At 44.1% G+C, this 144,179-nt stretch overlaps 2 protein-coding genes across 2 annotated transcripts; both read right to left on the bottom strand.

Annotated features, from left to right (window-relative positions):
- Positions 1-30,389: 30,389 nt before the first annotated feature.
- On the bottom strand, positions 30,390-38,409 carry LOC141464894 (5-hydroxytryptamine receptor 7-like). The gene is made up of 2 exons (XM_074148050.1): positions 37,901-38,409; positions 30,390-31,161 (listed from the first exon to the last, which is right to left on the bottom strand). The coding sequence occupies exons 1-2, from the start codon at positions 38,407-38,409 to the stop codon at positions 30,390-30,392; spliced, it is 1,281 nt and encodes a 426-aa protein (XP_074004151.1).
- A 16,283-nt stretch (positions 38,410-54,692) lies between these two features.
- On the bottom strand, positions 54,693-130,512 carry SLC4A11 (solute carrier family 4 member 11). The gene is made up of 19 exons (XM_074147453.1): positions 130,468-130,512; positions 118,719-118,871; positions 108,326-108,372; positions 103,488-103,719; positions 102,158-102,239; positions 93,512-93,635; positions 90,106-90,312; positions 85,036-85,120; positions 77,353-77,478; positions 76,421-76,534; positions 75,389-75,521; positions 75,005-75,078; positions 70,150-70,399; positions 69,282-69,388; positions 67,940-68,108; positions 64,966-65,139; positions 60,184-60,379; positions 57,885-58,054; positions 54,693-54,756 (listed from the first exon to the last, which is right to left on the bottom strand). The coding sequence occupies exons 1-19, from the start codon at positions 130,499-130,501 to the stop codon at positions 54,693-54,695; spliced, it is 2,541 nt and encodes an 846-aa protein (XP_074003554.1). The 5' UTR covers positions 130,502-130,512.
- Positions 130,513-144,179: the final 13,667 nt, after the last annotated feature.

Genomic DNA, 144,179 nt, shown 5'->3' with positions numbered 1-144,179 from the left:
GTTCTCACAGAAACCACCCCTGTAGCCCTCCTGCTATCAAAACTTTGCCACGCAAGCCCAAATCAATTTAGTTCAGTAGTTAGGAAGCAGAAAAGGTTGGGAAATTGCCTGGAACTTGTTGTGAATATTTAAGGCCCTCTCTGGGAGCAGGGATCAGAACTAGGTTTGAAAAAGCCTACAAAGGAGGGTTTAAGAATTGGTCCTACTTCTGAGCAGAAATTACAGACCTATCTTGCAGCTATACACATCTCTCATGGTGAACACTACTATCTTACAAGCTTCTCTTATGGTCACCTGTCTTCACTAAAGCAGACGCCTCTCCTCCCTCTGCCTTGTTTCAATCCTAGCCACATTCAGTTCACATAAGACTGTGGGGTCATCTTCTTGGGACATCCTTCAGACAAGTGACAGCGGTTCTGCTCTCAGGATGGTGTTGCTCTCCCCAGTCCTTCTCCACTTGCTGGCAAAACATTTACTGATATGTCTGCCCCTGCCCATGCTTTTAACTTCGGGAGGAGGCTTCAAAGTTTTCTGGGGCACTTTCAACATATGCATCCTGTTAGTGACCAAACCTTTCACATGATGCTAGTTTTGAGTGATCATGCTGTGGAGTCAAAATTACAGGACAAACTCCACTGGCTCTCAGCTCACAGAGGAGCATCTCCATCCCAGCTAGAAACCAGAGTGAACAGATGCATCTTTTGGGCTGTCCGTATGGCTGAGTAGCTGCAAAAGGCATAAGAAGGATCATAGCCTACAGTGGCTTTCAAGTGGCCAAACTGATCTGGAGTGAGCAATGACCTTCATAAAACCACTTAATGAAAAATATATCCTTGCAGCCAGGTGAAGAAGAGGAGGAATCTCTTTCTCTGAATCTCTTCTGCCACAGATATTTCAGCCGTGCACACATTTTAAAATGAGACCAGCATGCAGTTAGCTCTCACCACTGGAAAATCCACTTTTCCACCCCAATTTTTTGCTTTCTAGGCAGCTTGCCAATGGGTACCTGGCAGCCAGCTTGCTGGGTGCTGCTCCTAATCACATTAGAGGAAAAGCATTTCCTTGGGACGGAGGCAGACATTGCAAATAAAGGAGAACGTGGGCTGATCTCACTAAGGGAGGTGAGCAAAAATCCCACCCAAAGTTAAATGTGTGAAACTTGTCACTGCAGGAATGGCATCTTTGATGTCCTAATGCTTATTAGATTGAGTAAAAAGTGGGTCTGGAGGCATTAAAGAAGGCAATGGATGAATAGGACCCCTGGAAGACTTGAATCCAACCTGCTCAAAGCAGGTCTATCCCTAATGTTAGATCAGCTTGATAAGGGCTTAGTCTGTCCCAGTCTTAAAAACCTCCAAGAACGGAGATTTGACCAGCTTTCTTTTCAAAGTTCTCTCCACATCCATAGCTCTATCTTGCTGTTTCTCCCATTAGGTGAGCAGTTCTTTGAGCCTGGAGTTTTTCTGCCTTTGCAACATTTCTGCAGAGGAGCTCTGGTTTCAGCTGGCTTGTTTGGGGTCCGGTCCTACCACACAGCATATCACGGTGTTGACATTATCAGTGCATTTGGAGGTTTTGAGTCAGTGGCATGTTGTGTCAGGTATTTAAAAAATACATATAAACAGAGTTTTGGGATCTCCTAAGTTGTATGTTTAAATGTCTTCCACATAGAATATTCCTCATTAAAAAATAGTTTCAAATTGTTTTCTCTGGAGGCTTTTGAATGTAAGCTATCTTTGATTTAAACCAGCATTTTCCATGGGAAAAATCCAAGCATTTCAGTGAAAGATGTCCAGCCATCTCCTTTGTCGAATCTCATCTGAATGGTTCATGTGCAATAAAGTGCACGCTCATCTGCAGTGAAATGCATGTAACTGAATTAGCTTTTGCAGAAGAGAAAGGACTGGTTACCTACACTGAAATTAAGTTTGCTTCTGTGTCTATCACTTGTCTATCAGAGTCAAGGTGCAGAATAAAGTTGCTCCCTGAGAAACCAAATACTTTTTTTGCCAGGCTCCTAACCCAAACAAGGACAGGGCTCCTGATGGTGTGTTAGGATTCTTACTACTTAAAGGAATGAAGAGGGAAATGAAATGGAAAAGAGAAGATTGTCCTTTTTCAGAGAGGAGGGAAGAATCTCTGAAGGTCTGGGCTTGCACAGCTTGCTGGTCAGAAGCAAAGCTCCTGGATGAGTCTTATTTGATGTGAGCAGATTCATCCTACTGCTGCACTTGAAAGGCAGATGGAAAAACCTTAGTCTGGTCACTCCTATTATAAATTATGCATCCTCCATCTGCTGACTTGAGCACAGACGTGCTTACAGTAACTGCCGTGCTTCTTAAAATAACTGTCCTGCTGCAATGGTTACTTATGGAGCGGTTTTACACATCCCTGGCTTGCTGAGTCCAAGATCTCTGAGCTTCTGTCTCTTGCTGACAACCTGCAGGTGAAGGTTTGCTGTCATCTGGTTGTTTTGAGGAAAGTGAGTGGTACAGGTTTGGCCAGCTCTGCACACAGGCCAAGCAGGCCAGGATGCCATCATGCCAATGAAAACTGCTCCCTCTTTCAACCCATTGTTAGGAATTTTACATCCTTTGCTTTGACTGGTTCAAGAGACCTCACCTGCATGGACCATGTCAGGACACGACAACTGAAAACCTCTCTGAGTGACCCGAACCCAAGCTTGAGCCCTGCATTGACCTTAATTTTGGAAAGCTCTAACCCCTGAACCACAGCACTCCTTACAATGGATCTTGGCACCCTCAGGAGATCACTGCAACCAAACCTAGTTTTCCACCAGTTCAGTGCAGGTACAAGTGTGTTGGCCCATCATCTCTTTGGAGCAGAGCCAGGGGTTGGTTAGATGGGGGCTCTCACTCCCAAGCTCGGGTCAGTTCCAGACAGCGCTCACATCCTTGCCAGACATGCTCCACCACACTGAACATATTGAATTCTTTGCCTCTTTCCTTGGACTCTAAATCAATTCTGTCAGCTCCTTAATTATTTTAATTTTTCTTCTTTCTCCAAATCCCTCAAATATATTTTATATATGTATAGGCTTAAAAAAGAAAGCTACCGCTGTGCCCTTGCCTCTGAAATATTACCAGAAAAATGTATGTATTTCATCTCTGCCTTTCGTTTTTCCAGGCTTTTTTCACTTTGAAGAAGCTTGAAACAGTTATAGGCTGATGGCTACACTCCAACTCTATTGATTAACAGTGAGTGGTCGAGCTCTTCAATGCCTGAGAATATATCCAGAAATGAGGGCAGGTGAATGATTGCATTTTCCTGCAGAGAGGAGGAGGAGGGGAGGATAAGACCTACAATAGGGAGTTCAAAAGACCAGCCTACCCCATGTCCAAATCCCCACTGGCATGACGTCCTAATCTAGGGGAGAACCAATGATTATTTTAGTGGCTCAGCACAGCACAGGGCTAAATCATTTGCAAATATTGCAACTTTAAATTTTCTCTGCTTTAACAGGAGGAGAACAGAGAAGGAGAGCAAATGGGAACACTTTTCTGCAGTTTTATGGAAGAGTTTTATGCTGAGAGTAGAAATCTCTTCCCAGCCTTTACGCTCCTCACCAATGGTCTCATTACCAGTGCATTTTAGGAGAAAAGGCAGAGTCCTCAAGACAAAGGAATTATTGCAGGCTGCAAGATGTGAAGAAGCCCAAGGGATAAAAAGAAGTTGTCCTGGTGGACGATGGGACAGAGACCCTGTGTCTGTACCTTCAACTGCCTTGCAGGAAGATTCCTCTTTACAAACTTGGAAGCTCCTGGAACTGCTGGGCTACTTCCTAACAGGACCATAGGGTCATAGTATCATAAGATCGTAGCATAATTCAGATTGGAAGGGACCTCAGGAGGTCTCTAGTCCAACTTCCTGCTCAACACAGGGTCAGCTGTGTGGCTGGAACAGATTGCTCAGGGGTTTATCTAGTTTGGTCTTGAAAACGTCCAAGTTTGGAGATGGCACAAGTTCTCTGGGTAACACATTCCACTTCTTGACTGTCCTCATGTGGGAAATGTTTCTCGTCCAATAGCTAGTCTTAATTTTTCTTTTTTTTGACTGAAAGGGATTGCTAATTGTTACAAACGAGAAGAGGACACCATCAAAGCTGGACTTTTTGAGTAGGACAAACTTGGTAATGTTGTACTCTTTCCAAAAAAGACACAGTTCCAAAACTGTGGGATCACAGTCTATGGATTCCTCCAAACTTGAGGCAAGGAAAAGGAGCAAAGCTTGAATGCAAACAGAAAGGAGGCCTCACTCTCAGATTCCACCATGTCCCCCTGCATCCCTCCATCCCATTCATTGCCTGGAAGAGGTACAAGTTTACACCAGACATCAGAGAATCCATTTTGCCTTCAAAAAGATGGGGAGGATTTTTGAAATCATGGCTTTTCTCTTTTTCCCTTGAGTTCAAGACCTGTTCTCCCTGAAGAACAGGTGAAGGCAGATGCCATGGGTAGTGATGAGCTATAGATCACTGCAGCTTGGAAGATGAGTCAGCAAGAAGGCAGAAGAATTTGAAGCTTCTCTGCTGTACCTGATGCAGCGGTTGGTGCCAGGGTGCATATCTGAACTACCTTTCAACTGGACATCCAAGTGAAGTTTTGATTTGTACGTTAGGTGCTGCAACACCATCCTAGAAGCCATCCAGAGCCTTACAAAACTGCCATTTCCAATTCTTATGCAGTTAACACTGAGTGATGCTTGCTTTTCTGATATATATAATGAAACTCAGATTCTGACAGGATTAATGCACTGTAAAAAGCCTCAAGACCTTCAGTGAAGCAAGGGGCTCTTTTAACATATCAACTTTATGAGACCATGTGTGGCCAGTTTTGGAAGAATCAGAAATCCTTCAATGAGAAGATGTTTACTGAAGAAAAATGGTAACAACAACAAAATGAATAAGCAACTGTAGAAAGTAAGCTATGAAGAAAAGTTTTCCATCTGCAAATATGCTTAAGTCAATAGCTGGATGAGAGGTACTAATATTAACATACATTTGAAAACCATGAAGTCAAAAGGAAAACAAAACTTTGGGTACAATAAACTAAAAGAGGTTACTAATATATAAATATATATATATGTATGTCCAGGCAACTAAAACAATACAAGAAAACATAGAAGAAAAGGCATGTTCTTCTTCTTTCTACTTATCTTTTTATAGAATGAGATTTAACTTCTATTATACCCATTAAATTCAAGAGAATTTGCCGAGGGGGGTTCATCTGTTCTGCAGAGATTTAAACAACTGTTTCAAGGAATGACATTTCCCAAAGCCTTTTTGCAGTAGGAAAAATGCACCTTCTTGGAGAGTGGGGATCTGACCTTCATTGTGACAGAGAGTGATTCAGTCTTGCAAACTGTTGTGACCCCTGTCTCACCTTCTTCTGCCTCAACACCGTATTTGCACATCTTTTTTTTTTTTTCTGCACGTTTGAATTTAATAGCTATTATTTTAAGAATTGTGATAGGTCTATCTATTGAATAGCAGTAGTTTAAGTAGCTTTCCTAGTAGAAAAACAGTTTAATTTTGTTAATATTGACGGATATAGAAATCAATATCTGCCATGTCTCTACACCATCTGTTTTGACTCCGCACCCCTCAGGAGTGTAGTTTCCCACATTTACTGATGTCACAGTGAGATCAGGAACTTACATATTCACCTGGGCGTGGGGTAACTCTCTCTTCACTTCTGTCCATTGATTTCAACATGAGTTGCTCAAACCCCCATGAAGCCCTTTGGAATTCCTCATGGTAGACTTAGGACTCAGATCATATTAAAGCAGATTAAGGGTAAGCAATAAATAACAATAAACTGTAGCTATATAGCTTTAACATCAGCAGTCGAGAAGCATCTCAGAGTACAATTTCATTGATTTTAGTGGAATTATGTCATGCATTAATTTGAGCCAAAACCACGATATATATTTCAGTGCTCCTGAAAACCTACTTGGAATTTATTCTCCGGTGGAAGTAAAAAGATGCCAATTTTAACCATTGATCAGAATATATTGTAACACATCTGAGTGGAGAGATTACAGAAGACCTCATAGAAGATTGACCTTTTGATATGTGGCAGAAAGATTGCTGGAAACAAGGGAACAATTCAAGAGTTATTTGCTGAGAGCACCCAGGGGCATTAAAATCCCTGCATTATGGCAGGCTTGGACTGTTGCTGTGCCCTTTTATATACAGCTGAGAGAGACTTGCAAAAGAAGCTCCTCTCAAGAAATAGATACAATATTTTTGCAGCTGGTGACAAGAGAGCTTTGACAAATTTTAGATCAGCTCACTTGGAGGGAACAAAGGCTGCTGAAGTGAGTCAAGTTCACTCCTCAGTAGTCATGACAACACTTTCAAGAACTCACAGTTTAGGGAAGAAGTAAGGGAAATAAATACTGATTGGTGACACAAAGTGATCCATTATTGCTCATACATTATCTCTAACCATCTGGACAGCTCTGAAATTAAGAAACCAATGCTTGGTGGCATCCTGGACGCCAGGTAGGATGCAGTATATCACAACTGATGTCAAAGCTCAGGCAAAGGTAGCATCGCTGTGCCACAGGCAGTGCAGAGGGTCCTGTGGTCAGACCCTAGGATGCTACAGTCTCATCATGCATGTCCTTGGAAAGCAGTGGAAGAAATTAGGACCAGCTTCCTCCAGCTCTTCACTTGGGTCTTTCTGGGAGACATTGTGGCTCCCAGGACTGTATCAGAGGAACAAAATGGCCATCCTGAGATGCCCCAGGGCAAAGTCCGGGGGTAGGTTTGAGCTGCTGCAGGAGGCAGCATAAGCAGAACAGTCAGACTTCATAATGAAGAGGATGATGGGATGTCCAGCCTTCTCCCTCCTGCTGGCCCTTGTCCAGCCTTGGCATGGTTACAAACAGCCATAGGACAGGAATATCATAAATGGCTGCAACTACTTGCTAAATAGAACTGTCTCTTTGCAAGTGCTTGCCTTGCAAGTCACATCTGCTCTTTGAAAGTCTATTTCCCTTCTTTCCATTCCCCCAGGAAGTTTGCTAGTGCTTTATTAGGTTTTTTCTTTTTCTTTTTTTCTTCTTCATCTTTTTGAATGTAATAGCTGCCTTCCAGCTATATCTCTTCTTTCTCTTCTTTGCTTCTCATCCAGATAGTTTCTGCCACTGCTAATACCCACCTGGACCATGGGAACCCAGGGTCCTCACTGGACAGTAATGAGTCAGTGGAAGCTTCAGAATCTCCATGGCAGGGGAAAAAGGGATTAGGATCAATAGTTGCTGTGCCCAGGCTCCCTTTGTAACCTCCAAAATGGGCTCAACAGGGCAGGAGACAGGCTGATGTCCCCCGTGCTCTCCTGGAAATGTGTCTTGTCCCAGCCAGACGGGCAGGTGCATTAAAGCCATTATTGTCTTCTGGGCAGTTTAATTAAAGAAACAAAAAGAGTGACAACTGCGGGGTTTCTGGGGACCACAGTGCAGTGATGACCTGCTCCTTCAGAGTGGAGTTGAAGGCATCTCTATCTGTCCCCAGAGTCTTCTGAGAGCCTCCTCAGATGACAAGGTTCAAAGAGACATGAAGGCTGAGCCCTGTTCCACAGAGGTAAGAGATTTCATCCCTCATGAACAAGATGCATCTGGTAGATGAAAATACAGACATGCAGTATGTGATTGAGCACATTCCACGAGAGCTTGAGTTATTTGCCCACAAAGGTGTGTGGGGTACATCACATCTGCAATGGGCTTACAGATGTGACACCACCTCTGGGAGGGTAACAAAGGGAAAGCAGAAAAGTTACCCTAGAGCATCTCGAATGCTTCTTCCTGCACATTTGCACAGCCCCTCAATCGGCTTTCCAGCCCACAAGCATGGGTTCCCCCATCTTCTGTCCCTGGTCTCCTGCTAGACCAGCACTGCACATCTGTGCATGCCAATCCACTGTCATATGCCTTTACATTTACTCCAAAAAGCCATACTGGGGTCCTGGGTTTTGAGAGTAGAGTGGACTGCCAATCCATACAGGTAAATGTCTCTTTTACCTACATTCCAGCCTCCCTCTTATGTTGGCAGCTCACAGATTCAAAGCTGGCCCAGACCCCCAAACTCTGGAACAGGTCACAAGCACAACATTAGTTTCCACAGAAATTTCTCATCTCCTCTGCCCTGCCTCATCCTGCCTGCCCTGCCACTGAAATCTCCTTTCCTTGCACTGGATACTCTCCAGATGTAACTGCAATTTCTGTAGACATAAATTTTATTTACTATTATATTGGTGTAGAACATGAATTTTTCACTAATTCTAAAACATTTACTAGCACTGACAAGCAAAAAAACCACCCCACCTCTTCTGAGGAGCCAACATAGTTGCCTGTGCATGGAGGTAACTCTCATCACCATGTCAAGAACTAAGGGAAGATTATTGCCTTCGGTCATGTAGGAATCTATAATTTCAACAAGGATTTTTGTTCCAGATAGGATCAAATTTCCAAACTTACCCATTATCAAAAAAGCAAGTTTTCCCTCAGACTAATGAAAAATTCTTTCACTTCACTCAAATGAAAGGTTTCATTTCATTTTTATTCTTTTTATAATTTACTCTTTATTACATAGAAAGAAAACACGGTAAGAGAGCTGGTTTGCAGTTCTGTAGGGTTTAACATAATAATATGCAGCAATAAGAAAATAGACTATTAAAGCCTATTAAAGGTATCCTGTTTAAGGAAAGGCATAGTTATAGGCATTATAATGTCTCTATCGACACCATAAAGGTCAAACACCTTCAGAACCACATTGTTTTCCAAGAAGTGATGATTAATAGCTATTACCACCAGAAAGGATGACCATATCACGGAAGGAGAGAAGGAGGGGGAGAGTGTATAAGTTTTAGGTCTGGTGGAGTCGCAAGCACTCTCTGGGTAGCCTTCAAGTTCATTATCCCATCCACCAGCATTTGGAAGGTCTCCTAATGAGTCAAGCTCTCAGCAGATCATCCTGGGGTATTGGAGCTGCAAATGCTTAAAGTTGAATCACTCTGTCATCATGAAAAGCTTTTATATGTGCCCTTGGAGTGCCAAGAGGCTGGTGGGATGGCCTGACCCACTCTCACTGAGAGTCTCACAGCTGACCCACTGATGGTGGTATAGCTATAACCTCCAGGGAACATCAGAGGCACCTCAGCTGCGAGCTCACAAGTAGGCGTCAACATGTAGAGCCCCCTAAACGGAGTATTTTTCAGTTTGAAGAATCTCCCTCTCATTCACATCTTAGCAAGCTGGAGAATGAGATGGGCTTAAGTCTTGTGGAGCAATTACCCAAAGGCCAGCTTCACCAGGCTGTGCTTCAGGACCTCAGGCACTGGGGCTACAGGAGAGATTTTGCACCCAGAGAACCCTGAGGTTGTTTTACCTGGAAAGCAGCATAACTGGCACTAGCTCAGGGCTGCCTGAGGTAACACGGCTGTGCTCTTACTCAACTCCATTGTCCCTGGGAGCAATGTTAGTCTTGTATGTTAAACAACAGGGGGAAAAATGTGCATTATGTTTTCCTGCTAGTACCATTGCCATTTGGCTGTTTGCTTGGAGCAACACAGCACATGGAGATAGAGATGGACTGGGTGAGCTTCATGGGACTGCTCATTTATGAAACACCACCTAATGAAGAAAAGCCTTGATTTCTTTGAAACCAGCTTTTTAAGGGTGATGAACCATTTCCCACATTAGACCTTTTCACGCCTCTCCTTGACTTCCCACATGCTTAGACCACTGACAAAACTTTTGGAGGTAAGCATTCACCCATATGGTGGGTTGGAAGAGGAGGCATTTCTGGAGCCTTTACCTTTCTGATGCTTTTATTTAGGGAAATAGGCAAAACATTTAGAAGTGGAGCTAAAAGCCTCAAAACTGACTAACTTGTCTGAAAATCTAAATAAAATAAGGAAAGAACTGCATTTCTCTAGCTTGGAGGCACTGCAATAATAAAGACTAGACCAAAGCAGGCGTTAGCTCTGGTTATACCTTTGCTGCAGGAGGACAAGGTGGTGGGTCCACAGGTTTGATTTGCACCATGTCAAAACCCTGCAGAATGGAGCTGCACAGTGAAACCCCACATACGTAGCTTCCACACAGGGGTCTCACTCGGCATGTTTAACAGCACATAAAACATTTCCACCTAGAGCAAGTGGTGGACAAGAAGATTTGATCCTTTTAACCACAACTGCTCATTATTTTGTCTGCTTTCATCAAATCCTCTTGCCCAGCAGTTGTGGCTTCCAGCCACAGATTTCCCTAATGCTTTTGTGTAGGTTTTTTTTTTTTTTTCCTAGAAAAATAACATAACAACAAGGCTCTGGGAACTCATTTGGGGCACCTCCCCTGTTTCAGAAATTGTGACCCATCCACAGACTGCAGACTGGAAACCAGCTCTTTAAAGAAAATACTCCCAGTCCTTGAAATCCCTCCCCACACTCAGGGCTTTGCAAACCTGCACTTACTTTTGGCATCCGTCTCCAGATTGTGTCACTCGCCAGCTTAGTTAAGAAGCTGATTTGAATATTGTTTTATCACACTGTGCTTCACAGACAGCATTGAGTCAGCTTAAAACCAGCGCAGTGTGTACTGGCTCCCAGTTAATTATAGTCATAAAACATAATTTACTCCAGTGAAAGGAAATACTTTGAATCCGGAGGGCTCTTTGCTGCAGACGCCAGTTTCTGTGAAGAGTTTTGTTTTCCCTTGTTATCACATGGGGCACGATGCTAGAGTGAGTTTTCTGACTGTGGGATTACAAATCACTGAAGACTCTGTCCAGACCAGCCTCGGTGCATGGGCAATCACAGCAAGGATATTTTGCAGACATTTTTTTCCAAAGAGCATTAATACAGCCCTCGGGAAAGAAAGAAAGAAACTGCACCCATAGTAAATAACAGCCTGTCTCTTGCTTGGGATTTCTTTGGGGAGTACCAAGCTCATCCTCCTTCCAGCAGGGTCTGGTTTGGTCCCTAGAGGATGTAATTTGCTGGGCTGGTGTTTCCTCCCATTTCAGCTCTCCAGGGAGCATACTAGATACAGTGCTAATGCCCTAATTGAGAAATTTTTTTTCCCAAAGGCCACATGCTTGCCATATGATCCCCTCTTAAACAGGAGAGCTGAATCTTGGTCATTGTCCCTGCCTTAGTGTCGCAGGGAAAGTTATCTCCATCATAGGAACTGGATCACCTCATTAAACCCATCTACTAAATCTATCTCATTAAATAGATCCACCTCATTAAAACACCTGATGGAATGAGAGGTGAAGGCAGGAACAGGAGGAGGTTAGGGCACTCCTCAATGTAGATGTAGCTCTTGGACACATCCCAAGTAACTCAGAGTTATTTTGGGAGCATTTGCATGTGTAAGAGTCTCTCTCCCGTTGTCCAGAAGGGGATTTCTGGCCAGAAACCAGGTCTGAGGTTTACACAAGAGGTTCAGGGTTGCACGGCTCAGCATTTTCTTACCAAGAGGTTGCCTTGGATCAGTGCCTAGATACGGAGAAACAGCCAGGGAAGGAGCATGGCTGAGGACATACGGTGGAGCTGCAGCAATAGCAACCCACCCTCTTCTTCAAGCTGTCATGAGTGTTTAAAATAGGTGGGAGAAGAGCAGGCACAAGCTGGAATATTTAGGGAGGATCTGATGGGAACGTTATTGCTGCAGAACACTGGTAGGGTTAACCCTGGAGGGGGCAATTTGTTCCCAGCAGTGTTTGAGACATGGGAAGGGCAAGAGCAAGGTGGACAGAATAGCACATAACCAAACGCCCTGCACTCACCTCTTTTCTTGCTCCTCACTACTGAATGAAAAACCATCTCGTCCACCTGTTTTTTAGCATATCTGGCATGAAATTTAGGTGCTCTCAGGTCTCCTCCCAATAGAGAACCCCCAAAGCATTGGGGAGGGAAACAAGTGGAGGATATGCTTTAATTCATCTGGCCAGATGCTCTCCTGGACATTGCAATGATGAACTTGATCTTGTCTAAACGTTTCTTTGGGTTCCCTCCCTAGTTTTGCTCCAGTGCTGATACAGGGGCAGCAAGAGGGAAAGCAGTTCTCCTGGATCTATCTGACAGATGGACACTGGGTAGAAATGAAAAGCTGGTCTGAACTCCCACCCTCCTGGTTGCTTCCCTTCAAGGCACTGTCTGTGCTGAAGAATGGAGGTGACATGTCTTGGCCAGACCCAAAGGAAGGTATGGAGGGTGCTTGGTGGGTCTGTGGTGTCCTGATACAGCTGTGCATGCCTTGGTCCTGCCTCCAGATCCCCTCCTCCCCTCCATTCCTCATGATTAGATTATTAATGAGATGAAAAGGAAATACTTGGGTACATATATGGTCAGATGGTGTGCAATGTAAGTGTCCCAATCTGGCATTTCTCAAGAGTCGGACTCCCTGGGGAAACTGAGGCACTGGGTGCACAAGGGACATGACCCCAAATCTCAGCAAACCCTTAAGAGGTCCCAAAGAGAAAACAATATTTGTGGCCCCAGCAAGCACTGCCAGCCAACCTTTAGGTTTTAGTTAAGTGCTAACCAACCAGACGTATGGTCATTTTCTTCCTTTCTGACACATGCATGAGCCCCACAACATCTTTCAGAGGAGACATCCTGTATCAGCACTGCTGGCATGTCCCCTGGGTGTCTCTGGTCAGCCTCACTGGGGACCTGAGCAGTAGGACCAGCAGGCAAATAAAAGCCCTTAGAAGAGCAATGGTCATCACATTTAGTATTTTATCAGTTTTCTACTTCTCTTTTTTAATGTACTGTTAGGAGATGGGAAGCATTGATCCAGGTTTGGGCAGAAAGAACCCAAAAGGGAAAGAAAGTCACCCACAAGCCTTGGAGGCGCAGGCAGATACATGAAGAAACAAATCAGGAAAAAAACAAAAATGCCTGTAAAATGTTTTGTTTCTCTTGCAGTTGCTTATTGTACTGCAGAGGAGTTTGAAGCTCTCCATTTCCTGGGTGTGTTACAGGAGTAGCAGAGTTGAGACACAAGCTTTTAATGAAGTTTATGTAAATTTGGGTATGTTTATATTTAGCAAAACAGATTTAGGAGTACTAATAAAGCAGCAGATGAGGCGTAGAAAAGAGCTGGTGCAGTTTTTCACCACTGTTATTTTTCAGCTTCCTCCCACCATTCCCAATGAAAGTCTGTTTCTGTTGCCAGTTTCCTTTCAAAACAAGTGCTTTTGGAAACCTGTTTATCCCTAAGTGCTGCTGAAGCATCTAACCGAGGTGCGGTTCAGTTGCACCACATCGCCTTTCTTCTGCGAGCAATTGGGGGCAATTCAGCCCATATTTGCTTTCCTTTAAAGCAAATTAAATTTTCTCAACTCCACTGACTGATCTTTGTTCACTAACATGGGAACATTGTGACAGACCGAAACAAGGCCAGGCTTTTCATTATTTATAGTCAGACTGAAGCTGAAGCAGCCTTTTCCTTTGGAAGCAAGGTGAGGGTTGGTGCAGACACCCAGATGTGCCAGGTTTTGAAGCAGAGGTCTGCACTGTGGATGCTGACGATGCAAGATGAGCCTCAACCCTGGGGATATGGGTGGAGGAGGAGGCAGAGCTGTCACCAATCCTGTGCTTGTGGCTAGGAGGAGAAGAGCAGAGGCCAACAGAAACCTGTGACCATTATCCTTTCTGATGCACCACCTGACCCCTGAGAAAGTGGCAGATCCACCTTTGAAGACCATGGTGGAAGGATACCTAGAGAAGCAGGAAAATTTGTGGGTGCCAAATGAGGACAAAGAGATGGTGGGTGTCCAACTCCTCATCTGTTGCATGGGAAGGGTGGCTAATTTACCATGACTATTAACCTAAGAGCAGACATGTGGTGCATTGCCCTCTGTCCATCCGCATACAGCTGTGAGCTGACTTTACGGTGCAGACAAGTGCTTTGATTTTGCAAAGTGAGTGTGCTTGGAAAGAAAGGGATGAAGGAGGAATGAAGCAAAACCCCATGACCTGTAATGACTTGAGGGATGATCCAGGGCTGTCTATCTCCACCCCGGAAACATCCCTGAAGGGGTCAAAGGGGTATCACAGGGATAATGGGTTTCATTCTGCCTCGTATTTCAGCCAGTCAAGGCCTCCACAGACACACTTGGGTCTACCTGGACATCCCCTTATACATAGCGAAAGCCAAGGAGCAGAGACAAATGACTCAGCAAGTCCTCAGAAGATGGTTCTGACCCCCAACTCTCCTGACACCCTGCCACAACCTCTTTAAAATATTTTCTGCTTGTCCCAGGAATGCTTGTATTAAGAAACGAGCCAGCTTTGGGGCTTGTCAACATTATGCTTTGCTATGACAGCAACCTCCAATGCAACCCAGCAGTGTCTGCTCAGGATATTCCCTACTGGATCCAAGTCACAGAGCCACCGAGTCCCCCCTCGGCAGACCCCACCTGGGATGAGGTTTCCAAGTAGGGGAGGGGGGTCCCAGGCCCAATTTTTAGCAAATCTGTCCTTATCAGAAAGGAGCAGAAGCCCTTTGCACACACAGGGGAGTTCGCACTGAGCATAGCTGCCAATCGCACAGGAGAACCCAGTGAGATCTACAGGTTTATGCCTGTATCGGCTGGATGACTGATGCTCTCTGGGCTGCATCCAGCCTATCTGAACCACTTATCCAGTCCTGTTGGTTCCCTCCCTGTCCCTGGGGTACCTCACTGTGACCACAAAATTGCTCAATTTGGTGAATAAGAGCAGTCTTTGGTAGCAGAGACTTCTCTATTCATCAGAGGTCAACATGAAAAGGAAGGTAATGCAAATTATTACAAGCTACTAGGCAGAAGGTGCTACAGAATTACCAAGAAATTTTCTTATTTATGCCACCTTCATGCTTCACATTTCATTAACAAAAGGGATAGGGTCTAAATTTAGGACTGGCACGGTCAAAGCTTAGGTTTGAGGCAGGGCTTCCCCGCAACCCTACAGCCCCCTCAAATGAAACAAATCAACATGATTCAGGTGGCGATAATAAATCAACAAAACCCCACACTGTTCTCTGTCCACCTCTTGCATCATGGCAAGGCCAGACTCCTGCCAGATGGATAGATAGATAGCCAACAGATGGGGGTCTCACTTCTTGTCTGCAGGATTTAATGGGCAGCAGACACACTGCATGAAATAGCCACAGCCACTTTCCTTCAACTCAGCCTGGGTCTCAAGTTTTCCTCAGGGAGCCTATTCTTACAACACAAAGAGAGTCATGAAGAACATGAAACCCCCCTATCTTGGCAAGCACTCATGATATTTATTTTTTTTCACAGGAACCAACCATCTGTTTTACCAACATCCACCAATGCTTTAATGCACACCGGGGAGAAAGCTTGCAGAAGCTGTACGTTAGTAAATCAACACCACTGAGCTAAGCATTGTATCCAGATTTTGGCTGCAAGGCTCTGACATGAGGAGAAAGGAAATGGGATCCACTGAGATCCATTAATTAGGCAGGCATGCTGGTTGGGGAGTTTTGCTTCTGGCAGGGCTTTGGGTCATGCTGTAGCTTTAGGGGGTATCTGAGACCATCTCCTCCCAGGAAGGACTTCATAGACCAAGCTCAGTGCTGCAGAAGTGACACATTAGTGTTTCTTACCTGGTCACCTCCTCTTTGCCTCTGTTTTCCTCCAGTTTATCTGGGATGATCAGCTGGATCAGTCACTCTGATGGGGCTGTCAGACATTCAGAATCCATCATGAGCATCTTTAGGGCATCTTCCTTGCTATGGACATGGTCTCATGGTATTTGCAGGCATCCCAGTTTCTGACCAGTGTTTCCCTAGGGAGGAAAGGACAGCCCAAAGGAGTCAGGTGGAGCTGAGTGAACATTTGGATGGGAAATGTCGGAAATGGGGAAGTTTCTCACTTAATCAAAGATATATTTGGAGGAAATGGGCTTTGACCAAATGCTGAACGTCACTTGAATTTTCAACTGCAGCTTCTTTTCAACCTGAAATGAATCTAAATATCCCTAACTTAAGGTGCTGGAGGAGGAGGACATTTCTGGAAAAAAAGTGTTCAGTCCAGGAACCAGCTGTGATTGCTAAATTAGGAGATTTAGACACATGGGGGAAAAAAAGCAAAAGGACTGAAAAGCTAAAAATACAGCCTGAAGTCTGCCTAGGATCTGCTTCTCACCCTTCTTCACTACGGGCTCCTCTAAAGCAAGGAAGAAGGGCACTGCAACAAAGACCAGACTCACAATGTTAATACATAAAAGATGTAAGACAGCAGGAGATAAGCCAGCCCAAAGCTCTTCCCTTAGGTATCACACCTGAGCTTTTACAAAATTACAAGCCTGAGAAGGCTGTATCTGGGACAACGTGTGATTAGAAAGTGCAAGAGGGGCTGAGAACACGCTCTCAAGGCTGCCCAGGCCTAGCCCTTGCACCTGTCAAATTAAAAAGGGCTGCTTGAGGCACCCCAAGAAAATAGTATCCTTGCCTTAGGGCAAGTACCAGAGGTATAGAAGATGCTCTCAGAAAGGAGGTGTTTTGCTGCCCTGCTGTTGGTTGTCAGCCTCAGCACAGGTTGATTATCCCACTAGTTGTTGAGCAGATATCAGTGTGATGCTGACCTACTAAGATGCATGAGGGCTTCTTCACCTGAGGGTTAGAGACATCTCAGCTGGTGCCCTTTGCCAGCTAGTTGTGGCAGCCCAGAAGGGAAGGAGCTGGGGAAACTGGTGAGTGTATTGACCAGGGAATGCTGCCGATTGCTACATTCAGCTCCTGATGTGTCGATGAGTCTTGTTAATCCAAGTTTACATTTTAAAAAGAGAATAGGAACTTCCAGGCAAGAGGATTTATATGCAAGGACTTAACAGTTAAATTTATTCATGGCTAAACTGAGGAGCCCAGAGTTATTAAAGCATGAAATTGTGCCAGTCAATTAAAGCGTCAATCATAGCCAGCCTCATTTAGGAGAGTTGCTTTAATCCCAAGAAAGGAACATTTTTTTTGGCCTAGTGAGAGAGCACATTAACTTGAAGTTGGTTTTAGTGAAATGGCTGTTCCTCAGTTGTTGTTCAAAGATTTGGCAATGGTTTTTTTTGTTTATTATTTTCTGCTGTGCTTTTTCCAAGGTGACTTGTGTTATGCTCAAGTAGAGAAACAGACGCAATTTGAGCTGGATTTGGAGTAACTCTAGTAGGCTACACAGCAAACAAACAAACAAAAAAACCAACAAGAAAACTGATCAAAGAGACATTTAAACTGGCAATATCAGGGTTCTGAGACATCTTTTGCTTTTAAGCATATAACGGACTCTTCTTTTGTTTTTAAAACTCAGCAATTAGATTATTCTGCTTGTCACTTTATGCAACATGTGTTTGTTTTATTTGCTTTTAAAGCCTTTTTTTCCCTCTGGGCTGAAATTCCAGAATGTTTACTGCATTAGTGTATATTTTTAACAGATGATGACTGTCCTTTGGCCCTAGGTATAGCACAGCTATATAGAGAAAGTCATATACCTGTTCGCAATGAATGTATAGTCAGGAGAAACATCTCCACAGGTGGTTTACCTGGAGATGAATGTATGCCTAGGTGCTGAATATGATCTTTTATTCCTTCTCTACCAAAGCTAATGAAACAGAAACAAAACAGTCTCAGGGGTGAAGGGGAAGCAGGAGCTCAGGGAGTCCAAAGGCTTGGCTAAGCTTGCACTGTAAGTCATAGGAGGAGTTTGGTAGAGAGCCCAGCTGTCCTGCCAACTCATTTGTACACTTCATTCCCATTGATGACTAGCAGCAGGTATTTCTCTTCAGCTAGAGGTATTTTGGAGGCGAGGTCAGCTTTGGGTATGCTTTCCAGCAGCAAAGTAATGGTGGGAGAGCTGGCAAGGTTGGTGGGAGGAGGAAGTGGTGGCTGATCTGGCTTTGCACCGTTCCCCCTCCTGTAGAAGGGCCCTTCCAGTGCCAATTCTGGCTGTGACATGAGCCAAGGGAAAGCTTTGGGTGATTTAAGAATGAAACTCCGGCTGCAAGGCAGCTCCAGACCCCTCTCTGACTGCAGTGGATCACACAAGCTTCCAGTCCTACCTGCACTGCTGGGTGCAGAGGCAGATAACCTCTCTTTCCAGTTTGTACCAGAGCCTACACTGATACATGCATTTCTTCCCTTCTCCTTCTTTGGGAAGTGGATCATTCCCTTTGAGAAACAGATCAGGCATGGATCTGGGGATGGTCCGCCCCAGGGACCAGGCTTTTTAGGCACAATGGGTGAGGTTACATCAGGTTGGGCTCTCATTGCTGCCCCTTGCTGCAAGCCTTGCAACTCAGGCACTACTGCATGGCCCGATACCACACTGCAAGACACACAACATACACGTATACGCAAGGAGACTCTTACGGTTGTGCTATTAGAACATCACTCTGTCTGTGGGACAGTCCTCGTGTTGTTCTGGATACTGATCATTGCAAAAAAATATGTGTGTGCATTTAAGAATCTGTAAGTATAAATATATACCCATATGTATTTGTTTATATGTTTGTTACAGCCACAACATTGTTATGTGAGGCTCAAAGAAGAGAGAGGCCAACAGTTGTGTAGGGTGGATGCAGCCACCCTGACCCAGAAGAGATAAGCCTTGAGCCCTATGGACAAGAGCCCCTCTGTGCTGCTTAGCAGGGTGGCTTGAGAAGCCTTCCAGGAGCAGGCTTTAACAGTATAGCCATAGCCAGAATTTTTCTACCTGGGCAGTCCCATTGCCTTGGCCAGCCTCAGTGGGCCATCAGGGACAACCCAAACAATCAGGCTTTGTGTGTGAGTTGGCTGGAAGCTCACATGAAAACATAGATGCAATTCCACACCTCTCTTTTTTTCCTCCTGATGCCTTGCTCGAGATCTTGGGAAGGGCACATATATTAGTGTCTGTGCTCTTCTGGTCACCTTTGTCTAGCAAATAAGTACAAACTGGAATAAGCGAAGGGGAGAGGAACAAAGGGTTTGTCTTATAAGAGAAGACAGAAAGACTTTTGACTCATCCCCCCTAGACAGTGGAAGCTAAGATATTGTATGATTGCGCTCTATAAATATCCTTAGCAGGGAGTGTAAAAGGTAAGCACTAGAAACAAAGAGCCATTTCATGGAAAGGTCTTGCTGCCAAACTGGAAACTGCCCAGACCTTGCAGTGAAGTGATCCAGGCTGGGATGGGGAGGGGAGATCTTGGTAATCACAGTTGTGAGGCACTGAACAGCTCTTGAAAGGGCAAAAAAAGGGGGAAAGCTTGGGGGAGCTTACTCTGCAGCTTGGCCTCAATATGCCCGAGAAAGGGGTTTTATAACAAAGTGTCTGTGACGATCCAGGAGGTCCCTCTAGTCCTCCACCCGTTCCTCTGTAACGAAGATAATAGCACTTCATGCCTTGCAGGGGGATGAGAGACTAAGTACGTCGCAGAGGGAAGAGCACTGAGGTGTGACAGTGATTGGAGCATTATATATACCTGAGACAGTTGCATCTAGCTGTAATTTGCAGTATTAAAAACAAGCCTATTTAATTACTAGGCTGCAGACTATTTTTTCCTGTTCCCACCTGCCGTGGGAGATATTGTGAGGAAAAAATAGTACATGTGCAAGGAGAGCCTTAATAGAAACTGTGGAGAAACATAAGTGGGTCTCATCTCCATAGGTATCAAGGTAACTTTTCTTGGTACTAAGAAGAAATTTTCCAAGGCTGCCTGTTTGATTTATTGTCCAGATCCTAAACTGGAACATCTCTGTCTTAGTTTTGGCAGTAAGAACAAAAGTACTAAGTGTAAGATGTCCACATTGTTTTTCATTTTGCTGATGGATGTTTTGACAGCCAAGAGACTTGTCACTATGATCTTTTTTTTTTTTTCCCTTCCCCCTGCCTAACACTTATTTTTATAGGACACTGTGGGGGGAGAACTGAACTTCCCATCAGCTGGTGGCATTGTGTCAGCCAGAGATTTTTTTTTTGTTAAATTCCAAATAATGTTTTCTCAGCTTTCTAAAAGCTGTGATATTTTTGAAGGGTCACCAACTTAGTCCTTGTGGCATGAAAAATGTTGTGTGCGTGTATTTTTAATCACTGACTTAAAATAAAGTTCATTGGTGATTTAGGATGACCTCATCTGAATCTGATCAGACCCTCCCAGGTCAGCTTTGAGTAAGCTAAATTTGCCAGCAATGAGACTTAAAAACCAAGGAGCCCTGTCTTTTGGGTCAGTGCATTGTCTATGGGAAAGATGACGTCCCATAGTCCCTCTGGGTCCTTTTACATGGCGAGCTAAGCATTTGTGCATCCGTCACGTTAAAATTAAACCACGAGTCTGCTCTAAATGGCCACTTCAGCCCAAGATCTTGAGCTGGGCAGAGAGGAGGGGAAAGCCCATGTGCTGGGACAAAACTCTACCTGTGTATCTCCCAATACAAGTAGGAGATGCACCCATAGGAGCCCTAGCTCTATAGCTATATAGTCTAGTGCACGACAATCTATAATAATTATTTATTATTATTATATTATACACACTATAATCTAGTGCATCAACTTCATCCCAGGTCTGACCCTTCAAGAGTTCCCAGCCCACACTGAAGCAGTCACAATTTTCCCATAGAGTTAAGGACCCATCCTACTTGTCTCTATTTTTCTGTGCTAGCAATTGCAAGATTTTTAACCCATTTAGATGGGTGGTCTGATTTTAATGGCATCATTGACACAGACCATGGCATCCTCTCTGTATGTGGGATTTCTGAGTCATCACTGGCCAATTATGCCAAGTGTTTGACCCAGCTTTCCAAGACATAGCTGTAGCTCTATCTGTGGCAGAATTATACACAGGCATGATCATATTCAGCCATTCAAATAGGCATCTGCTCTAAGCAAGCTCCTGTGGGCTCTCTTTATAGTGCCTAGAAAGAAACAGTCACTTTAGGGTGGAATTCATCTCATTCACAGCAGACATCTGCATATGGTCAGGAAAATAACTTCCTAACAGTGTTTGTTTCTCCCTGGCAATGGGAGCGCTGTGTGACTACCTCAAACATAAGGAGGGATCCGAAAACTAGGTGACATGAGACCACCTGTTTCTGCAGTCCATGGAGAATTTAAAATGGAAGCTCATTGAAGAGAAGCGTTTTGGTGACTCTGGGTACCAGGGAAGCTAGTGGAGATAAGCTGTGTGTCTTCATACTGCAAGGCTTCGGGAATCCTTCATTGGAAGGGCCTATGAAAAGTAAAAGAAACTAGTTTTCTAGCCAGTCAGGTTTGTATTCTTTTGAAGTATTTCCTGAAAGAAATTCAAGGAAACATCCAGCCTTTTATGTCTAGACACCATCCCTTATAAAGTTTAGATCCCAAAATGCTCTCCTGGGAACAGGCTGTAGAAAGAGATGGCTCTGTCATGCTGTGCTGTGACCCAGAAGAAAGAAAGTGCTTCTTCAAAGAACTGCAGCTTGTGCCCTTTAGCTCCTTTTTATTCTGCTGAATTATTACTGCTATGCTAACAAATCCCATTTTGATTGCTTTAATCGAGTACCTAAATTCTGCAACATGAGAGTGAACTCAGCCACGAGAGCTGTGAGTTGAAGAGCAGCAGTTGATATCTGGGCAAGTCATGGTACAAGAGGAGCTAACTCAGATGCACAACATGTGTGTGCCAATTCTTGCGTGGGGAGGTTGCCAGAAGAATATCTCCCCAGGCTTGACATGCTCTAAATATTGTCTTGCAAAATTATCCATCAGAGCACGGGCTGTTACGGGTAGCAACCCCCGTATGGCAGCAGCCATGCCGAAGATGCTAGCCTTTAGATTTGAGCACAACCTTTTTTTTTTGCTTATTGCAAAGTATGATTGGAGTAGGGGAAGGCACAGTTCCCCTCCTCTTGCCTCCTTTTGCAGCTCTGTTCAGTGATTTAGGAGACTGAGTGCTAGAATTCAAAGCTAATAATGGGATTGTGTTGATGTATTGATTTACTCCACATCTGATGGTTGTACTGTTTTATTCTTCTCTGGGCTCAGTAGTATTACTAGCAGTTCATCTTTGTTGACACATCTTTCCTTGAAGCTTTTTAAAAAAAAAATATTAGTGAGTTTCATAAAATATGTGTGTTATAAAAAAAAAAAAAAAGAGGTGGAAAGGTGTTATATCACACTGATTTAAAAAAAACCCACACATCCTGAATTGTTATTTGCTTGATTTTCTTTCCCTTTTCTTGTTTCTTACAGCATTTTCTCACAGTAATATTCTTCCTTTCTCTGTTACATCTCTCTTATTCCTGCTAACATTTTTCCACCTACAGATGCAACCCTAGATTCATTCTGAATGTTGCTTATTAGAAAACAACCTTACATTGTAAGTGGGGCAGGAAAAGTTTGAATTATTTTTTGGAGGGTGTTTGGGCTAAAATCTGATCATGCCATGGATTTTCCAGTTAGGACCAGTTTTAAGAATTATATTAGGTGCCCAAGAGAGAAAAGGTTTTTCTTTCCAGCACTCTTTAATGTGTTTTAGTGTTCCTATTGTTAAACTAAGGACTCATCATCATTAGACACTTCCAGTCAGTTTTCATTTAATCACCGACGGAAAAACATAAAGAAGAAAGTGAGGAAGAACAGCCAGACAAACTTTAGGAAATCGGTCTCCCAATGGGATTTGTAAGTAACCTGTTATTTTTGACATCCAGACATATATATGGGTGGTGGGCAACACAGTCTGTAGCTACTGGGGACAGATGCCTCTTTGGTGACTGTAACAAAAGCATTTTTTTTTCCTCCCAGAGCAGCTCCTAACAGAGACAGGCATTGCCTGTAACGATCTACTTCTCAGCTACTTTGAAGGCAATGTCATCCTTTGGTTTGATTCTGCAATCCCAACCCTCGTGTTAATTGCTCTTAATTTAAATGACATATTTATTTATATTGGCACTGTGCAGATGCTACAGCCCTGGGTTTATGATGCCAAGGTTTGGCAGCCTTGAAGACTCAGAGGGTGTACACACCCATCTTCTCCCAACAGTCTTCCACCATACCGGGAGGACATTATCCTGTAGTGACAGGACAAAGGGTAATGGTTTTAAATTGGAAGAGGGGAGATTTAGATTAGATATTAGGAGCAAATTCTTTACTGTGAGGGTGGTGAGACACTGGAACGGGTTGCCCAGGGAAGTTGTGGATGCCCCATCCCTGGAAGTGTTTAAGGCCAGGCTGGATGGGGCTTTGAGCAACCTGCTCTAGTGGAGGTGTCCCTGCCCATGGCAGGGGGGTTGGAACTCGATGATCTTTAAGGTTCCTTCCAACTCTAACCATTCTATGATTCTATGGTTATGTCCTGGCCTGGCTCTGAGAGCTGACAGAGCCCCAAATCTGATCCAAAGTGCTGTTTGAGTTGTTTCCCCATGGGTTGTTGTGCTGGAAGGGTGACGGAGACCATGCACAGTTAGGGCAGGAGGGGTGGGTGAGATGTCAGTAGTCCCCAGGGTGCTGAGTATTTGGGCTGCACCCGCGGAACAACATGTCTACAGGCACCGTTGAACACATCAGTCTGTTCGCATGCTGGATTTATTCTTGCTAAAGGCTGTTGGCATTCTGATGTCTTTTGAAGATATAACAGAGAAGTGAGTCCTGAGAAGTGACAGCACTAAACTCTGATTAATGTCTCCAAGGAGCTAGATAGTCAACCAGAACCATTTTCTTTAAGCTGCATCAATTTCCATATGTAGCTCAGATATTTTTTTTGACAATGCAGTAGAAATGTGGTGCTTGGGAAGAGCGTGGTTTGTTATGAAGAATGTTTCTCTTTCAGCTTTTAAGGAGAGATGAAAAGGCCCCGCAAATCTCTGTTTAAAGATCCCAGAATATTAATTTCCATACCATTTAGATGTGACTGTCCCACACACTCCCATGCAACCCATACCTGAGGGCTCAGGTCCTCAGCTAGGGTGTCTGCACACAGTCTTGAGATAGAAAGAAGCATGGCAATGTGAAGTTAGACTGGTGGAAACCATAGGTAACCTTCATGTAGCCATGCCAGGACATTGCAGAACCATACTTAAAATCTGTTATTGCTTCTCATTTAGAAAGATCATCTTCTAGACATGCAGCTGCACTTCATCTGGGTATGTTCACATCAGGAACATGACATAAGATGCCCAGAAGCTTTAGTTTCTGAGTTAAATGACCAAGGCATTTCACAATCTAAAAACATACCTTTGGTGTTTGGATTGACTGCATTCAAACAGAAAACTCACAGACTTTGATCAGAGTCCTTGTGAGCTGTGCTACTGATTTACAAGCACAGGACTGTGTTGTCAGGTACACCAAGTGTCTGGCATTCGGCCACCCTCTTCCTCCTGCTTTTCCTAATTGCTGTGTTAAGAGACTGTTGACCATGTTTGAAAGGTCGGAGATGTGAAGCTAAGGGTGGCAGAGAGGCTGAAAAAGTGGATCCAAATAACAGTTTTTATACAGCCTTTCTCATCACCCAGAAAGAGCTAATTTTCATCATGCATGGGCTAGAGCAAGTATTGCAAGTTTCCAGCTATCTATACACATCACACACACACACATTGCAGCCTATGAAGATTTTGCTTTTTTAGATTGCTAGAGCAGCTATTTGGCAAGCCATGCAGTGGCAGACGAGTCCTGCTGCTGCTATCCATGGTCCATGTGCTTGGCGGGAGGAGCAGGAAAATGTACAGTGTGTGTAGGCTGCCCAGATCTGAGCCTGAGCGTATCTGAAATAGCCTGGCATGTGACTGCTTCAGAGGAGGGCAGGTTCAGGGCTTAGACTCTGCGCTTTGATGTTGAAATGCAGCAGGGTTAGCATGTAAATTCTGGGAGGCTGAGCTAGGTGCGATGGTATGAATATATCCTGACTCTGTCAGTGACTATGCCTTCAGGATGGTTGTTCTTGCTATCTGCCCACCCAAGTGATGTTTTGCTCCAGCAGTCAAAGGGTGTGGGACCCAACCAACTTTATGAATGATGTTACATGGGGCTATCTGGTCCCAGATATGAGATTTAGCATTTGTCTGTGGAAAAGCAGAAGGTTACACTGAGGCTTGCACAGAAACCATGTCTAAACAGGAAATTTCTGAACTAAAAGTTTTTGGATGCTTTGAAAGCAGTGGAGGATGGGAAGGCATATGACTCAGGCTGTCCTTTTTCTAATATTCTTCCCAAGGCATCTCCTTATGTCTACTGTTGGAGGAGGACTCATGGGATGGATAGAGTTTTTATTTCAAAGAGAAGACTATAGGAGAGAGGTCTACAAACCATAACTGGCCCAGAGAGTATGAATAGGGATGGTCACTCATTCTCCTTCCTAATGCAAAGATTACCAATGCCTAATGAGCTCAGCAGATGGCAGGTTCAAAATGAGTGAAAGGAGATAGTTCTTTACCTGAAAGGTAATTAAATTGTGGAACTCATTGCCTCAGGATGGCAGAGTGGGAAAAACATAAATATGTTAGAAGAAAAGCACCCATTGGAGGTTATTAAACACTACAAGCACTCTCCTGGCTCAGCAAGCTCCTGAAACTTTAATTGCTGGGACAAGGAAGACTGGACTAGAGACAGATACTACAACAGTATCTCTAGCTGGTCTATCTCTGTAAGAATCCACCACTGGTCCCTGCTTGTGGTAGGATCCTGGGCTAGATCAGCTTCCAGTCTGACGTGGTGCAGCTGTCTTAATATTACATTATCATCGGGAGATGGTAGGGATGGCAGGACCTGAGTGGAGATGAAGAACACCCGCCTGGGTGCAATCCTGAGTAACATGCTCTAACATGCTCTGGGCAATCCTGATTCAGCAGGGGAGTTGGACTAGATGATCTTTATGGTCCCCTCCAACTCTAAACATTCAGTGAAATTCAGTGAAACACGGTGGGTTTGCTGACCTGTCTGTGCAAATCTCCAGCACTCGTCTCCCTCAGTCAAACCCATCCACACAGTGCTGACTTCAGAAAGCAGAGATGTTTCATGCTCTTTGGGAAGAGACATAGAGGCATTTACTGCCTTGGGCTTTTCATTACATCTCTAGCTGATCTCGCCTGGCTTTGTTCAACATTGTTATCAAAAACTTCCAAACCCCAGCTGGGGCAGCCTTAGGGGTTTGTCAAAAGTGGTCTTTTCTCCCCAGATTGCTTCTGCCTGTGTTTCTGTATGTACTTCCCTTGCACGCGGAGTGGAATAAAAAGCTGACTTGAGACCTACTCATTTTATGCCTGAATTACTTCAATTTTTTCTGCCCGAGGCTCCTCATTCTTTTACACTGCGTTGCTGCTAGTCTGCTGGGACTCTCTCATTGCCCATTAAAGTTCCTCTTGTCTTCCTAAACTGATACCTTTCTCCGTGAGCTCAGATTTTTGCCTAAATATGGACCTTTATGGAGCTAATGGCTCTTAAATCTTACATAGTTTAGTTAGGCAAACGCTTGAGCACTAAATCAGTTTCAAAATGGCTCAGATTTATTTTAAACTTTTTTTTTTTCTTTTTCCCAGATGCCAAATGCATTGATTCCTGTCTGATTAAAAAAACCCCACAGAGTATTTTCAGCATGATTTAGCGACTCATCTCCAAGGATCTCGACTGGCTTAACTAAATGGCTGGTGCTCACTCGTGTGTGGAAAAGGCCTTGGTGTCCTTGGATGCACATTATTTAGGTTAAATAACCTAAACACAATTTAATCTTGGAGAGTTAAAAAGCAAAAGTTTATGCTGATGTCTCACAGCTTGAGACAATAACTACTGGAAAAATCATGCAAGCTATCTTACTATTGTTTGAGCAAAACGTTTTGATTCAGAGAAGCTACCATGTTTAAATATTTTTGGATGCAAACTTTTGGAATTGTTTCTGGGAACAAAGCTCTTCTTCGAAACACAACTACATCTTAAAATGAAAATATAAGGGGAAAAATATTATCAGATAAGCTTTGAGTGAAACAAAACATTCAATTCTAAGTCAAAGAAAACATTGATTTGTGAGACAAATGAACCATTTTGCTTGAATCTTTGCTTAAAAGAAGTTTGGGGGTTGGATCATCCAGAATCTTATTCTTTCCCCTACTCTTTTTCTTCTGGAAGAAGTATCAAGCCAGAAAAAACAGTATTCATCTGACTTCATTTAGGAGGCTTAAACACTCTTTCATAGCTCTTCTGCAGGATACTTTTCAGAAGTGCTAGAAATATCACCAGAATAGGGATGTTAAGTGGAATTAAACAAGATTATGAATTTTGAAATCAGTTTCAGAACCCATAATAGAGAAAATAAGTAAAATCATACCACTATGACTGTAGGCATATAAATATACTGCAGCAGAACAAACCAGACTCTTTTGTTATATGCTAAATATGAAACTGGCTGTCTTGGGGCATTCACATCCTGACGAGGCAGTCTGAATTAGCAGCTGGTTAGTTTTAATCCAGACAGCTCTGTCAAAAGGGCACCGTTAGCTCTATGGCAGGGAAGGAGCTGAGGGAGCCTGGGGAGGAAATTGGACTCTGCCGTAAATTCATGTCCCTGTGACAGGCCAGAGCCAGCGACCAGCTGCTGCTAAAATGTTGTGACAGAGGAGACAATGGCTTAAAGTGTTTTCTGGGAGGAAAGGAGTTGTTTTTGATAAGCAGGTCCTTAGATGGGCAGTCAGACTGTGCCCTAGAGATGTGGTGCATGGGGACTTATTGTACAGGCTTAGAAGGAGAAGCATGACGAGAAGTTGCAACCAAGCTGGGGAACAGAGATGAGCACCAAGTGAAAACAGAATCATTAAAGATCATCTAGTTTCACTAGACACCTCCCACTAGACCAGGTTGCTCAAGGCCATCCAGCCTGGTCTTGAACACTTCCAGGGATTGGGCATCCACAACTTCTCTGGGCAATGTGTTCCAGTGTCTCGCCACTCTCAGAGTAAAGAATTTCTTCCTAAAATCTAGTCCAAATCTCCCCTCTTTCAGTTTAAAACTATTGTCCCTTGTCCTATCACTACAGTCCCTGATGTCCTGTCTCCATCTTTCCTATAGGCCCCTTCAGGTACTGGAAGGCTGCTATAAGGTCTTCCTGAAGCCGCCTCTGTCAAGGGAAAGTAGAGGAGTTGTGGCAAGGTTTAGTACCAGTTCATGTGGCAGCAGTGGGAAAACAAGAGAGTGAGGGTATACTCATGCCTTCTCCTGCCTCATTGCATTGGTGAGGTCTCTGGTTTTCAGGATTCAAGACCACAGGGCATCTCAGAGACACCACTCAAGTTTCCCTGGGAAACAGCATCCATCTTTGGTAGGACAGTGGAAGTGAGGTTACTGTTGGTGTGCACTCTAGGCAGTTCAGTGAGTCTGGATTTTGTGTTCATCCTGGGCAAGAATATATGACTTTAGAGATGCACAGCAGCCTCTGAGCAGTGGGTGCTAGGGACTGAATGTGGCTGCAAAGCATGCAACACTCTGCCTTTAGCAGACAGCAGTCCTGTCACGGAGTGTGTGTGTACAGCCACAGGTAGCAAACTGTGGGAGACAGATAGAAAGCTGTTAACCATCTTAACAGAATGACTCACTACTCTCCAAAGAGTTCCTGGGTGGGATATCAGGTGAAGGATGGCTCCAGCTAAACCTTTAGGATCTCTCCTGACTAGGTCCTCCTTCAAATCTCTTTACTGTCTGATCTTTAAGCATTTCCATTGGAGATCCATACAACAGCTACAACAACCTCCCCTGCTCCTATGTGCAATTCTGGCTCCAGCTGTGAGGACATGAGGTTGGAGAACATCTAGACACATTGCTGTTCCTGTGCTCAGACTCTCAGCCCTTTGGGACATTGCCAGTGGGCTTGAACCAGTTTTCCCACTGTCAATCACCAGTCTCTCTTGGGCATCTGTAGAAAAAGCAGGTATAAAAAAACATAGGAGAGAAATATCTATTAAAAAGAGCGGAAGTGAGATCACAAAAGCTTTCGCAGGAGAAATCTTGATTACTAAGCCAAACCATGCCAGCAGTCAGCCAAGACATCCAACAGCCAAATCATGGAGTCATCATACTTCATAACATTGCAAGAGATGGGACTACCACCACTCAGACACTCTTGCTTGATGAAGAAGAATCTGTAGTGGCAGGTGGGTGGAAACTCCTTTCCTGAGCCTCTGAACAATCTGTCTTTGACAAGAGAACCCAGATAGGAGACACTCAAACAACTGATCCCATGGAGTCAACAAATGGGGTCAACAACATGGAGTCTACAAATGGGTAAGGGTTTGTGGGGCTGCAAAGAAAGGTTGATGCAACAAGGTTGGTCAAGAGTAAAGAGGACTTCAGAAAGACAAGTCCCACCACCACATAAAAGTAAAGAGGCATTTTCAAGTCAAGGTGACCAAGGAATCTACATTGAAATAAGAAAACAAGGCTTTTTTTTTTTTTTTTTTTTAAAAAAAAAAGGATATGTCATCTAGTATATTTTTTCAAGCTTGCTGGACATCATACTGAAGCACTGTAAAGCTGTCAGAGAAATTAAATACTTTTTTCTGTTATCAACCAAAGCGTGCTTTTATGGAGTCAGTTAGCCACAAATTATGAACACACATCACTTGTCTGAGAATGAATTACAGTACAACCCAATAAACATAACTGTCTTTGCTCACTGGTCATTGCCCTGATGAGGAGGCCGTTGGACTTTCCTATCCAACCATAAAGGAAACTTCATGTTCATTTGTGTTTCATTCTGTGAGTGTGCCTCTTTCAAGTGCTGCAGTGCTACAGTGTGAGGGGAAATGGGGTCATTGGTATTACTGCTCTGACGTGCAAACCTGGACATGAGCTCAGTGTGTAAAATGCAATTACATCGGTGGAAAGAGTTCATATAAGCTCGGATGGCATGAGTGCTTGGTTCTATAATGGAGCCTATAGCTGCTGTCATATTTGATAGAGAAGTGCAGCCATCATCATCTTTACATGGTATATTGTGTGCCCTCCATAGACCTTAGAGCCCTTTTGGAAGGTGGAGAGCCACAGCCTTATCAAGTTTTTAGGGATTTTTTGTTGTTGTTTGGTTGGAAAAGTTGCTTTTTCTTTTTTTTTTTTTTAAACAAAGGAGGAATCTGAGGCACAGAAAGGTGGCTTGACTTGCCCACAGTCGGTGGTAGACCTGGAACCCCACAGTCTTGCTCATGACTTCTCAGCTCCCACCTAAGACGTGGTGAGAAGTAAGGTCTGCCCACTTGTTCCCAAGGCGAGGAGAACTGCAGCTCCTCCTGGGGCGAGGGAAAGGGGTGTCACTCTCAGTGGTGATGTCTGGCAGGGGGACAATGGCACACATGGTTTCTGCCAGCCCTGAGAGGCAAGAGAAGCAAGGAACCTGAAATGGAGAGGCAGGAGTTAGTTGGTCAGGCACTGAGCGGCTCTACAGGATGCATTCGTGCCTCTCTGTGGCTTTCAGAGCCTCATGCATGCTGGCGGCAGAGAGCCTCCTGTTGATGTTCCTGTACTTGCACCTCAGGAGGTTCCAGAAAGTAGTCCTCAGGTCTCGGTTAAAGAAAGCATAAATCAAGGGGTTGATGAGGGAGTTGGTGTATCCCAGCCAGAGCAGAGTCCTCTCCAGTCGCAGGGGCATGCAGCTGCAGCGGATGCCGCAGATGAAAGGCCGAGCCGTTGACATCAGGAAGAACGGAAGCCAGCAAAATGTGAATGCCCCCACGATAATGCCAAGGGTCCTGGCTGCTTTCTGCTCCCGTTTGAAGATGGAAATATTCTTTCGGTCTTGCCGGAGCAGTTTGGAGAGCGTAGCACATTCCTCCACCGCTTTAGTACGCTTGGAGCTGTGGTGGCTCCGGCTGGAGGCCTCCAGGCAGTAGACGCCCTCCTCTTCGTAGTGCTTGGGTAAGTTCATGAAGCGGTGCTTCTCGGCGCTGACCTTGGCAGCTTTGTAGATCCGGATGTACATGACGAGCATGACTGCCATGGGGATGTAGAAGGCAACCCCTGTGGAGTAGACTGTGTACCCAAAGTCCTGGCTGATAAGACAAACTCTTTCCACGGTGACATTCTTGGCCCAGCCAAAAAGAGGAGGAAGGGTGATGGAGGCAGACAGAAGCCAAACAATGAAGACCATTTTGGCCATCAGCTTCCCATTTTGTCTCACGGGGTACGTCAGTGGCCGAGTAATCCCCAGATACCTGGAAAAAAGGAGAGTTGCAAAGGGTTAGGAGGGTGGCAAGGTATGAACGTTGTTGGGTGACGTTGATTCCTAAACAGTTGTTAATCCTCCATCTCTGGAGAGTTTCAGCCCTGGAAGGGGGACACAAGAAATGAAATCTCCAAATGAAAATGTTCCCAGGGACATGCAGCTGCGCTGTCTTCTGTGAAATGCATTCCACAGCCCTTTAGCTCTCTTGCCTAAACACCCTGTTTCCACTATTCCCCGCTGCTTTCTTGCAACCACCCCATTCATCATGTCATTTAACAGCCGAGTGCAGTCTGAGCTCCACATGGTTTCCTTGGGAATGAAAATGATTTAAAAAGCTTAGTTTTACACCACAACTAATTTGTACAGAGAACAGGCAACAACTTCCAGCCATGGCATGTAACTCACTCCAGACTGTCACCCTCCCAGGGAAACATCCAGGAGCAGGATGAGTGGTCCACAGAGTAATACTTGTGACAGGATACATCAGGACTGACTCCAGATGAAATGAATAGACTCATATCAGTGTCTAATGGGAAATGGGAAGGACAACACCCTTCTTTTATTGGTCCAGGCAACTTGGGAACTTGGGTAAGAATACAACCTGCAGCAGAAATGTTCCTGAGGCAGTGTGCAAGCAAGGAGCAATCTTGTATTTGGGACGACTTAAGGGTGTGTCTGGATGGGCACAGAAAGCAAAGCTAGTGATCAGTGATGGACTGTGGTGCAAGACTGATAGCTGTTGACTCACACCTTCTTTCAGCCGATAGACTGTGTGTTTGTGTCTTGTGGCACTAGCACCCATGGGAGACACCACCATCAGCAGCACACCCTATCACTCCCCTCTCCATCCAGACTGAAATAACAGGACAAACCTACAGGTTCCTGCAACATCTACAGGAGATGGCCTCTGGAAACCAAGACAGGAGTGAGTGCCAGTTGCAAACATCTGTAGCAGTCTGCTCCCTTTCATGGCCCATATGTCCTGGAGTGATGGTGTCCAGCCCTCCCTGAAGAGTAAAATGAGAGGAGCTCTGAGTAGGAGATCCCAAAAGCATGTGGTGCCCAAAGATTCACAAGTCCTGATGCCTGGAGTTGGGGGTTACCTTGTTAACTTGACTGAAAGGAGCTGGAGACTGCATCACGCATCGTCTCCTGGTTAGACTACAGGGTGTGATTTTGAACGATCCGCAGCCTTGCTTGAGAGTTTTCATGCGATTAACAAATTTTGTCAAGTGTTAGCTGGCAATTGCAAAGATGCCAATCCATAAGGAGTTGGCCACTGTCAGCCAGTGTTCCCACTGAAAAACATCTGCCTGCTATCCAGTCCCAATCAGTTCAGCAAAAACCTCTAGCTGTTGTATAGATTTTGATTCAAACCTGTCTGTCCTCAGGATCTTGTAGGGAATTTTAGGCAGGAACACATCACCTCTTAGTTGTCTTGGATAAACAGTGTCCAGTCCAAAGGGGCAGTGAGAACAGCAGCTGTATCGATACTTTTTGCTGAGAGCTGTTCAAGAGAAGAGCGGGCTTTTCTGCCAAAAGGAAAAATTCTGCAGAGAATTTTACCTCTATTGTATCATTATTTTTTCTCAACAATCAGTCTCATTGTAAGTGTTTGGAGATTTTTCTTCCCTTTTCCAGATCCTCCCCCAAGATTGAAAGAAGATGGAAATAAAAAAAAAATAATCCAATTCCTCCTCCCTTCCTCACTGCTAAATAAATTCAAAGCCCAAAGAAATCTCCCTTGAGTCCCCGATAAAATGAATTTGAATTCATTCACTGAGTTATTCTTTTCCTGTTTTCCTCTTTATTTTCTTCAACTGGCCTTAGTCACAAAAAAACCGAGCAAAACTCTCCACGACCACCTATGCTGCTTGAATGCCCAGCAACAGCACAGGCTGGAGGACAACATTCACGGATGCAAAGGCAACGCAACCTCTTGGGATTGGGCTTTTAACCCCATCACCCCATGGGGCCCTGTCCTATGAAGGAGGAGGCTGGGTGAGATGGAGACGGACAACAGGGTTGGTTTTGGAGCTGTGCTTCCAAGACATAGCGTTGACTATTTCCTACCTGGGCTGAGCACAGCAGGAAGTGATGAGCCTGGCTGGAAGATCAGGACTCAGAGAGATGGGTGGGAGCAGGTTGGAGGGATGCTGCCATATGTCCTTCCTGCTGTAGCAAGGGGCTATGGAGGGAGAGCGGACTTGGTGTCCCCTGGGCTGGGAGAAAACCATGCCCTGCTGCTGCATCTCCAAAGTCAGCACCCAAAAATCACTCCTCTGTATATCCAAGCCAAGAACTTTGCAAACTAATATATGCTGTGTTGTGTGATATCCTTTATTATGCTATTACTGGGTTTTCTTTAGAAGCCGATGCACTCGGGATTTGCTGAAACTTCAAGGAATTTACACGCTAGCCAAGCAAAATGCTCAGTGACAAGATTTAAAAAGCAGGCAAAGCCGACACATTTCATCTGCGGGTGCCTTGTGCAGTCACTGCTGGAGGAAATGGGGCCGTTTTTAGGTCTTTGCTTATAATTTTGATGAGAATGAGAAGACCTCAAAATAGGCCAGCGTTTACAGCACTGCAGGAGGTGAGATTGCACAGCCATGCAATGAAATTCAAATCAAATTCTCTTGCTTTGAGTCTTTTTTTTTTTGTGTGTGTGTCTTGTTGTTAATCAAGTTTAGTGGTAATCAGGTAACAAAAGCCAGTTCCCAAAGGCAGGGATTTTTGTGAGGTTTGTGCGGCTTTGCAGGACCCCCACGCAGAGCTGACTGTGTAGCCACTTGTTCCTTGTGCAATAAACTCCTTCCACATCCTCGCTCCCGCAGACGCCTGGGCAGCCTGAGCCCTGGCTGCAGGGTAGGAGACCTGCCCCAGGCTGGGCTCCACCATCAGCCCCATGTATGGGCCAATTTAGCGCATTTATTCTACACTCAATGGTAATAATTGAATCTTTATGCCAGGGATTAAATAATAAAGAAAAGCAAAACCTCTCCAGGGTGCTCCTATCTCCATTTGGCAGCTGGCAAACTGGGAAAGGACAAATCTCCACTCACACAGGTTGGTTGAGCCCAAATGAGCCCAGAATTGGGGTTTCCCAGACCCCACTGTTTTACCACAATCCTATTCCTCCTCTGGGCCAAATTTAAGCTCCGTGCATTGCTTCCAGGCGGACACCATGCCTGTACCACCCTGCTGAAGGAGAGGAACCCTCCAGGTGGAGGATGCAAAGGGCAGCTGGAGGCTGCAGCTACCTGTGGCTTCATCTGCCCATGCCCTAAGCCAGGGCTGGTGGGAGCATCCCAGGGATGCGTTCCAGCTTGCTGGAGATACAATGCAGGGATCTACCTGGCCTGGGACATGTTCGAATGAAGGACACAGGAAAGGCAATCCAGCAAAATGCTGTGCGGGTTTTATCCTACTGACTCTTTTGGGAGGCATCCTTTTTACTGAGGACCATGCCAATTTGGAGCATACAATCTGATTTTGGGTAGAAAATACTTGCCAGGGAGATGGGAGAGCCCCGGCAGGGCTGCCTGGGAAATGGATGGAGAATTTTTACCTCCACTAGGAAAACCTGAAGTGATATGTGGGGTTTGGGAAGCTTCTTTTGTCAGCTGCTTGGCGTTTTTATGGAGAGCTTAATCAAAAGCTGAACAGCCAAAAGGGATTTTTTTATTGTTGTTTTGTTTTTGGTTTGTGGCAATGAAGAATCTATAACATTGGCAGGCTTTTATACAAGAAAAATGTAAGAGAAAGATGAATGTTTCCAGTATTTTTCTTTTTTGATTTAAAAGAAAATTAATCAAACACAGACCCCCCTGCCCCCCTCCCCGACAAGATTAGTTCTACCAGCTTCGATCAAGAGGCTTTTAGAAAGCGCTCTGCATTAATAATCAATAATAGCAGCCTACATTTTAATAGTACCTGTCATCTTGGACAAACCAAGCATCTTTTATATCTAAGCTAACCAAAATATGGTTCTTAGCCATCAATAAAAATGCAGCCTCCTCTTTGGCAGAAACCGGCAGCTACCTAACTGCATTGACCAAGGTGGCATTCAGGACAGGACTAGAGGAAGTATCTGTATTTCCAAGAAGCACTAGTGCTGTTTCTCTTCTTTCTTGCAGGGCTTGCCATTGTCACTGGGGGAAATTTCAGTTAGTCCCTCACTGACATGGCCAACTATTTAATCTCTTTTGAAGCAGATGTTTCAGGCTCTCTCCAAACAAGGCTATCCTTTTGCTTTAGCTTTGCAGTTGGCTTTGTTTTGTATCAGCACAGAAGCTGAAAAGCGTGCTTTTGGAGATATTTCCATCAGGAGCTAAACCAAAAATCCTTCCCATCCGAAGGTGATCCAGGTGGGGTCCTGGATCAGTGCTCTCCCTCAGTCCACCTCCATCAACTACCTTATGGGAGCAGTGAGGATGATGGCTTGATGTGGAGCAAGGATGACTTACAGGATGCTCAAGATACTGCCCCAGAATAATCCACACAACTCATGGCACATTCCTGGGGATGCTCGGGGCAGAAAGCAGTGGGATGGTGCTCCAGTCACCTACTCCTCCTTCATGCATCAGAGGACATCCTGATTATTCCCTTTTTCCTCCTCTAGCTCTGGTATGGACTGAGCCCACCAGCCCCCCTGCAATCACAGCATGCCTGCCCTTCCACCCAGGGCTGAGGTGGTCACAGCTGGGAGGACAGTCCACCTCCTTCCCTCTGCCCTGCCAGTCCTCCTTCTGCTCAAATTACAACCTTTGCTCTTTTTCTCTTTTCCTGGCTAGAAGTGCATCTTGAGCAAATTTCCCTCTCACTGTTCAACTTCCCCATCAGACATTTGGGGAGTGGGGGGCAGAATGAAACGATTGGAGCAAAAGATGATGCTGCAGCTCAGACGGGCTCCCAGCACAGTGTGGTCCCCATGCAAACGCACCCGAAGAACAAGCCTGTGCCAGAACACTCAGTCTCTATGGGCTCTCGTATCACAGGTTTTTCCTCCATCACCCTGCAGAGACGTCTGACACACAGAAAGGTCAAGCCGTTGCATAAAAGCACCCAGCAACCTGCACCCTCTGTCATTTATTTTGCTGCAGCTCCCCTTTCCTCTCCAACATCCAAAAAGGATGGTGGGGTCTGCTCAGCTGGCACCTGGAGATGTTGCAGCAGAGCTGAGCAGGTGCTTGAGAGCTGCATGAGGTGAGGCATGGGACCCCGTGCCTATGGGGTGGGGCGGTTTTCCCTCTGTACAGCTCAGCGCCGGCAGCATGAGTTTTGTAGAAAGGGCCTGAAGTTGCCTTGCCTGGAGCCCCACCAAGACTGTCTGGGAGAGCTAGGCAGAGATGCTCCCTCAGAGAAGTGGAATTTTTAAAGCAAAGCCAATGCGATCAGCATGTAGCTGCTTCCCTGCTCCTCACTCATCGAGAGGAAGCATTGACATATTTCATTACTGCATTTGATTTCTTCCCTCTAACAGAGACAGACTACTGTCAGCTCTGAATACACCTCCTTTTTATGAACAGGCTATTTATTAAAATAAATGAATAAATAAAAAGCAAGTTCAGAGCAGAGCTGGACCTTGCCGTGTGGCCTGGGAGTGATTTTGCTCTCTAACCAGCAGTGCTGAGCTGATGGGGGCTGTGGAGCAAAGGGAAGCTCGTAGGGGAGCAGTGGCTGGTGAAGAGCGAGGGCTTCAGAGCAGGACTTGCTGTTTACTTGCTGAGGGATAACATCAATCATCATCAGCAGGTTTTTCTATGTCTTTTCTGCTTTGTCACCAGCTTCATACCTGGGGAGGGTGACCAGGGTGGCTGTAAAGCAGAGATGGCCGGGACATTGGCACAGCACCTCTTGGGTAGCTGCCAGCACCCAACGTAGGCGCTGCCGATGCTGCGCTGTGCTCAGCTGAAGGCAAGAACCTTGTCAATTCTCTCCTCTGAGCTGCTTATCACAAACCAGCCAGGATCAGCGGAGCCGGTGTAAACCCAAACCAGCCCCCTGAGAAAGCCAGCACACGCGTCAGATCTGGATCTGGCCCACTGGCTTGTCAGCGCAATGTCCCTAATGACGCAGGCTGCTATAATTAGACCCATGGGGGTGCTGACTTGCCCGAGTCCTGCCAATTTGTCAGGCGGGCTTAGCCTTTCCCTCCCGACCCCGGGTGTGGGAGTTAAAGCCAGTGAATCCTCCCAAATGTATGTGCTGGACTAAAGCAGGGGTTTTGGGGGACTTGGGATGGGGTGAGGGGAGTTGCTGACATCCTTAGCCAAGGCACAAGTCCACGGAGCAGTAGAGCATCCCATAGGACTGGGCTCCAGAAGTCCCTGGATTTTCAAAGTGCATGTGCTTTTTTCTTTTTATTTTTGTTTTCTTGACTAGTGTTATGGTCAAGCCATAGAGAGGAGAAGGTCAGGTCATGAGTCTATCCTCTAGGCTCTGTTCCTCAAGCCAAGGAAGAAAAATGTGGAGCAGCTGCCTAGAGGGGGAGGACTAAATAAGTAACTTAGAGAAGTTACTTGAGAAAGCACCTTAACCCCAGCTCCTCCAAAGGGACAGAGGCACTGAGGGAGAAAGCCCTCAGCCAACCCACGCATCCGGAAAACGCATGCAAAAGCATTTATCCAATGAGGAACATGATTCTGGCGGCCCTCAACATCCAGAAAAATACCCCTATATTCAAGCCCACCTGAATACATGGCAGGTGCCTTGCCCTCCCTTACCTGTCCACGCTGATGATACACAAGGTCATGATGGAGGCGGTGCAACACATAACGTCCATGGCGATAAACACGTTGCAAAAAACCTTCCCAAAGAGCCACTCTCCCCCCACCAGGTCTGTGATGGTCACAAAGGGCATAACAGCGAAGGCCACTGACAGGTCAGCGGCTGCAAGGGACACCACCAGGTAGTTGGAGGGCTGCCGGAGCTTCTTGACGATGCACACAGAGATGATGACCAGACCGTTGCCGGCAATGGTCATGAGGATGATGATGGAGAGCACCGCTCCAATGACAATCTTCTCAGTGTCCCCATAGAGCAAGATCTCCTCGCCACAGTCCGTTGTGTTGGTGAGGTTGGAGGATGGCAGGTCTGGCTCAGCTGGGATGGAGGGTTCCTCAGTCATGAATGGATTCGGGAGCGATTTCTGAGCCGGGTGCTGCTGCTCTGCGTTCTCCACAAAGAGAAGATGGTGCTCCAGAAACCGCCAGGGGCTGGCCCTTAGCAACATGCTCTGAGCTCACCACAGCGGGCAACAGCACGAGTTTTCTCCCAGCAATGACACCTCCAGTGACAAACCAGAATATTTTATCACAAACAGGACAAGAAGATAAAATAACCCTCCCCCCCCAGCTCATGCCTCCCAAAGCTGCGGCTGGATCTCACGTGCTCAGCGAGAAGCTGCTTCCCAAGTCTGCTTGAAGACACACAGGTTGCTGGAGGATGCTTGGAGAAAGCTTGTCTCCGCTTTTAAAGAAGCACAAGCTGCCCAGTCCGCCCGTGACAGCTGCCTGGTCATCTGTGTGCTTTTCAGAAGGACACATAAAGGCAGCTGATTGTAACTGCCCATGTTATTATGCGTTACTGCTGAGCTGTGCTGCTGGTCTTGCACTTCTGTGCACCCATGCATTTAAATCCCATGAAATTACATGCATATTCTTGTATGTGTATATCAAAGAGTTTGTGACAACGTAAGTCACAGTCACAAATGTGTGCACAAACATCACCAGTTGTATCTCCTGCATGCATTAACACACAAACTTCAAAGCTGTGACTGTAAATCCATGCACATGGCATGTAACGGCAACATGCAACCGTGGATACCCACAGGAGCACAGCGCAGAAGTGCAGCAGGCAGTGGGAGCGTACCCATCACATGCAGCATCCCCGGGATACCATGCACAGGCAGGTGAGGGTCAGGACATCACAGCCCGTGCCCAGAGCCGTGAGCATCACCACCACACACAGAGCAGAGATACAAGGAGAACAGCTAGCGCGCTTCCATCCCTGGGTATTCAACCCTGGAGGTACTTCCCAGCCACCGGCAGGAAAACTTTAGGGCATGGCTCACCCTATGCAGGACTCCAAGCATCGTGCACAACCTGCAGCCTCCTCTTTTTGTTTCAAAGCCCCCTTTCCCCTTGAAGGGAGTTCTGTTTAAATCAAAGCAGGATTGCAACCCCCATCCTCCCCTTTGCAGCACCCCCCCTCCCGCCCAGGCTGGGGTGATGGGGGTCCCGGAGTTACCTGTGCCGAGGGGGTGAGACATCCTCCAGGCGAGCTCCTGCGAGCTCCGGGCAGGCGAGAAAGCAAAGAGCCACCCCCGGAGCATCCTTCTCCCCTCCCCGCCTCGCCGGTCCCTCCTACCGCCCTCCCCTCGCTTCTCCCCGGGCAGGGACCCAGATGGTCCCTGGCTCCCTCTGAGCCCCAGGGAGGAGCAAAGACCGGGGCTAGGAGGGGTCCAAGCCGGGTCCTGCAGCCACCCCAGCCCTGCAGCGATGGGTGGTGATGGGGGGACCTGCGAGGACCTCGAGGGAAAGGCTGGAAGTTGCGAAGATGCCTTTGAACACGGTCCTGCAGCACAGCGAGGCAGGCGCAGGAGGAGCAGCTTGAAACCCAGCAAAGCAGGATACAGAACAGGGGTACAGAGAGAGGCTCTCTCCAAAAGCCTTCCCCATTTTTTTTTATTTTTTTTTTTAAATTTATTTTACAGGAGAGGGTTTCTCTTCCTGCTCCATGCATTTTTCCACCCCTCTCCTTTTAGGAGGTCCCGTATTCATTCAGCTCCATGCTAAAGAGCAGCAAACAGCCAGGGAGAGGCAGACCCCTAAAGATGAGCCTTTCCCTTATCCTAGTAAAATCGAAACAGAGAATAAACAAACCAGGCAAGAGCATGCAGAGATCCACATCCATTTCCCTCTCTGCCGAATATTTCACTGGTGCTTTGGTGCTGGGATCGCTCTGATGCTTCAATCCAGGGATTCAGACATCTGCTGTTCATTCCTCCCTAGGTGAAAGAAGTGGAGCAGAGTCGTTTCCTGCATTGGTTGCTCCTAAAAGCAGTTCCCCTGGGAGCTCAGCCTGTCTGCTGCCTCCCCGGATGGGGGACAGCATGGGGCTTCTCCCCTTACACAGGCTTCATCCAGTACCCCTTGGGGTGATGGGTGTCCAGCTAGGAGAGGTGCAGGCAGGTGTTTTCAGGCTCAGGAAGTGTTTCTTGCTGCTCTGCCCTATGCTAAGCACTTCAGGAGTGAGATGGGCACCTCCATCCCTGGTGCCACCAGCTCCCCTGCCCATGCCGGGGCCGTGCAAACACCCTGGCACCCTCCAGCCCTCCCAGGGACAGCACGAAGGGCTGATTAAGGAAAAACTACCTTTAAATCTCTGAGATGCAGAGCACTGCATTACCTTGGGTCCATCAGCACCAACGCCAAGAGATTTTTGGGGCAGATGTTCCCTGCAAAAGTACGTCTGTAAGGAAAGTGCCAGTGAGCTAGAACAGGGCTGGTAAGGCTGTACTTAACACTAGGGTTTCTCCCTTGCTGCTCAAGCATCACAGTGCATGTGGGAGGCTGGCTAAAATAGCTTCCTTGCCAGGGCAGGGTGTGCTGAAGCTCTGGCTTTCCTGCTCTTTGCAATACGTGTGTTTTTTTTTTTTTTCTGGCCCCTTGAGAGGGATGACATGCCAAGTTGGAATGAGGCTGATACACAAAGACAACCTACAAAGCCCAGTCCCTGCCTGACCAGAAGAGCAAGGGCTCCTTTGGTGGCCAGTCTGAACTCATCAATACTTAGTGGAAAAACATACCCTCTATTTCCAAAGAGAAAGAGGGATCTGCAGAACTCTCTGCTGCAGGACCAAAAGGATCTGTAGTCTCAAACCCCAGACAAATTCACTCAAGAATAAAACCATTCTCTAGGGATCAGCCGTTACATGTCAAGGTAGTCTGTCACCAGATGCCTGGAGAGTTTCAGGAAAACCATCTGCACATGAGCTGCAAAATCCTGCCCTGCTTTCAGCCTCGGGGATTGGGGTTTGGCAGGAAGAATACAGGGTGAGGGACTGGCAGGAGGGTTTTTTCCAGCTTCCCTGGAGGTTACCTTTGGGACACCAGCACAGCGAATGGCTCCTTTGCATTAGCGAGAAGAAACAGGGAGGGATTTTTTTCCTCTCGATGCACCGCTGAGAAGCAACTGGCTTATGCACAGCAGTCAAGTTCACATCCTGGCAGAGGAAGGAAGGAGAGAAGGTGCTTATAAAGGTGATGAACTTCACGGTCCCTTTGGTCTGGCTGACCCATTACCTATGGCAGAACCCTAAAATCCTGCAATAGCTTCAGGGAGCAGAATTAACTTCCCCCTCTCCTGTCCCAGCCCCATTGCTTTAGGATATGACATATATCTTCTACCTTCTCAAACCCCTGCAGGTGCAGGGACTCCAGAGGAGATTTTCTTCCCCCTTTCCAGGGGTAATGAGCTGCTTTGATAATCTGGGTCACAGCAAAATTCCTGGAAAACCAAGGGCAGTGGGCCACTGGCCAGCTCATGGGACATGCACTGAGTGGCTGGAGGGCATGTTTTCTGCATGGGCTGATTTTTTGGAGAGCAGAAGGGAAAATACCACTTTTTGTGTGAAGGGAGAATTAAAAATAATAATAACTCTTCTCCCTAAAACTCTTAGTGCTTCCGGGGCACGCTGGGAAGCGCTAATTGCATTTAACGGCAGTTAGTGGAGGAAACGGCCAGTATGCCTTAGTTTAGCCACCAATGGTAGCTTTGTCTCTTCGGAGAAGAAAGCACAGATTTGGAGGAGCAGGGCTGTTGCTGGAGAGAGATGGATGAACCCCAAAGAAAATTCTCCTTGCAAAATAAAGCTGAAAAGTTGAAGACCCAAAATAACCAAAGTTTTTCCCCTCCGTCTTCAGGCAGACAAGAGATGAACAAAATCCTCCCACTGTGTCAGGAAGGCAGTGCCCAGGTACATTCTTCCATCTTCATGGGCAAACGACCATTAAAGTGGCTATTTTATTAACTATTAATTGTTAATATTACACCCTATTAACTCTAATGGCAAGGTAATTGACACAGTTATTAATATGCAAATTCTGAGAAATCTTATTAACTCCAAGGTCCTCAACCTCTCAATGTTTTCAGGACTAGCAGTCTTCCCTGCATCGCAGGTGTTGACATTTCTCCCTTCCAGCAGGCCGAGCCTGCCCAGATGGATAAAATTAATCATTCGAGGCTATCAGCTTTCAAGAGGCATCCTTAAGGACTGTTCTTGCCTCCAGAGAAGTTCTTGATGAACTGGTCTGGGATATCTAAACCCTCTCTGATTTGGAAACAGAAGGCCTTCGCCTACTTTCACAGCAGAGTGGCCAATAACCTGACCAAGTGCAGATACTGTGGTGCTTCTCCAGTGCTTGTGGTCAGGAATGATGATGCCTGAGTTCTTTGAAGGACCAAAAAAGCTGAGGGCATCACCGCCTCTCTGTGGACACGTGTCCTGCTTTCCCTTCAAGGCTTCCCACTCCCAAAGACAGCCCGATGTCCTCCTAATGAGCACTGAAGCCCAGTTTCCCAGAGGTGTTCACCCAGCAAACACCATCTTGGTGTAGTGGGAACATGGTACCCAAGAGATGGTTGGGTCTCCCAGACAATGGAGCTTCAGGGTCCAGGCCAGTCTCGCTGCCTCGGTGCCTGCTGAAATAGGGCTGACAGAGGTCTGTAGCAAATGAACCAGAGCTTGGGGGGAAACTGAGGCACTTGAAAGGCCCAAGAAGGCAGTGAAACTCTGCATTTAAACTTTCAAACCACACATGTCCTTTAAAAACCCACTATTTTAAAAAAGAACAAAAGGTGTTTGAAGAAGAGTTCCTAAATAAGACCTGATAGCATTGAAGTGGAACTGTTTCGGACAGACCAGGATAAGATCTCCTCCCTGTCCCTCTTACAAGGCATGAAGCCCTCAGCTATCCAAGCATTCCTGCATCCTCGCATCGCTTTAGTTTCCCTCTGCGCCACGGCAGCAGTATAGGGAATTTCCTCCTTGCAGAAATCCATCCTCTGGGAAGGAGGCAAATAGCAGGGGCAGAGTGAGGGGACACGGCTCAGGACACCCCATGGGACCAGTCTCACAGCGGTGACATCAGTAGCCAAAGAATTTCAGCATGGGGATCCAATCAGCAAAGGGCTTTCTATCTAAAATCTTTTTCCATGAAGGGAAAAGCCAATGCGGTACCGGTAAGTTAACGATCTACCTCTGATTTAAAACTCTCAGTCAGGTCTTTGTTTTGTTTTTTTTTTTTCTTACTGGATATCCCCAGAATAGAAAAAAAAATAATAAACTTTCATCTATTTATAAAGACACTCCATACCTTTTCCTATTTGACCAGATGAGGAGCAATTGGGAACCTTGTGGGAAAACACCATCCATAGGAGACATCCAAATAGCTCACCTCAAAAAGGTGCATTTGCGGAAGAGAAGCGGGTATTAACACTCTCAGAAACAGCCACACTCCCTCTGCTGGAGCCTGCACAGAGAGCAAGCAGCTTTTAGTGTTTAAATCTTCCATGATTTGCAAATTTTGGTTATCTCTGTGCCCCATCACAATTAAAGCCAGGACAAGCCATGTGCTGGCAGCAACAATGCCTCATCCTGACATCCCGCAAAGGTGGGATTGCTCCAGGGGAGGATGTGGACAAACTGGAGGGACATTTGCCGCAGGATGGGGATGAGGTGGAGGGACAGGAGCCGCTGACAGCAAACTTTTGGCCTGCAGATCCTCCTGCCCACCCTGAAGCTGTCCACACTGAGTGCTAAAAGGAAGGCTCGATGAAGCTAGCAGAAAAAAAAAAAAAAAAAAAACAAAAAGCTTGAAATAGGAGAGGAAAGGGTGAAGAACAAGAGATTTAGCTGAAGTTTCCAACACAAACCCTTTAGCCCTGCAGCTCCGGCTCACAGTTGTAGCCACCCATTTGCCAGACTTTATTATTAGTGAGTTGGTATCATTTATTTATTTATTCCCATTGTTTATTCAAAGTGATGGACGTGCAGCATTCCCACCTACTGCTCTCCCATCCACCATCTCCAATTTTTAATATGCAGTGACGTACACGCTGATGTAGTTTTGTGGACTCAGAGAGTCGTGCGGTGCTGAACCAGCCCCACCTTAGTGCATGGTCCTGGTGTTAAACCTCAGGATCATCCAAACTGGAGAGGGAAAGAAGTGGGTGATGCAGAGCAAGCATTCCTGGCCAAACCTTTTCTAAAAGCCAGGCAGATGTGGCCCTCTGGAGAGCAGCAGGGAGAGGGAAGGTTGCTTTGGGACATCAGGGCAAACCTAGAGCTGGACACGTGGACTGTGCTTACAGAGACGCGAGCTCGCAGTGTTCTATCTCACTTGCTGTTCTTCCACATGCTTAGAGTGAACCACCAAAGAAAAACCTCAGTGCAGGCTTCTCTGGTGCATGGCTTTGGGCACAAGCGCTGCATAAAGGCAGAAGCTTTCATCTCGGGATTAGGGGCTGGCCATCAGTTCCCTATTTTGAGCCTGAGGTTCTCCATGCTTGATGCCGAAGGGACTGGAAGCAGAGGTGTGCTGAGACTCTTTGGAGGTTGCAGGTGGGTTGGTTGGGGTGGTGGAGCAAGTATTGCCAAGTTTGGAAATGAAACCCTTCCTTGTCTTCTTTTGTCTGTCCCCTAGATGGCACCTGCTCTCAACAGATTAAATCCCTGGTGAAAAACAGCAGGTTTGGGTGCCCGGGAAGGCTCAGGGCTGCAAGCTGCTTGCCAGGAAACAAACAAACAGACAAAAAACCCCACCCCAAACATCAAAAAAACTGCAATTAACGGCTTTTTTAGCTCTTACACCAAGAACTTGAGATACCTGACCCCTTGCTGGCTGCAACGTTTCTGCTGCTTTCTCTTCTGGACCATCTCTCAGTCCTCAATCCCCCCAAGATAGTGGACAGGGGCTAACAGGTCCTTTCTCACCAGCTTTCCTTCAGTGGTAAGTGCGCATCTGGGGACAGCGACAGATCCCATCAGACTGGGATCACATTGGGAAGATATTTCAGTCCTTCATAGGGTTGGGAAGGGCAGGGAGGAATATGCCAACTTCCTTTTCAGTTTAAATCAAAGCAGGACATTGAGAAGGGAAATGTACTGACAAGCTCTTGTCAGTTTGAGGAAAGCCCAGATGCAGCCACCCTAAACAACCCCTTTTTCCATGCCCTCCATACCAAGACATGGTACAGGGCAAACCCAGAGATTACATCCCTGGGGCCTCGCTCCTCTTTGAACAGTTTATCCATATAATTTTTGGTCAATAGATATTTAAACCCCTCCTGCAAAGCTCCTGGCAGCGCATCGCATTGCATGTGTGTCCTGGTGGGAAAGGAAGGACATGGTGGGGGAGAAAAATGTCCCCATCTGACCCCTTCCTTTCCCAGCTCAGATCTGCACCAAATGCCACTGATGTTTAAACCACTGTTATTAGACACCTGCTTTGAATGGGGATACTTCACACCTCGCAGTGTTATGGCCTTGCCAGGCTGCCCGCAGCTGTGAGCAGACGCCCATCTGCTAGAACTCCATACTGTGACATCCAGGTGGCAACAAATATGTCCTGCCCACCTCCTCCCTAGCACCCATCCTGAGGGGCTTGCTGCATTCCAGTATGTTTATGGTCCTGATGTAGCACTGAGCCCTTCGCTACACCTCACCCCAGCCCAAAGGTGCTGTACAGCCTTCCCAAGCTACTACCAGGCACCAAGCAGGGACCTGGGGGATGTCCTGTGAAGAGACCCTCATGGACTGGAGAAAGACAGCTGCTACAGAGACACCATGGTCTCAGGTGACCCCGTGACTCCCAGGAGGTTCTACGTGATGGGTGCACAACCACTTCTTAGGTCTCATGCTCGAGGCCTCCAGCCTGTCCAGGAGGGAGCAGTCTTGGGTAGGAATACACTCTTGCTGTCCACTCATCTTGCAAGGGGTTCCCCAGGCGTTCAGGACAATTCCCCCACCTATGCAATCCCTCCTCACAGCCTGACATCTCAGAAGGGAGAGATATTTGCCACATGCCCCACTCTGAGTGGCTTCTTGCTGCCAAGACCGAAGTCCTCACACCAATTTGAGGATCTCTGTGCTTGGCTTCTTTTGGAGGTCCCTTTTAGGACCTTGCTGTGAAGGAGGATGCAATCTACTTGCCTGAAAGCAACACAGAGCTGCAAAAAGAGCTCCTGACCCCCACTCCCCAGACCCTGCAACCACTCCAGCCTTCTGCAGAAGAGGTTGGTACGAGACTGGTGCAGCAAACAGTCCGAGCACTCCTTCCCTGCCCCAGGGACTGGCACAGCCCAAAGGTCCCCATCCCAGAGCATGGAGCAGCTCAGGCCCCAAAAATTTGAGGCTGCCCACATGCTCAACAGCCCTCTGAAGTTAACACTGCAAGGACTGTTTTCCTAGCCTGTCCTGTATTTTTTTTAATATATATATTTAAAAATTTATATATATAAGAGGATCACCAACATCACCTCTAGGGCAACCCACGCTGCCAGAAGCCAGAACTGGCCCTCTGTGTGGAGGGTGAATCCCACAGGACGTGAAGAGATGCAGTCATTCAAAGCAACGAGCAAGTTTGCAGACTCCAGCTCCTCTCAGATAACGCTCCCAGACCCACAGGGCCATTCCCTGTCTCACACTTAACATCAACCTCAGCTTGCATTCACAGGCAAAAAGCCCCTTTCTGCACAGTGAGCTCCTCAAGGATCTTGACTGGCTAGAGATTGAGCTGGAGAGCAACTATCCAAGCTTTGATCTAGTGGTGGGTAACTAGTGAATTTACTCCATGGAAAAGTGGATCATTCCCAGGCTACCATACAAAAAATTCACTAGGTCTTGGGCTCATCTCTGGTTTGGATTATGCCAAGGAAGTCAGAGCCACAAGGGCAACGCTAGCCCAGGTCCAGATGTTCTCAGTGCACCATATCAGGTAAAAGGTGCAGTTATTTCTTAGGTTTCCCCATTAAAGGATGAAGCAATCCCATTTTTGGCTCCCCAGACTCTCATGGGTAAGACAACGTGTGCCCTTACCGTCAAGGTTGAGATGCTCAAATGCTACAAGTGTTGGGGGCTACAGAAGTGTCTCAACTACAGGGACGCCCATCAGAGAAATACGTACATCAGTACTAGGAGAGAAGTCCAAGCCATGCTGGGAGCTTAAGGTTAAATAAAGGACACTGATTAGGCACAAAGTAGAAATATATAAACAGTATATTTCTTTTTATTTTTGTTTTTAAATACAGAGTTTCCTTATACAATAAAGGAATTCCCTTCTTCCTCCCCCCCGCCCCAAGCAACTCTTATCAAAAGAAATCATTCACTGTAAAATCAACACTAGATAGAGGCATGCGCTTTAAGAGCATATTTAGCAAGTGCAATATCTATGGGCCATATCTCCCTAAATAGGAACATGTGCTTCCCCTCACTTAAAATAGTTTCCCAGCAATCTGTGACGGAAGCCTCCTGGTCACCAAATACAGAAATATTTAACTGGTTACATGCCATGTGACATAATGGAAACTAAACCCACCGCTGGTCTTCTCCTGGTATGCTGCAGACCGCCCCAGCCAAGCGGCTCCACTAGCACTCTCCTGTATGGAAAGGGGATGCAGGATTTGAGATGAGGTGGCCCTGCCTCAGGAACATTTCTCCTCTTAAATCACTTCCTCGGAGCTTATCCTGCATTTACACTCCCTCCGAGGAAAGCAAGAGGGGAAAGTGAGGGAGTACTTAAGATACAGCCCCTTTCTCAGGTCAGACCAAGGGGAAGGGGGTTTAGTTCGCACTAACATTCAAGAGCACATACTTTGGAGAAGGTAGTTTTTTTAGCAGGTGAACTGCTGTGGTCTAGTAAGAGAATTCTTTTTTGGGGTAACAACATCTGTGTGGGAACAAGGTACAACTTCACATCAATAGAGAGGACAGGGAGAATGGAAGGGCTAAACACTTCCAAAAATAACAGGGCACTAAGCCACCTTACTTACTAAATCAGAGCGGCTCCACCACAAGCAAGAGGCTAAATCCTCAAAGGGTCAAACAGCACAATAAGCTTCTCACTTTCCAGCAGCTACTGTGCTTTGCAGCTGAATCATACTTTCTCCCATGGGAACAGATCCACTTAGACCTGCTGGACGCTTCAGATCACAGCCCAGCACCTGCCAGGGAATGGACACATCCGATGCACAGTCCCAGCAGCCACAGCTTCCAGACAGGGGCACTTAAAACCAGGGCCCCAGTTACACTTTTACTTCAGAAGTGTTGGAGATGGGAGGTAGCTGCTAACACCTGGGCAGATGAAAGAAGCTCCGCGATAAAGATGTGAATCACTGAAAAGCCTGTTTATGCAGGATGGGATTCTGCTGGGGATGCGGTTTGAAATCAGTGGCACTGGTCCCAAATTTGAGAAGTTCAGAAATACATGATGCTAAAGATATGCACTTTAAATAATAGAAAGGTGGCTAACACAGCTCCCAAGGCAAGCAGTTCACAGAGAGCAGGGTCCACTGCATGAGCTCGGTCATGTCACTCAGATGTCAATCAACCACCTCCTCAAAAGAGATCACCTGCAAAACCGGAGATGTTATCTCTCACAGCACCAAGGGCTGCACCTTCTGCTCCAGCCACATCTGGCAGAGACCAGCATGGCCATGCTACCCTGCCACACGGACACTTGCAGAAGCAAAGCCATCTAAGTCATCCAACCACGTGAAACTTATCTAAATTCAATGCCTGGAAAAAGCATGCTGAGACACCGATTGTTGCTGATAGGCAGAGCGAGAACTGATCGCAGCCCTTCAGCAAGCCTCCCAAGCACTGAAACTGATACTCCAGCTCTTGAATTTGGTATGTTCATTTTCTGCAAAACCCTGGTCACATAACAAATACTTTACTACCAGAGAGGTGTGGGGTTTTTTTGGTTTTTTTTTTGGTTTGTGGTTGGTTTGTTGTTGTTGTTTGGTTTTTTTTTTTTTAAATGCTAAGAGCAAATATCCAGCATAGCTCAAGGTCAAGAGGGAGAGAATTTAACTGCAAACTGTTTTTTCCAACTCTCTGCCATTTTGTTCACCTTTGGGACTGCCATCTGCAGCGATGAGGGATATTGATAGCTTTTGCAGCAGTAAGAATTTGTCACACAGATCACCAACTGAGATGTCACATGCATCCCCCTCTTCTGCTCCAAGAGCAGACCTCATTTCTCCAAGTAAGCAGCTCTTTCCAGCAGAGATGCAGATGGGGAGCAGAAGGCAGCATGTCCCCCAGGACAAACTCTTAATATTTAATGTGACATCAGAACAGTGCCAAGTGATCCAAGCTCATGCAGAGTTTTCTATAACAGACAGACACAGTCAAGGATTGTCTTATTTTGAAAGGAAAACACACAAAAGTTGAAGAGGAAAGTGCTAATTTGTATTTCTAAAGCATGTACTCCGGCAACTCCCTCATCTGTCTGCTCTTTACAGAATATTGATGGTTGGCTCTTTGTAACCAGATCTGCAGCCAGTGGTGTAATGGACAGGGTTCGGTACTTAAACGCCATAATTAGATATGAAAACAATTAGAGAAGGCTGTTCTCTTCTAACATCCACAGGCCTCAGCACAGATAGAAAATGGAGCAAACCCATCCCATTATGTCTAAGTTGTTTTGGAAGCTTGACAGATGAAAGGAGGACAGCCCAACTGGAACACTGCACCATAAAGCAATCGTCTAAAGAGATGCAGAAGACAGTGAAACTGTAGGACAATTATGAATCCTTCATAATTGCCTATTATGGCAAAGCGAGCCCCAAGGGAGCAGCTGCTGCTATGCTGCTGCTCAGACACAGGCTCAAGTTCTCCAGAGAAAAATTCCCACTTGGCACTCTGGCAGCATTTCCACAATGGGGATGCCAGAGCCAGCTTCCAGACAAGGGCTGGGGAAGGGGAGAGCTGGGTCAGGAGATGACAGAAAATGGCTTGCACTGAAGTTTTGGGGGACAGACACAAGAGATGAGTTTGAGCCAACCCTGGTTCTGCTCATTAATCTTCCAGGCAGGTATAAGCACTACAAAGGGTAGATACAGAACCCAAGGAACTAGAAAAAAGCTTGATCAACAAGTAGTATGAACATGTGTCAACAGATAGATACCTGCTTAGTGGGACACAGACCGGAAAATGGTAGGTGCTTTTGATGACCTTGCATGTCTCAGGTCCCTTTTTTGTTGCTGAGAATTCCACAAAAAAACCCTAACCCCTTCCTTCCTACCCCCCTAAGTGTTTTCCAGCTATATCCAGCTTTGACCAACTTAATGTTTCTTCAAAGAGTGTCCATAGAACACAGCTCAGCAGCAGTTTCTAAAGCAGCCAAATATGATATCCAAAAGTCTACAAACAGTTTCAGTCTTTTGGTACAGCTGGGGACATGGACCTTTTTGAACTACAGTATATGGAAACGTAACCATCTACTGTATTTGTTTTCAGAGCATCCCAGTTCACACAGGTCATCAGGAAGTCTGTATCACATCCCGCAGTTGTCGGGCTCATCTTGAAGCACTTCACCAGATGGCAGCTCCGAAGCAAACCAGTTGAATTCATTTACTCCATGCCCATCCTTTCACAGCAATGCACTGATGCATATCCAAGTAGAGCTTGACATTTATTAATAGCTTCAAATGTTGACGCCAGAGAATTTGGGAATTGCTGCTAGTGAAGTTGTCAGATAAGCAATCTAGAAAGTGCTATGCTGCCTGTTCAGCAGTCTGTGGTTTCACCAACTTTCCTTAATTTACATGGAGAAACACATCTATTCTCATGTCAACGGTATTTTTGAAGGCAACAAAATAAGTCTCAGACCAACAAAACTATTCAGGTATAAATCCAATTTTAATTGTCAAGCTAACTTCTAGCTCCTACATTCAATGCAAGGATCAAAAACTACAAGTCTGAGAGTAGAAGTTTATTCTATCCTCAGTTTCTGATTGTTTTGGCAGCTGTCAAAAGATGACTTCCAAAATCCACTTGTTTCAGAAGCTTTCTACTACCTTGTAGTTCCAGGTGAATATTGTGGACTCTTAATAGCTATCAACATCTTTCAAACGCAGTTCTTTGGCAACAGTTATACATAGCATTGTGCGTATATAAAGAGCTTATAATAAAACTTTTTACATTCCAATTGTCTTAACCTTCACAGAAGTATTAAAGTGCTCAATCAACTCTGAACAAACGCTCCTTCCCTAGTTAGCCTACTTCCTGGAAACGTCTGCACTTAAGTCAGCAAAACCAGAAGCAACCAAGAGAAAAGGTACTCATATGAATAAAATCCTCTGCAGGATCATTACAATCCCTTATGAGACAAGAGGCCTTGAGTCTCACATCTCCCTTATACCCATATACTGAGACATGGGTCCAAATGTTCAACAAGTCTAAGCCAGCACAGCTTCTTTTTTTGAGTTGTGCTGATTTCCCATCAGTTGATTCTTTGGCCCCTGACTTCTGTTGAAAGAAAACCCTGCAAAACAGACTCCTATTGATGCTACAAAGAAAATACAAACACTGAAGTCATACTGGTAAAGCAACAGCAATAAAAGTTATGTGATGGATATTTAACCCCTCCAAGCTATTTGGATTTTACATGATCTCAGTAGCAGCATTTGACACTTCCCAAAATCAATATTTCCAAAGAGGCTTTAAATGAGGACATTTTTGGTCCTTCTAAGCAGGGGGATGGAGGCTACATATCAAAACTATTTCCTCTGGCAAGACCTGCATGCCAGTTCACCCCACCATGCTCTGTGCTGGAGGAAATTTCACCCAGTGCCTCTGCTTTTCCTCAAAGAGGACCAGAGCCACATTTCCTTGGGCACATCCTCTCCTTCCTCCTGTCACAGCATCCACAATGTGATTTAAACCAGCCCACAGGGTGAATTCTTCCTTCCAAGAGCTGAGACACCAGAAATGCAACCCCAGGACACGTGCATTTAATAGCTTACTCAACCACAGGATGATGCTTTTCATTCTACCTTTGGTTAAATCTTTTGACATCCGCAAGAAAAGCGTGTTATTTAGACATCATCAAGCCTTCGCACTCCCTGTCTTACAACAGGTACTGAACTGTTTGCTGTCATCTGCTCTTTTTCTGTTGACTGAAGATCAGACATACTTTTACCACCTCTGCCTTTGCACTGCCCCAAAATCTTGTTTGCTGACTGTTTTGGCCCCTGTTTCTACATGTAGACCTTAGTAACAGCTATTAGTGATCTCACCACAGAAATGACTCAAAAGCCAGGAAACATTGACGAAGGCGGCCAGAAACCACACTTGGATTTATAACTGCTGTGATGCCACTTACCAGACACAGCACGAGTTACCCCTGCTGCCTCCAAGACTGACTGAAAGCCAAACGCATGGCATTACCTGCTTTGATGTACTGGGGTGGTCATCGTGACCCTGAGACTTCTCAGCAGTTCCACAAGAGTTGGTTGGTGCAACATGAAGGTCATGCTTTCAAGGTTACATGACATTGTTTTGCTTGCTAAGCTGAGGGCTTTTCCCTGCTTGGGGACATATAAGCCATGGCCACGTTCTTGGGAACAACTCTTACTGCTCTCCTCCATCAAGTATCAATACAAAGATGAAGGGTTTCATAAGAAAATAAAAATTTAGTTTTCATACATCTTTTAAAGCCGTAGGCAGCTACATTAAGATGAAATACCATCCGATATTTAGTCCAAATACACCAAATCTTCAGTGAGTCTGGCTTAGTTTCAGCATAGGAGCTTTTTACCCAATTCCTTCCTCCCTCATTAGACAGTTGGTCTTCCTCATCATGTAGAGGAACACCCTATCAGTAGGGCACGTGTTGATAAAAGCTGCATCATTTACCAGGCAAGCAATTGGTAAGAAACACTTCTCTGTGCTAATAATACACTTGCATTTCATTTTATATGAATCCTCTTCCTTCGTTTCTACTGCTTTGAAAGTTCATTAACTTTAGAGGTGCACATTTTTCTTAACACTTCATCTGTGATCTGTAGTGTGCAGCAAAGGGCAAGCACTGAACTAAAGGGCAGCTTGTTTCACAGTACTCCAAGTAAGAAAACTGACCACAGTACAAGCAAAATTAAATAAACTGAAATACAAAAGACAGCAGAAGTTAGATTCATCCAGAAATATAATATAATGTCTGGGAGTGGGGAAAACTGGATATTAGCTACAAAACAGAAACAATGAAATGACCAACAAATATTGATTAGGTGGAAGAGGAAAACTTTCATTGCATGCTGTACATTAAAATTAAATGCAAAATCCACATTTTGGAGCATCAAGACAGAATGATGAAGGTCTCAAGCCATGGAAAGAAGAAAAGAAACACCTTGAATAAAGCAACAAATGAAAAAAACCAGTAACTGCTCAGTTCAAAAGGAAAAAAGTGACTGTATCTCAAATGAGAAAAAGCAGCACTGAAGCAGAGAACAAAAATATGGTCAAGACATCACAGGTAACACTGACCGCACAAAACACTTGATATTTTGAAAGAATCAGGCCCATTTGTATATCTATGCAAAATATATACACAAATCCATATGTATATATGTACACATAGGCACTACTGTACATATGTATATGCAATCATTAACACAACTGCCCTTTGATAAGTTTCAGCATCTGACTCTGGGTGCAAGCAAGAACATTGCAGTTGTGCAAAACTACATTTCTGTGTTTGATTACTGAGAAGTAATGGTAGAAAGATCCAAAATAACTCCCAAATAGCTTAGGCCCAGATGTGGTTTCATCAACATTGCCATGTAAGCCCAACCTCTGAATAGTTCCAGCTCATTTGTAGGAATTAAATATTCAAAGCTGTGGATTGTATCAGTACAAACGATATCTGTTTCCAACCCTGCTGATCTGAAGAGATGGCCAGACATCCCTCCTGACATAAGTGGTTTAGCATGAGGCCATCCCACTCAGAATACCAGCTTGGGAATACTGGATGCATGAGAAATCAAATTCAAAGGCCAGAATAGGACTGTCATTTTGTAAAACAAGTGTCAGTTGCTGTCCTTATAGAGTTTTGGAAGAAAGGGACATGGTGCATAAAAAACCAAAGAGATTCCTCCCCCACCCCTCAAACAAAGGAACACATGACAACTCTGAGGACACATGCTCCAGCTGTACGGACATGCTGATCTTTGGGGTTTCCAGTTTTGGGATGTGGAAAGTAGCATTTTCCATAAAGCTTGCTTGCCTCACAGCTCCAAAGACAATTGGCCTCCCAAGTCCAAGGCTGGTTTGGTCTGACACTTCAACGCTCAATTGGTCTTTGATATGTGTGCATTACCAATGCCATATTAGAGCAGAAAGAAAGTGGTGAAAGAAAGAACTGCAGATAGATTGTTCTACACCTCGGCAAAGCCACCTTCCAACTCCAAAAGAGACGTCCTCGCTGCTCTGCGTGCGGAGGACCCCGTTTAATGCTCTGCATCCATAGCATCCAAGTACTTGGCTTCAATGATCCTAGGGAGCAGGTTATACCTAAGATTGAAATAGAAAGAGAGCATTAGTGCTTGTTTATAGTCATGTAACTTTCTGTCTTAAGACTCTCAGTTGAGTTTGTCCATAGCCATGCACACAACAGATTCACCCAGCTGAAGGGGAGATGAAGTGGTGGAAAGTAAAAAGAACCAATCCTGCAAGAAAATACAGCATTTATAGGAATAACAGTGCAGAGCTACTCCTGGAAGAAGCCTCCTCATTTCAGTTCAAGAGAAAAGAGAACATCTTCATCCTCACAAAGTCACTTTCCTAGAGCACTTTATCACCACAAAGTCTTCAAGGTGTCAAAAACATGCTGTGTCACCCAACCCACAGCTACACTCCTGTTTTGTCCTGGGGAGGCAGGTAGCAGGCTTCCTGCTGCCTCCAGTTTGCTAGTGGATGTGTTACTTTGCTAAGAATTACTATTTATTTCTAATTTCTACTTTCTTTACCACTTTCCCTATTGTGGGGACATTGGCTCAAATACCTGCAATTCAAGGGTTATTTGTATTGCACTTCTTCAGTTCTCCAAGTACACCAGGTCACTCCTTTCAGCTCCCACCATGAAGAAACTTTAATAGACAACCCAGAAGCTTTGGTCTTTAGAGAAACATCAAAGATATCAGCAAGACTTGAGACCACGGCAAGAGGCTAAGAAGGGCTGTGCCATTCATTCCTCCAGCTACTAGTAAGATTCCATCCCTAGCTAGTGTCTGGGTTCCGCATTGGATCATGGAGACAATCATTCCCTTACTTTGAGGGTTCGGTTTTTTTCATTTCTTTCTTTGCAAGAACATCCTCATGAATTTACATATTTGGGTGAGAAAGGCACGGCACTATAACAATATGCTATGAAGTTGCTCTCATTAAATCCTACTGCATATTTAGTTTGACACTTTTCCCTGCTTAACAAGGAAGCTATTCTTCAACTGGTAAAATAAGGCATAAGGCACTAGAAAACTAATTTAAGGGTTGGAAGGTCCTTTTCAATAGCTATGCAAGAGATCCCAAACAGCACTTACTACTGAGAAGTACCAGAATCTGCTTAAATAGACCTGACATGAAATAAAACGTTACAGAGCTGTGGGAGCACAGATAAGCATCACAGAACTTGGAAAGAAGATTCTTCCTCTCTGAGCAACTAAAAACTAGTCATTCCGAAGTTTTGAATGAAAGCCAGGAACTGGGGATACTGAAAGAGATCACATTTTCTCCCAACAGACTGTTCTCTACTGCAATAACGAGAAGCCATTGAAATCCATTATCTTTCACATTAACACTATGCCAGTGGAAAATGATGGTCCCTCACCACTGACAATGCAAATCATGCATCTAATGCTGTTGGACAGATGGAAACGTGGCTTTGAGACAGACAAGTAACATGGCTGTTTTTCTGGATGGAACACTGAGCCGTGACTCACTCATCTGGGTTTGATTCTTGACTTTGACCCCTGGCCACTGTCCCATCTCCTCTTCCTCCCTTCACTTCTTAAAAAAAGAGAAAAGATATTTCATTTCTTCTACTCTGTCTCATCTATTTAGAGTGCCAAATCTTGGTGAAAAAGTCATTGTTAACTACAGAGCTCATGCATCATGGTGCTGCCTTCTCGGCTGGAGTCCACAGAAACTACACGAAGGCAAAAGAAATCAGAGAAAGGAAAGTCAAGGGCAAATTTCTGTATTGTGCCAGGTAGCACCATCTTCCCCTTAGCAGCAGGGCTGATTATCCAGCTACTGAAAAAGCTGCTCTGGAAAGAGAAATGAGTTAGCAACAGATCTAGTATAAGATGACAGTATCTTATTTACTCAAAGGAAGATTTATTTGCACCATCAAATTATCTAACTTTTATTGCAAAATCAGGTTCTTTGACAGCACTCTCTCCATGCCACCTTAGCTTATTACACTATGTCCGATACTTGAATACTTGGCAAAGAGCGTCCTACATTTTCTTTTCTGTACTGAGCTGCTCTGTGCAGAGACTTGCAATTCCCACAGGAGTCAATCATCCAGCTCTGCACACAGTTGAAGTATTTACCAGCCACTTAACCTGTCATCCAAAGTGACGTCTATGTAAAGGGTGGGTGAGAGACTCTTACCATAGGAACAATCATTTCAGTGTTTTCCAAGATTTTGTTTATCTTTAAAAATCCAGTCCAAATAGCTCTAACCTGATCCTGTTGAAAGTCATGGTTGTTTTGACATTTGCTTTTGTTTTAGAAGAAAACTGGCCCCATCTTTATCAGCCAAGGAAAACACCACAATGGCTGCCTTTGCAGATTATCACACCGGTAGCCCTGAAACTGAGATCAGACAGAAAATCTCCGAGACTGCCAGCTCAAAGACAACCAGATATCACTGGATACCACACTGGCCTAAAAATAATCAAGTGGACTGGAAACAGATCTCTTCCTTTTAAGATCTTATTATGGCTTCTCATTATATCCAAAGGATGGGGAGCATGAATGATTTAACTGGAGAATGATGGGCAGTCACTGTTAATGACCACAAAGGAAGAAACCAGTTAAGTTCCTCAATAATTCTCTCTGAAGACTGCAATATATTGTAGGGTCCTCCCAGTTTTAAAGATACGTTTTAAGACTAAATGCAGCCAGTTCAACCTAACTGATCATTGGCACTGGCATTCAGCAGTGCAGGAGGTCTGTAAGGTCACCACAGCAGAGCACTAGCTAAGAGGTTAAGTATTCCTCTTAGGAGAAGTTTCTTGCCCTGCTCTAAGCACAGGCCTTCGGAAATCAAATTGCAAAGCAAGAAGGAACTTTATCAAATACCACCTAGAAGGAAGGCTCAGACTACAGCTTCTCAGGAATATCAGGCATCTCATGAACTGCAAAAGGAGACTCATTTGCGTCTCAGCTAGCTGGACAAATACCTGTCAGCCCAGAACACTTTGCACAGCACCCAGCGTCAGTGAAATCACAGGCTCTCTGCACTGTTCCTCCTCAAGCACGAGCAGCTGGTGAAAAAGAGGTCATCATCACTCAATTCCAGGACCTGGCTACTCAAGAAAGTACCAGCTGCCCTTCTAGACCACCCAAACTTCCTGCGATCCAAATCTGAAGTAGGTAAGGATGACAGGAAAAAAAAAGGCAGCCAAGCTTCGTACCTGATTGGGATCATCCCTATCATGATGAGTGGGAAGATCATCTTCATGTAGGGCAATGGTGACATGCCAAAACCACAGAGGATGAGGAGCTGTAGGACTTGCAAGCCTGTGAAATAGTGGATCTTCCTCTGGGGCACTCTGCGGATGTAATGTGTTGGAGGATAAGCAGTCTGGGAAGAGAAGAATTACATTAGATATGCAATGACCTGGACTTGTGACACAAGGGTTTTAAGGAAGTCATCAATTTACAAACAAACACGTGGAGTGCATCAACATCAGTCCTTAACAGGTTCAAAAGCTGAATGCAGGATTTGTAGGGTTAAAGCAAGTGCCTTAAACCACAGCACTGGCAGCAACACACAGAAGATGACTGGGCACCAGAAACTTGAGGAAGGAAAGACACAACACACAGCTAAGATTGCCTTTGGGAGCATCTGGAGTGCAATAAAATATCTTGATAAGTACTGTAATGAGATTCCCCTGAGTAGGATTATCAGGGCTTTGCAGCAACATGTGAAGTGCCTGTGGGGGTGTGCAGAGGGGTGATGGTAAGCAGGTGCGGGTGTTGTTACTGCTGGATGGTTTCTCCACCTGAAAGCCAGCTCCTTATGATTTTTTACAGCCTTCTGTCCTCTGCTGATCAGACTCCATGCTTGCCCCTGGTGGTCCCATTTCTTGGCTGAACCCCGGTAGGGGAAGACCAGGAGACAAGACTGGGGAGGTGCGAGAAGAGGCTGTACTCAGACTGCAGTGATTTTCTCAACTCATACAAGCTATTCATTTTTGAGAAAGAAGGGGGCGAAGTGACATTAATAGGCTAAATATTGCTCGTGGTTTCTTTTGACAGTTACTTGCTCATGTCTGAGCACAGGCTTTGACTCACTGTCTATACATCAATGAAGAGTATGAGCGACTGTCTGCTGGCACTGATACAGACTCAATGGATTTCAGATTGTGCCATGACTCATTAAAAGGTTTCCAGAAAAGGGAGATCTCCGTATTTGAGAATACTTTTTAATTTTCCAAACAGAAGGTTGGAAAATTCCACACATAATTTGTACTAGAAACAGAAGTAATATGCCACGTACATCAGTAACTATTCAATCCTGATTCAAAAATTGACATGACAAATGTAATCTTTACCCGGATTTCACAGTTTTATCCTCTGTGGTGTAATATTAAAGATCGAGATAGACTAGCAGAGATGCAGAGCCAAATGGTTGGCTTATTAAGCCCTTGACCCTTGCTACTAACAGAAGGTGAGCTGGAGATTCCTTATTGCTCCCAGGTACTGCCTACACTGCAAGCTAACACCTTCTCAGCACTTGTAATAGAGAGAGCTTGAAAATAGATCTTCTAGATTTGTTTTCATCCCACATCAGAAGGGTTTCAATGATGCAAGTAATTTCATTTTGAGTTTAAAATCTTGTGGCATTTCACACAAGTCAAAATGAAAGTGTAAGTTATAGCAAAAAAATTACCTGTTCTGAATCTTTGTTGGGGAAATTAAAAGATCGCCATTTACTGACATTATGCATGTGCTTTTTAATATTTTATTGGTTTTAAAATGCACATCATGCTGACATGCCACCACAGTTGGTTTTTTAAAACTTAAAACCCCTACATTCCGTGAGCAACAGTTTGTGCGATTGCTCTTTAAAAAAAGGCATTGTTTGAATTTGTATTTTTGGTTTGCACTCTACACGGTTTAGAAGGTGTCTTCACTGGTAGCAGCTATCCTGGCTCCATTGATGCACTCATCATTGCCTCTGGAGAACTGGTCTCCAGAGCAATTCTTAGCAGACTGAAAAGAGCAGGATTATATCCAAGACATTGCTCTGAACAAGGCGGCTAAAATGCTTTTGTGGCAGGGAAATGCTCTGCAATTTATGCACAACTTGAAAGACAGACAAGATGCAGTGCAATTCTACGAACAATTCAGTTACCACTTTTTTTTTAACCCAACAACAACCATGCCACTTTTGTTGTTTGACACTGCATTATTCTCCCACTCATCGGTCCGCTTTAATGGCAAAGATTTCTCATGCTCGTATCTCAGTGGCAGCCAGGCTAAACTACAGATATCAAGTTTCACTCCCTCTTTGCAGAGAAAGGTGGAAAGGATATGCAAAGTGTGGGTTGTAGCTGGAAATTAGCCTCCTGAGAACATGAGTTTTGGGGGTAACCCCATTCCCAACACCAGCAGCTTTCCATGTTAGCTCCTGGGACGGTTTTGTGCTAAGGCTGTGAATAAAATTTCCTTCTCTTTTCCACCAGGCTGGTGCCCCAGTTTACGTACCTGTTCTTTGAGCAGGAGAGCCACCCTTTCAAAGAGCTGGTTTCCATCAATGGAGGTCAACGCAATGTAGAGGAAGAGGCCATAGAGGACCGGCTTTGGGATCCACTGGAGAGGGAATGGGAGGAGCAGGAGCGAGAGGCCAACCAAGAAGTTTGCCACTAGACTTGTCAGCCGGGTCTCCTTCACGCTCACAATCCTGGAAGCAAAAAAACAGGGATTAGGGGAGTAAGGGTAATATCCCAGTATCCATGTAAGCTTATCGCTGGGGCTCACTACTCCGTGTAGGTGCAGGACATGTGCCGCTCGGGAAAGGGAAACTCATCTCCACTGCACTGAGATCAGCACTTCTGGCCCCGTGCTGATACTGAGAAGGCAGAACTCTGCTGGATCCAGGCCAGGCACTTAATCCACAGCTCAAACAGAGCAGCTGGAAAAATGCCAAATTCCCCTTCTGCAAAGCTCCATAGATCCTATCCTGAACTAAACTGCCCTCTAAACTAATTCCGTTTAGCACATTGCAAAAAAAAAAAAAAACAACCACCAAAAAAACCAAAAAAACCCCACACCAGGCAAGAATCCTCTTTCTGGGCAGTAATCCTTTCCTTGATTTACCCAGTGCATATGCAATTGGCTTCTATCCAAAAGAAAACTCATTCACTTCTATGGGAACTAATGAACCTCTTGTAAAAAGAAAAAAAAAAGTCTACACTCTCTTGACTTCGAGTCAGCATTTTTGATGTATATGAGGATCTCCTTGTTTATATGGAGCGGAATGCTGAGAGCACTACACAGGGAGCTAGAAATTTAATTCTGCTGTGGATAATAGCAGTTGCACTGCAAATTGCCTATTACCATGCAAAACATGCAATTAATTAATGCAAATTTTTCAGAGCTGACAGACCAGAGACTGATTTTTTTTTTTTTTAATGGGGGGGAAAAAGACTGACAGGAAAGCATGCAACAACTTTCAGAGCCTACTCAGAGGGTGAGGGGAGGTTGCTTTGTTTTCTTTTCCCTTGAATTAAGACTCTGAGTATCTCCTAGTTTGAAAAAACAAAAAAACCAACCCAAAAAACCCACTACCAGAAACAACAGGAGGAAAGAAAACCCTCATCTTTCAAGAGTACTTACAAATACAGAAGAGGGGGATTCTTAACGTAACTTTTTTTTTTTTGAGAAGATAAATCCACCAATTCAGTGGATAAGCTAGTGAATAAATCCCCCTGTTGTCAGGAGAAATTCTTTTCCACAGGCTGTTTTGGTGTCATTTAGTAGCCTCATTCCCTGGATGGGAGATGTAATATTCTGAATTAACCCTGTACATAAAATACTCTGAGGATCAACCCAAGAGCCAGCCATAAGATCTATCAAAACACTTCTCCCCCTTTTACATATGCACTGCTGGGACTTCCTAATCCTCTCAGGCATAAAGAAGACTGCTTTCCAGTCAATTTTTCAATATTAAGTTTTTGAGAGTCTTGCTTATAAGTAAGGTCAGGTTGAACTTCAAATCTGTTTATACATTCAAGAGCACAATGAAGCTGTGGGGACACAGGAGCCTTTCGCACCTGTATTTAGAGAGAGGGGAAAGGATAACAGCCTAAGGCTTGCTTAGGATTTGGCAGAATTAACATGAGCAGTCATGAGACTTAAGGAACAACAGATACCACAGAGAGTGCACAAAGTCCTGAGGACAACACTTGAAGTCCTTGGTGCATAACGGGGCAGATCATATATATTATCTAGGATTACCAAGAGAGGATGCACAGAAGAGCAACAGGAGGTGTTAACCTCTAAGTAACCTCCCCTTTCCCTGGCTAGGTTTAACCAGCAGAAACCACAGCTTTCCTCCTTCCAAACAGATTTTGTTCAGATCTTTTTGCAAGTCACCTATGTCAAGAGGTCCCTGCCAATGCCTAGAGAAGCCAAGAGAGAGTAGAGCACTTCTCTTCATTATCTGCATACTGCTCTTGCCTGCTCTGGAAGAACTGAGACATCATCTAAGTGGATATAGTTTGGCATCCTTTCCATTTCCTCCAGGTCTGGATCACCACAGAACAGAAGCCTTAGAGATGAACAGAGCCAAGCAGCTTAAAGTGCAACTGCAAGTGCTAATTCAGAGTAATTTGCTAGTCTGATAAGGAGTGGTCACACTACTTCAGAGCTACCAGAACCACTACAAGCCTATCAAGTGGCCCAGTAAAGCAGGAGTGAAAGGATGCACTAACTGATTTAGCCTCATCCAGGTGTAGCAAGGCTTCCTTTGGCTTTGTCATTGGGCAAGCTACAAAGGAAGCATTTCTGCTACTTCAGGCAAAGATCTAACCCACTGCTGGGTATGCTCATGACCTGCAAGCATCAGTCTGAGCATGCACAAGTCTTGTACGTTCCTTGCAAGTGAAGTCATGCAAACCAAAGAGCTCAGGATCAATATCAGATGTGAAGCCACCACATTTCAATCCGATGCAAGTCTGCAAGTACAGAACAGCTCAGAGTAGAAGCCCTTTGGTAATGGATTTTTGAAGTTTGTGAAATTTTCTGCTGTCGTCTCTTGGGGATGCAGCAATATCACAGCACTGAGGAGTGTTTGATCACATACAAGATGTACTGCAACTACTACTGCCAGCTTCTGCTAATGCCACTTATTAAAACAGTTTGGAATTTCTTATCAGAACATAGTTAAAATGGCACATAATTGACCAAACGTGAGGTCTTTAAAGCTGAAGTTCCCAGCCTTAAATTGTTCTGCCAATTCTAGCACTTTTCTTAATTCCAGGATAAGGAAATCACAGTCACATTAAGTCAAAAGAAGAAACCCTGTAATTTCCATGTGTTCAGAATCTGGTTTGGCCCTTGAAGAAACATCTCCAGAAAGTCCATGCTGCAACGGAAGTGAAGTAATTAAAGAGCTTTGATTCGAGTGCAGGAAAGGCACCTGCCAAGGGAGTCGGTGCTGAAAGAACTCCTGATTTTCTAATTGAGCTTGAGTACGTTTCTTTTTCACCAGAGCAGGCTAAGAGGGGAAAAAAGGAAAAAAAAAAAAAAAAAAAGATGACAACATTGCTCAGAGCCTCCTGTTTATAGCTCAATACTTTGTAGAGAACAAAAAGCTTCAGTCTGAAAGGGAGTTCAAATAACTTGGATATCCTCGTTCCCCTTTTTGCTCCATATATCCATTTTATAGCACTCGTTTACATACCAATTAGCCTCTAGCAAAGAGCTGGAGGAAGAGCTGGGCCATGAGGGAACATACTTAGTGAGATTAGGGCATCCCTATCCATCGAGCCCTTTCAGGATAATCACTGTAGCCATAGCTAAGTTAACATGGCCAAAGAGGGCTCTCTCTTTTTGGGCAGCTGGTGAAGGAGCAGAGGACAAGGGCAGAAGGTAGTTGTTAATTCAGGCAGGGGACCGGACTTTATCAAGGAGAAGTCAGAATGCAGAATCGAGACAGTGGGTGGCAAAACAGGAAAAAAGCACCCAGCTATTAAAACTGACAACATAAGGCACAGGAGGGAGGCTTGGCACGTGGGGTTCAAAGTGTAAGTTCTGCATCTCACAAAGATATGGAGAGCAGAGGTATCCCAGAGCAGATCATGGGCACAAGGAGCAAAGGCATGGATTAAAACTCTTAAAGAACTCAAATTGCAAAGTTGCTTTTTTTGAAATAGGATTTAGCATTTAAGACATATAGTTGTGGTAACAACTAATACCAACACATACTAATGGGAATGCGAACCCAAGGGGCTAATTTCCCAGGAAAGGTCTGTAAAAGCATTGCAGGGAACAGGAGGACTCAGCAATTTCCAGATGTGGAAGGTGAAATGTGTCTATCACTGACCCCAAAATCAGCTGTGCCAGGTTGGGCTGGGCCAGCTGGCACCAAAACCAGCATGAAAGCGAGACTGAAATTGAAAGACAGACCCACTCCATCCCCCAAGGTAAATGACTCCTTAGCCTCACTTTTGATAAGTGGCAACTCTGAAAATGGAAACCAAGACAGGATAATTAAAACTAATGGCATGTAAGTGGAAATTACCACTTCTGAGGTAAAAGCACTCAACTGTAACATACCAAGATCAAACAGACCAGATAATTTCTCATGAAACCTGCTCCAAAATAGAGATTATGTTTTTAATTTTTTTTTTTTTTTTTTTTTTAAATAGCTCTCTCAGAGTGTGTTGGAAAACTCAGAACAGCAAAAAGCTAGTTTAAATAGAAAGCCATGACCTGGGCATTGCTCCACAGTCTCTTTTGCTTAAAAACAAGAGGATTTAATAGGCATCACATCTTCCCAAAACGTGTCGGAAGATATTATGGGAGCTTTGAAATAATGCTGCATTTTTCCTACCCTGTGTAATAATCACCAGACGGGTTTCAGGCAATGAATCAGACTGGATTTTTTCCGGTGAAGACATCTGAAAAGATCTGGCCTAAGCATCTCCTCAGCTTTCCATAAGCATAAACCTGAAAAAGGCCTTGTCCTCCAGAAGAGTCAGTCAATGTACATTGTAGCAGGTGGAATTCCTGCAGGCTGCTGTCAGCCACTGATGAGAGCATACATTTGTGCCTGTCCTGAAACAAGCAATTTGCTGCAGGGGGATGAAGCGGGGTCACAGGCCATACTGGCTGAGGTGACCTTGTTTGGGACATCTCCCCTCCACCTTCATATCTTGCACGTCTTCAAGACGACAACTAATTCCCCAGCCACTGTACCCAAAGGATTAGGAAACCACAAGTGAAACCAAGTAGATCCAAGACAACTCCACAGCTCCTACTTACGTCTCGTAGATGTGTCCATTTTCAACCCTCTCCTCCACATAGGCCAGGGCGCGAACGTGCATTGGGGAGTGAGGGAAGGCAGCATGGATCCATGGGAGACCGAAGATTGACAGACCCGTGTTAATCAGAGCAACGAGGAGGAGGTCCCAGTGATAGGCTGTTCCCTTCACCAACCTGAAACAAGGATTTTGTTGACAGCAGTTACACCCAGTGCAAACTATAATAGGCTGCTCTTGCTGAACCTGAGCTCGAATGCTAAACACCAAAGTACACTTCCATACACAGAGCGATTTCACACTTCTGCTTTACAGCCTGTGTTACATGCACATGAAAGGTAATGAAACTTGATAGTTTGCTCCCAAAGCAGTGATCTCCTGGAAAGAACAATGCTGAGCAGAAAGGTAACCCACTAAAATAACAGTGCATGAACGTTTCATCAGGAGTCAACTCAAAATGTACATTGGTATGTCCTAGCAGAGTCCACCTGGGGAGTGGTTAGAAACCTGGGCATAGGTTGCCAAACTACTGCCACTGAGTTTCCCACCCGTCTTGTTTTTAACCCTGATTTCCTTCTTTCCCCATGAACAGAACACATGCTTGGTATGCTGCAGTAATCCCCTAATTATGTAATTGCTACTGCATGATAAGAAAACGGGACATGAATTCATTAAGTTTCAGCTTCTCCTTACTAGTCAACCAAGGAGATACGCTCCTAACCTTGGTGAGTGCAGGGTAGCCACCCCATTTTGTTTCTTAGGGGAGGGGGAAACTGGCAGCCTTCAACAAGGAATCTGACCACTTCACACTCGCAGTACTAACACTGAACCTGCATCTAGTTTAACCTTGCAATTTTTTGCAAGGTCTGCCCCTTTCCTGAATATACCCATCTGGTACCAACTTCTCGGATGCCACAAATAAAGTTTAGAAAAAGGCTTGGGAAGGATTCAAGTCTCAGACTTCAATAGCTAGCTTAAGGTCTATAGCTACGTTTCTGCCTGGGCATTGGAGCAGACAGCAGTGTTCATCCTGACACAACAAAAGGAATCAGCTGAATTGCTTGCCAGGCACCACCAACTAGAACGGGAGTACTATTTAGGTATCTTAATGCCACTCAAGCAAGCTCTGCTCAATCCTTAAGCAGACACTTGGAGCCATCAGAGATGGTCTAGGACATGAGGTCTACTAGCTTCACACACACGAAGATCTATGCCTAATGTCTATCTCAAAGAGCAGCAGATGCCATTGTCTGGGCAGCAGAAATCCTGGGTGTGGTCTGGTTTTGAAACAAAAAGATTCGTCCCACTGGAAGTGCTCACCTCCATTGCCTGAAGAGATCACGGGGTGACTAGGTCAGGTAGATGTCTACATTGCAACGCCTCTGAAGCTGGAAAGTGCTATCAGGAAGGGCGAGACTGTAAACATACTTCCTGTCTTGGCTCACACTTTGATAGCACGGTCCCTGCTCATGTGCTCCTTTCTCAGAGCTAAGGCATCTCCAGCATCCCCAGGGTCCTGCCTGCCCTTTTCAGAGGGCTTTCTGTGTACAAAGGCCATACATCTAACAGCAGTATCATTTTAGTCCCCTTGGGACACTGGTCTCAGCACTCTTGTTGCAGCACTTGTGTGGTATACAGCTGTTTTGACCAATGCATAGGCTCCACTGAACTTGTCTAGCTCAACACACATACACATCTAGATGCCTTATCCTAGGTTATCTTCACACTGCCCGCCCAGCCAGCCCAGTACTCCTTGGGCTGTCCTATATGCTTGCTTTGATTATTCTTTAGCAAACCACATTAGTGTACTTTCAGGCAAGCATCATCTTTTCCCTGGTTTTTCTGCAGGAGGAAATCACTACATTTAGTATGCCACCAAACAGTACATTCTCCATTTGGCTGGTATAGACGAGGCTATTTTTATCCTGTGATGGTACCACAAACAGGAGGCATCAAGTCCTAGTTTGTCCGTCTCTAAAAACCCATGCCCTGATACCTGATCAGCATAAGCTCAGCCCTGCAACAAGGCATTATGAAAACCACTAAGAACTCCAAAGAATGTTTTACATTCCTTAAAGACACTCCAGTGAAAAACACCAAAAGTTTAGAAGAAACTTATCCCAGGAAAGTGATGACCCACTTACATTACAGATTTATGCAACACTTAAAGGGATATAATAGAGATAAGAGGAAAGAATCATGTGGTCAAAGAAAACCAAATTAGTATAACTGAATCTGAGCTTGTCTTCTCTTCCCTGTCATTCCAGCTGCAACATGGAGAATGCTAATGAATGTTATGCAAGGAGAGAACCCTCCCACGCATTACATTAGCAAAAAAATCTTCTGAGACATGGTAGTTTCCCTAGGAAAAAAAAAAGTCATACACATTCACTCTTGATATCATATCTGATTGCAGTTTGCACAAAAACATCAGAGGGAATATTTTAATAGTGCAACATCTCGACTCAAGGTTGCACATAAATCAGACATTAGACATTGTTTTGCCTCATTTCCACCTTTTCAGTTGGAGACTAACAGCTCCAAGCACTTCTTTTCCGATGCTCAACTGCAGCGTATCATGCTATAACATTTATGCAGGTCATTGACTTTTTGTTTTCAAAAAATTCTCTGTACTGCAACAGCAGTGCAAGAGCAGCACGTGTCAGACTCCCTAAATATCTAGCGGTACATCCACTGACCTCAAAGTACACAAAATATCTATGTAATATTCACACATGGACAAACAAGAAGCAGGCTGAGGTGATGAGCTCATCGATGCTTTGTGTTTTTGACTCACCGCCACGATATTGGGTTTTGGGGATGGCAAGGAGTTAAGCAGTAGAGTTAATTTCATCTGTGACAACAGAAGTTCTGAAGAACATGTGCTGAATATCTTTTCTGATATTCAGACAAGCAGTGCTGAGAAAAGACTCAAGGAGAAAGATTCTACAGAGAAAGAGTTGCACCAAAAGTATTACCTGTTCTCCGGGGCATTTGTGAGTGACGCCACAATGTTCTGCTCTATGAAGAAGAGCATTGACAATAGGAATCCCAGCCCCATGGCACTCATCACCGACCCAATGGAGAGGGACTGGACCGGGGCCAGCACGAACAAGCTCTTAGATGGGTTGTAGTTAAATTTGGACACTAGAAAGAGGAAGGGAATGATGTTAGGAGGCACCTTCTTGTCCAACCATCCACAAGGACTCAAGTAATGTTTTACCCACACCACAAATGACTGGGACCCAATGCAGCAAACCAGGTGTGATGCTCTGGTATGTGGGAGCCAGAAGGCCACAGAAGACAGGCTCATGTGGCTGGTTTAGTTTATTTTTTTCCTCCATCCTCTTAGAACTTGGCTGCCATCCTGATTTGACAGATTACTGCTAGTTCTAGTGAAGCATCGCATATATTTGAGCAAAACAAAAAAGAGGGAAACTTGTTTTCCACAGACACAAGGCATTTTTAGATTAGAAAACCTTATTTCTAACTAACTGAGCAGGAGGAGTGTATTGCTAATCAACTGACAGAGGCATTTTAAAACTTTCTCATATCCAAGAAGCTGCACAAGGCATTTTAGCAAAATGCCTTTTAGCACAAAATGCCCCTACTTTCCTGCTATTGGAAGAAATCCATGACTAGGAATAAATCACACATGGCTGCACATCATTTTGCAATCCAACTGGATGGAATGGCCATCACAGAAAAAAGCCATTTCTTATTTGTTTCCATACATTTCCTCACATCACCCACTCACGTCACCACAGGACAATGCAATTCCTGTCCCCATTATCACTTCCTGATATGGAAAAGCTGATCTATTTGGCCAATGAATGGTGTCTCATTTTTAGATTTCCTTGTATAACTTAGAACTACCCAGGTGCTCCGCACCATTTCACCTAAATTAGGAAAACGTAAAGTGGAGACAAAGAAGACAGATGGGGATCATCAACTCTACGTCTGTATGACTGGCAACAACCCTTCCTGCCTGCTAATTACCCTGCCCTTTGTTCTTTGCCAGAAATTGTTGATCCTCTTTATTGTAAGAGATACATACTTAAAACCACAGTGAAATGAAAAGACACACTGGAATAATTTATCTAGAGAAAAAGCTTCACTCAGCCTCATTTGATTAGGGGTTTAAATCTAATATTGAGGAAATCTGAGCTCTTGGGGTGGTGGGAGGTACACGAAGTATTTGTGAAATTATATGGAAGAATTTTGCTATTTCTCAACAAAACCTTCCTAGAATTTAATTTCTTTTTCATACACCTTAAATAGCTTCCTCCAGTATTCCAGAGAATAAAATATATAACTTACTTTCAATTTCCTTGAAGATATAGGAACCCACAACAGAGAAAGTCAGAACTGAAATTGGTAAGGCACAGTCGGACAGAATTTCACGTACTCTTGCATGCAAATATGGGCTGCAGTTTAAAGACAGAAAATTTCCATCAACACCACACTGTAGGGACAATTGCTCAATCCAGATAGCAATAATGCTTTAAACAAGTGACAATTCAGTCCAATCTTGCAATTCTAAAGAGATACTTGGAGTGAAGAATTAGTCTTTAATTCAGCCTTAAATCCTCTGGAATCTATAGCCTTTGAAGGTTGAAGAATGCATAAGCAAAACCCATAAAGAAACAAGAAACTAAGATGCAAGCTAGAAAAAAGTCCTCTGAGCACCAATTTGTATCCCTTTTCTACTTTTGAAATGCTTGAGTAAGCATTTAAACTAATGAAGAGTTTTAAGGGCAATGGGAATAAATCCCAAATTAGAGCTGGGCATTTCACTGCCAAAAGCACACTGAAGGTACATTCCCTGTGGACCTTCCAGCACCATCAGGGATTTTTGCCCACCAAAACAGTTCAATACCTATTTGGGGGGGAGTTACAAGAGTTCCAACATGAAATACATGGTTCACCCAAAGGTTTCTAAAAAGTCACTTACAACGCCAAACCAAATACGGAAGGGCATCATCCAGTGACTGAACATTTTGTTCTGCTGCTAACATTTTCCAGGTGGCCAGCCAAGTTCATCTCTGGCTTTGGCTTCCACCACCACTAATGGAAGAGTTCCATCTGATTTTTCTGGGTTACAAAATTGAGATCTAAACCATTAGCGATTCCTCACAGGTAACATGAAATAATCAGTAGTCTGAGCTCTAAGACTGAAGTAACTCACCTTTTCTTAAACTGATAGAGCGTATGACCAAGCCAAAGGGTACCCAACATCAACATGAGACTAAGGACGGCAGTTTCACGTCCATAATGCACATCATGCGTGCCTGTTTGATTCTCTAGGGACATGGATCTGCTCACTGATGAATTCATCAAGAAGGTGGTATTGATGCCGAGGCCTGGAATAGCATCAGTTCGTGCTTTTTCAAAGTAACTGTCTCCTGTGCGCCCATGGTAGTAATATTTCTTAAAAACTGTACAAACAACCAACAGGCAAGCATTAGGACAGGTTTGTGACAATCAAAGCAAGTAAAATAAAGTGGTTCTTTCTTGCTTGATCATGCAGTATTAACGTTATGCTTCACCAGGTTTATAGCTCTACCCCTCAAACCAGTGAAAAGAACTCAAAAGAGCTGCTTCTCTTACGAAGCCAGTGCTTTATAAATTTATTTTTCACTTAACAGGTAAAAGTTGAAATGATCTAAAGTGACACATTTAAACCGTAAGGACTTCCAGCACTAATTATTTACGTGATTTCATTCCTGACACTGAAATCGCTCCTCTTAAATAAACATATATATATATATATAGAGAGAGAGACATCTACTTTAAGCAGCCTGGGAAACAAATCCCATCAGGATCTGAAAAAGTTAAGAGCAGCCAGGCTGCACAGATCCTTAAGCGTGCTACAAAGTGTACTGTAATTATTTTTCCTCCAATGCTGGTCCAGATTATAATTAAAAGTGTTGATGATATACAAAACTTGGCAGAACATTTAAATTTACACTGCAAACTGAAATAGCGTTATAAAGCACCTGAAGTAAACCTGTACAAGTGAAATGCCCAGTGATGCCTCTGGAACTATCCATAAATGTACACGGTTAGCTCAGAGGCATTTATATAAGTAAGTATGAGTTGTAACTATATTCTTGCTCTTGAGCATCTAGACAGCTGTGTTCCCCTTTCTACGGCATTGGCTGGCTCCAAACATATAAACATGGTTTTGGGATGATACCACCTCTTTGGGGAACAAGAGCATGAGTTGCCACAAGGAACAAGTAAAACCAGAAGACGGGAGCTGCTTGGTACTCCCATGTTACGTGATCAGATGGCAGCAGGCAGTACTAGCTCTCCTGCATACCAATGGGAAGATACAGGAGGATGGAAACCACTATGTCAGCTCCTCTACCTTTCTTCGCTTTAATCAAAATATCCCTTCAAACTTTGCAAAGGGAAACTCAAAAGTTTAGGTCAAGACCATCCTCTTTAGGAAAAAAAGTACAACAATCTGAAACTTAGGGTATATTGCTCCTCCTAACCCCAAACAGTCATCAGGTTTCTGAAAGTCCCAAGCACCTCAGCTTTTCCATCTGCAGCAGCTACAGGGAAAGCAGGCAAAACAAATTAATTCTAAGTATTTGAAAAAACACAAACTTTAAGCATTCTTGCAAAGCACAATTGGTATTTGCAACCACCTTGAATTTGGCCAAAGCACAGCTTTTGTGTTACTGCTGGTTTGGAGCTCACCCCAGTGTCAAATGCCCCATGTTTAGCTATGCTACCTTTTTAACAGTGGTAATAGCCCTTCTTGTACCACCTTTTAAAAGGAGCCCAGGTATTCGTCAAATGGATAGGGTCAGTCGGGCATGAAGGTCACAAGAGAAAAGACCAGTTACTTCACATTCAATACTTCTGTATACAAATTTCAAGACGATAGAAGGTTTATAGTTCAAGATTTAATCTTTCTATTTGCTCACAGCAGCATCTGGAAATGAGGAGATCATTGCACTTTTAAAACAAGAGAAAGGCTCCCCCAGTAAGGAGCAATTACGACCTCTGTTAGCACTGCGTATTTCTGCATCGCGTGCTACGGAAGAGGCTCTGCTATCATTTCCTCCCTCCATCCTCACAGCTGTGTCCAAGCCAGGCAGGACACCCACACCTGGTTTGCAAAAAGGTAAACTGAGGCACAGAGCACTGCTATGACCCCCACACCAGCACAGAACAGGTTGTTAGAGGATTTGCAGTTTCCGGCTCTGAACATTAAAGGACACTTTTGTCATAACAAATGATTATGGCAGTATTTCCTGGGGATTAGCAGCTGGCCAGGGCTTTTAGCCTGCTCACCATCTTGGCTGACTCTAAATATTTTTAAGTCCTAGAGACATGCACAATTACTGAACATATGATAAACTGACAGCGCATACATTCTGCATAGTTGCAGAGTTGTATTTGCATGCCTCCGTATTAAGATTTGGACTTGAACAAAAACAAAACAAGTTAGTTTTTTGGGAATCTTGGGGATTTTTCTCAATTTCCTACACTTGGCTATACTGCAATAATACATTTAGGGCTGAGCACAGCTTTGGTGCCCAACTGCATCTATGTATGCCACCTCTCAGGCTGCAGTCCAATTTGCACCCACCTCAAAACTAGGTAGGATTGCTCCACTCAGTCCTGGATATACAGGAAGAAACATTCACTTTACTCTTGTATTTTAGTTAAAGCAACAAGAACGTGCCAAGATGGCTAGCCAGAGGTCCTCATCCTGCACCATGGACTTGCTATAAACTATTTGATTTCTGCAAATTTATAGTTTGTTCTTATAATAGAGCAAAATGCATCTTGCTGCCCACATGCAGAGAGAGTAGCAAAGCAGGTGGTGCCCTTGCTGAAACAGAGCCATTCACAAGCCTAATGCACATTCAAGTTCCCTCCAACAACATTAACTCGTTTTGTTTGCTTCAGCCGGTTCACCGCTGTTTCCTGCAGGGTGCAGATGTCAAGATCAAACAAATACAGCTTTGGTGGCTGGGCCACATGGCAAAAACAGTGTCACCAGAATAGTGCAAACACACATGGCTTGATGACTCTGTACACTATCGCATCCTTCTCCCTCCGCACACCCTTCCCCCCCCCAACTTCTTTCCTGCACATCTACGAGTACCTTGCAAAAAAAATAAATAATAAAAATCAAATCTATGAACAGACTGAGGAAAATGTATGTGACCAAAAGCAGCATGTTTCCTGGCACTCACAAAGGCCCTAAGTCCCTGTCTGCTGACTACCTGTTACCAGGACATCTAACAGTGCGGTACCAACTTTCTCTTCCTACTTAACTGCTCAACTGAAGTTTCGAGTAGGAGAGAGAGATGGCAGCAGCAACCATCATCTCCTCCTGCAAAACAGGAGCAGAAGATGACAGACAAGCATGTGGCTGTGAGCTGCACTGGTCTCATGTGTTTAAATATAAGCACTGAGAAGGTCAAGTATAAAGTCTGTGCCTGCCAGCATTGGTGACCTTCTGCATCTCGGAACATGGCTGCACCTGTGGTCCCATCTGTTGATGCACTGAAGACCCCCAGATGCAGCTCAAGCCAACATGAGCTGGCAAATGAGTGTTGATTTGATTTTATTACCATTGTTCCTAATAAACTGAGTCCTTCCCAAGTACAAGGGAGAATTAAACTAATGTACTAATTACACTAATTAACTTCCAGGATCCTGTCCTGTGCCCACTGCAGTACTCTGAGGTATTACTTGCATATTCCTGAAAGCCTGGCAGCCAAGATCAATGAATGCTCTCTGTTACCTTTAAGCTGCACCCCATTCCCCTGCTATGGGAAATCAGCTCTACTACAGAACTACTGTGAACATTTGCATTTGCTAATTTTTTTTACAGAGCATTTGAACAGTCTCTTGAGGAACACCTTAGTGCCACAGGGAGACTGCCTCATGTCTCCAGAACAGGGGACTAACAGCACACGTTAAGCAAAGCTCACAGCTACATAGCGAGCAAGGAGAAAGCTAAGTATCCCAGAACAGCTTCTCCTTCACCAAGGTTTGTCTAAACAGGCTATTTGAAAGACACAGGTGTTCTGCAGAGGAAAAAAAAACACTCTGACTGTACAATCAAAGCACATGCCCAAGGAGCCAAATTAAGGATTCCCAATGAAGTGAGAAAATCTCACTACAAATTGCTTTGCAGCGTCAAACCTGCTCTTTGAAGGTGTTCTTGCGTGCAAGATACCATAACGAGCCAAGCTTGAGGATCTTGAAAACAAGGGTTTTCAGTGTTGTTAGGTATGTCCTGAAGGATTTCAGGGCATAGCCCAAGCTTGTGGCTGCTGGGCAATAGGTCCTAACAAACAAAGATTGTAGACTTGGCCAGCTCCTCACTGGATGGAACAGAAAGGTTGCCATCCACACGGCATTTCTGCTAATATCTTTCACCTTCACAAATACCTCCTGCCAATCCTGATCAGGAAGAAGAAAGACGCCAGAGAAATTTGTTAAACCCCAAGGCTGCTCATGGATACTCAACGTAGAACTTAATGCAGAAATGGGGACCAAGTGGCTGGAAAGGGCAGAGCAGTTTTAGGAGTGTGCTGGAAGGCACTGCAGTCCCTATGCTGCCATTAAAGAAGGGTCTCAGAGCTCACATAAGAATGGGTAATCCCAAACCATCTTCCAACTCCCCTCCATGGAATTTTACTAATGTGGCAAGGAAAGAGGTCAAGATGCACTGTGTTTAAATCGGACTATTTTTTTTTTTTGACAGGACCGTTCAAAGAGACCAGTATCAGAAGACTTTCACAGCAACATTAATATGATTTCTCCATTTGTTAAGACACTAATCTTATCTCAGCTAACTGGAATTTGAGCTGCTAGAAACTCCACACATCCAGGTAAACTGCTGACACAGGTGTGCTTCAATCTCACATGCTCATTTTTTCCCCCTTAAGACCCTGAATGAACATGGAACAAGCAAACATCATGCGTATTTACAGCCTTGTATTTCCATTTGACAAGCAAGCAAAGCAGAGACCTGCACTGAAAAACATTGTTGCAAGACTTACCTTTAATAATACCTTTGAAGGCATCAAGTACAAACGTGATGGATATAAAAAGTGCAATTATTTCTTCTGTTGACCTGTGGAAAAATCCCAGGAATTAATACAGCCATTAGCAGAGTCTGCATTCAGCTCCATTCAAAGGAAAATCAGCACATTCATGCATTTACATGAAAATATACCAATTTTAGTTAGATTCCACCACAGGAAACAAAACCCAGTGAATCTTTAAAAGCTTCTTTCAAGCTGGAACAATAAGCTGAAATGATACTAGCCTCATCTTGCAAAATACATTTTGTAGCAAGTTTGTAATTAAGGAGCTTGTGGAATGTATAATTTTTCCATTTGGTGAATAATCTGATCAAAATATGACTTCTTGAAAATAGCTACCTTTTAAAGAGCTTCATCAGAAGACTGAAATTAAAGAGGGAGTACATCACAAGGAAAAAGCTGTTCCACAGTCCAATCCAGGCATAGAAAGCACTGAAATCCAAGTTGTAGTCATCACAGATTCCTCGGATGACTGCAAAAATGAAGCATTCACATGTCAGATTAAAGTTTTGTCATTACCACCCTGTGATTCCCATCTGCTTGATGGCAAAAAGTATCAATTTCAAGACTTCACCAGAATGCAGTTATGGCAGACACTATTAAAACCCTGGTCTTAGACTCCCATATGAACACTGGACAAACCCAAATTGTTCTCTTCCCTCCCCTTTTCTCCACTAGAAACAGGGAGAAGCACTTGGAAAACTTTCTCCAACACAGCTCAAAGCATCTTTCCTAGTGATCAAGGCCACAAAAATCAGCCCTTGGCATTTGCTCTTGTTGACATTTTGGGATGCTGTTGAGCAAGTGATCTCATCCATGCTTTTGCACCATGTGTACTCAGTCACTACACCGAGGACAGAACTTCATGTCTTACACGTTTCAAGCTAGTCATAGCCCACCTGATTGTTCCTATAGGTACTGAGTTTGCCCCTTTACACCTCTGGCTTAGTAGTATCAGCTTGCAACTGATATAAGCTAATAATAACTGGAAAGCTATTGATCACATCTTAAAAGACCAATTAAAAAAAAAACCAAAAAACCTTTGTCTCAGGTGCTTATCCTCAAGTTGGCTAAATGCAGCCACATCAAAAAAACCATCAGATGAAAAAGATTTCCTCCTTGAAGCAGAAGAAATGCTCATTCTCAAACAATGTTTGTCCTGTGCAAAGATGATTCCTTTAGAAACCAACTTTAACTAAACCTGAATCAAACTCTTTCTCCCTCCCTTAGTACCAGAAGCAGCCCTTTAGTATTGACTTATTAAACAAACACACCTAAAGCTCTAACAGGATTGCAAGGTTATTGTATGAGGTCCCATTTCACTAACCGCAATCACATCAGTCCCCTGATATACACATTTAATAGACTTACCATTAATGTAGAGTGCCAGAGGAGCTGTAGTTAGGAGCACAACTAGAGGTTGCCCCGAAAAGAGCGCATAAAGCAGCCCTCCGATACACTGGCCGACGATTGTCTTCCGCACATCTACGAGTAATTAGGAAGGATGGAAACAGCGTTTTTAACCAACACCTCCCTGACCAAGGAGCATTCACAGGCCATAGAAGCCAACTACTAACAAGTAAGAGCAATGCTTAGAGGGTACAGAGGTAAGATACTGAGAAAGCAAAAAGTGACCCTTTGCCAGCAAACTTGTACCAATAATTTAGGTTGCCATCAGGTTTCCAGATATTGAACTATGAAAGTTGGGTGGACTTTTTTGCTTGGTTTGGGTTTTTTTGAGGGTTTGGATGCTGTTTTTGTTGCTTTTTTTTGGAGGGGAGGGTGGGTGCTGTTTTGTCTTTTTAGATTTATTTTATTTTAAACAGCTCTAAAAACTTAACCAGTGTTTGCGGAGGCCTTCAGGACAAGATTTCAACTAAGACTCCTATGAACTGTAACAGCAGTACAAACTACTTCTGGGCCACAACTGGGACAGAACAAATCATCCAGCTTTGTTTTTTTGATATAGCTATACCAGTGGTTTGGATACTGGCAATCAAATTCAGATCAAAAGTACAGGAGCTTGTACTAGGAAAAGTGTGCAGATAACTACGTAGTTATAAAATGAGCATCACTTAAAAATACAGTAGCATATATCTGTTTCAGTCCAAGTCAGATGATACTATTCAAAGTAGCGTTCAATTTTTTTTTTAGTCTTCTGAGAAAGAGTCATGAAGATGACAATTAGAAAAGCTTTTATTTGATGAATAGAACACCTCTGGAGGCTGAATTTCCTGTCATCAGAGCTACTCAGCCTGAATATATGGAATCCTATAACAGATGCACAAAAGTGATAAACTTACCAATAACTCCTCCAGTATTTTCATCATTGAGTGACCCAAATGCAATGGATGGAAGGAGGCAGGCAAAATACAGAAAGATCATAGTTGTGATGTATTTTCCTATAGCTTTGTTGTTTCCAATAACACCTAGCGTAAACCACAACAAAAAGTCATGTTTGTACCTCCCAGTTGTAAAGCATTGAAACCCTACTTGCATCAGCCATCTGTACTATTAGTTCTTTTAACACTGAAAGGCAGAAATAGAAATTTAATCCACACTTAAGTCTTAAATGTATAGGTAGGTCTTCAACATTTGCTTTTACACAACCATGCTCTTTTATTCATCCAGGATCAGAAGAAGCAGCACCAACATGCCACCACACTGCTTCAACAGATGTTTCTGGCATCATCAAAACAGGAAATACTAGAAGACTTTTGTTCAGTTTTGCCATCCCCAAAAGCTTGGAAGACAATCAAAGCAGAAGCCATAAGTTTAGGGTTCATAAACCCTCCACTCCCTGCCTTTTTAATATCAACTTTATAGGTATTCTGCGCTATGCCCCAAATGAGCTTCACAATGATCACTCATCTTTGCAACTTATGATGCTTTGGGCAGGAAAACATGAAGCACTTCATTTTTCCCTAGGCAGAAATCTGAGGTTATAAGCTTGAATCAATAATATGATATGCTGAGCCAATTAGTGCTAGTAGACTTACAAAAACAAATAGCACAAGAGGTCAGGAATGTGTACATTAAGAGTTTTGCTTTAAAAAAGCCCTTCTGAAAGAATGGCTTCTCTCTTTTCCATCCACTCACCCGCTCTCGTCTCTATCGGAAAAAACACACCAGGCCAAAACAAAAGCAGCCAGAAAGAGAATTAAAGTGTCATAATATGAATTTAAGGGCCTCTGAAGTAGCTTCCCTTCCCTTTCCTGTTTTCAGGCTGATGTCCATCCCCAGTGAGCTCATATCACACAAGAGAAAAGATAAGAGATGACAACAGCTGATACTGTTCGAGGAGAACATAAGCTTTCTACAGAACAGCCTCTTCAGAAAGGCTACACCAGAGAGGGCCTTTTTAAAAAAAAAAAAACCACCACCTTGAAACAGCCTTCAACCATGTGCCACCATCCTTCACGACACCACTACTGCGAGACACTTGAACAACCTTGGAGTTGCCCAATTCCTGTTTCTGGAAGCCTCCTGAGCAGCAAACTCCCACACAGGCATGGACCCCTAAGCTCCCAAATGCCCATCTGGCCTTTGCTAACATCAAGTCCCTTGCTGAGGGAGCTGCAAGCCAATGAGTTGAATCAGAGAAAGGAGGGCTTTGCACTAGAGGCTGTTGATGCAATACTGAGAAAATCTGGACATTGCCACAACAGACTAACTGTATCACTGGAATGAAAAAAAAAACCCCAACAAAAAAAACCTATCGCTCAACGACTTGGAATCTTATCTAACATCTGTTTTCTGCACCATTTGCAGTGCAGAGATAAGGACAGAAGGAGGACGCAAAAAACCAAAAATCAAAGATGATGCGTAATGAACAGGCAGCTGCATGAAAAAGGACACCTTGTGATAGTTCTTGTTCGCAGACATGAGAAGAACAGACACAAATAGGACTTCTTTTCAGCATCCTCAAAAAAAAAGGGCAGGGGCTGAAACTTGACAAGAGACATCTCAAACATGCAAATATGAGCCTGACCTTCCAGGAGTCACAGGACCAGCTGTTTCAAGGCAGATTCCTTTCAATTTATTGTGAAGATTCAGAAACCACAGACCACATTCCTGACCACTCTTGGCAACCAAAGGGCCTGAAATTTACTTCTTGCAGATGAAGCTGTCTCATGTGATCTTGAGTCCAACAGCTGCAGGCTCCTACCTCACACTCCCAAATGCCTGAGACCTTTAGAGAAAGGGAAAGACTTGGCAGGGCAACAGTGGACCGAGTGGTAGTTTTATAAGTAGAGATGGTCATATCCTTGTTCAAAGGACTCTCTGCCACTCCAGAACACTGCTTTTTGGACAAAGGAGTCTTTCCAACATGAAAGGTCAGAGGCAACAATGCCTGAAAGCTTTGAAATCATTAAAAGACAGGGAACTGGACCAGAGAAGCAATATTAAAAAAAAAAAAAGCTCATTTGCTGAGCAGAGAAAGCTACATAAGTGATAAGGTACTTTCTAAAAAAAACTTTCAGGTAGATAAATTGTAGTATGAGAGGGCAGAAGGAAGGAAGAAGCCTTGAAGAGCATCACAAAAGCTCACATGTGGCTTTTAGTTTCAGCTTTAATCCTTGCAATGCAAGCAGCAGGAGTCCTTGCTCTCCTGATCATGGAGATCCTTATGTCACATCATGGAGGGGAGGCCGAAGACTTCCAGTATGAATCAATACTTTCTTTAGTGCATGATCAGCCACATGAGATCCAAGAAGCAAAAGAATCCCTACTGGTGGGCAGCAAAATTCATTTCATAACGGAGACAATAACTACATCAGATTAAACATACCCTTTCACAAACATCATTAATCACTCTTTAATTGCAGTTAAAATCATGAGCAAATACTGCCTCCTTGTACAGACTCACCTGAGACAAGCCCTAAAATCCAGTGTTAATCACAATTTACCTTTTGCCTTTTTAAAGTCAACATCTGGCTAAACATTTTCAGGGTCTATTTGCAACCCAGGGACTGACATTATTTAAAAGAAGGTGGGCTGCGTTATGACGGCATTTCATCTGCAGCAGGCTCATAAAGCCATTGAAAAATGTGTCACTCCAACTGCACAATGTAAATCTGCAGCAGAAAAAACCTCTCAGTCCAGCTGTGAAATCTGAGCAGCTGACTATTACAGAAGCAATCCCTTGAAATTAAGGTACATCTACGCATTGACACGGGAAGCAATTATGTTCGTTGACACGACAGCTCTATTTTACTTGCTCAAATTTCTGAAATGTATTTTTTTTTAAAAGACAAGGTTAGAGTTTCACAGAAAGCTGCAGCATTGCTGGCCTCACTTTCCTTGGTATGCTGTATCAATAAGTTAATGACCAAGAGACTGGGACTAGAGCTCCTTAAGTCTACTAATTGTAGATTTACTAAATTAAAATCGAGACAGATGGACATTCTATGAAATGTCTGACTACTAATGTTCTTTTCCAATTCTCTGAAATATCCAATGCAAAATAAGTTTAATTATACTGATCTGAAGCACAGCCACAAGGGATGTGTCTACTAAAGCCCTAATTTAAAAAAAAAAAAATCAATCACTTTTCAATGGCAAAAACCACACAGTAAGGGTATCTGTTCATAGGTTTTTGCGCCATAAAAACTCAAAGCATTACAAACATCTGCTAATGCCTTCAATCTGGGCTTTCATTTAAGTTAGTAGCTGCTGGACTCTGCCCAATTTTCTGAAGGTGAACAGAAGATGAATCTTCCCTGAAGTCCTGTAAAGAGTAAGTCACAGTACAAGTGAGACTAAGAAGTTAACTGAAAAAGCAAATCCACTTCTACTGATTTTGGAGCACAGAAACCAAGCATGTGCTCAGAAGAGAGAAGTATGAAGAAACAAATCAAGCACCAGAGCTTTCCCTTCTCCTCTTGTTTCTTTCAGCCCATTTCCCATGAAGTGCTAGTCTCTTGGAAGGAAACATCCACAGAAAAAACAAGACGCTTTTATGCATCTTTAATGCATTCCCATCCACCAGTGACACAGAGACTTCAAAAGCATCATTGCTGCAAACCCAGGTCATGATGCCCCAGGGTATCCAAACAAGTCAGTCTTCAAAAGTGCCAGTTAACTTTTACAACAAGGCGATACTTAAGAATGAAGGGTTGCAGAGTGATGCAGGAGCTACCCCATCATGTAACCTAGGGCAGCAGAGGCACTGAAGAGAAGGAAAAAAGCCTATCTGCAATCCCTTTATTTTTCCTCCTCCCTCAGGAATGCAATCCTGCCAAACAAGGTGGCCAATGCAACCAGGTGGGAAAGTTGAAGATTTGGCACATGCCACAGCCAATCTGCAGTCAAGAATTTAGCTGGTTTAAGCTCTGTGCTATCCTAGACAGTAAGACAAAACTTTCCTTTCAAATCCCATTTTTCCAGTGCCTTCAAGCTTTCCTTCTAAGCATGCCTGCATTACAGGGAGCTTTAGAGATCTCCCTCCTGCAAAACACCCCCACCAAATCCTAAGGATGTTGCCAGGAGATGCTGTTGCATTACTCTCAGGAGCTGGTTAGGGACCCTCTGCAGGACCAAGGACAGGGAGGAATCCACATCTCCAGCTGAACTATCCACCCACCACAGCAGTGTCCTGAGGACACAGGTCAAGGAAAACGGGGAGACAGACTAAATCTCAGCTCTCCTCCCTTCCCTTCACCCTCCCTCCCATGAGATGAAGGGATATGACAGAACACAGCATCAAAGCTCCCCATAAAAACCTCAGGCACCTCAAATTTCCTCCTGGGCACTCCAAGCACTACATTCGTGTTTATTCCTCCATACCGTATCAGAAAATACACACTGAAGAATAAGGGTAGCAACTTCAAGAGGTTTCAGGAAACTCACAGTTGAGTCCAGGCGGAATCCCCTCCTTCATTCAAACCAGCCTCAAAATAACAAAAATTCAAGAAGCTCCTATGATTCAACTGAATCTTTAAGAGTAACAATATTGATACATGTATGTTCTGAACTTATTTGACAAGATCAGGATGAAGTTCTGTACAAACTTTTTTTTAAAGAAAGTAGAATCCTATAAACTAAGGTTGTAATCAAGAGGAGACTACATGCCAAATTGTGTTAATCCTAACTTTAAAGGAAATTTACAGGTGTTCTTAAATTCAGCATAATCCAATTGTTCATCTTCAGATGTTCCTGCTGGAAGGCACCTACTACAAGCCATCCATATAACTAAAGTCCTGGAGCAAGAGTTTAGAAAACTCTTCCTTGATTCTTGTGTTTTCAGTAAAACACACAAGACTTCCACAACTCAAGACAAACCTAAAATTGACAAATTCCTAATCTGGAGGAAAAAAGGAAGAAGAGAGAAAGACGATTCCTTTCTTTCGTTTCCCAAATCATGATGGTTAAGGATAATTTAATGTCCAGCTTTGCACAGCATACGAAGACCAATCCCACAAAAGTCCAACTGACAAAACATTTGCTGGCCCTACAAAAGCCTTATTATTTATCACCCTGCCCTTAATCGGTTTGTCTGTCTAAACCAAAACCCCAGGACACTTCTCAGATTGAGGACTTAGAGACTCAGACCATTCAAAAAAGGCATCTTTGTGTTTCAGAGTTCTTTGATGATGCACGTGTGGTTGTCTGGAGTGCAGATACTTGGATAGCTCAAATCCCCAATGTTCTGGGTACACTGCTGCTTTGAGTGGTCCAGGAATTTCACATTCCTGATCACCTTTGGTCTTGGTGGTTTATGGCAGATGCTTTATGCTCCATCTGGTTTTCATTCCACACATATCCTTAAAGAATTCATCTTAATTTCTCGTTTCTGGGAAGAAATGGCACATACCAATATATATATATAGGTTTTAAAAAACACTCTTTTTTCCCCATATCCTATTTGAAAGGGCAAAACTGCTCCTAAGGTGAGTACTTCATATTTGAGCTGCAGTAGTTCTTGAGTTTCATTTGGCTCATTTCTGCCCCTTCCACTCTCCAGAAATTGTGTAACAATGCACTGACACTTTTTAATATAGATTTGCATTTTATACCAAAACCATTTCTCTGAATGTTTGTAGTGCTAGATTCTCACTATGACATTATTTCACCACTCAGAGCAGATACAACCAAGGGAACAATTCTTTCAAGCTAGACTATCCTAGCACCTTGTTTAGGCCAAGCCTGATCTGCTGTGTACCTCAGTTCATGGAAAGCTTGTGGACCTGGCTAGAACTTACAGCCCCAGGGCTGAAAGGCAGCACGCACAGGTTAATTTGGATTCACGGATTTCCAAATCTGCTGAGAGTCATTGTTGGCTGCAGGACCATCGTATGATGCTTTTGTGCCTGTGAACCTGCTGTGCTCAGGACACTGACAGCCGTAGGTAGACCAAGCAGACACTGGTCTGTCTTGAGATGAACATGGGTCCCCACAGGATGCTTCTCCCTTAACAGTAGTCCTGCAGCACTTCTCTTGTGAAGTGCTTCAGTATCCCTTTATAATGAAAAGTTAGACTTTTGACAGCCCTACAAAGCAACAGCAATATAAACGAAGTGTCCAGATTAGGATCCTAAGTCCCCTTCCAGATCTGGTGCCAATGATGCACACATCAAGAAAGACTCCTTGCTGCTACCCTGAAAATAATTTCTTGTCCCCCTTCCTCCCCAACATACCCTCAATCCCTACAGAACATAGCATTAGCTTGACTTCAAACGGAGCCTGCCCTCCTTTCACCCCAAGCCTCCTGAAAACAATTTCTTCCAGCAGTTACAAAGCACCTGGAGAAAGCATCCAGTGCTCAACTACTGTGCTAAGCCAGCATCTCATCCCATTTTATTCTTCTCAGCAGAGTGGATACCACTAGCTGCAAAATGCATCATGGTGGATAAAATATTCATAGTCAAAACTGGATCTTTGTGGGAAGCAACTTTCCCCAGACATACAGCATCTCCTTCGGCCAACAGCCAGTTGCTCTGTTCCTCTGCTGGTGGTGACCATCCTTGTTGAAACGTAGTGGAGAACTCACATCCATACCCTGCTCATGTCTGCTCTCCAGCTTAAGCTGCTGTGGAATGTGACTTTGCACTAGAATACCTGTCTGCAAAACGAGGCTCCGGTATGCAGCTTATTTTCTTATGCCAACTCCAAGGGAGATGGCCCTCAGCGGAGGCTGCAGTGGGGAAGGCTGGGACACCATGGCTTGAGCAAAGGAGGATTTAGCAGCAGGGAAGTGTCTCAGAGCCCCGAGATTCTCCCTGCCTAGACTCTACACCTTTATTTTATGCAAGCTTTCTAGGTTTGATACTTGAATATATTAACCAACTCCCCGATAAGCTGTTAAGAACCTGAACATGTTTTGATGTCAGGCTGAGGCTCTGTAATCATGGTTTGCCCTGAAGACTTTTCACAGCCTTTAAGAATCTCCGAAAGTTTGAAAGTGAAAAGGGAGAAAGCGACTCTTAAAACTAAGAAGGCCATTGTGGGAGCTACATAAAGCCCAAAACCTGAGGCTCAACACAAACACACTATTGCTGCTCTTGTGATCTGGCTACAGCAGACAAGCCATATCCTGTTTCTAAAAGCATTGAGCTGAAGTTACTGCAGCTCAAGTTTTGTTTAAGCATTCTCAACTCCCACAGTATCACCATCATTGCTATTGATGCTGGCTTGCAAAGACAGCAGAAAGGACCTATTAGGCCAGTGCTGATTAATTAGGTTGCTATGAGTTGATCTGTGTCTACACATGACAACAATCAATCCATTTAATCACCTCAATGCTTAATAAAAGTTAAAATCCTCATCTACATACAACTAGCATCTTCATTAAAGGAACACTGCAAGATTCTCATGTGTAGTGTGCCACACTGCCTATTCACAGGCTTTTGTCAAAATATTCAAATAAGAAAAAAGAGAGCTATTACACATATCAAAGAACACATTCAATGCACACTGTAAACAGGACATCACATCACAAAAATTCAAAATCAGGCCAATGCTTTCATAAACATTGGCCAACATACCGTCAGTGAAGTCCAAAGCGTACACTGGAAATCTTCGTGCAATGTCATCAGAAATCCCCTTGCCAACATTGAGAAACTCATGCAACTAAAGAAAGGAAGGAAGTGCTGTGTCAGTTTAAAGGCTCATGCATTGTTGAAGAGATTAACCTCCTTATTCAATACTGATAGAAGCAAAACTGGTCATTTTGAATAGGGCATTCAAATCAGATTTTGTAACGATAATAAAAATAAAAACTCTTTGCACTTCAATTTATATCCTCAAAAGCATTGTAAAAAAGAAAATCCCCTAGACCACCCTGTCTTCCTTCCCTTTCCCCCCCTCCCATTCATATCTGTACCCCTGCTTTGCAGGTGAGGGAGCTGATGCACAGCATGACCTGCTGAAAACACCCTGGCCAACAGCAGGATTAAGCCTTGAGTACTCTGGGGTGAAACGTCCGGTCAGATATACCTTTCCCATCCCTCTAGCCAACTTTTTTTTCTTTAGACACCACCACAGAACTCTTTCCCCCAAATTGACCTGAAGCCTCTGAAGGGGCATCCCTAGCAAGTGCTCCCCTTCCTTGGCATTGTCATGGGAAACAGAAACCTCAAGCAGATGTAGTAAGGGAAATAAGACTGTCTACACCTCAGACTCCACCAAAAGGGAACAAGCTTGAGTAAATTCACATAAGCAAGCCATAATTTCTGCCCATTAAAAGACAGTAGAATTATTGTGAAAGGGTTCCAAAAACTTAACACGTTCCCTTTTATTTCTGGTTTGGGCGCCTGCAAGGTGCAGAATGATTGTTTATACAATCTGATGCTCACCACAAGCAATAAGGAGCTTTTCAGAAATTGTGACAGCTGCTATTGACTTACACCCTCCCAATTCTCACAACTACATCCTTGCATAAAGCACATGGAAAGCGTCAGAGTAGGCAACACTTGCAAATGAGGCACCTGTCAGATTTTTTCCTATTATTCTCAACTCAGAGTACACATGCTACTTTGAACATCAAATGCACCTCTATACAGCACTAATTAGCCCATCTGTCTCATATAAAAAATTTCATATGTTTGTTGCAGAATTAGACACAGAAGACTTAGAACTTCTGCTAGGGAGTGTAGAAGGAGGAAAATCACAGATCAAAAATTTACACCAACAGATCATCTCAAAACAGCACGGACATCTTCCTTTGGCTGGTTTATGCAAAAACTGATAAAAACTCCTTCTTTAGAAAGGACTTGACACTACAGTGCTCATTTAACAGATTACATACAACTTTGCTTTTTCTCATGGAACTCACCTGCTTTGCAGTACCTGGAAGATCAGAGTCATAAGTGAAACAACAAGAAAATGTCCCCTTTAGAAAGAATACATTGAGCACGGCAAACACTAGGGTTTGGGGTGCAAAAGATATCTCAGAGGACCAGCTCCTTTATCAGTGACTATGACATCTTATATTTCAGCTACTAGCTCCATTCCGTTTTGCCAATACTTTATGACAGTTTTAACTCTCTAACCTGAACAATCAGGATGAAAAGACAGCAGACACCAGCATAACATTTGCATTTTAAGCATTTCCGAAGAAGCTATGAGCTTAAACCATATTTGGAGGCATATTTGGACATCAAAGCCATATGCACTTGAAAAGCAATTTAATTCCCCCCCTCCCCCCGAAAGACATTCCTGAAGGCATGAGTCAGACAGAGAATCACAATAGCTTTAATGACTAATATGTTTACTCGTCTTGCTGCAGTGAGAACAGGGAAAATGATGCTCGGGGCATCTCATCTTCCAGGGAAGAAGCCACACACTTGCTGCTGGCCCAGGGAGGGAAGGGGCACTCATTCACACTGTGTTTCTGTAGGCAGCAGTGAGTGTGCAGAAGAGAAAAGCACCACCTAATTTCTTGTCACACAAGCCACGTTGAGGCAAAATTTGAGAGAAGGGGAGGCAATGGGTTATGTCCAACCCCCCTGATTCTTTCACGCATTTATTTCTAGCACATCTGCAAGTTTAGCCTAGGTGGGGCATGAGGATGTCAAGCTAAATCTTATAAGTGGCTAAGTATGGGGAAAGCTGTTTCTTCTGTATGGCGTATCTCACTTCTAATTTCCTCTCTGCCTACTAACCTCATACTCAACTTGGGTTGCATTAAGGAGCAAAAGGACCAAGTTTACAGACCTCTTAAGTTACTGCCCTTTTTGGTTTTACTTTTATTCCCCCCACCTGTCCACCAGGCATCTTCATTGTCAAACTCTACTCCAGATACGTTTCAGTCTGGCTTTTGTCTCCGGCCATCTTCTGAGCTGGCACCTCATGAGGTTTCCAAAAAACTTTGGAAAGACAATGCTGACACTTCATTCTTGCCCTTTTTGATTTGCTTCCTCATATGCTCCAGGTGTTGGGAATTTGTTGGACTGCCACTCCCCACTTTTTTCTCCTTCAGTGGGTCACCTTTGACTGACCTATTGGATTTTCACTTCTGCTCACAGTGACACCTCTCATACAGCCCTATTGTCTTTTTGATTTAAGATCCTTGGTACTAGGCAGCTTTATTCAGAAAGCCTTTCTTTCCCAAAGCTACAACCCCCACCAGGCTCAAGGCTATTAGCTTTTAGGAACCACAGCTCAGGGACCCCAGCACCAAATCCTCCTTCAGTCTCCTATTCTCCTCTCCTGCAAGTCCTTCCAGTGCTTTGCCTGTGTTGCTCCTAATACAGAAGGGGGAAAAGAGCAGCAAAAGGAGCATAGTTTGTGAATTTTCCACTTTCCATTTTACAAATCCCTCCAAGGCTCTTGCCGTAAACAACCATTGTTTGGGTTAGAGGCTAAATCAGTACTATGAGTTACACAGCCAAACAGAAGATAAACTGCTTCAACAACACCAACCCTTTCTCAGTCCTCCCTATAAAGTACTGAGGGGGCTGCACAACTGTTTTACACAGACTAGGGTGACACACTATCCTCCCTCTTGCTGAGCCAACATAGCCCAGCCCTCTCAGCAAAACAGGTATCAAACAGACACAAAAATCACAGCCAGAAAGCATCACAATTGTTAGGGGCTCCTCCATGACCAAAATCACAATTAGATGCCTCAGTAAACAAGAGGATTTCAAGCTGACTTAATTATGACTGAGTATGTAGCCCTGCCTAAATAATCCTACAGGATGAGCCAAAGCAAACTGACTGTGCTGTAGGCACAGCATGGTATGCAACTGTCATGTTCAGTATTTTAGCAGAGGTAAAAACAAGCACTTGCAAAAATTCCACTCATACACAGAGTATTTGTGGCCCATTTCTCTCCCATCATGGCAGGACCAAGGGAAGAAGGGAGGCAGGAGGCATATTTTTAAGCTACCAAGAGACTCTACCCTCCTGGCCCTTTCTGAGGGTTCACTTGTAATAATACAGCTCTGGATTAGGGTATTTAGGGTATTTATTTCACTGGGGGTGGTTCACAGGTTGAAATTACACCCCTGGTCTCATATGAATTTGTGCTTGGATTAAATACTTCCTTTCTAGAAGGCTATAGCACAGGGTAGGCAGAGGGGGAAAAGATGCTGCTGGAGATGGCTCTCAGGAACTGAGGAATGCAGGCTATGCTCTCAAATCAACCTCACTTCTCCAGGCAAATCTTTGCTTGCCAGGAAAAGAAATCTCCATCCCAGTTCTCAAGGTCTATGTTGGCAAGGTGGGGGTGAGGGACAGCTTCTTCCAAGAGACACGAGAAAGCAGTGTTACTACTACACAGGCTGCATCTCCTGAGAGCTGAAGGATAAGACATTTTAAAAACAACCATTTACCAAATTGAGACCAAGAATGGTCAATGCCAAGAGCAAGCACTAGAGAACAAGTGTCACTACCTACATCGCTGGCTCAGAGCCATCAAAAATCTGCCTGGCCAAAACTGCTTGCCCAGCAAGACAAGTAGGAATCACCACTTCTCAGGGCAAATACCTACAAGCTCAGTGTTGTAATTCAGCCCTCCTTGCTCACCAAACCACAGTGCAGAAAATCCTCTACAGACATTTTAAAAGGGTTAGTTTTGCAGAAGGCCATCAGAGATTTCAACTTCTCTACCAAAAACCCCTTCAAAATCAAGTGCAAAAAATACTTTACCTAAATTACATTACTGCAAGTACTCCAAATACCACCATTCTGAATGGCCTAGGTTTGAAGAGGGCTTCAGGGCTTGTTCTGCAAACTTAAGAGCAGGTATGGGGCCTAGCAAAGTTCAAAGCACTACCTATAAGCAAGGGGATTCTGCAGGAAAAACACGAGCTTTGCTCATTTCCAGATGTGCAGATCAAAACCCTTAAGTCTATTCCAGGGAAAAGAAAAAAGTGATAAGTTCACCAGCTTCTGCACTGTATGCAACCCAAAGCTTTAAGGTTATTTGTAATTCAGGGACAGGAGCAGCAAGCTGGAGATGACAGTTTGTTTTTCAGGTACACTGTCTGGTTGAATGAATTTCTGAACGGAAGAGCAAAGTGATGACCAATACACAGGAAATTCCAGAAAAGAAAGCTGAATTACAGCATTTCCCTCGAACTTTAGAGCACAAAGCAACTAACATTTTACAGAGCTACAGATCAAACAGTGAGAAGTCAGGCCAAATACTGACAGGCAACTTTTAAGTGAAATTACTGTGCAGGGATGGCCAAGAAGTCTTTTGGCTGCAGGAAAGACAAGCAGCAACTTCTTCAGAGACTTATGATTGTAAGGATTAAGTACCCTGGACTGACAACGCACAGTGATCCATTAATCCCGCCCTTGACTAAGCATCTGGAATCAAACTCCTGTAACCATTTCAACCCCCTAATGCTCTGCATCCCTTCAGCACCTGCTTCTTTGAAGTAGTGGTTTGGGTTTTTTTTTTTTTTAGATTTACAGTAGAAGCTGAGGAAGGTGGACATACACACAGAGCCATCTGTAGAAACCTCAGTACTGAGAGCTTGCTAGGAGAGCCCAATGGATGCAAGCAGCACAAGCGTTTCATCTCCTTACCCAAAAATCCTTGGAATTATGCATTTGGACCCCACAGAAGCAGGAGCATGACAGGAGATTTTGGCCAGCCTTACCTTGAGTGGCTTATGACCGTGCGACTTGTGCCCATCACTCATTGCTGAAGGTCTCTGATTCACCACTGTCAACAAGTGGCGTTGGTGGACTAAGGCTTCCTTGAACTCCTCTTCAGTTTTGGTTTCTAAGAGTTTCTGTCGAAAGGTTATATCTGAAAACATTGTGGCAAAGGTCCTGCCCACTTCTGTGGCTGTTTTGGTACTTTTCTGAGCAGAAAAAAGAGACAGAAAAAAAAGCCTTGTAAAACTATTTCCTTTCACTTCCAAAAGGTAAACCCACTGATTTTCCCTGTTGGACACCATCTGAAGAGCAAGCTGCCTGGCTTCCAAGACCCCAGAGACATCCAATGGAGAAAGGTACATGTGGAAGCTGCTACAGACAAACACCCCACCCACTGCAGGATCCTGTGAAGGCATCTACAGGCCCTGACCAGAAGCAATGATCAGTCTTACTCGATCAACTTCCCAGGATTTGAGCCAAAGCTGAATCATGCTGAGCATGCATTTTATCTCCAGTCTCCCTCCAGCTGCTAAAACTAAACAAATGAGCCTTTGCTATCCTACAGAATCTCAGCAATACTGCTGCTGAGGTGGAAAGATGCTACAGTCAAGGTTGCTGCAGGTAGAAGTGCCCTGATGTCTTTTCTGAAATACTGAGATTATTGTGCACATCTGCTTCATCAGCTTCCTATTTTCTGGGCATTAAAACTCAATTTGGTTGGCCTCTCTGGGGTAACTCTGGCAGCACAAGTGAAGATTTAGAGCTCTCGGATAAAGTAACTACTGGCAAGGAGGAAAGCATAGGAAAGAAGCAGCTGAGCACGCACAAAATCAGCACTGTCTATCTTCACCAAATACCTGGAAGGGACAGAAGACTCACAAACATGGAAAAGGAACAAGTGCCTATTTGCAGCCTTTAACATTTCTGTGAACCGCAGTCATTATCTTTAAGGGTCCAGCTTCAACAGTATCCAAGCTCACTTTCCTATTGCTCTAAGCACCTTGGATATTAAATACAAAGGGAACAGTAAAGTAGATTGAGCTCCCCATCCCTGCACAAACCCACCAAGTCCAAGCTCTGCAAACCCTGATCTTCTCAACTGCTTGTACCACTTTGGTCAGGACAGATAAGATACTTGCTAAAGTAAAGTTATGCAGAGTAATAGCTCATTAAGAGCTCCTTTTGATGCAAAGTTTTAACCACCCAGCCCTAGCTACACTCAGCACTCATCATGCAGCAACTGCTAGAGACACCCAAACAACCACCCTCCTTTGGACAGCCTCCAAGCTGCTCACATTACTGTGAAGTAGTAGCAAGCATACATGATTGATCTGAATTAGTTCTCATGATTCAAAACAAAGCATATGAACAATTTCTTCATGAACACAAAAAATAATTCAGAGCTGCTTCATGAAGAGGCATGGACACATGGGTGGCACCACGCTAGGCCCAAAAGGATCACTAGCACTGTATTTGCTCCATAACTCACACTGCCCTGCCTCCGCCTCCCCTCCATCACCCTCTGTCACAGGGAATGTCCCTTCAGACATGCTTGCTAGGACACATTCAATTTAAGTTTCTAGGAAAAAATTTGGATTTAAGTGAAGATAACCTGCTCTGGTAGTTGCTTTTACAATTTGCAAACTTTGTCCTTTCAGATGGAACCAGCCTGGATTTGTCATCACAGGGGAGGCTCCTCCTTTCACCGCTAAGAAGCGGTGGTCCTTGGGCTGGATGCTGCAAGGGCTTACTTCAAGCTGCCCAACGCTGCTCCCTTAGCAAAAAACCAAGTTTTTTCCATCCTCCATATTAGAGAAGGCCAAGGAACTGGATTCCTCTGCACAACAGATGCCCATTTTCTGGGCTTCCCCTCCTCAGCAAAGCTCATTTAATCTGTTACTGTCAGCAGGTTAATTATTTTAACTGCTGTACCAGAAATGCGTACTTAGAGCTGGCTAGATAAACTCATTTAAAATAAAAAGCATATTGGCAACTGCAGCTCTGCTTGGCCTCCACTCCCTTTCCTTAATTTGATGCTGTCCATTGGAATTGCAAACTTTCAGGATACAAGCGGATGCAGAGCTGTTCGCTGGGTGCTTTGTACGTAGTTGACGAGATAAGCAAACGGCCATACAATGAAAGAGATCAATGCAATTGCGTGCAGGTTCAGTTGTTTGCCTGCTGCTTTTCATAAGACATTTCAATATGTTTTCAGCCTGTTGGGTTTGAGATCTATGCCAAAAGCATTGAACTGCTCAGTTGGGAAAGCTCTGCCAGAAATCCTGGGAAATAAGGAAACACCAGTATTTCCATTTAAACAAGGGTGGTGGTGGTGGTGGAGGGGAGGGAGGAGACAGACCAGACTAGAAGGTCCCAAGGTCACACAGATAGCATTGAAGAAGAGGAAATTGAATCAGGATATGTCCTGTTTCAGTCAAGGTCCCCAACTGCTCCAGCACCAGAAGCGCAGACCTAGTAGCCCCAAGGTGTAAACAGCCAACTTAAGTGTGAAAAGGTCTTGAGCTTTGAACTGTTCAACCATTAGCTAGAACACCACACCATCTTGATGAAGCCAGAGCTTTCTAGGAAGACAGGATGGTGATCCCAAATTGACCTTGATGCCCTCCATGATATTACAGTAAATGTGTACTACTACGTTATTTGCTGGCCTTGCCCACACCAAAGAACCAGTAAGTACACTTGAGAAAGCTTTAAACTTGCTGCTTTGAGTGCCGAAAGCTATGAAAACACATCCCAAAGGACCACAGCACAGGTTACAAGCACTCCAGGTCACACCCTACAAGCACCCCAGGTCCCAAATAGTCTTACCCATACTGCAATAGAGCTCACAGAACTACATTTTACTCTTGATTACATTAGTCCATCTACAACTGCTGCAACCACATCTGCAGTGTAACTGCCAGTCCCACCAAAAGAGTTTGCTGGGAAGCAACACAGAACTCTGCAGCGGGGCATCAGCTGTAGTCCTGCAAGACCCCTTCACAAGCAAGGCTTGTGTTCACCATGAACAGCACTCTTACCTCTAAAAATAGTAGCTAAACTGGTAGAGCTGGAGGGATGGAAATGTATGGAGTATTACATTATGGCTGCAGCTCTAGCAAAAAGCATATGGGGATGACAGACACACTTATCTGCAGCGTTCTCCTCTCAGTCAGGCTAGAGGCCATTCTCCAGTATGAGATGAAGATGCAGCTGACTAATCTATCCCTCACAGGCACTGTTAGAATAAACCATCACAACAACTTCTGGGAAGATCTCAGGCTTGTCACATTCCCTTGTGCTTTAAAAACAGTAAGTTGTCATTAACCCTAGCAGGAGACCAAAGAAAAGCAATCTTGGGAGAATCCTCTGAAGTACCACAGCAAACAAGAGCGCAATACTCACCATTTTAGGAGGAGCCAGGACTAATATCACAAATCTCACTTCACAGGAGTTTTCACCCCAATTCTGAGGCCTCTCCAGGCGGCTGATGCAAACATGACGTCGCTGAAGGGACTTTATAGTGCAACTGTCAAGGAAGATGGCATTGTTATACATGGCACTATGACACATGGCATGCTGTCTCCTGGCATGCAAGGTTTATAAACACACATTTCAACTTTGAGACACACAAAACGTTGTTGGTTGTGAAAGGGTCACTTTTTGAAGTCTTAAACAGTGACTTTAATTGGCCTTAAACCAATTCTAACTCTTTTGTAGAATTTGACATCTGTGGTTTCATTGGAAATAACTTTCAAGATTTCAAGGTGTATTCTCCCTCTTCCCTCATCTGCTTTTTAATACCCAAGATACTAAAAGATAGAGTGCAACATACCTAGTACTTGCAGTGCTACATAAGCTTCTACAAAAAAGCCCTCTTAGAAAAAAAACCCAAGACCCACATTATTGGAAAACAGTTTGCACTTCATTTCATTTCACCTGATCTCCTAAAGTGCTTTTGGAAACATTAAGGGCAGGTGCCAAACCAACATATTTCCACTTTTGCCCTGGGCAGATCTCTCTCTCTGAATGGCTTTCCCTGTTTCTCTCAGCTGTTACTTTTCCCCCTTTCTGGTACAGGTGTGTTACAGAAACCTAGCTGACCTTCTTGCTCAAGATCTACAGAAGCTGTAGCAGGCACGATTACTGGTCTGAGGGAAACCCTTGGCTGCAATCCAGCCAGCCCTGCTTAGCGTGCAATGGCTGTTTGCCTCCTGTAACAACGACCAGCCACAAGTTGTTTGAAGTAAACACAGAGATCATCTTTGGAGGCCATAAAAGACCAGGTCCATCTTTGTCCTAAGATATTTAAACAGAGCTGTGATCTGGGTCACCATTACTTTTCCTGCTGTGAAACTATGAAAAAGCAGCAAAGTGGCTTGGTGCTGTTGCAGAAGGCAGCTGACACCAGCCTGGACTGCAGCTCTCCTTGTTCCCATTAAAGGCATCTGCTACTTCTCAACTCTTCTGAAAAGCACTGGTGAGATATGTACACAGCTTTTGCCTATTGACACTGAAAGAGATATAGAAGAGTGTTTTCCTACCTCAGAGTTGGGTTTTTTTGCTCTCTTTCTGGTTCAAAGTAACTTAGACTGCTTGTTTCTCCTTTTATTCATCTAGCAAGGGCCTATCACAGTCCTCTGTGATAGGACGATTCATCTCTCCTTTAACTTCTCTTCCATAATCCTAGCCCATCTCTTTTCATTAACTGAATTCCCACACCCATGCACCCTGAAAGTCATTTCAGTAATGGCTCCTGAAGATTTTCAGCTGGAGATGTAGTAGTCAGGATCACATTACATTTTCTATGAAGTTCTTAATAACTTGCATACAAGAGTCACACCACCAAGTATTTTCTTACTGAGTTTGACTTCCTGATCACAGATTGAAAGCAGTCTACTTACACAAATTAATCTGACAAAGGCACTTGTCTGAGAGCAACCAAACAGCTTAATTAGAACAATATAGGTCATGAGCAAGATGACAGCATTTCATTTATTTCCTAACTCCCTTCCATCACAACCCCTTGTCCTTTGTCTCCTTGAATCAGCTTCAGAAGGGAGAAAGATCAAGGCAGGTCCTAAGGTTAGGAATAAACTTCTTCTGAAGTAATTGAAAAGAGCACAAGCTATCTTCTCAACTAAACCCATAGTTTGGATCTGCAACAATCCTTGTTCTTCCCTCCCATGGGATCAAATGAGCACAGACAACACTGGTTTTCACAAGCAAATCAAAGCTCTCTGTAGCAATCCTGCTATGGCTAGACAGCATACAAGCTTCCTTGCGTTACAGTTCAACAAGCCAGCAGGGAAGATACATGAGCTCCAGGCTTTATGCTAACAAGAGAACCCTCAAATGGTCCAACACCTTCAGTTCTCTCACCTTCATCCTCCTGAACTGGTCAACAACAGTGAACAGTTAATGCGCCATCAGCAAAAATGACCCTTATTTTGTGCTCTGTTCTCAGCATTTTCATACCTCAGCTGTTGAGCTCACCAAATAACTGAAAGGAGGGCTTTCTGGGCATTTGGAACACCATTTCTATTGCAGAGATGGCCAGAAGCAGGTATTGGATACCTATTGCTCACAGAGCTGTACTAACACTTTCCAGACATCATCCCTTTCCTACCATGGCAGCACCTGACCTAGCAAGAAACTACTGAAGTGCAAAGCATGGCCAGAGAAAATGTACTACAGGGCAAGGGCTGATCACACCAGCACACACCTCACAGGCTAAAGTGGGGCAGGATAGCAAGGCATGCACATGAACATAAGTTTATACATGTTGTGGAGGTATGAGCTACCAGCTACCTCTCAGCACTGCTGAGTGGCAGTACCTGCTTGCCTGCTCCCAACCTGTTTGAGTAAATCCAAGAACCAAAACTTCACAAAACCCCCAGAATTTCAGCTTACTCCTACCCAAGGCAGGAAGTCCAACGTGCTCCCCTAGCTACAATATCAGTCGTGTTGCAATATAGCAAATTATTTGGGAAAAATCTATTATATAGTGCAATAATTAGGCAAGCCATGTGGGTTCTTCTGTAGCTAGCTTTCTCCCTGAAGTGACAGGGTTATGTTTCAGCTCCAGTAACTTGTCTCTAAGGCTGTGCTTTCCAGAGATGATAGTCCTGCCAACAGTGCCAGCCCCAGGGCTACAACATTACTTAGCTCAAGAGCTTCTTGGGTATGGACAGGAAAATTTGAATATTTAGAAACCTGCTCTTTGTCACTGAATCACTTTCACATATAGAACCTTGTGTTTCCCTAAATCAGGAGTCCACTGTTTCTTTACATTGAGGGACTGGGAAAGTGTGCAACAAGATCTTGGAGCAATTAGGCAGTACTGGAAGGTTTAACAACACTGAGCACATTCACAAGACACCAAGAAAACCACTGTCATCATTAGCCATTTTTATCTGCAAATAGTTTTATCCACAGTGCTGGAGTTTGAGGCTTCTCGCACCTATGAGACAATTTCTTCCAACTCTTCTGTAAAGAGCTCTATCGATACTGACACATGCATCTGAATCCCAGTACCACACCATTAAAACTGAGCATGGATCACTGAAGACTTTCCAACCTAGCTTAAGACAGTGTATGGACACAATTTAAGTCAATACCACCTTTATAAATCAGGCTGAGTTGGTTTAGTGAGGGTAAACTAGAGTAAAACCAGATTTAAACGTATGTCACAGAGCAGGTCTGATGCACCTGCGCATTGCTGCATGGAGGGGAGAAACAGTGCCTTTGTGCAGAATGCAGCCTCATCTGCACTGAGCCTGGTCTTGCTCTGTTGTATCCATTTGTTTGGGAAAAACAGCTGGTGTCTCAGTACTTACAGCTCAAGGCCAAGTCACTTCTGCTCGTGCATCATGCAGTGTCTCAAACTTTTCTTAAAATTTAGGCTGTTATTGAGCTGACTCAAATCTTACTCCCTGGTGTAGCGCTCACAGCTCCCACTTTTGCTTTAATTTCAGAATCCAGATACAAATATAAAACAAACCAAAACTTTAGTCCCTACTAGACTTGTGCAAATATTTGTAAAGGACAAAAAAAAAGTTTTGGTTCACATGAAGAAAGCCCAAGTTATGCAAGACTTCAGGTAAAACTCGGCATCGTTCAGGCCAAGAGGAGAACCACTTTTAAAATGAAGTGACTTTTTTTTAAATAGCACTTAAGTAAATTCCCACTAAGAAAAAAATTCTGAAGGGTAAATAGCCAAAGCCCCCAAAAACCCGAGAACTAGCAAGACATTTTCAGCTGACTCTAAATCAAGTCTGGTTTGGCCAAAGTCTCCAAGTTCCCTTTTGGCTTGGGGTTTAGCTAAATTTCATTCTCCTTTGGTTTGGCCAACAAGCTGAAAAATCTATTTTCACCCAGTATTAGTCACACAAAGAAATGCTGGTCTATGATTTAATGAGATGCCAGGTTGTGTTCTCAGCAATTTTATTTTGATCCTTCAGTAATTGAGCTCATAAAAAGGGCATTTAAATTACAGCACGCATTTCTGCTTTCGCTGTCCTCCTCCTCTTTCCAGGCTGCGTATCTAGCGGCATTGAGCGTGGCACTCGGATGGTGAGAACTGGCAATGCTCCACCAAAATCACTGATACACCAAGTCACACACGCCGCTGGTCTGCCCCACGCCCAAGATGTTATCAGAGTAATAACACATTTCCAAACAAATAATAAAAAGGGTCAAACTATGGAGACCCAAGAGAAACAGAAACCCTCTTTAAATAGGGCAAGAAAGGAAGTTAATTCAGAAACAAATTATCCCCTGCAGTAAGAAAAAGTGCCCAGCAGAGGTAATCAGCTAGCCAGCCTTTTCCTGTCCCAATGCAGAATAACAATGACACTTCTTGTTCTCATCGACTGCAAATAAATCTTCCTCCATCAAGCAGCTCCAGGCACAAACTTTCAGAAACCAGAATTTGCAAGCGAGGAATGAAGCTGTGACCAGCAAGCCAGCTCACCCGTAGCTTGGCAAAGGGTTGTTTTAGCAACAAAGGCGCTCCAAGCTGAATATTGTTTTGGACTGGTAAAGGCACTTTGCAGGAATCCAGAAAGACCCATCCTCTCTAGCAGTTAGCCTCTCTAGTGAAAAGCATTTCCTACAGGTCAATGCATAAGACGGCACCTCCTCCTCCCTGTACACACACTGCAGGCACTGCAGCGAGTCATCCTTCTCTTCAACAGATCTCCTGCAGGACCGAAATTCCTAATGAAAGGTTTAAACTTAAGAACTCTCTTTTCATAACACAGCAACTGCAAGAGCTTCAGCACTCCAGCATAACCTGGGACAGCCCAACAAGGGTGGCAACGAGCACTTAAAAGAAAAATCAAACAGTTCTTTGAACACAAAGAACACTTGAGAGATGATGGTTATAAGTTTTGGAGAAGAGCCTCTTGTTTACAAGATTCCAAATCTTGTAATAATTCCTCTAAAGGATAATATTTGTTTTAAACAGTTGAACTGTTTATTTTCCCATAGCATGCCATTTTGCTCTTCGAAAGAAAGGGCACTACTCTGAGGAATACACAGTAACCAAAGCATCTCTATTTGAGATCTATTCAACAGCCAAATCAGAAGCAACGTGGCTTTTTTACAGACCCACAAGCCTCTAGACATATGCAAATCCTTAAACACAAAATAGGCTTTGCATTACTTTTGAGAGATCCATTAGTAACGTTTCACACAACCATCAGTTATACATTAAATCTGAGAAGTTGCTACTCAAACTTTACTGTATTTGAACAGCAGTCTTGCATGATATCCAAAATAACCTCACGATATACCCCTTTTTGAAAAGCCACCTGGCTTTTTCCTGAGTTAAACTCCTCCACAGGAATCATTGCAATTACACACTATATCAGAATAAGCAACTTTACAGCAACACAGAGCACACAAATCACTAAACCACTCGCTGCTTGCAGAGAGGTTTGTTTCCTCTACTTTACCTGTTAAAACAGCTTCAGCAAGCCAGTCGAATGCCCTGAAAACAAATCCTTCATCAATCCATGTGCCTTATCAATGCATCCAAAGGAAATGGCTCTTCAACTACTCAATCCCAACTATGAAGCAGCTTGCTTTTGTCTTTTCCTAAGGATTCCGCTTTGGAAGAAAGTAATTATATCTATCTTCTGGCTCCACATCCCAAGTTCTCTAATGAAACAGTCAACCAGCAGCTTCACAGTGAAGCTGCAAGAGATCTCCATACCAGTTTGTGTCTTGCTGTTCTAGCAAATGCTATGAGTAGGAGAAAGAAAGAGTTGTGTCCATGGTTTCTAAGGCATGAGATCACACCCTCAACTGAGGAAGCTAATATGTAACTCTGAAGATTTGCTTTCTAGTTAGAAAACCACCACATACACAAATACCTAGCAACCTTCATTCCTCTAGAGCTGAAGATTGCTTGTTGGTGGGGTATGAAGTACTGTGCTACTCTCAGTTACGTAGAATTTTACAGAAGGAGTCCTAAGGTTTCCATAAGCTTACGCACCCTGGTATGGCTTCAGCAAGACCTGGTTTTGGTCATTCTTGACAACTAAAAAAAGAAAAAGCCTTAAAGCCTATTGTGAAACAGAAGCCAGTTGTTTTCCTGGACTTCAGTGGAACATTCAAACTTTGAGATCTTCAACTCCCTAATAGTTTGCTGTCATGTGGCTATAGCCCAGATCCATATGGTACATCTGACTTTGCTGGCAGTTCAATAGACCTGAAACTGTCAGGAAAGCACCGATTCCAGCAGAAGCAGAATAGCTATTTCACTTTCGGTTTTTCCCACAACACTTCTCACTGAGGGTAAGTTAGATAAGAAAAAGCAGCACACTTTCCAGCACAGGACAGGGAACCAAATTTGTGTCCATTAGGAATGCTCTCCTGCAGCCAGGCTCTGCACAAGTCAGTGAAAATCCTACACAAGTTTTTTTTCTGACTCTAAGGTAATTTCAGCATTAGTATTTCCACTCAACATCAGTGCAGAAGCAGCACTACCAAAACCATATCTCTGAGCTGCCCTTCCTTATTAATGTAACCCTATCATGATACTCAAGCATATTTCACCCACTAGTTGGTTAAGGTGCACAAAAAACCAGTAGTGCTAATTTAAAATTTAGCAAAGAATATAGACTAAATGCAAGGATAAAGAACAGCAGATATCTTAAAGGTTCTTCCCTCTCATGGAGAATTTTTTCATCAACAATTTCCTTTTACTTCAGAGTTTTTGAAGCTGTTTTGCAATCTGACTTCAAGAAAAATCTAAGATCTAAAAATATGGTTCACAATCTGTTGCACAATAGCTACAGCAGAAATACAGTGCAATAATTAGATAATTATAGTTAATAACTCATCACTGCTTTCCCACCACTTTCTTCACCCTCTTTAGAGTAACAAAAGGAAGAAACAAGGAAAGTTTTGCACAAGACACCTTCTGGCTGTAAGCTTGTTTTTCAAATCAAGTCTTGTCATGGAAGCTAGTATTACTCACGTGGATGCATTTAAAGCTTTGGCACTCTTTCTACAGAAAGGCTGAACCTACCCTTTTCAGCTTCACGTATATAATAACAGCATTTGTATCATTACCTCTAGAAATGCTTTGTTATTAAATCAACACTCTCCAAAGCCCTCCACAGAGCCATGTCACATGCCACAGTAGAAAATTCCACCCTCTACCTTTCCTAGATTAGGATGTACATATTTTTATTGCTGCTGTCCTACCTATGGCATCCAAAGGGGAGAAAACTGCTCGAAAGCCCTCTTGGTTGATCAGTACAGAAAGACCATTTTACTGTATAAACTCATAACCTTCTTTGTGCAAGCTGCTTTGTGCATGCCAGGCATAAGAGTAGAGCTGACAGTAGCGCATGCAGCACAGACATTATCCGGTTAACTTCTTTCACAAAATAGTGCCCTGATATACAATAGTTACCACTATTTACTCTTTCATAAGAGATTAGAAAGGGTGGAGTTTTTTGTTGTCTGTTGGCATTTTTGTTTGGTTTGAAGTTCTTTGTGGGTTTTTGTTTTGGTGGTTTGTTTTGTTGGTTTTTTTTCCAAACCATCTATTTCCAAGACAGAATACTCTACATTTTTTTTTCCAGCCCTAAGCAGAGAGTAGGAGAAGAACTGCTAGTAGAAGGAAAACTACTGACAGTTGTCCTAGCAAACTGGTTGTGAAGGCTAGAACATGTGCATGTGCTCCCTGAGCATTTAGGCACCTATCTAACATACCCTAGTAATTTCTCTGGAAATTAATATATTTCTTGACAACTTGATTTAGAGATTGCGTATGCATAAAGCAACAGACAGAACTCAAATCGCATTGCTTTGGTTGGCTCAGTGACTCAGGTTCTGGCCTTCCTCTGTGAAGGGACAGTTTGGCTCACGCAACACACTTCAGGACAATAATCTCAAAACTCAGTTTTGGTGAAGCAGAAGCTGGGGTGAAGCCACCACGTCTCATTAATCCCAGGTGACAGTTCTTAAACATTGGAGCAGACCCTTAAGACAGTTAACAGTGTTGACAATTAATCAGTATCTGAATTAATTGTCAGACAAAGTAATCAGTGTATAAATAGTGTTGGAATTTCTGACTTCAATTTTCAGTTACAAAGTTTAGATGTTTTCATCAAAGGACCTAAGAAATCTTTTGGTACAACTTTCCAGACTTTGGCAGGCAAAATAGTCCATGAACCAGTTTCTTGTCCCTGTCAGAAGTTCCTCTCATTAACATTTCTCAGTAATTAGCGTTTTCTGGCTCAGTTTTTCTTCAAGCATTCTTAGCTTGTTAACACCAGATTTTGATAGTGTCCAAGAGCTTAATGCCCTGTAGAGACCATGGTCATCTCTGCTCAGGCTGCTGCCTGAGCATTTGCAAAGAGAAGGAGCCCAGTGCTGAGACTGAGATCCCACAGGCCAGGATGCATAGATGGAGAGGGCACCGCCATCCCGATTTACAAAGGCACATTCTGAACTATTTCTCCCAGCAGCAGGAAGAGTTATCAGTTTTGAGCAGCCAGTGCATTTTGCTCATCTAACCCAGGTACTTACATGATACAGAGCCAGGACTGCTGATACTGCACCCCTGTGACTGTCGCTGTGACACCTTGAATTGTATCTGATAAGAGGTGAACTAGGAAAAGAAGAGAAGGAAGTGTTACAGGCTGTCCACCTTCGGTTTGCAACTGCAAGTAACATTTTCTTTCAAATGGAAGTTGGGTGCTAAGACCAAGCATACTTAATTATCTGCACAGTGACTGATCCAAGGGTGGGGGAGTGACAAAAGAGAAAGATGGAAACATTTGTCCTGATGCTTTTGAATTCTGTCCTTAAACTATTTACCGTTTGGAAAGGCAGCTCTTTTCTCCTCCCAACATCAACCTACTGCAATATTAGATTATTAGATTAGCATTATTCAACACACACAGGACTGCAAGAGACGTTGCCTTCCGACTCCCCTGCCCTCTCTCCCCCTCTTCCTAATTACAGTTCTCAGATTATTTTATGGCACTGCTTGATTTTTCTTTATTGTCAGAATGCCTAAATTAAAGAGATTATATATGCGAAGCTCTAAGACAGGTAGGAAGAAGTAACCAAAGCATGAACATGCTTACTACATGCTCAGGACTTGACATATCTGTTAAACAAATTCACTCAGGCTGTGACAGTTACATTTGAGGTGCGATGTACATGTTTGTATATTCATTCCTGTTGACTCTGAAACATCATGGGTGCCTACAGAGAAACAATGCTTAGTTAAGCTTCTTTACATCTTGGGTTAAAAGGCAGCATTTTAGACTATGCTAAGACATTTGCTGATGACTTAAGGTGACACGTGAGCCAACAATGTTGGCTAGAGTTACACTAGCTGATTTTCTGGAGGAAAACAAAACATCTCTCATCCCTTCCAGTGGGCTGGGAGCAACATGAAGGCTCAGCACTCCCCAGTCAATTACTCATCCAAAGCAAAGCAAACTTCCCCAGCCTGTGTGAATTCAGATGGAGAATCACAAGGCAAAGTAGCCATTTCTGAAGGGACACCAGCAAGTGCCTCTTTGCTGAAGAGCATCAGACACTTGTCTGAGGATAAGTGCACTTAATGGGTCCAAACAGACAAGACACTCAAGTGGTGTAGACTTTTCACCCCAGAGAACACCTATGTGTCATCTTAACAAAACAGGGGCAAGACTCCACCAAAACATAAAAATCCCAGAAACCTGAGACCCCTCAGCCTAGGTAACATAGAAAAATAAACTCCCAGTATCTAATGCAACATACAAGTGAGGGGACCATGCAGCAGTGAGTGTTCAATACACCACAAATGGAAAGAATGACAACTTAACAGCAACACACAGGCAAAAGAAAATCAAGAGTTGATTACCATTCCCTTCTCGTGGGGTCCCTGAATCCGTGAATAAAGTGCTCATGATTTTTTCAAAGTTGCAGCTTGGCTCCATGTTTTCAGGGTCTTCAGCAAAGTGTTTCAGCATCTCTCGAAGAACATCATCCAAGGAGGTGGCTGTTTCATCAAGGATGATGCTGGCTCTGGCCAAGAACCCATCCAGGTCTCGGTGGGCTCTGACTTCTTCCTCAAAATTCTTTAATTTCAGGTACTGCATTAAGAAGAGGTCAGAGCGTTAGATAGGTATTATGTGTAGCTAACAGCAGAGGCCTAGGATCTGTGTAGCTCACAAGCAGTTTTGTTGAAGTTACTGCCACTAAACCAATTATTCTGGAATCACTTTGGCTTTTCAGATCACTTTATAGAAGAAAAGGAGTTTTATGTTACATCATTAATGCACTGAAGGTCTGCATTTTCAAGTCTTATCCTAATAGAGTCACCATAGGTGAATGCCTAGGCACCATTTACACCCTAAGACAGAAAGCAGAATTAAAATAAAGAAGTTTTGTTGCCTAGGATAAAGCACAAAAGTTAGCCTAAGAGCAAAAATGTTTAAGGTATCTTTAGAAATCCTCTTTAGGTTTAAATAATTCAAGAATTTTGCAGGAACGTGGGAGAAGTTTTTTGGAAGAAGTGGAATCCAAGCTCAGTAGCATGAAAAAATTACCACTATGCATCTCAGTGCAACCTGACCCAGTTCTTCGCAAACTAGGAACCATCTCTCCCCAGTGCTCCCAGTTAGGGAGCCTGAAGTGGGAGATGGGTAATGCCATCCAGCCCATGACCTTTTTGACCCTTCCTAAATTTCTATTGTTCCCACATCCAAGGAAGTTTTCTTCCTTCATGCATAATATTTAGCTTTGAATCAATGTGTGTTGGGAGGCAAAAAAAAAAAAAAAAGACAGCAGAGGCTGATACTGTCTCAGCTCTCTGCTGGTTCCCTCTGCTGTCCCAGACTTGTTGGCCTTGAGATAAAAGCAACAGCTATGCTGTATTACAAAACCTCACCTCCTTTCTGTATTTGCCAGCTGTGAAGTTTGTTAATTGAATGATCAAACTACAAATGCCTTGTTCCCATTTCACAGTCATTGGAATTCCAAACACACAGCACTCACAGTACTGTTCAAGAAGGACCGACAGTCCTGTCCTCTCCTTCAGCTTAAGACTCGGTGAGGAAATGGGAACTGCACTTTCTTATATGGATCTTCCTTCCGATGGAAAACCAGTCACGCTTGAATTCATGATGTTGAGAATTAGATTGTCAAGATACATTTAAACCCTCAATTCCCCTTAAGCTCAGTCAGAATCAAGCTCTGAGATGCTTTTACAAATCTGATACCAAGTTAACTCCACAACCAGGACCTTGGCACATTCTCCCCCAAGTTACAAGACCACCTCTCAGAGCCTGACTCATGGATGCCTTCCTCTCACATACCCTCTCTACCTTTTCCATTTATAGCCTAGACACAGGGAAAAAAAATATGCTAATATCTCACTAATTACTGTAATTATCACAGCAACTATCAAGTTGTCAGTACACATCCATTGCAATTAGCACTGTTTTACTTTGCATCAATCACTTCTTGCACAGCATCCCCAAGAGGGAGGATTCTCTGAAGGATTTCAGCTCCCACCCCCAAGGCTTTATTACCATCTGCTCTTGGGAGAGGAGACAGTAACACAGCTATGTTACAAGTCCACGTAGAAGAGATCATATAACTGCAAGTGGCCAAGTCAGTCTCAAATTATTACTGCATGGGAACAGATTAAAACACCTATCACCATCTGTAACACTGGTGTTCATGGGGTCATCATATGACCAGCAACCATCTCCCAGAGGTAACTCATTTCAGCTTGTCTGGCCTGCAGAATCCAACCTTGGATGTAGGTTCAAACAGCAAAGAGGCCAAATGACCTAGACTGCATTTAACAAGGTGGATAGCAGAGGAGGTACCCACATAGGTATAAGGAAGGTTAAGAGCATCAGGAGTACCACAATGCTGAGGAGCTTTCAAAAAAGCAAGAGTGGCTTTGTGTCACCAACTTCCTCCATGCATGAGAAGCCACCAGAAGCAGAACAGGGGAAGGGAAAAGTTGAGGGATAGCTGAAGGACAGCAGAAATTAATCAAAGGCATTCAGAAGAGGGCCAGTATCTGCCCACATCATCTCAATCAACACTGATCCTCCAGTGAGCTGTGCAAGACAACATCGTTTGCTTGTTGTGGCAGGATGGCACTTTCAGCAGCTTACTGCCAGTCACCTCCAGCTCTGCCACAGGCTTCAGACCATGCCTTGTGTAAATCATTTTCCATACCTCAGTCTTGTTTTATTCCCCTGCTTTTGGTCCTTTGGATGGATATTGCTCCTATTATCACTCCCATAACGCTGGGGAAGATATAGATATTAAACATTGCAAGGCAACCAGCCACCATGAAAAGATATCAATACATCACTCCTTGAGACAAACCAAGATCAAATTAGCAGAAGCACTGCTACAGCAACGCCTCAGAGAGAACAAAACTGTTCCAGTCAGGACACCCGCTGGTTTCAGGAGAAATTAATGACTGCTCCTTCAGAAATATTTTTAGCTAGACAGTCAAGTCACACCAGGATACTTGATGCTTGAAACTGCTTAGCAAGAAACCCAAGACAGCTACCCAATAGCCGTTTTAATTGCACTGAGTATCATTGATTGCAAAGCTGCACATTGCATCATGGCAAAAAACAGAAGCTGTTGTGCCAAAGGGGAAACACATTCAAACAGCCTCCCCTGACTTCAGACAGGTCTTTTGGCCAACCACCATAAGACACAGTTCCACACTTGATCTGTGCAAAAAAAGAGCTCTCAACACTCATGAAGAAGGCTCAAAAATGCAAGTTCTCTGCTCTGTGACTGGAGACCACCTCCACTTGCAGACACTGCAAGAACCTTACAAGAAGGGGTGTCCAAGAAGCATGTTGTCTTGAGCAGAGCTCTACCTGTGCTGTGGCCATGGTCACTCAGGGCAATTCCCTCAGAAACACAGTGATGATCATTAAGTAGTTCAAACCATGTCAAAGAGCCTCTCCTTATTTATGCCTACTAAGTCCCATGCCAGATAGCAACTTGCCCAAGACAAAGATTGCTCTTCCAGCACTCCTGAATGGGTACAAGAATCATAGGCTACTGCCAGAGATGAGGACAATCTAGGAGGTAAACATCTCCAGACAAAGCTTCTGACCTGACCACTTCTCTTCTAGTGATTCCCTCTTCCCAGACACTTGGAGCTATCTCCTCTGTGACTCAGGTCCTTATTTCCCTTTGCATTTGAAGCTCAAAATTTCCACTTGTCCTCCCTGGAGGCAAAAACTGGCAACAGTATCTTTTCTCAAGCCCTGCTAAAGCATGCTAGCTCCCCAGTATTTGTTGCTCAAGAGCACACTAAAAATGCTCAAGCATGAATTATACGCCAGAAAGGCAAGAATCCTACAACTCTGAAAAGGAAAAATAAAATAGAAAAGACACTTGTGTGTTAGCAGTTTCCAACTATTCTTATCAGAGGCAGATCCTGCATTTGGGCTTAGAATTTGCACTTTAAGTGATTAAGTTCTTCGGTTACTTTCAGTCAAGTATATACAACTCAGAAAACCTCGGCACTAGTATTAGACAAGACAAATTGACAAAGACACTTCCATTCCTGAGCACAGAACAGCTTATTTTAACTTTTATGACTTAGTAACAGATAATTTTTACAATTTTTAAATTTTTTGTTGATGGTGGGTTTGTTTTGGTTGGTTGGGATTTTTTTGGTTGTGTGTTGTGTGGGTTTTTTTGTTGGTTTGGTTTTTTTTTTTTCCCTCCCCAAACTTGAGGGGAAGGTTTCTTCTACTCTCTTCCTCCCCCTACTAATTGAGTCTGCTGAAATACCTTTTCAGGATTTGAGCTGTCTTAGAGGTGTAAAAGAAAGCAGAGTTAGAGCTCACTGAGCTTCTCTAAAAAGCACCCGAAGTTTTGGTACACAGATTTAAGAACCCAAGTTACAACCTTCAAAGCAGCCTACAATATATGATTTACCAGGATCAGCGATGCTACGAGTTTTCACTCGGCCAGCCAGCCCCTCCAACTGGCAGATGAGGCAAGAGTCAAGACAACTGAAAGCCATGCCTCACAGTCCCAAAGACCGAGACTGCATGTGGTATTAAATATCAACCCATTTCCTCTCTGTATGCTTTCTGTGTACTTTCATAGTCAGAGGTTTGTAGTAATACAGCCTATACAAGGATGGTTTGTGTTTTTGCATTTCCACCTTATCACTATTGAGTTACAATCTCAAGACCAAGCGTAAACTAAGTGTTGTTTCCTAATCGTCCTCCTAGACTGTGTGTTTCCAGGGAATTCACTCCTGCTGAACCTCGTGAAGGCAGATCTGATTAGCTGGAATAAACAGGAAACCAAATCACAGCAACGTCTATCGGATGTTTCTGCTTTCGGCTCTAGAGGAGCTCAGGAGCCTGAATCTCTATGGTATATACTTGGATCCCTTTGCAGGCAGCTGCAGAAGAGAAAGTGATGAATTAACATGTCAAGGAATTGTCTGGGACAAAAAGCAGCAGAACAATCAGAATTACAGTGAAAACGTTTGGAGAACAAGCAGCACATGGCCTTTAAGGTTTAAATAAAGGCAGAGGAATTCAAGGAAAGAGACATTAATGTGCCTTCTGTTTAGGCCAGTAAAAAACACCCCCCCATCCCCACAGAGTACTTCAAAATCCTTTTCTGTGCTTCTAGATGATAAAAAAAAAGCAACAGCTTGATCATACAGCATTCCTTACTTACCTTCCTTGATGTGTGCAGTAACACGCAGCCAGCACTTTCATTTTCAGCTGGAAAGGGTAAGGAAAAAATAAAATCAGAAGACTGTTATTATTGCAGGTACCTGACAGGCAGCAGGAAACAAGCAGAAGGCTCAGAACAAGGTGAAGCACCGCCCTCTTAGGAGAGGATGATCTCTAGAGAAAAAGAGAGATTCAATTTTTATAACATTTCCCATTTTGGAAGTGTAGACTAAGTGCAGAAGCAGCCCTTGGCATTATCAGATCTGTTGGAGTTTGTGTCTTGCAGCCTCTTCTGTTCGCAGGGTTTGGGTTTTTTTTGTTGTTGTTTGTTTTTTTCCTCAGATTCCCTATGTATTTTTACTCTTCACTTCCCCCCCCCAAAAAATCTAACTCCTAATCCTTTAGGTAATCATTTAATCCAATGCATCGTTGTTTGATAGATTGAGGCTAAGATTGCATGAGTCACACTCGTCTGGAAACCATTCTTGTCCTCATTAAAGAGTCAACAATAACACCCAGGCACTTCCAACTGAGCGGGCTGAGAGAGATCGCACGCAGTGACTCGAAGATGAGCACATTAACGTCCTGTCAACTCACCACGCTGCCTCCATAAATCTAAGTGTAAAGCAACAGAGCTCTTGGGAAAGAAAACTGCTGTTTAGAGACTATTAAGTGTCACTTAACATGCAGCCACGATACAGGGACAGGGGTACCCGGGAAGTTCCCAGTTCAAACATCCAAGCAACAATATTAACATTTTCTTAGGGTACCTATGAAGTAATTTTTCAGGTATAAGCTAAAAAACAAATAGAACACTGGTTTTTGCCACAAGCCCACTCCATACTGCTTGCATCCAAGGCAGCTTCTCTGTAGCATCACTAGTACCACAGGTACTGTCTGTGCATCCTTCTCCTTCAATGTCTTCATCTTCACACTCTCCAAAAAACCCACAAGACTGAGCTGCTACCAAAATTATACATGAAACATATGAACAGTTTTCTTTCAAATGAGCATAGTGACAGCATGGAAAAAACCCACTGAAGACCAAAAACTTTTCCAGAGGCCAAGCTATGGAAAAGTACAGAGATGTAATACAGTTATAGCTATTCAGATGAGTTTTTTTGCTTCCTTTCCAGATCTGGAAATATCCTAATATCCTTCAAATCCGAACCCGTAAGAACTGCTGTAATCCCATTTCACAGGCTAGCCAAACACACAGGCACCTTCAAGCCCAGCCCTGCTACTCTCCAAAAATAAGCTGATGATGCAATTCACATGAGAACACCAGAACTCCAAAAAAGTAATTATTTTTTGCGCACAGAAAGCTGCTTTAACTAAAACCATCCCTAATCAAACAGAAATCCAAGTCATGTCCACAATGGGGTTAAAAGGCTGCAACTCAAAACTGGGAGCAGTTGACTGCAGCAGAGAAGAGGGAAAGGATTGCCTTTATCTCCCACTATACAAAATAGTTCAGAGGCTTTGGTTGCATCACCCAACTTCTTCCAAAGTTCACTTGGATGCTGTACATGTGATTAAATGCATCACTTAACTAGTCAAGTCTGCTGGTGTAACAGTCCCAATTATTACAAGTTTTGACACATCTTTTGGAAAACACAAGCTGTTTCATCTAAAAAATGCTATTTATTATTAAAAAGCAAGCACCCAAATAAACCAGAAACATCAAGCCTTTCCTGAGGCTCTTATATTTGTAGTTCTCTAACACTCACTTACTCAACTTACAGCGTAATTACATATGCAAAAGTATGCTGGAAGATTTGGAAGCCATAAATATTCATTGAAGAGAAAACATGTTTTGGTTTTTCTGCTCTTGCAAGAAATAGCTCTAGAGAGACAAAAAATACCCGCAGCCCTGAACAATAGCAAGCACGTGCTAACGAAGAGGTATCTGTGTTATCTGCAGTCTGTCCTTATGGATGCATGCAAACACAACAGAAATTCACATTGTCCTTCTATCATGCAGCAACTCTTGGTTCCTCTTATCAGTTTCAAGCATGTATCAATCTTCTCCCTTGACAGCTCTCTCAGGTGCTCATCTCGGATGAGCACCGCGTGCTGCTTTGTCAACAGAAGCACAAGCATTTAATTACATCTGTTGGATAAGGATCTTTCAAACTTCTCAAAAAAAGCTGTTCTGGGTACAGAAGTGATGCTTTGGAAGGCCCAAAGCCTCATTCATCATTTCATCCAGGCAACAAGCCATGCAAACTTGATCCAGAGAAAGGAGACAGCTGGATATGGCCATCCCAGTTCTGGGCTGGTATCTTAAAGGCCCACTGGAGTGCTGTAACATTACTCAAGAATAGTATCAAATATACTGGCACACGAAGAATGAGGGGGGAAAAAAACCACACAGACTTCCCAAGTACTCTTCTGCCTGGCTTATGAACCACCCATTTACTTACTGTGGGGGGAACCCACTATGCAATGTAGGATAAAAACCTGCATGAGGTTGCCCATGACACATCCATTGGGAGACAGCCTGGCTAAAGCCTAAGACCAACCACCACCAGCCTGCCGCCCATTTTCTTCCCCTTTATGGTACTACCACTGCTTCCCTCTGATTATTGAGGAGCTGAAAAGATGCAATGCCCTTGACCATTGCACCTCCATGGAGGAGCCCTTAATGGGGAAAAAAATGGATGCAGAAAACCATGGATTCACCCTCTACTGACAAGGAAGAGACTATCCATCAATCATGAGTTATGACTCGCTACCAGGAGTAATAACTAGATTTCACACCTGAATGTCAGGATTAAGCATACTTAAACAGAAAGAAGAGGTCAAAATTTCAAAAGGTTCACATTTCAAGAGGTCAAAATTTCCATTTCTATTTTTGTGGTCCTCCTTGCTGGACAAAGCAGGCTGCAAAAGTCTATTTTAGGCAAGCTAGCTAGCTACGGGCATTATTGTCTCTGTCCTCATACACAGTTAAAGGAGAGCTGCCAGGGGTGGCCGACCTTATCTGATAGGCTGTGCTCCAAGTTCTGCCCAGGGGAAAACCAAAAAGTCAGCAACGCATCTCCGACATCCCCTGGCAGCCACATCAAGGCAACACGCATATCCCGAATTTCTAGGATGCATGCACACAAGCACGCAGCATTACTGAATATGCTACAAGCTACTTGCTGCAAATTCATTTCAGTTTTAGCAACACTGATGAATTGCAAACATGAGACTTAACGCTTGTGGCCTCCTGTCAACACATTCAGAGCCCTGCCAGGGCACTGTGGCATACCTTCATTTTTTATTTCCCACCATTTGCAGGACCCATCCAGCTTTGACCTGAACCAGAAGATTTAATACTTGGACACGAGAAACACAGCAGGAAATTTATTTAGTATACTCCAAAGGGATTTCATCCCAGCTGCCCTTTATGTAACATCCCTGATAGCAACTGAGAAATGAAATCTCCGACCTGCTTCCCCCTCCACACCCTGTTTACATAATGACATCTTCTATGTAAAGACAACCCTGAAAACAAACCCGTGGGCATCATATGCCAAAGTTTAAGGCTTTTCACCTTTTTCGTCAAGAGATCTCCTTTCACTTAAGATCCCCTTTCCATCCCTTCCCTTCTACAGTTCCCCAGTGCTGCCCTTAACACCTGAGAAGACCCAAAAGTCTTTGGAGCAAAGCCACCGCTAGATGCCTGCAGCATCTTAAGACCATATTTCTTTGGGATAAAGAAGTGGAAATTGGATAGCGGGAACTTTTTGGCCTTGCAGGTGTCAGGGCACATGACTTTAGATCTATATGCACCCCCCAGTGCATCTGCATGGTAAGTAGGCTAATAAATCAGAGCAGAATATTACATTAGCACTTCCATGATTTTCTCAGAAAAACACCAAGGATCTGGCATGAGGTTTAAGGTTCGACTCGATGGGGTTTTATTATAAAAAAAAAAAAAAAGCTATTTTATCTGGGCATTGGTGATTTCTTTAGAGGTCTTTAGAGCAAATCTGAGCCTCAACCACTTGTGCTGAATGACATTGTGAGCAGCAAACTGTTCTGCTTTTAGAATCTGTTGCCATAAAAAAAAATATAAATAAAACCACATCAGCACATGGCACAAAAGTAGCTTGTTAGGAGCAGTGGAGATACTTCTAACTCATCATTGGCAGTGAAGGATTGCACAAGCAGAATCTCAAAAGGATCCTTTGCTTTGCTGTCCTGCCGTGGTTGTGTAGGGATTCAAATCCCCATCAGCTTTGAATAATTTTGGTGAAGTATTATTAGATAAATATGCCCCAACTATCCCACATTCCCATGACAGGGTGGTGGGCTGACCTGCAGCAAAAAGCCTACAATCAGCTGGGTCCATCCCTCTTAAACTACCACCCAAGTTAAAGGCAGGTGGGAATAAGCAACAAGCTGCAAGTTTCTGGAGCAGGCTGGAAAGGAGCAGGCAGGGTGGGGAGGAAATCCTCACCTGAGTAACGCTCAGCACAGACATCACAATGGCTGGGCAGGTGAAGGACTACCGCCTCGCACTCCTCCCTGGCCATTGCAGAGGAATTGGAGAGAGAGGAAGACAACACAGACAGACTGACCAGAGCTCTTGCACAGAGGCAAGGACAAGATAAGAGCACTGAGCACTGTGTCATTTGTCACACCCACCAGCTCCTCAGACATGCACGCACTGTAAGAGCAAATCATTTTTTTTTTTCCTCCAAAAAAAAAAAAATGCTGCAATAGGTTTTGCCATTAAGTTTGGGGCAGGGGAAGAAGGTGCATTTTTCCATGCCAACAGGAGGGACAGGGCCCTCAAAATCCTAGGGGAAGCTACCCAAAGCAAACCTAAGGTGAAGCATCTTAAAAGGGAGAACGCTGCCTTCGTGCAGAACCACCCGCGCTACTCAAACCCCCCCGCACCTCCCTTGGCTTCGTAAGCACTGCTTTGAAAACACCCTTGCCAGGAAATTCGGAGGGAGGCCGCCCCCCTCCCCCAGCACACAATTGGTGTATCCACTTTCCATTAGAGTGTAGGAAGCTTCGGGAGCCCAACATCCCACGCTGACATCAAACTGCTAAAACAGGAGTTATCAGATGGAACGCGTGGGTCAGCATTGTGCGTCGAGACATAAAAAGGACCTTGGTATTAATGTGAGGAAATGTGACTATTGTGTGCAGAATGATACCCATTCAGGCCCAGACCACTTGTCTCTGGACGCTACTCTCTCTGGAATATCCTTGGCGCCAGCATCTAGCATTTCTCCTCGTCCCCTTAAAGAAAAAAGTCATCTCGGCAGGGGCTGGGCCATGAGTTAGAGCACCGTGTTTTGCTCGGAGCAGCGGTGGCAGGCGTGCACGTGTGTGCCTCTGGAGCAGATTACAGGAAACTGTTGATTCTCCGTATCTAGGAATGATCAGTTGTCCAGAGGGTGGAACAGGCTTTAATTTCTCATGAAGCGTAAATCGTGTTCTGTTATTTCCCCCACACACTCCGACAAAGCCACATCCTGCTTTCCGATTGGCTTTTTGTTGTCATCAGGATTTTGCCTTCTTACCCCCCAAAACTGGATCAGGCACCTCTCTGCAGCTAAAACCACCAGTATGAACATCAGCTCTAAGTGGCAAACCATACTGCAAAAGGTGAGCAGCTACAGCTCCCCAAATTCCTGATATATTGTTCCAAGTTTAGGAAAAAATCCTGTGCAAACCCCCTCTACTGCAATCTGGGGAAAGGAGAAGGTGATTTGTTTTAAAACCCTAAGATGCAAGAATAAAGTGCAAACAGTGAAAATATTTGCCTGGCTGATTTAAGGGAGCTGCCAAGAAGATAAGAGCACTGCGACCGATGGCAAGGCTGTGGCCCCTGCACACTTTGCAGACCCACTGCAACAAGTGAGGTTTGCATTGCCTGTCTGCCAACTTTAACACTCAACCTGAACCAAATTGCTATATTCATTTGCAGGGAATTATTTCTAAGCATACTGCAGATAAAGCAGCGAGTGTTTGAATTGTCTAGTTCCACGGTTCTGTGACAGGCTGAAGGGATGCAGGCAAGTACACCCACAGCCCAGGCTCCAGAGGGATTTATGGTAAAAGCCCATATATAAAATACGAAAAGACAGTCAATTTCACAGCCAGATAGAAGGGTTAAGCTAAGACAGAAGGGTTAATACACTTCTAGCCAGGTGAGAGAACAGGAAAGCAGTTGTAAAACCACGTATGAGCCTGCAAGCTGCTATATAGCTAACGTGGCAGCTATGAAATAAGCCGGGCTTGTAGCACACCAGCCTGGACAGGAAAGAGACCCCCCCCTTGTACTGCACACCAAACTCACTGATGCTTCTCATCCTCTCTGCTAAAAATTCCCAGGGACCAGAGCATCAAGCTGGGTTTTCTACCTGCAGCACAGGAAAGGTAACATTCCTGCTTCTGTGCTGGGGACTCCCTCTTCAACCTGAGGCAATGGGGTCCGGGAAAAAGGATTTCATTTGGGGCAGGAATGCAGTACTGACTCCTGCAAAAATACATGCAGCAGGGCACAGACCTAACATTTTACTTGTATATACATTTATTGCGACTTAAGTACAAGTCTCAGCCTCTCTGAAAAACATCCTGATTTTCCCCCCAAAAGGCAGATCCCAGGTCCAAAAGCATGCAGCTTCAGCTACTAACATTTGCTGCAAACAGAAGTCTTGCCGCCAAAACCTAAGCTGGAAGGATGAGAAGCAGAAGAGAATAAAAATTAAAAAAAAACACAACACTCTTTTCAGCAGCTACCACAAAGAAGCAAACACCCGGGAAAAAGGACCCAAGTGTCAAGATTGAGAAGCAGTTTAGTGCCTGGGCATCTGCACTGATTTGTGCTCAGTATTCCACGCAACAGCAGCCAGCATTAATTAAAATTGAGACAGGCCATACCTTAAATCCTAGATTTCTTCAAGCTATCATGTTTTATACACATCTGTGTACACAGCCCAGCATTTTATGACAATGGTTAATTGTTGGAGTTTTATGGGCTGTGCTATGTTTTGTTGGCTCAACATTTAATCCCACACAGCGATCTTTTTAAAACAGAATTACAGTAAAGTGCATCCAATTATGCTCATAGTGAGTTGTACATCCATCATACGGAGATTAACAGCTTGACAAGATGATGGCAGAACTGTCACTGAGTCTGCAATTCCACTTACATTGCCTGCCAGTACCCAGACCCTGGGGTACCAGCTCATCCCCTCCCCAGATGGGATTTTTGGATCTTTTAGGTGGGCAGCAACTTCATAGCAGCTTGCCAGAAAAGATCTCCAGCAGGTGAGAATTTGGACACCATGTTCAGCCAGGAGACCAAACTATGACAACCAGAACAAGCATACAGAGGCTCACAGATATCACAGAGCAGCTATTTGTTTCAAGTCACCTTAGAGGTTTTTCCTGCTGGAGATTGAGGAAATGCATTTTATACAGCGAGTGCATCTGACACTAAGGAACAAATCAACACAGGCACCACTGGAGAGCCCTCTTTGCAGAAGATGGCCCATGGTCAGTGATTCTCTGGCCAGGCAGCAACCATCCAAGCCCCTGCAAGTGTTACAATGGGTTCAATGACACAAGAGGGCAATATCGAGCCCTCTGGCACAAGGTGGCCTTTCAGCTCAAAGGTTTCACCCAGATTGGAGAAAGCAAGAAAATAGGATGAGGACAGAAAGATGTCATTCCCGCACTTGCTTTTCCACTGTGATTAAAGCAGCAGAGGATCTTATAGGATCCTGGAGCACTAGCTCCTTTGGGGGTTGGAGATAAGGACATGTGATTCCCCCAAACACTTGTATTGCCTGGAGAAGACCTGCTTTCCCCCGCCTCCACTTTCTTTTCAGTTTATCTTGCTGGAGACAAGCACTGCAAGTGCTCAGCTCCACAGTTCTGCTCCAGGAACGCAAAGCCTGAATATAAACCAAAACATCCAGAGAGCAGCAGCAATGCAAGGGCTTTCTGAAAAGTGTCCCCTTGCGGAGTTGAACAAGAAACAGTATATTCCCAGACATACCTCTGACATAGCATAGTTAAACCTCATTTCTAGAAAGAGCTTAGAAAACTTGCGAAGAGGGCATTTTTGCATTTTTTTTTTTTTTTAGTAGTTCAGGCTACTTTTGTTAGAAGAGCTTAAGGGGCTCATCTCAACCACTTTAAACCATCTGAGCAGTCAGCTGTCTGGGAGGATCAGCTATGCCAACTGCAGCCAGAGACTGATTCAGTATGTCTAAAAATCAGGTCTGGAAGATGCTTTAGCAACACCACCTCTGAGAAAGAGCCGACAGCCCAGGTGACTCAAACCTGGAGTCTGAGCAATCCTATACCTGATACTCACAGAGAACCACCTGGATTTTGGCTACCTGGACAACTTTGATGCTGTCATGGGAAAAAGAGAAAAAAAATAAATCTCACTTCAAACCTGCCCTTATTGAAAGTCCAGACTTTAGTTCTGCCTGAAGACCATTTTTAAAACCTCTATCCTTACATTTGAAAGGGGACTCTGGTACATCAGAAGCCCATTTTTCCTTAAAAATCCTAAGTATCTCAGCTGAAGAAAAAGGATACAACTAATACCACTACCAAATATCAGTGCTTGAGGGAAATAAGAAAGCCTTTTTTGTCCTGTTTTGAATGGAAGGGAAAACACTTATAAAAAGCCTAGGAGGACACACAAGGAAAGTTAGCTTCTTTAGACACAGAAGAATCCACAGCACTTGCATTCCTCATCCCCAAACAATGCACCCCACGGCATTAAACCCAGACTTGTCATAGCAGAGTACAGTTCCCCTTAAATCTTTCAATTAAGATGGCATTTGTAAAAATGCAGGCTTGAAAATTGCTAGATATTTTTCTTAAGTTGAAGTCACCACTCAAATTCAAAAAGTAGCCTTCAAGTTAGTCAAGCAGAGGTATGGGCCATGCCTATTCTGCATTGCTGTTTCAAATAATCGCTTGCAATAGATCAATTGGGATTTGCCTGTAATCTAAAAATAACTTTGAGCAAATTTAAAGAACTCTCCGATACTGTGACACCAAATATAATCCAGAGCCCTTGCATTTAATCTCCAAAATAGTCAGTGCCCACACAGGCAGGCTCCAGTCTGCCTCTAGCTGCCAAGATGAAACCCAAGCTGCTACTGCGTCCCAGAGGCTGCATTTTCTTAGGCACATACCACTAAAGCCAGGTTCTGCTAGTCCTCCTCATTCACCATTTAGCACATGCCTTACGGAGGATGTTAAAATGATGTGCTAGAGGCAAAAGCAACCTCTAGAGCAATCTAGGGATTTTATTCCTCAACAGCAAGCATTTTAGATATCTATCTTCACAATTCGTGTTAACTAGGCTGTTCAGAAGTTCCCTCCATCTCACTCCCCATGTTGGGCAAAGTTTCTAAAGGATGCTGGCTTGGCAGGGAGTACACAGAGAGCACAGTTTTGGGCAGACGTGTATCTGCAACACAACTGCACAAACACCTCCCTTGTGACCACTTGGCCTGTATGAGCCAAGCCACCACTCAAAACTGACAACGCAGCTCCCCCAGGGTGGGAGCTGCAGGGATGCATTTCACTGGTGTGTTCATCCTCAGTGCCACACAGCACTGGAGGCACCACCACCAGCAAACGCTATCCTCCTCCCCTGCAGGAAGCTGCCTTGTAGCAGGTACGGATCCCACTAAAGCATATTTGGGGGAGCTTGGCACTTGGGCCCTCACCTGGAGGAGGTAGTTTGTATTCATAAGCAGAGCATGACACACAACAGCACTTCCTGTACTATAGACATAGCTGCATCTATAGAGGGGCCTTACCTCCGTGTTTACTAGGCTATTTCTCTCCTCATTTTTGCTATCTACTTCAACACAGCAGGTGTAGGGATTGCTAGCCTCTAGCCAGGATGATTTAACCCAAAAGGCACATTTCCAACCCCCAAAATCCCTCTACACTCTTCCCTTGCCAGCTGCTACAGAGAGCAGCGACTGACCTGGGCGATCCACAGCTCCAATTCACCTCCAGCATTTCAATTAAAAAGTGATCAAAAAAATATTCCAAAAACCTTGGGAAGCCCCAGAGCCACGTTCCAGTTATCTACAGGGACTAACACGCACCAAGAATCCCAATTTCTCCCTAGAAACTGCCCTTATCCAGTGACCCGGCCACAGCAGCGAGAGGGACAGCAAGGCCCCAGGCCCCAAACTCAAGACCTCGCTTTAAGAAGCGGAAGGAAAAAGGAGTGAGGATACTTCATATGGATGGCTGAAGAACCACTCAGCAGCCAGATTGTTTTAGGCTTTGCTAAAAAAAAAAAAAAAAAAAAAGAAAAAAAAAATAGCTCCAAAATTTCACAGCAAGGAACGACCGCATCTTGCAGCCCCTTTTTGGGAGGCAGCACTCACCAGTGGCGTTTGGTGGCACCTCCAGGTTGACGTTGACGAAGAAGCGGATGCTGTCCCCCGAGACGATGGAGGAGTTCACCGCATCAAAGAGCTCCTCACCCCCCGTCTCCTCCTTGGCCTCGCAGCCATCATCCGTGTCGCACTTGAGGTACCCTGCCAACGACACACAGAGGGCGGTTAGCAGGGCCACGGGGCCTGGACCCAGAGCCACCAGGGTGCAGACATACCCACCCTTCATGGCCGCCCAGGCCTGCAGCAAGGCCCCAGCAGCACCTGGGGCCTTTGTGAGGGGCTTCTCTTATCCCCTCGCCTGGTGAGGGCTGAAAGTTATAAAGCAATCAGCTCTGGCAAGTTTTGGGCTGGCCTCAGGCGTGTCCCTGATGGGCCACTCCAGAGCCTGGCCAAGTAACAGCACAGGCTTCGCCCACCAGCCTGCTCAGCAAGTCAATGGCATAAGAGGAAAATCCAAGGGAGGTAACGTCTCACTTCTCTCAGATCAAAAAAAAAAAAAAAAGAAAAAAAGCCAGGATGAAAACTCAGACTGGAAACCATAAAAACACCAAGCAGCAACCCAGAAGTAAGAGCTGCACCACAGCCCAAGCCCACCCCAAACACAATGTGTGTTCATCAGCTCAATGCAGCGGCACAGCTATTTCGCTTGTGGTTCAGCAATTTGAAACTTAAGGGGGGGAAAGAAAAAAAAAAAAAAAATGTTTCCAAGGAGACACCTGATACGGACAGACAGACCCACAGCTTCCCAAGGGGCAGAGGAGCAGGTCACAGGAGGCAGCAGCACTGAGAAAGCGAGACAAGTTTCTTAATTACAGCAGACAACTCCTTAGCCTTTCGCAACGCTTCTAATTAGAGTTTAACCTAGCCTCGTTCAACAGCAAGCTGGTTCACTGCAACGTTTTATTACGAAGCAGCTGGAGGACTCTTGTGGCATGCTCGTGTATCATGTTTAATTAGGAGAATTAGGGACATTATAGAATGTCAATTTTTACATTACCAGGATTATTCAGCAGCTTCTACCCATCTTCTGACAAGTCTTTTATGCCTTAATTTGAAGCAGGAGGGATATATTTCATTAGCTTGCTTTAGGCACTACAGCAAAATGAAAAGGGTGAGCTTCAAGGCAGAGGCTTGAATGGAAACTAAAATATTGATGGCTTTTTTTACAGCCTCGTATAAGCAAATGTAGAGGCAGCAGGAGCTGAAAACAGCACAAGCAGTCTCAGAGTGATACTGAGCCAACAGCTTGCCACTGCAGAAAACAAGCCACAAGCAGGGAGACCACAAACAGGAACTCGACGATGCAGGACAGGGTCTGTGGTGCTTCCTGCTGCGGGCAACATGCCGACGAGCACTCGGCATCTCCCCAGGAGTGCTCGGAGGGTGACAGGGGTTCAACCCTTCAAGTAACTTCTGAGCTGCTTGTCTGAGGCATGGGAAGCCCAACAAAAAAAAAATCAGATTAATCCCCCTCTGGTGATCTCTGCCTCCTTCATCTACCTGCTTAAAAGGAATAAATGTGAATTGGTGCTTCAAAAAGCATTCAAGTTGCTGCTGTCCCCAACCAGCCTGCCAGACAGACAGCAAAATGCACCAAGGATGCTGTCGTCTGCTGCTGGTGGAGCTTAGGCAGCTGTCTCCATCCTTGCATGATGGAAATTTGTCGAAAACAGCCAGAAAATGAGGTAAAGAGAACATACAAACACAATACCCAGAGTATCATGGCACTGTGGGCACCGCCAGGTATGAAACACCTGCACAAGGGCTGGCAGATGTGATGAGACTGAGGGGCAGCCTGGGCCCTGGAGGGATGGACAAGAACCAGACAGGGTGCCTGCTGGCTTCAGAAGTACACTACAAACCTAGTATTAGGTAGTTCTACAAAGCCTCATGTAAGCATCTTAATCACAAGCAAAGTATCAAACCTGGGGTTTTGTTCCTCTGAAATGCATGATGGACACCATAACCTCTCTTCAGAGCAGAGCACTCACCAGTGCTTACAGCTCCCCGATGCCACCTTGGGCCACCCTGCAAAGCATTATCAGCCTGAGATAGGCTAAAATCCATGATCCTGACTTTTCCAACTCAGCCATATCCAGGATTGCGGCCCCAGGAAAGTTGTCACAACAGGTCTGCCTTGGTTTAATATCTCAATATCCATCCCCATCCTTCTCTCCTTACTTTCATCATGTTCCCAGATCCTTTCCACTCAGTGGGTCAGATGGGAGGCACATGGGGACAAATGATTTGAGCACACAGCTCAGAGAACATAGTTGAGGTTTTCCCCACTGTCCTAATGCAATTAAGACACAGATGGGTAAAAGCCAAGCAGGGAAAACTACTTGTTCACTTCCCAAGCCTACTCAAACTGGCTTGATACAAAAGCACAGCAGTGGTGAGCCCTGAAAAGAGAGAGGGCTGGAGACGGGAGAGAAGCAGCACAGGAGCTGGAAGAAGGGCAAGGGTGGAGTAAGATCAGAGGGTTGGGCAGAGGTCAGCGAGGACTCTGGCAAGGGAAGCATCCTCTGTTCCTCCCTCTTTAGGGGAGGAAAGAGCAGAACAAAAGGCAGTCGAGCCTTGTGTCCCTTGGGCAAGGGACGGACAAAACACTCAGCTTGCAAATAATCCCAAACCTGGGCTATACAGGAACTGCACTCCCAGGCAGGTGTCTGCTTTGTCACTAAACCACCCCAAGGCTTCAAACCACTCCTGTTTCGAATCCTTCAGCCTATTAGCCTGCCAGGCATTTTAAAACACAAGCAACTTCTGCCCGTCAAATACAGGGTCACCTCGAGGTAAGATGAGCTGTGTGTATGGCAGATGCACCTTCCCGTTCCTCTGAGCATGGCTCAATAGCTGCCTCCAGCCCTGGCAGCTGTTTTCCACCCCATCGCCTGATGATCACTGAGTGCCAGCCCGCTGCTTGAAGGGCAGCTGATGCCCCAAGCAACAGCAGAAGCTGTTCAGCTCCTCTGAAAGTTTGATTGGAGTTCTGCAGAAGTTCAGAGTAGGATGTGATGTGGCCATTGCACAACTTGTGTAAACATCAATCAGGTTTCCACATGGAAGCAGAGTCTCAGTAACACTTTACAGCCTGTGCTACGAGCAGTTGCTTCAGGGAAGTGTGTGGGGTGGGCAGGGGTTAGACACCTTCGCATACTGCCTCAAATTGGCTGGGGAAGAGCGTAAGATCTCCAAAGTGGTGCCTCCCCTATCTCTATCACTTCATATGAAGGCAGCATTTGCTGAAGTGCCATAAGCTACATGACAGCGTGAGTCAGACCTCTGAGCACAGGAAGTACCACTTCAGCCTGAAATATGGTCTAAAAGCACAAAAGAAAAGAGATTTTGCTGAGTAGGTGGCCAGAGTGAGGAACTGGGTTAAGGTTGGCTGAGAAAAATCAGAGCAGCCCTCCTGCACCTTGAAGCTTGCGGTCAGGATGAGTCCACCATGTAGGACTCAATCTCATAGCAAAGAAATGGAAAAGCATGAAAAGTGCACAAGGCCAAGGACAGCAGGCACCATCCTTCAGTGCTGCAGGAACAAAAGTCAGCTCCTCACCTTGTGCAGCCATAAGTAGCTGATGCCTTGACCCCAAGTCATTGTGTACTTCAGCCCATCCTATGCAACATGAAAATAAGCCACCCCCCCCATTTTATGCAGGTGTTGGGAAGACAAAAAAAAAAATATGCAATTTCTCTATCCATTCCCCTCTAGAGCATGACCCTTTCCCCTGTAATTCATACGTGGCCCAGGCCTGCCTTGCTCTAGTATCTCAATATCCATCTCCATCCTTCTCTCCTTACTCTCGTCACCACCTCAGATCCACTTCAACTCCCCAGTCCTGCTGCTGTCAACCCTCTCACAACTCTGACAAGGTGCTTACCCTGCAGCTGTTTTGCTTTCGAGCTGAATTTTAAGAGCCCAGGGTTCTGCTGGGAAGAGCAGTGAATTAAGCTGAGCTGCAGCAACTGGAGGTGGCATTACCTCCCCCTCTGCTGCCTTAGTGGCACCTGGCAGCTGCAGGGGTAATAAAATCAGCAGAGTAGTAGTTAGCAGGAAGCACAACTTCAGCCACACCATGTATGTTCCCTAGAAAAGCTTAATTGCTCCATGGAAGCAGCACTCACAGCCCAGGGGCTATAGACTTCTCCAAGAAAGCCAAAATCTTAATCATCAAACTCAATTTCCTGGGAGAAAAGCAGCTATGTTACTAACAACATCATCTCACATCCCAGGTTATGAGACTTCTGCCAGACACAGCCCCAGCATAACCTCTCGGTGTGCCTCAGAGGCAACAAAGCCAATCATGTTATTTTAATCAACATCTGCATCTGTAAGTATGCACACTAACCAAGAGATTAGGAGTACAAACGCATCTATATCCACACTTTGCTGCAGACTCAGTCTAGCACAGCAAGCCAGACAAAACATCTAAGGAGAAGGTTTTGGGGACGGACTGAGCATTTTTCCTTTTGGCACTACCCTGATGTTGCACAGTTCTGGGCATATGCATGCTGCACATTTTTTTTTTTGTTTAGGCAGATATGTTGCTGCTACTGTTTCAGCGACTTAGATGGATGAGATACGGTACATATCCATGTGGCAAGATTAGCAGGGCAAGTTTAGGAAAGCTAAGATCAAAGCTTGTCAAAAGTTACCAACCTCTGCCAAGTCTCTGCAAAAATTGCTGGCTTTATTCTGAAGGACCACATATGCTACGTTAACACTCAAAGCAGTTTTCTGGAAAACACCGATTTTTACCCTCAACTTTGACAGTAGTCTGCACTACAAGTCTGGAAAAGCGTTCTCATTGATAGCACCTGTTTGCACAGCAATGCCTATTCCCCTCAGCCAAATCCAAGCCCCAGCTTCTCAAATCATGGGGTGCATCTGCTCTATTTCAGAAGTGGTAGTTGCCCCCTCCCACGCTATCTCTTCAAAAAGCCAGAAAGCTAAAGTTAGATTAAAAGAGTTCTTTTGAGCTCATATGATTGGCAATCCAACACTATCAGTGAGCTGTGTTAAAAGCCATCTCAGATTTCTCAAATGAGGTTTTCGGCACAGAAAGCAGCAAGTTGCAGGAGAGTCCTTTTTACTGGTTTTGCAGAATAGCACTTGTGGTCACCTCACCAGAACATAGGAGCAACAGTATGTAATGTGCTCCTGCCAGATTCAGCAGCCTCAGACATTTCACCCTGGGAAAAGCAAAGGCTTTCCTTCTAACATCACTGCTTTAGGTATTTTTGTCACTGATCCTGATCCATTCAGAGCTGAAATCCAGCATTTGGCCCCACTCTTCATGTTTCAAGCCGTGAACCTCCCAGCTCTGCTGCAGTCAGACAGTCAAGTGTAGGAGTTGGCAAGTTCTTGTTTTGGAAGAACCCAAGAAGCTATTTGCATCTACTTTCTCGGAAAAATAGTAGGTCAAGTACAGAAGGGCAACAGAAGCAATAATAATAACAATATAAATTCAATAGCTTTTAAAAATAAGGGGGCATCAACTGGGACATGGGCATTATCCTAAAATCAGGTCCCGTTCTTTGAGCATCCCAATCCTCAGCTATAACATACCATTAATGAACTCAAGAGAAAGAATTAAACTCTATCTACCTTAAAACCAGTCATGATACTGGCATTAAGTTAAAAATTCAGCTTCCTCTGGTTTTTCCACTCATAGACTTTCAACTTGCTGTGACCAACAAAAGACAATAATTTTCAATAAAGGCATGAAGTTTTAATTAACGTGAGCTAAAGCGATCAGCCTGAACTTTAAGCTATGAGAGGGCTTGCTTTGTTCCCTGAGTACTGCAGGCTTGCAGATTCACTGCGTCACTCAGAAAATACCCAAATCCCCAACATTGGGTGCAAAAGGAAACTCCATTATTAATTGAGTCTCCACCTCCGTTTTGACCTTTACACTCTGCACAAAAACAGACTCACGTTGCCTCCAAAGGTTAGATAACCTTACAGTTAGTTAATATTGGCAGGGATAAAAGAATCGAAGGATCCAGGAGACGCTAGGAAGAACTTTGTACAAGTGTTATCAGCTTTCCAATCCGCATAGTATTCTAGAAAAAAGGGTTTAAAGAGCATCCTGCTTTCACACACTCATCAATGAAGGCTTCTGGTCACATCTCATATGCTGATTTTAGCATGATCACCTACTTACCAAAATAGCTCTCCTTTTTCAGACAAAAAAGAGCAATTGTATTGTTAGAACAGCATCTTTCAGGTAAATATTTGCCTAAATTTTACGTGTTTCTGCTGAGGTTAAACTTTGAAGTTTGGGGATTGTTTTGAATCACAAGAGTCTGAAAAGCAGTCATGAAGAATTCATTCCTTCCCAACAAACTACTCCATTTTACAGACAAGAACAATTGCAGTGCTGTAGCCACAGAGCAATACCCTCCCGAAGGCTGCTATCAAGTCACATTTTGTAACGCTGTCCCCCACAAAATTAAAAATGTAAGCCACGCTGATTAAATAAAGTAGTTCTGCATACAGCTGGATGCTTGCTAGAATTTTAAGCTTTTCCTTCAGTTCACAGTTGAGAGATTCCCTGGCAAGGCTCACTGGTTTTGTCCTAAGCAGATTTACCCATCGTATGGCAGGCAGCCATGTGGACATGGTTTATGCCAACCCAGGAGAAGACAACTGGGGGAGGTAGGAGTTGTCCACAGACTGTTGTTGGACTTCTGAGGGTTTGCCGCCTACAACTAATTGGCAAGAGGGGTCCAGAGCTTACGTTCCATGCTTTTGTTTGTCAGCCTCCTTTAATAAGTCAACTATTATGAGTGGCACAGGTAGACTAATAACTTCTACGGGTCATCTAGATGGGATTTAGAGAAGTATCCTCCAATTCCAGCCTCTCCACATGTAGCTTAAGGAGAATAAGAGCTGCGGAAGTGTTGGGTGATGCTTCTTGGCTCTTGAGCAGTCACTGGGAGCCCATCAGACATGGGCTTGCAGCCTTTTGGAGTAACAGCCACCTGCTATGGAGATACCAATCCATTACCTAAGCTTCCAGAGTGCTTCAAGACCACAGATCAAACCACCACCTCTTCTTCTATAAAAAGAGATGGTGACTCCCCTGCTAGACAGTGAGACCAGACCTGCATCCTTTAAATAACAGATGCCTCCACTACTGGCCAGCCAAAACTTTAGTCACGTGTTTTCAACCTTACTTCAAATCAGTCTTTTGTCATGAAGAGCCAGATGGAAACAAAGTTTCCCCTGCCACTTCAGCAATAATTCATAACAGAACTGAAAGAACTGATCTGCTACAAAAAAACCCACCCAGGCACTTTTGAATTAATTCCAGTATTGTATTTTGCAGCCAGATTTCTAGGAAACGTTGTGAATAATCCAAGTAATTCAGTGGGGCTTTGTTTTTGTTTTTCATTTTGTTTTTACAAAACACAGCAGCACGTGGAATTTCAGTTCTGTACCAGAACCCACAGAAATCAGGAGCGTTCATTTCATTATAGGCCTCCTGATACACGCTTCTTAGAAATCCAAACCTGCAAGAGACCTGCAAGCCACCCCCTTGGGCCCTCCATAGGTAGCAGTAGTGCATCTCCTGCTGGTAAACTGGACATCTCATCAGGGGAAACCCATTGTGAAAGGATTTGTTTCACAAAGACATTTAGATTAATCTCCTAGTTAGGCAAACAATTCCAAGACAGATAAAGACAAATTTAAAAAAGAAAAAAAAACCCACAGCACACATACCAAACTGAACTGCAAACTGAAAAACAAAAACAAGCAGATAAAATATATCCAAACATCCCAAGCCAGACTGGGGCCTTGGGGCCCTTCAACACAACTGCAATTTATTGTGCCAGCAAAACCAATTAATAAGTCAGAGGAGACCAAGCAGTGAGGGATTTGCTCTGGAAGACAAAAATTTATGCTGCAATATCTGTTGAACCAGCTTTAAAACAATGCAACAATTCAAATATCCCCAGCACTATACTGGGACTCCTTCCTTTGGATTTTGCAAGAGGAACTAGAAATACTCCGTTTTGGTGTCTTATCAGGGAAAGTTCTTGGGTCAATTAAAAAGCTCATGATACACTGGCAGAATTTAATCACTTGCCGCTAACACCAATGACTTTAGAACTAATCCACTTGTAGCAGGCACTGGATATTCCCCCACCACCACCACGGAGGGTGCAGGAGGCTGACAGCCAAGAGACAATGTGGGGCTTGATGAGTAGTTATTCTGAAAGTTGATTGCCGAGCTGCATTTCATCAGGAGTCCAATTATCTTCAGGTTTGGATTGGGTCTACACAATCATCTCATTAGTCACTTAAATTTGCCAGGAAGAAAACTCATTTGACAAAACAACATTGCTTTAGATTCAAGTGACTTAAACACACAGTCTGCTCATAGCGTGGGTAGGGGGACAGCAAACATTTCGGGGCCATGTCCGACTTTGTTCATTTGCTTCTGCAAGAGGCTTGTTCCACAGACTCAAAAGAATGAGTAAAAACAGCAAGATATGTCAGAGGACAACTATTAAAACTGACAATGTATGGAATCAAAACAGAACATGGCCAACAGCTGCCACCAAACCCTCCATCAGAAACTTCTAACTGGGCAGGCAAATTTATTTCTTTATTTTTCTTCTTAATATTGCCTCTACAGAGCTAGCTACTAAACAGATTCCCCACCACCACCACCCCAGCTATAGTGCATGCATTTACCTTCTGCAATGTACTAAAGGCCACAAAAGTGGTTTTCAGTCAAGTTTTTCCAGCAATAGGGAAAAACCAGAGTATGCTGGAAACTGGAACTTGTAGCTAAAGACATGAGCTCCTTTGATTAACTTTCCGTATTTTTAGCCATTACAGAAGTTATCAAGCATGTTGGTACATGGTTGGGACTATAACAACCCTTGGAGCTTCCAGAATATTCATATATTAACATTCATTCGCCAGAAAATCCTTCCTGGGCTTTCCTCAGCAATTAACTGAACAACAAATTATTAAGTATTTCAGTCAATTTTTATGAACAGTAAATATCCAGGAGATTCTTAAAAAGAAATGCTTTCATGCTGCAGCTAAGATTACCCTCACTACAATGGTTTGAACTAAAACTGAAGTCTTATCTTTTAAGTTTTAGCCTGGCTGCAGCTGCTATTGAGAACACAAGGGTAAGAAAAAAGTTAGCTGGCAGCAACAGACACAGTCTCTAACAGAGCCTCAGATATGGTCAGAAACAAAAACATCCTAATTACTAAGGATACAGAAAACCATATGTATATGCAAGATCTCAGGAGGAGATAAGGAAAAAGCTCAACTATACAAAAAGCAATAGTATCAAAAAATGTTTCTGAACTGAGAAAAGGGAAAAATGTAAGTGCTAAGGGAATCAAAGGAAGAGTTTTATTTTTTCCTTTGCCCCCTCCCTCCCCCCAACACACAGTTTAGGGGATTAGGTTTTTTATTTTAAAGGTGGGGCAAGAGCATCTCTTTGTCTCCATAATGAACTGGCAGATCTGAACAAGTGGTGCCAAGAAACAGCTTAATGATTACACAGCTCCGTTTCAAAACAAGCAGTTTTGAAACTATGTGAAAAGGTAACTTCTTTCTCTACCATTTCCTCTAGCCCTGATTAAGTTTTTGGGTAAGTCTTCAAGAATCTGAGCGTGTGAAACTTCTCTACAGAGAGCCAAAAGCACTGCTTCACATAAGGATGCGAATATTCACGCTGGCAACCCCCAAGATGTGCTGCCCATGTATTCTGTGCAGAAGCACACAAGCTCTCAGTTGAATCAGGCAGTAGAAGGTGACTCATCACTCAACAGCAACTGAACTTTTAAAAAAGGTCAGTTTGTAATGAGGAACAAGAATGACAGCAGATTTGAGCCTGAAGTAGCCAAGAAATCAACTGTATTTTCAATCACAATTAATACAGCCTTCAATACTGCATGCAGGCTGAAGAGCAACTTTCAAGCAACCTTCCCTCCTTCCCCCAAACCATGCAGAAGCATAACAGGAAAGAAGCATACACAGTTTCATGAAGTCCTTAATGGTAGTTCTAAGATACCATCTCCTTAAGACAAAGGAGGAAGCTCAGTAATAACACAAATAGGGCAGAAATAAGTGCTCGCTGCCATGGCACCAAGTTGACAAAAAAGCATATCTCATAGGAGAGCTTTGCACAAGGAATTCCACGACTACAAGTGTGCTCTAAAATCATCCACATATCTGCCTTTTTGTTTTGCTTGGACAGTTTGAGGAAGACAAGACATTGAGCCCTAGAAGGGCGCATGCAAAGCCTTTCCACATAAGATGCTAGGACAAAGCTATGCTTGTGTTCCCTGTGGCAGGAGGGCTTGAGATGAAGCAGGTAGCACCAGAAGATAGCCACCTTTGTTCTTCCTCCAAATCCTACAGCAGAATTTCTCACCAAGCCCTTAACACTGCTCTCAGCCAGAAGCTGGAGGCTTAGTTATCTTCTCCAGGTCCCAACCAGGATCACCCTCTTACATTCCTATTCCTCAAGAAAGCACCAACCACATCCCAAGGGGCCACAAGCAAGCCAGGGAAGGGAGGAACAGGGCTACCCAGACCTCATGACCCACGTGCCCTTGGAAAACCTGGAAATACCAAAGAAATAAAACCGCCCTGAGGTCAGGCATAATAATGTCTGCCCTTCTGCAACTCAATCCAGCCTTCAGAAAAGACTTCTTACTAGATATGAGAGTACTTGCTTCCAGTTTCATCCTTTTACTCCTAGAAATTGGCTGCATACAACACTTTCAGAGAAGGCAAGCGAGCCAGCACCAAAGGAAGTGCTGTCAATAGCAATGCTGGATCTACTGCAGCTGACATCTGGCAGACATTCAGCTTCCCATTCCCAGATGTTAACCTAAGATTTGGACCCCTGGAAGAAGAAAGATGATCTTTGTGACAGCTACAAGCATCTACAGGCCTAAATAACTGGAGCATTTTAGGTCTTCTACTCTCACCGTTTGGAAGTCCTGAATCCTCCAAGCACTGCACCTTCTCCAGGGCAAGAAGCCCCAGGCCCTTAGAGACCACAACCTGAAGCGGCTGCTCTTAAGTTGAGCTCTCAAGATTATCTCTCCCTTAGAATCCACACACATGCTATTTCTCCAAAACCAGTAGAGAAGCTGGGACCTCACTGCACTTCAAGTTTGGCTGTACGATACTTTGGCCCTTTATGAGTGCAGTATCTCCAAGAGCTCTGCCACCTTTGAGGCAGATGATACAAGTTTCCAAATGCCACAAATTAATCTTGCTTCAAAGAAAAAATCTTAGAGAGCACTTTGGACTAAAAGATGCATTTACCAGAGCCATCCAACATTTGCCTGATGCTGTTGGGAGGATGTCTCCAAAGGGATCTGTCACCCACACGTGATCTCCACTCCAGAAAAAGACAAGCAAATACAGACTGGCAGGTTTATTACAGCACAACACCACAAAATAACTTGAAAAACAAGGAGCCATCCGTAATAGTCACTGATGACAATGCAAAGATGATTACTTACTGCTTTGAATATCTAGAACATCTACAGGACTTAAAAACGCAGAGTTTGCTTCCAGTGCAAGATTACACAACTATTATGTAAGACTGCCTTTGCATGCTGCTTAAGCTAAATGGATTTTATATCACCCGTTTCAAGTTCTCAGCTAACCTTGTCTTGCAGCTCTCCCTCCAATAAGGTGATACTATGCACAAAGAAGTTAAATAATACTTGCCACTCTCTTCAAAGAAGTATCCATTTCTTGACATCGCTGCTGGGGGAGACTCTAGAAAGACAAGAAAAAAAGAAACATAAGAAACATCAAGATGCTGGATGTCTTCACCTTACTGCTAAACTCGCTGTAAGCCTGGATTACAGCAAAAATCCAGCCCCGAAATACTGCAGGCATCATATTTTCCTGAATGTGGCAATTTTAACCTTTTATTTATTTACTTTAGCATTTACCAGAATATCCTATACAGTCACTGCTTGAAAAAAGTTAAGCAGTCTCAGACATCCCAGGCTGGGACCACAATGCAGCAAGACTAAAGATCGGGACAAGTCTGATCATCTCAATAACCTATCAAACCTGAACAAGTGCATCCAAAGATAATAAGCACTAAGCATCTATGAGGCTTTTTATAAAAAATACAACCTAGACTTAATTATGGTTTGTATCTCATGCTTAGATAAAAAGAACCAGTTTATTTTAGAAGAAAACAACTCATTTTAAATGAGAATGGGATTTCACATCCTATTCTGCTGCTCCTAATCATTAGGATATCCCAAAACAGTGCCTGGCAGTTGAAGATAAGCACCACATAATCATAGAATTGTCTAGGTTGGAAGGGACCTTTAAGATCATCTAGTCCAACCATCAACCTAACTGATAAAAAAAACATCACTAAACCATGTCACCAAGCACTATGTCAACCCATCGTTTAGATTCCTCCAGGGATGGTGCCTTAACCACTTCCCTGGGCAGCCCATTCCAATGCTTAATAACCCTTTCAGTGAAAAAAATTTTCCTAATATCCAATCTGAACCTCCCCTGGCACAACTTGAGGCTATGACAGAAGACTGTAGCCTTCCTTGCCCGCTTCCTGAGCAGGGGTCCTGCAACAATCACCATCTGCACCAATGGGGTCTCACAAGGAAGCCACAAATGGGAAATTATGTTGACCAAGAGCGAACCCACAAACACAGCAGCACCAAATCACCATGATTCATTATGGAACATACTTTATTTCTTAGTGAGTCAGTTCTGCAATTAACTGCTGGCAAATTGGGTATTTACCATGCAAAAAGATGTTCAAAAAGCATAGGAGCACCTGCTTGGAGGTGTGATCAAGGTCTGGTACCCAAGCCCAGCCTGGCTGTTTTTAATACTAACAGTATTTGACAGTTCAGACTGCATGGGCTAGAAGCACCAGCTTTTCTGTACAGGTGCATGTCCTATTTTACAGTGACCTAATAGAGCTCTTTATTTCAAGCCTTGAGCAAGAGTCACCAAAACAGTCCCTTCGAAATCTGCTACTAGATGCTGCCTCTTTACGTGCTTCTTCCCAGCCAAAATGCAATCAGAGAGGAATAGATTTGCTCTGTCTTTCCCCACTTCATTAGGCTAATCAAACATTACCTACGCAAGCCTGAGATGAATTTGGGCCAACAAGGAAAGAGGTTTTGCCTGCTTTATTGTTCTACAGATTAGGCTTCCTGCTTTTCGTTTGAGGTATGAGACCGTTTCCCAAAGACACTTTCTCTACCCCATAACTTTTGGCTTACAGGTTATGTACTTCCCCCCACACTTTACAGTGTGCCACGTTTTCAAGCATCATGATTCATCCTGGTCCATCAGGAGCTTCTGTGTGCCAGATGGATACGAGTCACACCACTGATGGCAGCACCTTCCAGCCTAAACACTTGTCACAGCCCAGCGTGGATGAGACCTTTCACTGCAGATAACATTTGGCTGTGCAGGTTCCTGGAGGGACACCCTGATGACTATTTAAAAAAAAACACACAAACCCGAGGGCAATTCAAGTGTCTGGTCCAAGAGAGAAACACAATGTTCCAAGTTCATCCCAAAACAATGGGTTGTAGGAACAAATGCACTGCACCGTGGCCAAGGGGCACCCATTACACGAGTCAATTGTTTCCCTCCACCTGGAAGGGAAGGAGAAGATCCATCCAGACTGATTAGCATGCTAACGATCAAAGGAAAGTTTTTTAAAGAGGCTCTTATTGTGTAATGATTGCATTTACGTATTTCAGAGAAACAAACGATATACGCCTAGGCAGTCAGATTACCCAAGGAACTGACATTCCCACCAGTATGGTATATCAATTTCTCATTTCTATTATGGCTTCTGAGGGAGCCTGAAGCAACATGTTCATCCTTCACTAGGCAAAATGAGACACTGTTTGCTTTTTCTTTAACCAAACACACTTATTTCTATGGGTTGATAATGCCTAATGAACAGGAATTCAGAGCTGGTTGCTTTCTTCATTACAAATACATTCTAACTGCAGCATTGCCTGGGTTGACATCGCACCTTTACAGGAGATTCTGCTTCGGTCACTGCTTGGACTAGGCATGAAAAGGGCAAGGCTGGGGTATTACAACAGGTAGTGCCATTTCATTAGGTGGCACTTGTTCCTCTGAGTCACTAATGAGCAATAGTCCCCTAGGCAACATGCTCAGGCAATTATGTTGGATGTGCTGTTTTTTCAGATGAGTCATAAAACAGAGGTCTTAACCTTGTAATTAAAGATGCAATGGCACGCTTGGGAAAAAAAAAAAAAAAAAAAAAAAAAAGAGTCAGGCGTTCACCCTACTCTGTCCTGGATAAAGTCCAGCCCTGGTAATTTGTCTTTTCCCTACGTAATACTGTCCCATAGCACCAACAGGATTCAGACTTCAAAACAGTCTTGTTGGAGCCTTTTGAAGAGTTGTTACAACCCCCACGGAAGGGGCTATACACATTAACATCAGGAACCGTGTTTAACATGCCCATGAGGTAAAAGGTGATGGGGGTGTTTACACAAGTCCAGACACATGCAGAGAGCTACGGGATTAGCTTAAAGGTCAAGACATTAGCAGAAGTAGAGGTAGGAAGTGTAAATTGGGGGCTACATTATCTGTATCTCTGAGAGTCTAGAGAAAGTACCATCTATCAAACTTTTTAACTAAGCAGAACTAAGGAGACACATTTGGGAGAGAGGGCAATTAATATCTTTCCCTCCTTACGCATCAGCCCCCTTCTCCCCATATTTCCTCAATCATTTTAGCACAAGCAAGTATAGCTTATGTCTATGGGATGCTAGCTAAGGACAAGGATAGCTAGACTGTGCTTAAGCGCATACTCAGTAGCGGTCCACAAGGTAAACATATCAGCAGGCTCCACACACCTCTCGTTCCATAAAGCTTATGGAATATTAATATCCAAGATCTCAGGTCCTTCAACATGTTTTGCTGAAGACAGGAGCAATGGGTTTGAGTTGTGCAGAACTGATAGCAAGGCAGAGTCCCCTTTTCTCGAGCAATAAGGTACATAGCCACAGCCTGATGCACACACACAACCTGTATTTCCTCTCCCCATCTCACCTCCTCTTGAAAAAAAGAGCTCAACCAAGAGACAGGTATAAAACACAGCAGTAATCAATGCAATTGTTCAGTTTAGGGAATCCTGGGCAGGAATATAAGTTTCCAAATACATTAGAGATCATCATTACAAGACTTCAGGGTTTTCCTGTAGCTGCAGAAGTGTTTCCATAAAGCATAAATCAGCCCCTGCATTAGTCTTCGCAGGCTGGAGGAAGAGACTACAGCCTGGAAAGCACTTTTACTTTCTCTACACCAGCACACCTCTTCCCTCAGATCCACCAAACCAATGTCACTAGTTCCTCTCCCTCAGGTTTTCTATCAGATTTCAGCCGTTAAAAAAACACAAAGAAAGCAATTTCAGCAAGACACGAGGTCAGGCTTGTAGAGACAAAGCTAGAAAGCATTACCCTAAGGAGCTAAGATACACAACACAGCAAATTCACTCTAGTACCTCTAGTATCTCAAGAGAGGTCTATGTCCTCACTCTCCAGAGTCTGCTTTCTCATCCAACACCTACGAGAACAACCAGACTTTCCAATTGCTCTCCCTGTCCAAAGACAGAACAAGCTACCATCTTCTATTATCTGCCACAAAGTATGTAGTATAGCTCTTTTGACAATTTAAGCAGTGCTCTTCAGTTTTAAGAGTTAATTTACTCCAGTAAATAAGTTTCTACTGCCATCCTACCTTATTCCCTACAGGGATGTCTATTAGATGAGAGTAAATCAGACAGACATTAAAAGTGTCACCACTTAGTTGATTTTTCAAAGAAAAGCTTCTGACTAGTTTCTCATCACTTTATGAGCATTGAATTCAAAGGTAAAAGTGATGAGCTGAAGCACCGAAGTGCTGCAAAATGGAAAACAATGCCTATTTCCCTAGACTCCGGGATACAGATTAAGATTTCAGAAGTCACTGCCCTTTGACTTGAAGCTATTGCAGCAACTGCAAAGCCACCAAGGGGGCGGTATATGAAGTTTGCATCTTAACTGGTAGGACAATCAAGTTTGCTGTAGTTTGAGGTGCTTGGTTTTAAGACTGGGATGAATCAGATGATCTGTAGTGGGAAGTATCAGACCAGAAGTGGGCATACTTCCTGACTTCTTACATTCTTACCATTTTTACATTTGCATTTAACAACAAAAACAGACAAAACCTTACCATGCCATCTTCTATTATTAAATTCCTGTGGGAAACGTGTCTCAGATCTAATAACGCATTTTAACTCTCTTGTTTTAAGGTTAGTAATAAGTTCTCTTGAGCCTTGCAATATTCGTGGATTACAAATAAAAACACATTCTCTGGATACTTTGGTAACTCAATTACGATGTTCTGCTGCTGGCATCTTTCAAGTAAACAGTCCTCTGCAGCACAAGCCTTATATTGAAGCAAAACATAGCTCTCTAACAAGTTTTCTACAAGCTGTACTTAAAGACTTCAGCTTTTGTGACTTCTCTCCAGTAAATCTCTCCAAGTTCTAGTGTCTTGATATTTAATTGGAGTTTACTTTGAGATAACACCATTTTGAAAGAGTTATTGGAAAGGTACTTTTTTCATTTATAGGCGCTTTAATATGGGCTGCTTTTGGGTTGTCTCTGAACATAGGCAGCCTGTACATCTGTAGCATTTAGTTACCCCATAAGTACTGATGGAAAAACATTGGATACCTTCATCATCTTTCTTTCAATACTGCTTTGCTGAAACCGAGGGCATTTCTGAAACTCATCAGCAAATGCAATGTCTTGCCTTAAAGCTGATAAAGCAAAACACTTGAGCCTCTGAGGAGAAAGTTACAACAAAAATCACCTGTTCAGCAGTAAAAGCCTTTAGACTTTCCCAATTTCCTCTCAGAGGGAATTACCAATTCTCAGCATGACAGATTGAGCCGCCTGGTTATCTGGAAAAAAACCCACTACTTTCCAGAAGACACATATGGCTTTAGTTTTTAAACAAGGTTTTGGCCACTTCAGGCTGACTTTCAGGAGTTTGCTAAAAGCATCCATCCTTACACTTAAATAGTCAGGCACTAGCTTCCCTGCGTGATGGGGAATGTTGCAGTTAGTTGCACTACCTCAAACAGATGCAGAGATGAGCCCAGCTTGAACAAGTGCATTGTCTCATCTAAGACTTTTATCCGGGGAAAGATGACAAGGCTGCCCCTATCCAAGGCTCCATCAGACCTGGCATTTAGTATAAAACTTGGAGCTCGCTCTCATTATTTGTTCTCTCCACCCTACCATGAATTAACATCACAGAAAAAAGGGGTCTTGCAGCAGAAGTGACCAGGTTGCTGCACCCAGGTTCCTGCACCCAGGTTCATGCAATTTGGGGCACAATTGAGCTACAATTTATGTACTTCAGATACCTAATAATTAAACAATGCTGCTTCCCTCCTCCACCCAAAGTCAGCAGAAAACCAGACAGACTGAAGAGGACAAAAAAAGCCACCACACACACAAGCAATAATATCCCAAGGGAAACCTACAGGAGAGAACTTTTTTTTTAATTATATGCAGCATTAACTGAAAGGAGCCTGCAATTAAGTTTAAAAATCTCTGTATGCAGCAATAGCTCAACAGCAGGAGGATGAGGAAACCTCAAACTCCTTTCGTAACACAACTGCGTCACCGCAGAAGAATAGGAAAAGAGCTTGACAGACAGCAAATCTGATCACATTGACTAGCTGATCAGTTCCAGATATATCAATATTGCAGGATCCTCCCACAAAGCATCACTTGTGCTGTTAAAACATGAGGTTTTTGGCAGTTTTCAGGGAAGAACTGAACAGTGAAGATTCCTGGTAGAGATATTTGCTGCAAATTATTTAAAGCCACCCAAGTCAGCAAGAATGGACAGCAGCATGCAAAAAGCTATTTTGTCTTAATTTACCACTTCTCATTTTTATCTACACCTTAAGCAGCTGATCCCTTCATACAGCCCTGCATACTTCAACTGGAAAACACTGGTGAAAGCAGAGCTTATACTGGCACAAAGATGAGAAGCATGACCCAAGCTGCCGCTCTGGGCAATAACAGTTGACATACAGGACAAGAGCTTGAGTTTTTCCTCTACACAGAGAGGTGTGACAAAAAAAAATAAAGAAACAAACCACACAAGTCAGGGTTTCAAAGCCAATCACTGTAATTCAAGGAAGCGCAAGGCGAGTAAGGCGTGCTTGTTAATACTCAGGCAGGAAAATGCCTGGTAAATACACTGCATAAGGACTGCTGCCTGTGGCAAGCCCAAATGTAGACCTTTCCCGAGAAAGCACCAGCTCGCATTGATAAAGGCAAAGGAAAACATAATAGAAAAAGCCTCAAGAGGGGTAAAAAGAACTTTTTTTAGCCATTAAATGGTAAATATCAGCACTGTTATGTTCCAGGGAGTTTTATCTTCAAGGGATAACAGTCAAGATCCGCTAAAGGACCCCTCTTCACTGCAGCTTTAGAGCCTCGCTCCCCCTGCAAGCACCACATGTGCTTTCTCAGTGCAGATACACATCCATCCACATTTCAACCCCAGCAGAAGCTGAGGGGGATAAACCCTTCTTTGACAAGGCACACCAGAGCCCTGTCCCTCCTCAACTTATCCTTTACTCATCTCAGTGGCATAGCTGCTGGAAAGAGCTCAGCACAGCCCCACAAAGAACCAGCTGTGTTCCTCCTCCCCTTGATTACATCCACAAGCCCATCACACATCTAAATACCTTCCTAATACTGCCTTCCACAGCAGTATTTGAACAGTAAGGAGTTAGCAACATACCAGTCTCTGTGACAACAGCCGAAGGGCACGCTCCAGCCAGTACTCATGGGAAGGGCAGACCCCCCCTCCCTTCTGTCTACATTCACCTTCTGCACTGCTGCCCCCTACTTCTCAGCTTATCCTCCTCCTCACAAAACTATCAAGCCTTTGAAAAACACAGCCAAACACTGAAGGATGGATGAGGGCTCATGCCAACATGGCATGCCTAGAGGTTTAATGCAGGTAGCAGTACAGGTATACCAACAGGCACCACTTCGTAATAAAGCAGGGATTTTTTTGTTGAAGAGCTTTACCTACACCAACTGTGTGCAAACACCTACAAGAAATCAACTTTTGAGGTCTTGAAAACAGTCTAGAAGACAGCCATGACCCAGGAAGATTTAAACCTACTCCAAACCCTTCACCTTGGTAAGCTTTTAGAAGATGATAAAGCACTGGCCAGAGCACACACTGAGAAGGAAGGTGCTTTTAAGTAGCCCAATCCAATGGCAAATTGCTGCTTTAGCCAAGAGACTGAGACCTGCAGGGACACAAGCTTTGCCCTCCTTATGTGTAGATATGACCGAGTCCTCTAGCAAGCCTTAAAAAGAATGTTTCTGTTAGTAAAGAGCACTTTAAAAAAAGTTAAACATCCTCCTCTTGCCACAGAATTGCATGGATATGTTGCTTGTCTCCCCTGCCCCCCTACTAGAAGTAATACACCTAAAGGATTTTCACCACCTCTTGACTTCCCACAAGGATTTCATTTCCCCCAAATTTCCAGTTTTAGGACTAAGAGGTGTGGATTACCAAAACTAAACATCTCTAACACACCTGGGAAGTGTCCCATTTCTCTGATTTTTGGAGGATGCGACACCAGCCCTCTAACATTTCCTAGGCTCTCCCATGGTGCATTAGTCACTTGGACATACAGCCTTGCTCCATGGATCTGTCTGAACTCTCCATTACAGTGTGACCAACCCGGCATGCCAGTCCCAATCCAGGCAGAAAACACAACTTTATTAGCTTTGCAATTCAGCAGGCACTAAAGTATCAAATCAGGGGTTCTATGTAAAGAACTGGACATTCTTCTGATGAAGGGAAATGGCATGAGGAGGTCTCAAATCATGCCACAGTCACTCTGGTAAATGAAACCCCAGAGCTAATTTTCACAATCGCTGGCTGTGAAAATAGAAAGCATCATATTGAAAGGATAAAGCAGGAAGCATCCTCCTGCCTGCGCACTCCTGGGCAAACACACACCCACACACAAGCTCAGGGATCAGACATGTCTGCTTTTAAAGCATCTTCCTCACTGCATTGAACAGTTCCCCTCTTCCTCCAGAGCACCCACCACAATAAAACCATCTAATCAAAGATGTCTGGCTGCAGCAGTGACAGCTACCAGAGACCTCCCTCCAAAAAGAAAAAAACAACCCCATGCACACTGAAGGATCTAACCAGCAGCACCAGGCTGTCCAGGTTGACTCATCACAATTTAGACCACCCAAGCAATTAATATCCAAGGGTGCCTCCCAGAGGTGAGCCGCAAGAGGAAGCGGCCCTGTAAATGGAGAGCCATGCAGCTGCTTTGCTAACAGGATATCTTTTCCTCCTTCACCAGGTTTCTTGGCCAGCATTTCATAGGTGAGCAGGACAAGCTGAGAAGTGGGGGGAATGCCACCACTTTGGGATTTAGCTGGCAGACAGACAATTTGTGCTATTTGCCTTTTCCCCCCCCAAGTTGAAGGGGGAGGTTTCATTTCGTTGGGCCCTCTAAAAGAAAAAAAAAAAAAGTGATTTAAGACTTGCAAGGATTTCTTGCATAAGTGCTACATAGAGAGGAGCGAAAGCAAATACCTCCAGAGATCCCACAAGCTGGCAAAGGCCCAAGAACAGACTAGTTGAGGCTTCTCAGTAGACTTTTCCTGAAACATTTAAATAATTTAGAATGCATTAACTCTTACTGACAGTTATTCAGACAGCTCTTTCACTTGCAGGGTCCTATCAAAAACCTCATAACTCTTAATCAAAAAGAGATACTGCAGTGGCCCCAAATCTTGGTCGGGGTTGACTGTGGCTTCAGAAAGGTGCTTTAGACATTTTTCTTTGCTGAAATGCTTTCCTTTTACAGGCAGGTGCAGGTCTTCCAGAGGTCACCACCTGCCACTTATCTGCAGCAGTACCATGTCAAACATGCAAAAATGGTTAAGAGACAGTCTATCAACAATTCACTTCCTTGGGGCTATTCAGAGGAAGGGAGCTGTTCCCTGTGTTGTTTCAGTTGTGTTAAATACCATAAAAATTAAGCAGCTGCAAGGTGTAAACTAGTAGCTGTAAGACTTCTCCTTTGGGGTTAGGTGGAAGTGATGCTCCAGCACCATCAGTTTCACACTCCAGCATTCCCCCAGGGTACCAGGATCATGTTTTGGAACAAAGTGCATTGCTATAAAGTTTTTATCCCCTTAGTGCTACCAGAAATGAAAACAGCTGGTAAAGAGGCAGCAGTAGCTGGTCCAAGCTTTGTAGCAAAGTTACTCCTACACCCATTCCCACTACCAACCCTCAAAAGGCATCTGGATGAAACAGCAGACCAGCTCAAACCCACCCCAAACCAAAAGTTAGATCAAACCCAAGCTCTACACTGAAAACATGGAAAGACACGGAAGTAGAGCAGTGAACACAGCCACCTGATCACCAAACACATTTTCAGTTGTGGTTCCAGGCAAGACACTGAAAGAAAAACCTCCCCTTGCCATTGAAAGTGCAAACAGTCCAAAGCATACCCGAATGGCAGCCCAGCTGCCCTCCCCACGGAAATGGGTATTTCAAATCACAACAGGCTTGGGAGGATAACACAAATCACCCCATAGAGTTTCTATGTCTAGGACCCATGAAACAGCAATAGTGATAACACCACCACAACAGGTGGCGGGAGAGCCAGCGGCACCAGATCTCATTTTGCTGTCCGTTGTCAACCCCAAATAAAAATGCCCCGGTCCAGTAGTGAAATAATCACAGACTGACAATCCATGACAGTGTTATTCATTAGGACATTGTTTATGGTTCGTCTACATGGCTTCCATGGCTACAGCAACAGGGATGATGTTTGCTAGCATTTTAGACAGATTACATATATGCATTTTGTTTTCACTCAGCACTGCACTTTCCCCACGTGAAACATCAGTATGTAAAGCCTTGCAGACAGGCTGTTGGGATGTTTTAGCATTAATTAGAGAAAAACCAGAAGAGGTAAGATCCCTTATGCTCATCTCCCCATGCATATCTTGAAACTAAATTCAAACCCTGAAAGGCAGCACTCTGGTTAATGTAAATTGAATTCAGAAGGTATTCTCCATCCTTAAACACAACAGCACAAAAACACACATCCGGCACAGGCAATAGATATCATCACTAAGCAGTAAAGCCCATTGAAAATACATCAAGTACTGCCTTATTTTAGTGAATTAAATAATTAAAGAACTGGCAGAGATGGTTTTCTAGATTTCCTATCCAAATGCATTGCCCAGCAACAGTAGTGCTTCAGTTTTGGGTTTTTGGTTCTTCTTTTTTTTTTTTTCTTTCCTTTTTCTTTTAAGAACACAACTTACCTGCACTACTTCTTTAATAGAGATGCTGTTCAAGCAGCCTCAGCTCCCCTCCTGGCTGCTCCCCCGGAGCCACCACACTTGTTTCCAAATGCCACTTGCTCAGGTGGCTGAGGTGGCAACGGCTCGTGCTTTTTCAATGGCTCCAATATTAATCCATCCAGAGCATCTTTCTTCCTTACTTCCAATTGGCGAGTGGTGAATGGGTGGAGTGACAGCGTGACCCATTAGCTCCCAGATGGGCACCTCCAACCCAGCTCTCCCAACCGGAGCAGCGATGCCAGCAAGCCGCTAACTTCACGCCTGCAAAGAAGCACTGCTCCGCATGCCACCGCAGCCCCGGCCAAGGCTGGGCTTTCTCCTCCAGCCACCCAGATCCCACTGCTTCTCTGAGCTATTTGCCTCTGGTAGCAAGGAGGAAAAATAGAATAATTAAAGTGACCCTGCTCTTTGGAGCTGACAGTTTTTGCTAGATGCTGTACAGAGAAAGCTTGCGTGCCTCCTTAAGAAAAAAAAAAAAAAAAAAAAAGCGCTTTGTAGCAGCCAGGCTCAACTGAAGTGAGAAGATACTGTACCTTACAGACAGAAGTACAGGGAAAACAAGAGGATGTGAAGATGCAGGAAGGTGAGAGGGAGGGAAGAAAACCTGCTGCTGAGAGGTAGATATAGCAAATTTCTTAAAGATATAGGTGCTGCACTCTGTGAGCACGGTGCCTGCCCAATTGCAGGGCTGCCCTCCAATGTTTTTTTTCCATGCTACCCAGCATGACAGTTCAGCTGCATGGACAGCAGCAGTGCCAGGGTTAACACATGCATTCAATGAGGAGCCTGCATAAGGCAATGAGAAGCAGGGCAGTAAGTCTGTACTATAACAGCAAGTTGCAGAAAATAGAGCTGAAGAGACCTCACCTCACGCAAAGAGACTTAGATCTAAGCCCAGGGCTCGACTATGCAGACCCTAAAAAGCTTTGGAGGGAAGATGCCACATCCTCCCCCTCCTCCAACCTATTCTACTGCTTTACTTTCTTTACAATTCAAGATTTTCATAACAATAAGTCAAGTCTCCCCCAGCTGGATATTTAAAGCCCAGCAGAATGGTCTATGCTGGCCAAAAAAAAAAAAAAAAGCAAAAAACCTAACTCCCCAAAGCAACATCGAGTCAGCCTTAGAAAAGGCAGAACCTTAAAAAGAAAAAAAGAAAAGAAACAGAAATAAACAGCGAATTATCCAAATGCTGGCAAGACTGGGTCAATCCCCTACAGTAACTCTGACAGTTACTGTGACTTAAGTAAAAATTTCCCAGTGATCATATTTACCAGGAGGCAGCAAACGTTTCCCAGCGCAAAGCAAGGCGACGCAGGGCACGGCTCGGGAAGAGGCATCACTTTTAGCTGAGGGATTCAGTCAGAGCCACATACCCCTGTTTTCAGTCCCTGCTACAGACTTGTTTCCGCTGCATGAAACCACAGGCAATGCATGTTTTTAAACACCTCCTACGCATTTTCTCTGCTGAGACTGCTCATCCAGTCTCCTCCATTTTTTTTTTTTTTTTGCATGCTACCTGACAAGCTTTTCCAGGTAAAGCACATCATATTCAGACTATTAATAAGACATAAAGGAAGGATACCATAATTCATAAAATATGTGAGGGTGGAAGAGACTCTTGGAGGTCTCTAGCCCCACTCCTTGCTCCAGGCAGAACCACTTTCAAAGCTACATTAGGCTGCTCAGGACTTCATCTCATCAAGCTCAATAGCTTCTCCAAAACAGTTTTACAGTCAAGACTCCTGTTCTTGGGATCAGCACTAACAGCAGGACTCAGATCCTAAACCAGCAGGATTTACAGAGTTTCTCCATATAGATTTTTTGCAGTAAAGCAACACGTAAAATTTTCAACCAACCTGATACTCTTGAGGTACTTCCTTGTAGTGAGACAAATCTACAATAGAGGATCTTAATACCTTCCTCTATACCCACACACTTGATACCTTTAATAACAGTTTAAAGGACAGAGCTGACAGCATCACAACCCTAAAGGTGAAATGAGCCTGCCTAGCCTCCAGCAGGTATTTCAGGTTTCAGACACTGACAGATTCATTTCAGCAAGTGAACAAGCTTATGAAACAAAAGACTGGCTAAGATCAGTTTCTATTTTTATTTTTTTCCATGCTGAGGTTGTTTATCAGCTCTCCCTGGCCAGCCTGCCCAGGCATGAGGGTGCAGCATGGACCGGAGTTGCTCCTTGGTAGAGATGACAGCAGCCAAGCAAGCACCACCAGGAGAGGTCTGAGAGGAGAGCGCATCAACACAACCACATCAGCACATCCACCAAGTCCTACTTTTCTTGCCACCCTCCTCACCCACCATCTCCAAAGCCCCCCCAGATCTCGGTGGGCTTCTTTGCTACCCCATACCACTCCGCTCCAGTCCCCAACCCTTTCATCCCCAGTCACGCACCATCCACTGGCCCAGTCCACCTCTGCGTCACCAAACGTTGTGGCCACGGGGCCAAATCTTGCGAAGAGCCAGCGCTCGCCCCAAACTGGCCATAGGGCGAGCGGAGAAAGGTGAGCCGGGGGTAGCAAAAAGAAGCTGGCTCCATTAGGACAGAGAAGATCGGAGAGCCAGGTACAAAGCAAACCGCGTCTCCCTTCACCTCCTTCAGCGGGTACTGTTGGGACATGCAGTCTCAGAGCCTTCTCCCCAAGAAGTTCCTTTTTGGAGCGGAATTAGTGCAAAAAGAAAGCTGCTCAAGCAGCCCCGCTGCTGCTGTCACAGCCCAGCAGAGCACACTGGAAAGGCTGCGTCTCCAGCCTGTATTTAAACGCCCCTCTCAGAAAGCAGAGATGCAGCACAGGAAGAGACAAATTCCAGCTCTGCGTCAGGCTGATAAGCCAGGTTTATAATATTCAAAAAGTATTGGCATTACTACAATTCCTCCCTCCCCCCCCATGAATATCTTGTGCAGTAGCTTGTTGTGCACAATAAGCA

Source organism: Numenius arquata, chromosome 5 (genome assembly GCF_964106895.1).
Source record: "Numenius arquata chromosome 5, bNumArq3.hap1.1, whole genome shotgun sequence".
Lineage (NCBI taxonomy): Eukaryota > Metazoa > Chordata > Aves > Charadriiformes > Scolopacidae > Numenius > Numenius arquata.
Note: the sequence above shows the minus strand (reverse complement) of the source record. Positions and strands in the feature narration are given on the sequence as shown.

Excerpts from the sequence above, each read along its gene's own strand:
- LOC141464894 (XM_074148050.1), bottom strand. The coding sequence starts at position 38,409 with ATGTTGCTAAGGGCCAGCCCCTGGCGGTTTCTGGAGCACCATCTTCTC. Across the intron at positions 31,162-37,900 it reads TGTATCATCAGCGTGGACAG|GTATCTGGGGATTACTCGGC; the intron begins GTAAGGGAGGGC and ends CCTTTTTTCCAG.
- SLC4A11 (XM_074147453.1), bottom strand. The coding sequence starts at position 130,501 with ATGTCAAGAAATGGATACTTCTTTGAAGAGAGTG. Across the intron at positions 77,479-85,035 it reads CGCTTTGGACTTCACTGACG|GTGTTATTGGAAACAACAAA; the intron begins GTATGTTGGCCA and ends GGTTTACGCTAG. Across the intron at positions 75,522-76,420 it reads TCTGGCACTCTACATTAATG|TCATCCGAGGAATCTGTGAT; the intron begins GTAAGTCTATTA and ends TCATTTTTGCAG.